Here is a 124,551-nt window from a genome sequence, read left to right as displayed (position 1 = left end):
TCCTAAGGTTTCTTGTCCCCTCCATCATCTGCTCACTCGCGGGTCCTCCCCTTCCCTCCATCCCCTCCCTGCGTCCTGTTCCCCCCCCCGCCCCCACCCCAACTCCCCCGCGCCTCTCATACCTGTACTGTTAGCCTGACTTGCTTTTCGTTGAGGCCTTGGACATTTTCCTCTGCATGTCTCTGACTGAATGGATCCACTGGGAATAGACTCACATCTCTATCCCACAATAATGAGAGTGGCAGTACCTGCTGTTGGCTGTCTCCTGCCAGTGGCCCAGGAGACTGGAACCAGAGCCAAGTGACAGGTACAAACTGCTGTCCCTTGCTCTCTCCAGTGATAAGTAGCTACAGGTGCTGGGCCACACCAGAAATACCAAGGGGACATATTATGTTCCCTCCTTTAGTGTGTGTGTGTGTGTGTGTGTGTGTGTGTGTGTGTACGTGCACACACGTGCGTGCCCACCATGGGCATGTATAGAGGTCAGAAGACAGCGCTGTGGAGTCCATTCTCTCCTTTCATCTTTACACGGGTTATGGGGGTTGAAATGTGGAGGTCAGGTTTGCATGACGTTATTTTAACTGTGGAGTCAGGCTCCATGGCCATGCTCTCTCAGGAGGCAGCATCTCAGCCCACTCAAACCCTATGTGCTTCAGTGAAGTAATTCCACAGTTAATTTTAAAAGTTGGAAAAATGACTTCAAACTTTGCCTCTTGAAACATATATATTCATGCACTTTGTTGTCAGTGTTTGGGATTTTTTTTAGAGGCAAGCTAACAATAACGTTTTAAATTATTATTATTATTACCATCACCATCATCATCACCACCACCACCACCATCACCATCATCATCACCACCACCACCACCACCATCATCATCAGTGCGTGTGCGTGTGTGTGTGTGTGTGTGTGTGTGTGTGTGTGTGTGTGTGTGTGTGTGTGTGCAGTTAACCCTGCACTTGTTAGATCAAGGACAACTTTCAGGAGTTGGTTTTCTCCTCCCACCATGGTTCTGGGGTGAAGATAGAAGGCTTGTGTAGAACATGTTTTTACTCACTGAGCCACCTCATAGGCATTAACACAGAGATTTAATGTACCCTCCCTCCTGTCCCATCCTAACCCCTCTCTCCTTCTTCCACCCTTCTCCTCCTCCTCCTCCTCCCTCTCCTCCTCCCTCTCCTCCTCCCTCTACTCCTCCTCCTCCTCCTCCTCCTCCTCCTCCTCCTCCTCCTCCTCCTCCTCTTTTTCCTCCATTGCAGAACGAAGTGGAGTCAGAAAGGGCTTTGTGAAGGAGCCCTTGTTTCTAGAGAAACAAGATTTGGTAAACTAGGAATATCGTGTTGCAGTTCCAGAGACAAGGAAGGCATCAGTAGGGTCTAAGGAGAGGAGGGAAGCAGGAGTCAGGGCATGAAGTCCTCAGTGGGTTTGAACTTAGGACTTTGCGCTGACGTTGGCCAGCAGAGAACTGTGCACAAAGGAACATCCTGGAGACCCAAGATGCACCCAGTGGTGTGGAGATGCATAGACTGTCGAGGAGTCCAGAATGGGGGAAACAGGGAAGGCTGCTGAAGTGCAGGCGTGAGAATGCCAGGAGATGGGGATTTGCGTGAACATGAGCAGACGAGTCAGACGCTGCTGTGTGGCTGAGCTGCAGTTCCCTTAATTTTCTGTGCTTGCCTGCCACACACGAGGGCCTGAGTTTCATGCCAGTACTGTGTAAATCCATGGCCATGAGCCCGGCGGCACTCGGGAGGTCTGAAGGAAGGAGAAGCTGAAGTTCAAGGTTGTCTTCCATTCCACAGCCAGTTTGAGACCAAGTCAGCCTGAGGGCACAGGAGACCTTGTCCTCTCTCTCTCTCTCTCTCTCTCTCTCTCTCTCTCTCTCTCTCTCTGTGTGTGTGTGTGTGTGTGTGTGTGTGTGTGTGTGTGTGTGTGTAGAAATTTAAAAAAGACGCTGCTATGGTTTGGCTCATGTGAGTGGCTAGATGATGGACTCTTTTGTGGCTAGACATTTGGAGGAGCCTGGGGTGGTAAAATGAGTCTGTTTTAGACAAGAAAGGTTTCAGGATGTTGGATAAAGGGTCCGTGAATCTATGCTCAGGACCTGGGGAGGTGAGATTTGGATGTGGGGTCCTAGGTGGAAAGGAGATAGTCTTTCCAGGTGACACCTCCCCCCGTCACTAGAATCCCAAAGGGATATTTTGAGGAGGTCTAGGAAAGTAGAGACCGTAATGGGGACTTGCCATGAGACCCCAGGCTGTTAGCATGACTGTCACCAATATCTTTTGAGCTAATGAGCTGGGCTTTCTGGTGACTTGAGCTTGTCCTGTGCACTACAGGAAATTCAGTGCACCTGGTGCCTGTCAAGAGTACCCCAGGATTCTTGTGGAAGTGACCCGCTTCCTTGATAGCAATCCCATTTTCTGCTTCCATGGGTCCCACAGGCTCCAGTGCATAATTGTGTATAGCACCTGGAATGTTGGGATCTGAATCTGATATTGTGTGCTTCCTGCTGAGGTCCACGGCTAAGGCCGTGGTAACAGAGACCATGCTATGCAAGATTTTCTTCTCTCCCGTCTCAAGCCGAGGAGGACCCTCCATGTGTGCTTCCTTCAGAGGGAGTCAGGCCTCCAGGGTTGTACAGAGAGTGAGGGACACTCAGAGTCTGCAGGGGGATGTCTAAATGCTGACCTAGTATCCTGGCATCCCCTTTGTTTCTAGCGGGATGGGTAGTCTGAGGACCTGCTCATTTTCTCTGTCCATTAACCGATGCTCCAGGAGTCCGTCGGCTCAACTCCAGGTGGTAAAGTGGGAGGGACTCCCACCTTGCTGGTCATCCAGCCAATGTTCACCGACACAGCTCAGGCCTGGGGCTGCAGAAGTTGACTTGGTTTTGTCCAGTGGTGTTCACTGACCACTTGAGGATGCTTGGAGATTTCAATGAGAATGCAGGCTCTGGGGACATGAGGACAACTTGGAGATGGGGAACACGAGTAACCGCTTGGAATAGGGAGCAGTGTACAAAGAACTCTTCCAGGAGGAGTTGGTACCATATCTAAGAAATGAAAAAGTGAATGTTCTTGTTGAGCTTTCTCTGTGAAGAAATGTGTCTAACAGAACCACAGCTGAGAGCGGCCAAAGCAATGGAGTGAGACAAATGCATGGCAGGTGATGGAGGTCGGAAACCACCAGTTGTGCTTTGACTGTCACCTTCCCTTGTGGCTCAAAGGGGCGATGTGGCTTACTTCTGTAATACATATCGAAGCCTCTGCTGCTCTTTCAGAGGACCTGAGTTCTATTCCCAACACTCACAGAAGATAGTCCACAACTGCCTGCAAGTCCAGCTCCAGAGGAATTGATGCTCTCTGAGCTCTTCTGGCTTTAGCAGACAGACAGACAGACAGACAGACACACAGACACACAGACACACACACACAGACACACACATACAGAGAGAGAGAGAGAGAGAGAGTATAGTCACACAAACACAAATAAAAACTAAACTTTTTTTGGCTTTTTGAGACAGTTTTTTTCCCCTGTGTAGCCATGGCTGTCCTAGATCTTGCTTTGTAGACCATACTGGCCTCGAACTCACAGAGAACCTGCCTGTCTCTGCAAAGGGGGGCACCACCATCCCCATCTCTAAAAATAAGTCATAAAAAAAAGTCCTGGGAGGGGTGTTGTATCACCAGGAGAAAACTCCTGTCTTCTTCTACCCAAAAAGAGTCTCAATGTTGGAGACAAAGACAGCCATCTTGTGAGTGTGAGACCCAAACATGAGTTTGGAGCCAACGTGTTCAGGATGGAAGATCCTGAGAGCTGATGGAACATGGTTCCCAAAGCAGAGGAGTCAGATGGTGTGCGTTATATGGAAGAATTCACAATCCTGAGAGGAGAGAGAGAGGTAGGGGAAGGAGGAGGAGGAGGAGGAGGTGGAGGAGGAGGAGGAGGAGGAGGAGGAGGAGGTGGAGGAGGAGGTGGAGGAGGAGAAGGAGGAGGAGGTGGAGGAGGAGGAGGTGGAGGAGGAGGAGGAGGAGGAGGGAAAGGGAGAGGGAAAGGCAGAGAGAAGAGGGAGACTCTGTTTTTAAAAAGCAACAAAGATCACCTTTTATTTAATGGCAGACATGACTGCCAACAATGCAGTAGAGCCCGCAGAACTGTGTTGTTGGGGCACAAGGGTTTGGGAATAGCATCTCAGGGGACACTATGTTGGTATGGTGAGAAACCAAGATATTGCTGTTCCTGGAGATGGAAATGTCGAGTGTGATCTTTTAATTAAAGTCATTTCTGTACTTAGACTATTTTATATGCGTCGCTCAATTTTACAATTAAATTCCAGTTGTGAATATGATGCTTGCTGGTTTCAACGATGTAATGGTACTTAGAGATGAATTCCCTATCCAATCTCTGTCAAGATGCATGCATTCCCATAATATGCTTATTGTGATTACATTTTCTGTAGTCATTTGATTCACCTGAAATTAATGTGGCCTTATATCATAAAAACGAATTTTGTATGTGTGCTGTTCTCTGTGGAACAGCTTCAGGATACCTTCTACAGACAGATTTCCCAGAGGTCATTGCCTCGTGGTCCCAAGACCTAGGTCAGTTTGCCTATTCAGTGGATCTGTTGCAGGAATCAGGAGACTTACTGGGTCCCAGTTAGCTTAAAGTTTCATCTGAGACTGGCACCTACGTTCTAGTGTCGCCATCTAGTTCTCATCTGCAGGCTCAGATCTTCCAGTCCCATCTCCCCAGATCTTAGTTAACGTTGTCCCTGTACTGTTGTGCTTCTCTATTGCTGATTCTAGTTGTGTTACTAGTTTCTACTTGCAACATAGTATCTACTAGTAACATAGTTACTAGTCATGAGGTTTCATGACTAAAAGCAACTATAAGAGGTGCAGTCTTGTTCAGTTTGCTTTCTTACACAATCCAGGAACACCTGTTCAGGAGTAGCAATGCCCACAGTAGCCAGGACCCTCCCATATCAATCATTAACCAAGAAAATGTCCCTCAGACATGCTTGCCAGCCAGTTTCATAGAGGCAACTCCTCCCTTGAGATTCCCCTTCCCAGGTGGCTGTCGTATGTGTCAAGTTAGCAAACACGAGCCAGCGTCATCCCCTTCGTCTTTGTGTATCTAGAACAGAAACCCTGAGTTCTTTGACCACAGTTGGAGGAATGGGTGTTCCAAATTACTGTACAATGGCAGCTTTGGTTCTAAAAGTCCTTTTCTTTTTTTCTTTTTTAAATCTTGGATGCTGTCTTAGTCACTGCTCTATTGTTGTGAAGAGACACCATGACCAAAGCAACCCATAAACTCATATAAAAGAAAGCATATAATTGAGAGCTTGCTTACAGTTTTACAGTTTTAGTCCATTGTCACTGTGGTAGAAAGCAGACATGGCACTGGAGCAGTAGTTGAGAGCTTTACATCCTGATCGGCAGGTAACAGGCAGAGAGAGAGAGAGAGAGAGAGAGAGAGAGAGAGAGAGAGAGAGAGAGAGAGAGAGAGAGAGAGAGAGAGAGAGAGAGAGAGAGAGGAAAAGGGAGGGAGGGAGGGAGGGAGAGAGAGGCACATGGGCTTTTGAAATCTCAAAACCCATCCTCAGTGACACACCTCCTCCAACAAGACCACACCTCTTCCAAGAAGACCACACCTCCTCCAACAAGACCACACCCACTTCCATTTAAAGAGGCAGAGGATGTTAGGCTTTGTTTGGAGAGACAGTGTCTCATCATACAGCCTTGGCTGACTGTAAGGTCAAAATCGCTTTGCTCTCTGAATGCTGGGATTTTGCATAGAGGTCAACTCTGACAAAGTCAAAAAGGAAGTTCCTAGTAATGGTGGTTTGAAGCCAAGTTCCTTTCCCATACTGTAGTGTTTTGTTTTTTTATTTGTTTTAAGTTCACTTGATGTGGTCAGTTTAATAGTCACTGGCTTAAGCAACCAGGTGCTGTTACATATTGTGGCCAGCAGATGGCACTATCCACAAGTCTTCTGCAGTTTGTCCCGAATAGGAGGCACTGAAATGTACCCCGAGGAAGGCCTCTGGGAAAGAAGCTACTCTTCTATCTTCTCCCATTACCTCTCCTCCCCTCCCCCACCGGGTGGTCTGGGCCACAGAGCAGACCACGCCCAGAGGCCTGGGGCCAAGGCTTTTGAGGACCCCAGTGTGAATACCAGAGCCGTTGCTGGGGGCAACCTGTGCAGCCTAGTTATAGGTTAAGCATGGGAAATTCCTGCAGTTTGAATAAGGCTGACCCTGGGCATACACCGATGCTGTGCCAGAACCTTCTGGAATTCTTATTTCTGCTGTTCCAGATCTTTCTGGGAGAGACTCGTGAAGCTTTCCTAGGGGCTGAGTAGAGGAGCTCATGTCATCAGAAGAGAAGGAAGAGGCAAATAGACGTTTCCACAGGTTATGTCTCCGGGATCTAAACTAGTACCCTGCTTCTCCAGACAGAGGACATACTCCTGGTCCCTCTGTCATGGTCCCTCCACCTTTCTTTGCCCCTAGTCTCGCTATAGCAAGCAGAAGGCAAAGCCAGGTAGAGTGAGGGTCTTGCAGCCAGATGTTAAACAGGTGTGGCTTGAATTCAGGTCTCTTGGTTTCTAGAGCATACATTGAGTCTTTTAGGTTTGTGAAGCTGCAAGGACCCAGAGACCTTGACAGTGGCCTCCAGAGGACAGAGAGCTTCCTGTCACTCCTCATTTCATTCACTAGTACCCTGAGCAGAGCAGAACCAGCACACGCTGGACCTCAGTGAAGGGCAAAGGGTCAGCCAGACACAGAGACAGCTGTGGTGCCAAGTTATAGGCTCCATGTCACCACTCTCTGCTGCAGGACTTGGCTTCCTCTCATGGATCATGTGGGCTGTACAGCAGTTCACTTCTAAGGGACCTCTTGTTCCCTTCTCAGGACACATATCTGGGTGTGGCTGGATGACCATTAAGGTCGAGCCACTGGCTACAGGCAGCTTGGGTTTCTTTAAGTTCCAGTACCCAGAATCCATCACAACACCTCTTGTGATAGGATTTAAGACCAGATTTCAAAGAAGCATGATCCTCGGTCATAGCAAACTCCCAACAGTCAGCGCGAGTTTGAAAACCACTTTGAAAGCTTTCATGGGTGCAGTCGACGAGAACTGCCTTCCAGTCCGTCATGGAGAAGGCTGCCTGGGATATGCAAATGCAACTTGAGCCTGGCATGGGAAGTTGGTCTAAACTAAGAAGGTTCTGTGGCTGTAGCAGGGGCTTTGTGCTCACAATAAGCCATAGTTTCTGCAGGGGCGATAGACAGGGAACTTACCCCATGGAGAATACTTGGGGATAAAAATGCAAAACCCTCCCCACCTGACAGTGCTGGGGCTAATCATCAAAGACAGGAAACAAAGGTGAAGACTACTTCCTGTCTTGTTTGTTCCCCACCATCCCTGAACTCCGCCACCTGCCACTGGGATGCTTTTTAGTGAGTAATTCTGGGGCAAAGCCAAGGACAGGCACTAAGCCAGTGGCAGAGCACACCTCCAAAGTCTTCTGGCTGGGACCTCAGCTGCTGAAAGTTCCCTACACCAAAGATGGGCCCTCAAGCATGCCTGGGCTAGATTTGGGATTGTGGATTTAAGAGGGGCCATCTACTCAAAGGAGGGTTTGAGCTACGCACAGCGAAGGGTGAACAGCTGAGGGAATTCTCTGACTTTCTTTTTCTCTGACTTCTGAATTTTCACCCTGGATTGGTACGGGCCTTGGAAGCCCTGGGCAAGGGAGACAGAGACCTGGAGGACAGGTGAACCCTGCTCTTTACTCTCCAGGCTGTTTCCCAAACACAGTGAATTAGTTCCTAGTTCCTGGTGGGGGCAGAAAGGAGAGTCCACTGGGGAGTTCTCTCAACCTTCCCCAGGAACTTAGGGTCACTTTATTTGCTGAGAAGATTCCAGAGAGGGTCATGGAGGACATTAGGAGACCAGAGCCCTTTATAGTCTCACCTCCTTAGGGTAGTGGAAGCCAACATCTGAGCCAGGACACTTTGTTACTCCAGACTGTGCTACTTATTATCACTTGACCCAGGCAAAGTGTTAACATCTTTGTGACTGAACTTTAAAAAGAAAAAAAAAGATAAGCTAATCCCTAACACAGGATGAAGCACTGGGAGAGAGAGAGATGGTACAGGGCATGTAAAGCAATGGGCAGGTGACAAGTGGCAAGTGTCACTTAAGCAGAAGGGAGAGGGAAGGAAACAGGCAGACCTCCAACACCCCCATGCCTTCCTCTTTCGGGTCTCCACTTCAGTGTGGTCTCTGCTGACTAAAAGACCTCTCCCATCAAGGTGCTCAGAACACCCTTGATGGTATGCTAGTAATACACACTTGTGTGTTACTGGCTATTATTTTTTCTGCACACCCTGGCTCTCCATGAGTTTGTCTTGTGTGTTGATGAATTTGTAACACGGGGAAGAGTGTCTAGCAACAAGAAGTTGCTACAAGAAGAAATGAGATGGGTGGATGAATGGGTCTGGACCAAGAAGTACAAAGGACAAGGTCACAGCGTGATTTACTCACAGTAGGTTGTGCTGAACCTCCCGCGCCTTCCTTCTGAGAGAAGGAATGGGGAGGAAAGAATCTGCAGGCTCAGGTGTCTCCCAGGCATAGGCCTGAAGTGGAAGCCTTTTCCGCCCATGCTCACAGGGTGCTATAACCACACCGATAACCACACTGGCATCAGAACACTACTTCGTGGCTCTGCTGCCCAGCCTCTGGGTTTATGACTGCACACGAACATATCAGTAGCCTCCTGCCTTTTGTCCTGCAGACCTCGAAGAAATATGGTGTCCCCGCCCCCCGCCACCGGAGGGCAGATTGAAGGTCACCACTTTGGTTGCACATTCGAACCCTGAAACCTGCTTTGCGTTGAAATCCGCTATTCCCTGTCCGGCTGCCTTCCTAATTCATTAAGCCCTTTAAGATTTCAGCTCCCGCTTTGGCTCAAGATGCCCTCTCAAAGCTTTTGCTTTCCGACAGTCGGTCCTTGACCATCTGTCCCTCCAGCCGCTCATCCTTCGTCACAGATCCTCTCCCTTGCTCTGGCCTCCCACTGTTATCTTCAGAGGGCTGTGGAGGGGAGAGGGTGGCATCCAAATGTGTAGGTAATATCTCAAGTAGCTCCCTAATGAGCGTCCATCGAGGGGGCGCACAGGGAGAAAGCTGGATGGGAGGGGCCCAGGCTTGTCTTGGCCCGGGTCTGGCATCGCTAGCACTCGCAAGATCGCGGGGAGGGCGGTGTTTCTCCGTAGAGGAGTGGGGAGGAGGCTGGGCGGTACGCTCGACGCCCCATCTTCCAGCCAAGGAGATCTCTGAGGTCTTGGGGCGGGGAGGGGGTGTCGCAGTGCCTTAGGGAGGGGAGGCGGGGCACAGCGTTGTGGCGGGAGCCTCGGGCGGATGGCCTTCACTTGGCAAGGACAGGGACCCGGCATTACAACGAGGGGAGGCGGCTCCTACCCTGCATTGCTCGATAGGCCTGAGTTGGGGGGCTCAGCGCTACAGGTCGAGCGTTCAGCAGGGGGCGCTGCTCTGAGCGCGGGGCGGGGGTGGGGTGGGAGAGGAGGGGGGCAGCGGCTTGCTGCGCACACTTCCCCCATTATTAAACACTATGTTCAAAAGGCGTCGGGGGACTTCCCGGAGCCACGGAGCCCGTGTCGCGCGGCCGGCCGGCCCACGGAGCCCATGGACCTGAGCGCTGCCGCCGCGCTGTGTCTCTGGCTGCTGAGCGCTTGCCGTCCCCGCGACGGGCTGGAAGCTGCCGCGGTGCTCCGAGCGGCGGGAGCAGGACCAGCCTGGAGCCCGGGGGGCGGCGGCGGCGGGCGGACCCTCGCCCCAGCTCCAGGCCCTTCAGCTCTCCAGGCCGCTGCGGTTCCCGGTCCCCGCGCTGTGCGCCGCGCCGCGGGCTCCGGCTTCAGGAACGGCTCGGTGGTGCCACACCACTTCATGATGTCGCTTTACCGGAGCCTGGCGGGGAGGGCTCCTGCCGCGGCAACTTCAGGGCACGGGCGCGTGGACACGATCACCGGCTTCACAGACCAAGCAACTCAAGGTACTTTACGCGTCTTCTGCGCACCAGCCCATCCCGTCTGCTCCTGGCCTGAGACGAGCCGGGGGAGGCAAACTTCTGCTCCGTTCGACCCTGAGCTATGGTCCCTATAGCTATCCTCAGGTGTTAGAGAGAAAAAGTCATCTTCGAAGTCATCGTACACGAACCTCTAAGCCTGGACTATGGTGCCGGTCATGGCTTGGTCTCCGAGGGCTGAGGGGAGTGGGGGTTGCTTTTTAGAACAGGAGACTGGCAGGTTCCCCTCAAGCAGAGCGGAGTTCAAGATCCGCTTCTTGGGGAAGGGTAACTTCGGGCTTGGAGCCCTGGGAGAAGAAAGAAAGGCAAGAGTTGGGGCCTCTGAGTTCCCGCCAAGAGGGACTAGCAGTGATGGTAGCTCCTTATTTCCAGCGAGGGGGGGAGACTGGGGACTATACACAAACAGAAGCTCAGGGGAATTCAGGGTAGAGAAGCTGGTATCCGATTAAAGTAAATGGCCTTTCTTGGTATCAGGAGGGCCCTTCTCAGGCCGGTCACTTCGGTTTGTGTACGGGAAGAGAGTTTGGGTGCCTGTGCTCTGTGGCAGTAGGCCCCAGCAGCCAGAGTCCAGAACCTCGGTTGTGTGGGGAGGAAAGGGATGCCTGGAGCTCAAGCATCACATCTAACCCTGTGTTGGGCCCTCTAAAGGTAGGATGTGGGTGGGGTTGTGGGGTAGTTGCAGTGTGTGTGTGTGTGTGTGTGTGTGTGTGTGTGTGTCATCTGGCTTTTATTAATCTCCATTGAAGTCATTAAAGCAAACAGATAGGGAAAATTTAACTAATTTCAGGCGGAAATGCAAGTCATTTTGGCCTTAATTCTGCCCAGCCAAAGATCTAGCTTGGAAATCAGGAGGGAGAGGAAGGCAAGGAGGGCTGGGAAGTAAGGCTCCGCAGCCTTTGGCAGTCTGCGGGCCTTTGATACCAGCGTGGGAAAACAGGCTGTGGCCGCCACCCATCGCTCATCTCAGAAACCCAGCACACGCATGTATGCACAGACAGCTTTGCTTCCATATGTAGAAGTCTCAGGTCCTGAATATCCTATGGAACCCTTAGGCCCAGCATGCATTTTCCAGGGGTCTGCCGTGGCACTCTGCACTGACTGGTGGGATTCTTAGAGGAAACTCCAATCTGCGTACACAGAATCAGGGGAAACTCCTAACCTGTCGCTACATAGGATGCTCCCAAACTGCAGATGGTGAGAGAATGGAAAGGGGCCTAAGGTAGCAGGTTATAAAACCAGCAGGTTATAAAACCAGCTAAATCCTTCCGTGTAGCTCTGCTCGACCAGCAAGACTCAAAGGCTGGCCACCTTTCCTCCCTCCCTTTCTAGGGGAGGTAGCGAGGCCTAGGAAGCAGGATGAGGTGGAGGCCGCAGAGAAAGGTGTTTGGGGGGAAAGCAGGGGCTGAGAATACAGCTCAGGACCTCTGTGTAGCTTGTTACCACCAGCTTCAGTTTCGAACAGTTTCACTACACCCAGACCGTAGTCTTAAAACTGGCCATGGTTGGCGAACAAATCCCAAAGGTGGGGGGAGTTTGCTTGGTCTCTCCGATGGGGCAAAACGAAACCATATGACCCCTTCAAAGGCAACGCCTTATCTGCTCTTTGGTGGAATTTAAACTTTTTTTTTTTGCCTGAGTCCACCCCAAAAGAAAAAGGGCCCATGACCAGAAATAAAACCCCGAGCCCGAAATAAATCACACTAGAGCAAGAGAATAGGCAAGCCTCCTCTAATCTCTCCGTGAAGGTTCTCTGTGTCCCACTGTCTTTTCTTTTCCTCTTGGTGGCCGCGGGTGCACCAGAAGGAGCCAAGAATAGGGTTGACGAGGGCGACCAACAATGAAAACTCACTGAGGACTTGGGAGAACCTGTCGCTAACCTGGCTGAAGGGACAGGGTGGGCTGGAGCGGAGGGTGTCTATGTCGCGGTTCTTATGTGTTCCGTTTTTGGACAATTCTCAGGGCCCAACTTGCACGGAAAACCGTGGTCAGTGACGGTGTCTAGGCTGGGTCGGGAGAAGAAAAGGAGCCAACGGGAAAAGTGTTTTTAGGGAATGAAAAGTTTTTGTACAGGCAGAAGTACTTGCAGCTCTTTGGGGGCGCGCAGCTCAGCCATAAGGGGGCATTTGCCACGCAAAGCAAATTCTTGGGAAAGCCCGTGAACGCTTTCCGTCGGGCCCCTTGACCAAGCTCAGGTCACCCCTGACCAGAAGATTGGCCTACCGTTTCAGCAAACGTTAAGACGTTGAAGCAGGCAGCAGATCTAAAGATTAAGCCCTAATTTTTTTGTTCCTGAGGTGCTGTAGTGCGCTCTTGGGGCCCACAGTTCAGCTTTTCGGCGTGTGTATCTGTGGTTGTCGCGGTGGTCAAAGAATCAAAACTTCAGGTGTAGGCGACAAGAAAGAATCCCTTTTCCCTGGGGCCAGATTGACAGCATGTCTGCGGGAACCCAGATGAGGGAACACTTGTCTGCTCCTCTGAGCCTTTCTGGGTCGCATTATGTATCAAGGACAGCCAAACCAAATGAAGTCAAGCCGTCCCCTCTATTGCTGCGTGTGACTTCACCCTCACCCTGCTCTTTCTGTTTCTGTCTCCCCCCCCCCCCCCCCCCCCTGTAGAGGAATCGGCGGCCGAGCCAGGCCAGAGCTTCTTATTCGACGTATCCAGCCTCTCGGACTCCGACGAGGTGGTGAATGCCGAGCTGCGCGTGCTGCGCCGGAGGTCTCCGGAGCCAGACAGGGACAGTGCGACCCTCCCTCCGCTGCTGCTGCTGTCCACGTGCCCGGACGAGGCCGGCACAGCTCACTTGCTGCACTCGCGGGCCGCCGAGCCCCTAGACAGCGCGCGCTGGGAAGCGTTCGACGTGACGGACGCGGTGCAGAGTCACCGCCGCTGGCCGCGCACCTCCCGCAAGTTCTGCCTGGTGCTGCGCGCGGTGACGGGCGCCGAGAGCAGCCCGCTGGCCCTGAGAAGACTGGGCTTCGGCTGGCCTGGCGGTGGCGACGGCGGCGGCACGGCAGCCGAGGAGCGCGCGCTGTTGGTGATCTCCTCCCGCACGCACAGGAAAGAGAGTCTGTTCCGGGAGATACGCGCCCAGGCCCGCGCTCTCCGGGCCGCCGCAGAGCTGCCACCAGATCCAGGACTAGGCGCTGGATCTCGGAAAGCCACCCCGGGCGGTCGCAGGCGGCGACGGACCGCGCTGGCTGGGACTCGGGGAGCGCAGGGAAGCGGTGGCGGCGGTGGGGGCGGTGGCGGCGGCGGCGGCGGCGGCGGTGGCGCAGGCAGGGGCCACGGGCGCAGAGGCAGGAGCCGCTGCAGTCGCAAGCCACTGCATGTGGACTTTAAGGAGCTGGGCTGGGACGACTGGATCATCGCGCCATTAGACTACGAGGCATACCACTGCGAGGGCGTTTGCGACTTTCCTCTGCGCTCGCACCTGGAGCCTACCAACCACGCCATCATCCAGACGCTGCTCAACTCCATGGCGCCGGATGCGGCGCCAGCCTCCTGCTGCGTGCCCGCACGTCTCAGCCCCATCAGCATCCTCTACATCGACGCCGCCAACAACGTGGTCTACAAGCAGTACGAGGACATGGTGGTAGAGGCCTGCGGCTGCAGGTAGCATGAGGTCTGGGGAGGGTTTTGCTGCCCAGGACCCTAGCCGAAGAGCGTGAGTCACCAGGCCCGAGGGAAGGCGGACAATGTTCTCTGCCAGCAGAGGAGAGCACACAGTTAACACTCACATTTACACACTCCTTCACTCGCGCACATGTTTACTGTGGATGCCAGGCGCTGAAAGCCTTGGACAGAGATAGTATGCAGCGACTTGATGTCATAGCCGTGTTCGTTTGCTGACGTTGATACAAACCTCTGTCCCTTTGGGGAGAGGGAAGGGTGTCTGTGTTTATGTTGCGGTAATTGGCACTAAATCCAAGTAGAAACGGGTTAGCATTGGATTCTCCTTTTATTTGGAGGCCGTGTGGCTCTGCTAGGTGGCTGGATTCCTGACACTGGACGTGGAGTTCCACTGTAGGGCTGTAATACCCAGATTCTCTTGGGGGGTGGGCATTGGGAATCTTCAAAAAGGACCCGCTGGGGGTCGCAAGGAGGCGCACATCTCCTAGACACGTCTCACGTGGTACTGTCTCAGTTTTGAAAAGGAAGCTTTATGCAAACGAATGGGTTGTGCTGCAAAAGCCAAGACCGACTTAAAAACATCAATTCCAATTAGGAATGATCGGGAAAGTAGGAAGAACAGCTTTCTCCTGAGGATGTGTGTGAAATGGAGGAGACAGGTGAGGAATAGGATAGGATCTGCCAGGTTTAGAAGCGTCTAGAAGGCAGTAGCAGGAGGAAGATAGAGCAATGGCTGTATACGGGGTAGTGGAGGATTGTGCCAAGAGGATTTCCTAAGAGGCTGGAAACGGCTGTCTGTCAGGGAGTCAGTGTCCCAGGGCCACCAGCTTCAGCTTCTCACCTTCAGAAGTCAAGCGCATTTGTCAGGTAGGCACAGTCCCTTCCAAAAGACAATGAGTGCTTGTGCTTAGCTTCCCTTTGTTAGCACATCTGTGGTGGCCTGTGTGTGCCTTGTGCCTTTGACTGTGTTCCTTGCTTTTTTTTTTTTTTTTTTTTTTTTTTTGGCAGTGTGACAATGATGAGGGGGAGTGAAGCCACACAAATGCCTTTGTCAGACCTAAACACACAGTCTGGGAGGAGTCGGGTCCTTGCTCCTAGATGGTGGAATGAGTGGGTTGCAGGCCTGTCTCCCAGCTCCAGAATTTTTTGTTCTGCAGAGGCATTTGATTTCTTGGTACCGGTTCATCCTCTGGGGCCTCCTGTCAATGGCTGGGGAAACAGAAACAAGCTGGGCTGCACCTGTCAGAGGGCTCAGAGGACCTCTTTAACATTACTCTAGGTTTTCTAATTTAGGCTTTGGGAGAGGAGTTAATTCTGTCTTGAATGCCAAGGCCCAGGGCAGTTTACAGGTATTTTATTTTAGTTCTTAGTGGATACTCCTGAGAGACAGGAAGGATGAAAATTTAGATTCAGTGAATTTTATATTTAAGAGTCACATCTGAGTCCTTTTCATCCCCTCCCCCCATGTATAATTTATCCTTTTAGAATGTGAACTTATTGACTGGGGATCTCTGTAATCGGAAAACACAACACTTTCATCATTTTTTTTCTTTTTCACAAAGTGGCTACTCTTGATACAATTTCTTTCTTTCTTTTTTTCTTTCTTTCTTTCTTTCTTTTTCTTTTCTTTTTTCTTTTTTTGGCGCCTGGGCAGAGATGTACATCCAGATTTCTGGATTCTGCCAGGAAACTTCCCTCTTCTGTTTAAGATGATTTAATAGTGGCTGTTCTCGTGTCACAATGGAGAATAAAATGCTTGAAAAGCTAAAAGCTGTATTAGAAAGTTTAGAAAAAAAATGAAAATTTACAGTTGACTATTATTTTTTGAGAAAAACTTAGAGTGTTTACTACTTTTGTATAGAAGCAAACATTTTAATACTTTTTTTGTGACTAGGCCAAACAACTTTTGGGGGAAAATAACTTGATTTAGCTTGGTTGTTATACAGTAGGGAAATATCCATTAGCCCTGCCCCTTTTAACTTGATGACTTCTTTCTAACAAGACATATTGCATGTGACGTTTTGAGAGTGGGTTTTCCCCTGTGTTGAGGTTGTACCCACAAGAGGGTACTGTCCTTAGAATGGTCACCATTGTCTTCTGTCTCTGAGACCTCCGGTGCTCTTTGTTTACTGAATGATCGGAACTTCTCCCAGGTTTCCCTTGAACCTTTGTAGAACTATCCCTAGCAACAGTGCCCCTCTTCTGGTTCTATTTCCTATGGCCATCTTCTAGAGGATGTATTTTGTGACCACAAAAGGGCTAACCGCATGTGGGGCAGATGGGATGTGGTTAAACTAGCTTGCCAAGAGGCGGAGAAAGACTGCTGCCTGCACAGTTGGGAACACTCTTCATCATCTGCCTGTCACCTAGGGTTTAGTGGGGCTGGGTGACCAGGACAAACTCAGCTGAAATCCTTGGTTGGATGCTGTGGTCAGCACAGACTATGTCTGTTAGGGTGTTCCCTCATCCCCAGCCTGAGATCACCAAAATCTTCCTGCTGAAGTAAACAGAATTCTCCATGTTGCTGGGGAACAGTGCACAGCTACTTGAGATAACCTGAACCACTACTTCAAGTGAGTGGAGACTGACAGTCCCAGCTCAGGAAGCAGGGGCAGGCCAGCTGGGCCTACAGGCTTGCCAGACACTAAGCTGGTCTGGTTTGCTGCTTGAAGCCATAATTTATGGATTAAAGTAACTCCTCCATTGGCAGGAAAGCATTTTCAGGATTCCTAGACTCTGGCCTTGTGGGATTTGGGGTTACCAAGCAGCTGGGCTGGACCTTTGCAGAGAGGGTGGTCGGTTACTTAATCTTATTGTGAGGAAAAATGGCTGGATCTGTGCTGGGCTGTGTAGTGTTCATGCTCGGCCTTTGCCCACTTTCCTGGCATTTCCATGCTCAAGCGGCATGGGGTAATAAGCTTGTGCATTGTGGGTGGTAGCGCTGCCGAAGGTCAGCGGATCTGTCTGTCCCATGCTGATCTTCCCTGACAATCATCATGGTGTCAGCAGGGACAGAAGCTGGATGTGAGTCTTGAAGAGAGCTTGGGCATGCTCTGGATGCCAATCCTACAGGTCCCCACCTCCCCAGCTACTCCCACTCAAGGCCAACACAAGTGCGACTGTAGATTGCATTTCTTCTTAAATTAGGGTATCCAGGCACATTCTTTCCAAGAGCATCTTGTGCCCCAAGAGGCTCGCTCCTCCTTTGAGTCTACCTTGAAAAGGCAATAGAAAGTAGAGGACACACTGCCTTGATGGTTCCCCAGAGAGTGTCCTCTTGGGGGCCACATATAGGGAGGCAGGGCCCTTGCCAATGGACTCAGCACAGGGGCCTCAGCAAGTGGGTTGAGAAGGTAGAGGTCTGGAGGATGGAGGTCTGAAAGCAGCTTTCTGTCAGGGAGCAGTGGGTCTCCATTTCCCTTTTGTAAGTGTCAGGGGTGGGAAGGGAAGAAAGAATGTGGATAAGATGTCAAAGTTGTTACCCAATTTGAGGAGTGGGTGAGACATTACTAGATCTCCATAGGGTGGTCAGCTGATGTCTCTGGTTAGCCTTAGAATGAAGGCTTCTCTATACCCAGGAGTTAGTTCTCTTCATAGTGTAGCCTGGACTCACCTTGTAGGAGACCATGCAGGCATCAGGTCTCTACAGGTGCCTCTCTTGAGAGACATCTGAGACACTCAGTCATGGGCAGTCATCTCCCTGCCTAGATCTTCAGCATCTGTCCCTTACATGACAACTGCTCCAGTCCCAAGGTTCCAAGATTCTTCTTAGAAAGTTGTCCAGACACTCCAAGACAAATAATCCTAGCCACAGCCGCATCACCAGAGTTCTGAGAGTGTGGGCTTGTGCACTTATCTGAATGCTGGAGCTTAGCAAACACTGCTTCAGTTTTCTACCCAGGGTGGAGCAGGTGCAGGAGAGGCCAGGATCTGGGTCCTGGGCTTTGGCTCCCCAACAGCCAGGAGCTGCTCTGTGCCCCCTGGTTGGAGAGTGTGCTTGTGTTCACATTGAGTCACATCCAGGCTGAGCTTGCCAGGTGACTTTTTGAAAATGGTGGCAGAGTCAAGCATTAAAAGAAACACTAAATGGGAAGAGTTCAGAAGAGGTTTATTTAGATCCTCCCTCCCCACCAGCTCTGCTTTTTGTAGCAGATCCCTTTGCAGCTTTAGGCTGAAGCCAAGTTTTTTCTCCCCCCTCCTTTTTTGGGCCAGAGCTAAGGACAGCACAAAGGGGTACCCCAATTGGGGCAGTGGTGAGGGAACTGTTCTTAAGAGGACCAAATCCCAGGCTGCCATGAGCTCTCTTGAGTCAGCTGCTGTGAGCTCTGAGATCATCCAGGGACTGAGAGATGCTCTGCTTCTGACGTGCACACATCCTTCTTCAGGAGCCCTGCTGCCCGTGCTGTGCTTGCAGACAGCTTACAACTTGGCTGTAGACCTCCAGCCAGGCAGAACTGGGGATGGTGCCTCCTGGCAGCAGTGGCAGTCATTACAACAAAGTGTAAGTCAGCATGGGCAGTGGAAGGTGTGAGGTCACTGAAGACCAGTCTGCATTTCAAGGCTCTCTTGCTATTGTCAGTCAGTCGATGTACTCTCTTAGCAGCAAACCCGTTCACCTGGCAATGGTCCTGTTCAGTGCTGAGCTTACAGGCCTCCTCCAGCATCTGTGAGGCAAACACAGGACTGGTTTCTTTCACATGCATCCCTTTCAATGGTAAGAGGGCTGTGGCAACCATAGACACTTCCTGAGACTCGTTTCTGTGTTTGGTGTGAAGGTGTGAGGAACACATTTTGCTCCAGCAGGTGAAGTCCCTTCCAGAGTGAAAACGCCGCTTTTAGAGGGAGTGGCGAGAGAGAATCTGTAGCTCAGAATTTCTTATCCCTTTTGGTGGATACTGAAATAAGCTGCCTAAAGAAATCAGAAAAGACTGAATGCCAAACCCAGGCACCGTGAGTGCTGTGCTACAAACGTCCAGAACAAGGTCAGCTATTGTGTTTTCGCTAGCTGTTTTGCTATTATTTGAATGGTGGTGGCTGGAGATGTGACCAGGCAGGAGGTGGGCATGGAGTTGTCTTCTTGTAGTTATGTAGTGCTCCATCTGACCAACACTGGAATCCACCTCCCTAGTTCCAATGTCTAGCGATGGGATGAGATGCCATGTTTTATATCTAGGGCCCTCAGACTCTCCTCTGTCAGTTTCCAGAACTATCTGGCCCGTCTAGCATGTGTACATAGTGGACCAAAACAAGAGTTGTGGGAAAGGTGTTGCAGAAGTCCTGCTGAGTTAGAAGCAAATGTGAATTGATCCCTCCAAAGCACACAATCTCAACTCCCTTGGTGTGCGTGTGTGTGTGTGTGTGTGTGTGTGTGTGTGTGTGTGTGTGTGTGTGTGTGTGTGTCCATGCCTGCAAGCTATTCATTCGAAGCGATTGCGTATAACCTGTCCCTACTTAGACAGTTAGTACTTCTAGACCCCTGTGACGGCCTGGCTCCTTTAAGACAACTCATGTGGGCAATAGGAAACCCTTACAGGACTTCTCAGTGGATCAAGTCTGCAAGGCAGTGACAAGATGTTCTGGGGTTAGATGTGGGGGGCTTTCCCTGAGGCAGGAGTGAGGTCCTAGATTCCTTCCGAGGTGCAGCAGCCTTTTGCTTTGAGGACTATGGGATGGCTTGAGGAATGGGCCTTACTTTTGGAGTCAGCCTGTCAGAGTCATACAGAGTCAACCAATCTGCACTGTGTATAACCGATGATCCAGTTTGGTGAGAAGGTTCAGCATGCAACATGCTTCCAGGCCGGGCAACAGGTTAGTGTTCCAAGCTGGGAACTGAGACTCTCTTGAGAGGAGTTTCTCTGGCATTCTCCACCTCTGATAAATCACAGACTAAACAGAGCACCCTTAGGGTCCTTTTATTTTTGCATTTCACATTATATGATAGGACAAACAGCTTTTATGTTTTTGGGTTCTTGGATAAAGTCATCATTAGGTCTTTTAGTTGGGAATTTTTGTTTTTGTTTTTTTCTCACTCCAAATGAGCAGTTGATGCAATAAAAACAAAAAATAGGGTATAACACAGTCTGTGACTTGCCCTTTTAGCGGATGAGGTAAGCAGTTCTGGGAAGTTTGGGATATGTTTTCACCCTGCCTTATGTATAAATAAAGAAGTAGATCCTTCCAGTCCTCTCACTGGGGAGGTTGTTGCTGAATCCTGAACCTGCTCGTGGCATGATGCTGTGTAAGCAGGTCCTGGGTGGGCGATGGAATGCGGCACACACGGTGAGTGGCCCGCAGCTTAAAAAGTAAATTTAATCTGATTCCTGATACTGTTATTTTAAGGAAATGGCAAAGCTGGAGCGATGTAATGCCACCAAAGCTCAGTTCCACGCTGTTCCCTCAGCAGCTAAAGACAGAATTAATTAGTTTCAGGGGAAGTAGCTTTCATTTTGCAATGACACCTACTGTTCCTCAGGAGGTGGAGCAGGCGCTGGGAGGGAGAGGTTTTTAAAACCCGAAATCTCCTTGTTGGCAATCTTCCAGCTCGGATTTGGCCAGAGCAGAGCTCCGTAGCTTGCAGGCTACAGTTGAGCATCTGCCTGCTGCCCAGACTGGCCACTCAGGCGGTCCCCAATGACACTGTGCAATGCTGTTGTGACCAGACTAGCTAGCAGAGAACCAACCCTTGGAGGGCGGGCGTGAATCCATGTGTATATGTATTCTTGAATTTAAGTAGGTTGTACATATTGAAATGTAAATGACCTGTAAAACAGCAAGCTATTTTTTCTTAACCATTACATAGCAGTATATATTTGCTAAACAGCTTGTACGCCCATCATTCACCACTTTAATATTTTGTACAGACAGACAAAGTCGATTAAATATTTTATTCATAAAGCTGCTTCTGACTGGTGTTTGGAGATGGAGGTTTGGACCACTGCCGTCCAGCCTACTAAGTCTACTTCTGCTCTGCTTTGGAGAGCAGCAGCCAAATGACTTGCTCAAAATGGGTAGCTACATGGTAGGCCTGGCTGGTTGTTTGTCTGGTTGACCATGGTGCCCTCAAGCAAGAGGGTCTCAATGTGGTATCAATGATCAGGAGCCCTGAGCACAGCGCCGTTACTGTGAAACTGCTGAGGTCCCTAGGCATAGCCCTGCAGTCCATGAGGTTCACTGAGTGGCCCTGGGCTCAGGGGAGAAGAGTGCAAAATGCTATAGAAATGGGTTTTCTCTCCAAGAGATGAGCACCACAGCTTGAAGGAGTGACCAGTCATTCAAAAGCACAGTTAGAAGGGACAAACCTTTGGCTCATGCATACTCCAGGCTGCTGAGGATCTGTCCCACTACAGAAAGCATGGGTCCTCCTGCTTTGGAGGCTGCATGGCCTAGCCTCTAAAAGAAGTGTCAAGGCCTAAAGGCCAGTTGAGTGGCTTCCTCTTTGAGACCAAGCGCATATCTCAGAGGATCAAGTCTTACAGAAAATCTGACAGGCCAGTCTGGCTTTGTTCTCCGCATAGCTCCTTAGTTGCTTCAGCTCCTCTCCCTGGCAGCCTATAGAGTGCTCTCTTAGCTCGTCTGCCTGTCTTCTTCCCATATCTGAAGAAGGCTACTTCATTTGTTCTCTGTTTTTGATCACTGAGAGCAGCAGGTGTGAGAGCTGACAGACCTGGCCTTCATGAAGGACTCGTGACCAGTATGACCTTTAGGGATATGGGACCCCATTGCTATGACCTGCCTTTTTGTCAGTAACAAGCAGCACCTGCCCAGTTTGGAGTCAATGTTCCTCTAGAATGTTGATGGTCTCGGTGGTCATGTTTCCCTCCTATCAAAGATAGATCTTGAGACTCTCTTTGTGCTCTTAATTTCGTTATCAAACACATTTTTCTCTTATTGAGAGAATATCTATCTTCTTAACTAAATACTCTGGCAGGTATGATAAATGTGCCCTAAGACCCTTCCAATGGAAAGGTGTAAAACCTTGTCATGCACTGTTCATTACATTCGTAGGCTAAAATTTCAGTTTTTCATTGTCCACATGGCCGACTCCAGCATGCTGTGCAGGGGCTCCCACATTCACAAGAGAAAGGGCGGCACTTGTGGGGAGAAAGTCAGGGCATTTGAAATTGTATCCAACTTCCCAAACACTGTGTGAACAGGTCTAAAAGGCTCTTCAGTGGCTGACACTGAGAAGGCCAAGTTCGACTTCTGCTCCCTCCCTGGCTCTGCTGTGCACAGTCCGCCCCTGGCGGCATTCATTTCCAAGCAGGGGTGAAGGTGTCCTCACTGCTGTTTCACTGGGGACGGGGGACTCTGTGGTCACAGATGCACAGGGCTCATGTATCCTGGAACCTACGCTCATCTGGTCAGAAGGATCAGCAGTCTGGGGAGAGACTTGTCCGCTGGGATATGTCACCACTGCTGACTTCGGTGGGGCTGTGGGTGTCTGCCGAGTCCTAATCACATGCAGGTGTACAGTGATGGCTGGCAGGAGGGGGCCCAGATGTTCTGCAAAGTTTGAGCTGGGTAGATTTGCAGAGGTGGGAATCTGTGAGGGAGGGAGACCTTGCAGGTGCACCCACACCCTGTGACTCTAATGGACGCCCAGTCAGGGGTCACATTCCCATCCTGGAGAAGAGGGATTTTCCCATAGACATACCCAGGAAAAGAAATCCAGCCCACTGTGGGGAGGTCAGAACAAACCCTTCACCAGAATGTTTGAGGAATGCAATACAAAATGAGAGCATTCTACTCGGCTTGGCCATTGTCCTGTGCGCTGTTGCTGTAATTCCCATTCGGGGAGCTCTGCAGGGTTCACGCTCGGTAACTAATAAGCCACATATTTGGTAGTTGCCAGTACCTAAACCTCAAAGTTTTCTAATTATAGAAGAAGAGAAACAACTGTCGTAGTCATATCAGATGAGGTGGCTACAGGAGTAGTGGCCTTGTTTTGTAGTTCGTGCCTCGGAGTGAAAGGTTGTCCTTGAATTTACTCTGCTCAGGAAATGCACACATTTCTGTCTAACACTTCCGTTGACATCCCTAGTTTGAGGATGCAGAGCTCCTCAAATGTGACTTCCTGACAGTCTGTCCGTCTGACAACCTGTATCCTGTGAAAGTTTTCTTGCTAGGCATGGAAAAGACTTTCATTAACTTAGATAACCAAATTTATACTGCATTCCAGTGGCTGGCCCTGTTCTCTGGTAAGTGATTATTGCAACTCCAGTCCACCTTCTAGAACTCTCCTCTGAAGGGCATGGAGGAGGGAGGATTGTAGGGGCCAGGAGAAGTGGGCTCTGCTCCTGCAGTAGTGATGCTAAGAGGGTCATGACTAGTCTTCCGGGGTGGACTGGCAAGAGGGAGTTAAATGGGTGCTCAGGAGCTAGAAGCAGTTGGTATTTTTGGGGCCAGGTCTCAGGTTGGGCATGATTGAAACTTGAGGCAGGGATTCTCAAGGCTTAAGAGCAAGCAGTTGTGCAGAAGAGTTTCTGCGTTAGGCAGAGTACCAGTGTCCAGAGGCTTGGCACAGTGTATCTTTGATAGACCAGCGTGTGGGTTTTTCTCCTCCCTAAATATTGCCTGATGGAACTTTTGTCTCTGTTTGCAGGGTTGCAGTTTTCAGTCTTTTACAAGCCTCACGTATGACCTACCACCTCCTTTCTCTTCTGCCTAAGTGGGGAAGGGGCTCACTTGGCCTTTATGTGACTCCTTTCCAGTCCTGCTCCTGCAAGCTTGCCCACTGGGGCCTCCAGGAGGCAGCACAGTGTAGTAGAAAGAAGGGGACAAAGCCCTGGCCTAAACTAGGATTTCGGCTCCTGCCACCTACTAGCTATAAGCTAGGTTTTTAAGTTTATTTTAATCATGTGCATTTGTTTGTGTGTATGTGCACTTGACTGCAGCTTCTTAGACAGGCCAGAGAAATAAGATCTCCTGCAGCCGAAGCTATTGATCATTGTGAGCAGCACCATGGGAATGCTGGGAACCGAACTCAGGGCCCTGCAAGAGTGGTTGAGTGCTTATCCACTGAGCCATCTTTCCAAACCCAGCAGCTATGCCATTATGAGGGACACAGGGCACTTTGTACCCCAGGTTATTTGAACACTGGGCAAGCCAGAGCTTCCAAGGACTTGGAAGCCTGTGTGTGAGACAGCACAGGGGATAACTTACCTGGACCTAGTCTTCTTTATGCCAAACTGATCCAAATCCTGCCTGCTCTTCTTGGGCAAAGGTCTCCCTCTTCTTCCCCAGGAAGCTTCGCCTCAGAACTATAGCACACCATGTTCTCTACAGCCAGACACCGTGTTCTCCATGACCAGGGTGCCTCATGCTGCCCGGGTGTCACCTGGAGCTGGCAGAGACCCTACTAATGCTTCCCAGCTGCTCCCCACATGGACCAGTGTGACTGATCACTTACGTCCATCTATGGGACACGGGTAGGAGTCACAGCCCATGAGACAGCACCAGACACACACGAGAGCTTTTCTGTTCTTGTTAGACGAGCTTTGCTCACATCCTTGGAGAAGTACTTGTTCGCAGAGCATGCTTAGCTCTAATGTTTGACCTCTCCTTAAGCCACACCCCTAAGTGGAGGAGCCCAAGTATATCCTCTCCTCTGTGCCCTGGAGGGGACCAGGGACAGAGATGGCTCTGTGTTTCCGCCATCTTTTCTAAGCCCACTCTAAGAGCATCCTAGGCTGTGTGTGTGGAGACTGTCTAACCCAGGCCAGAGGCTGAGCGAGGTTAGTATGTCACACCGGAATAGGAGCAAGGTCCGGAAGCTTGGAGACCACAAGTGTCCTTACAACCTGGGTGACAGCATAGGTACCGCTACTTCACTGGTGAGACTGAAGGAGGCTGCCAGTCTCTCCCTTTAGGAGCTTTTAGAGCAGGCTGGCCAGACACTTTGCTGACTGCTACATGCATGAACTCATTGTTTTGTAATGAACAAAACATCTTTGATCTCCCCAAGCAAACCAACAAACAACAAAAACCCCAACCAGGCTGGTATTACCCCAGCTTCATAGGTGAGCAGTTAAGAGGCTCAGGGTGGGAAGGACTCTTTCTAGGGTTTCTCTGTAGACCAGGCGGTTCTTCAACTCATAGAGATCTGGGCTCTGGCCTCTTTCTCCCTGGTGTTGGGATCAAAGACGCTGAGAGGACCATGGATGTGTGCCTGCGTGAGTTGCCTCAGGAGGTTCTTTCATGGCTCAAGACAGACTAGGAATCACCATTGGGCCTGGATCAGGTTCTGATGCTTTTCACCCAGCATTAGACATCTTTATAATAAGCGCCATGAAGATCACAGCGACCATCATGTGGTTAACTGGACCATAAGGCAAAGCTCCTCGAAAGTGGGTCTCAGCCACTCCTTATCTATTTTTGTCTTTTGCCCTCTCTTCTTATGTTTCCGACGGGGTCTTGCCACGTACTTCAAGATGGTCTCAAAGCACATTTCTGGTGCCTGGGGAGGCCAGAAGAGGGTGTTACTCTCCTCTGAAACAGGAGTTACAGATTGTTGTGAGCAGACATGTGGGTTCTAGGAATTGGGGTGTGGGTGCTGTCCTCTGGAAGAGTAGCTGGTACTCTTAACCACTGAACCACCTTTCCAGATGCTCTGTGTAATTCTTAAAGGTCCCTGTCCTAAAACCCGATTCTTTCCTCTTCCAAAAGTGCAGTGACAGAAGCACATTTAATAGCTGAGTGCAGCCCAGGCAAACTGCTTATTCTGTATCCTTGCCTACAGCACAGAAACCAGACCAGACACAGCAGTGACTGCGGGTGAGAAATTTATTATAAAATATTGTTTGGTGATTAGGTGAGGAGTAGGAATGAGGAACCAGGGCCTTTTAAACAGGATTTGGGAAACAAAGAGTAATGTAAAATAATTTCTAAGAGAGAGCTACGAATGCTACTCTTTTGTTCCACTAGGTCTGATTTACCAGGATTTGTTTCTTTCTTTTTATTTATTTATTTATTTATTTATTATATATGAGTACATTGTAGCTGTCTTCAGACACACCAGAAGAGGGCATCAGATCTCATTACAGATGGTTGTGAGCCACCATGTGGTTGCTGGGATTTGAACTCAGGACCTCTGGAAGAGCAGTCAGTGCTCTTAACCGCTGAGCCACCTCTCCAGCCCCCCCAGGATTTGTTTCTATGTACTGATTCCCACTACTGATCAAGCCTGTTCTATAAGCGGGGCACTCAGAGCAAGAATCCTGGCTTCCCAGGTCAGCTCTGCAGGAGGCCTCCTTGTGCAAACACAGTAAGGACCCTCACGGTGTCTTCCTGGACTGAGAGCACTCCTTGTCTGGAGAAGCTGAGCTCCTATGTGGAAGCCATGCCGAGCGATGAGAACTACTCCTCTCTCACCACTGGGCTGGCAGCACACCAGAGCCAAATCTTTCATCAGTGCCTTAGGTCTTTGAGAGGAAGGACCATCTCACTGCCCTTGAGGAATGATACTGTTATGAGAGCTTTTTTTCTACAAGAAAATGGAATGCTTCCAACTAACTGTTCAACTGTTACTACAGACGGCTGGGTTTAACTGGCCTCCGAGATCTCAGGATTGAGTCAGTTAAGGTAAGGCCGCATAGCTGTTCAGTGTGTTTGGAGGATGCACCCCTCTGCTTCTTAGTCAGGAATATGCTTTTCTACTCGACTTTGATGCTTTCAGAAGTGAAGTAATAAAAATTTAATGGCTTGCAGGATTCTGTTCATTTGAAAAATCATTTCTTTCCGATCAATAAAGTTTAGGCACGTGGGGAATGAAATTATGCTAGTGTTTTACTTAACAATTTAAAACACCTTTCCAAATTTATGTTCTAGGAGATTTTGAGAAGGGAAGAGTCACAAGGTAGCTAACGGCATCGTGAATGGCTAGGGTGGCTCACTGCTTCCTGTCCATGGAGCGTCACTGGCGGATTGCACTGGCAAGAAATCCCATGCCCATACAAATCCGATGTGGACTCTTCATCCCTCCCTTCTCGCTCTGGAAGAGCCTGCAGGGACCTGGCATTTCAGGGGTCAGGAGCAGCCTGTTAGCTATCCTGTGGCAGGATAGAGTCAGGATCTTCCAGCAACCCTGTCTGGTTAGTAGAGGAGTGTCGGGCAAACCTGATGTTTGGTGTACTGCAGGTGGACCACGAAGATCCTGCTGATGATCTCAGCCAGGACCTGTATGAAGTCTGAAATGGTTTCCCCTGAACTGGGTTTCTCCAAAGTGCACCGTCAGCATCCTCTGCTTATTGCTCTTCCATGGAATGAGTCATTAGCTGTGTTCACTTTAGTCTTAACACAGGGCCTGGGAGCTGGTAATCTCTAAGACAAGAGGGTCTCAATTTTTCTTTCAAGCATTAAGATTAAACATTTACCCCTAAGCAGAGCACACCTACAGCTTCTATGTGTTGCCTGTGGGTGCTCTTGTTCCCCCTTGGGACAGTACTTATTTTTTGGGCAGTCTATTGTTTATCCAGTCAGCAACCATGGCAGCCATCTCCTGGCTAAAACCGAGAACAAAAGCATGGGGTATTCCTTTCTCACAGAGGTGAAGATTGGCTTCTGGAAAATCTCTCTTCATGTCTTCATAGTAGTTTACTGGACACCAGCCATCTGTTTTACCATAGTAAAATGTAAGCTGAAAGAAAAGAAACAGCATTTTACCTTCCCGTCCCAACAGCAACTGATACCAGTGGTCTGCAGGGCCCTGAGGGCAGCACCTGTCGGACTCTGCCCACTGGTCCTAAGGTCCCCCCGCTGCACCCCCTCACCCCATCCCCCCAGCCCTCAGAGACCACAGGGTTCATTAAGGGAATGTGACGGGGAGAAACCACCTGGAGACTTGGTGCGGCAGATCCCTCTGACTGGAGGAACACCTGGAAAGGTCATGAGTTCTGAGGCTGGAGTGGAACAGGGAGGAGGGGAGGGGGGGGAGAGGGGAGGGGGGGAGGGGGGAGGGGGAGGGAGACAGTTAAGCAGACACAGTCACTGAAAGACTAGAGACTACAAACTTACTGCTTTCACACAGCCCTTCCCTAGACACATGGACAGGTTTGCTGAATGGATATAAAGAAGTCAGATTGCCTCTGGCTTCTCAATGTAGCAGATGAGACATGATCAGCATTCTAAGAGTCTGTGACGCTGTGACAGGAGAGTGTGCTAAACTTAGGGAGAGCACATCACCTCATTCTTTACTTGATATCAACAAGGCTGAGTGGCAACAGAGCCTCTTCTGAGGCATTACTAAGACTGTTCTGGGGGTTGGGGATTTAGCTCAGTGGTAGAGCGCTTGCCTAGCAAACGAAAGGCCCTGGGTTCGGTCCCCAGCTCCAAAAAAAAAAAAAAAAAAAAAAAGACTGTTCTGGAGATTTATCTGGACGTGCACATAAAATAGAAGTGTGTACCATACAGATGCTATATTCTAAGCTGCTGTACTCCATTCTATTAAGTCTTTACAAAGAAGCAAAAGGATAAAATCACATTCAGAATGTTACAGTGATGATTAAAAACCTGAAAAATAAGTGTGTGTGTGCTCGAGTGTGTGTGTGCGTGCGTGCGTGTGAATGTGTGTGTCTGTGTGTGTGTCTGTGTGCGTGCATGCGTGTGTGTATGTGTGAATGTGTGTGAGTGTGTGTATGTGTGTATGTGTGTGTGTGAATGTGTGTGAGTGTGTGTGTATATGTGTGTATGTGTGTGTGTGAATGTGTGTGAGTGTGTGTGTATGTGTGTATGTGTGTGTGTGAATGTGTGTGAGTGTGTGTGTGTGAATGTGTGTGAGTGTGTGTGTGTGCGTGAGAGTGTGTGTGTGTGCGTGAGAGTGTGTGTGCGTGCGTGCGTGTGAATGCGTGTGTGTGAGTGTGTGCGTGTGGTGTGTGTATGTGTGAATGTGTGTGAGTGTGTGTGTATGTGTGTGAATGTGTGTGTGTCTGTGTGTGCGCGTGTGTGTGTGAATGTGTGTGAGTGTGTGTGTGTGAGTGCGTGTGGTGTGTGTGTATGTGTGAATGTGTGTGTGTGAATGTGTGTGTGTGTGAGTGTGTGTGTGAATGTGTTGAGTGTGTGTGTGAGTGTGTGTGTGAATGTGTTGAGTGTGTGTGTGTGAGTGTGTGTGTGAATGTGTTGAGTGTGTGTGTGTGTGAGTGTGTGTGCGTGTGGTGTGTGTATGTGTGAATGTGTGTGAGTGTGTGTATGTGTGTGAATGTGTGTGTGTCTGTGTATGTGCGTGTGTGTGTGAATGTGTGTGTGTGTGAGTGCGTGTGGTGTGTGTGTATGTGTGAATGTGTGTGTGTGAATGTGTGTGTGAGTGTGTGTGTGAATGTGTTGAGTGTGTGTGTGAGTGTGTGTGTGCGTGTGTGTGTGAATGTGTGTGAGTGTATGTGCGTGTGTGTGTGAATGTGTGTGTGTGAATGTGTGTGTGTATGTGTGAATGTGTGTGTGTGAATGTGTGTGTGAGTGTGTGTGTGAATGTGTTGAGTGTGTGTGTGAGTGTGTGTGTGAATGTGTTGAGTGTGTGTGAGTGTGTGTGTGAATGTGTTGAGTGTGTGTGTGAGTGTGTGTGTGAATGTGTTGAGTGTGTGTGAGTGTGTGTGTGAATGTGTTGAGTGTGTGTGTGTGAGTGTGTGTGTGAATGTGTTGAGTGTGTGTGTGTGAGTGCGTGTGGTGTGTGTGTATGTGTGAATGTGTGTGTGTGAATGTGTGTGTGTGTGAATGTGTTGAGTGTGTGTGTGAGTGTGTGTGTGAATGTGTTGAGTGTGTGTGTGAGTGTGTGTGTGAATGTGTTGAGTGTGTGTATGTGAGTGTGTGTGTGAATGTGTTGAGTGTGTGTGTGTGTGTGTGTGTGCGCGCGCGCGTGTCAGTGGACTTTTGTAGAACTGGTTTTCTCCTTCCATCTTTATGTAGGTCCTGGGGATCAAGCAGGTTATTAGACCTTCATAGTAAAATACCATAGCAGTACTTTTTATTAAAAAAGACCTCATTTTAGGGACAGAGGAGAAAATACAGTGCTCCTTATTTATAAAACACTGCTTCCACTTACTGGCACCAGAGGAGCAGCGGGAACAGAGGTGCCAAGGGAGCAGGGCCGAGCATGGTTCTGCCTGCTGCAGCTTCTGCCAGCTGAGCAACTATGCATCCAAGGTGTGCACGATTAAACACTCAACAGGCCATAGTTTCTCTTCTCCCTACGGAAGCTTGTACCAAGTCATCTAGCAAGTAGCTTCTTCTGAACTACGTGAGGCCACAGTGAGAAGCTGACCCAGGGCAGCTTCCTTTGCAGAGGCAGCTGAGTATGAGGCCCTGGAAGGCAGTTTATCCTCCTACATTTCTGCTGCTTCACATGGATGTGCTTGAGTAGACAAACTAAACTGAGAAATGACACAGTCCAGCTCATCCGAATCCCCTGCACTTGAGGACTGAGCCCAGACCTGGTCAAAATTCACTAACAGTTTCCTCCTCATCATGGACCCCAAAATACAGCTGGCTCCCTTGGGTATCTTCTGTGGAGCAGCGGACTGGACATCCAGGGCCCAGTCACACACTTAATGTTAACAACACCTGCCTCTCAAGAACTCTCATTACAGAAGCATGTAAAAGTGACCAGGCTTCTAACAATGTACTCAGAGGTCTATCTGGACTTTATATGAGTGATAATGAAAGCTTACTGAATGCCTGATATACACTGGGCACTGTGTGAGGTCTAAGTGATAAAACAGGAAGTATAACTACCACTTCAGCACAGCTATCTGAGAATATAAGTTAACTGTAAATGATTTTATTGATGGGGAATGGCATCGTGGAGGAGCTTGAGTTTGAACCTGGATTGCGGCCCTGAGGACTCTGCTGTCCAGTACTCACCTCCTCTCAGCCAGGCTTCCCTAGAGAACCCAAGAGCGTGCTAATGCAACCCCTTTGGATGAAGCGCCCGGGGTCAACGTGGCGGAGATAAAAACAAGCCTATCTATTTCCAGGATGATCACGACATTCTGGACAGGTTTCAAGTTAAACAGGCAGAACTAACACAATCCGTTTCAGAGCAGGGCTTGGCGGAAAGGCAGTCTTGGTGAGCTGGTCCAGGGAGCACTTTCCTATGCTCCACCGAGCAGGACGTGTGCATGTCAGAAGGATTTGCATGGCCATTGTGCAAATGTCGGCAGGCAGCACTGTACTAGGGCTGTTCCCACAAGCAGCACACACCTCTGGCTAAGGCAGGCTAAGCAGAGGGTTGGGACAGAGCTAGGGCAGACTCCCCCCACTCCCCCAGTACTTTCCCTCCTTTAAGCCACGTGGTAGCCTGGCCTGGCGCAGAGGAAGTACCACCTTGCCCTGCCACAGCTGCCAGGCTTCTCGCAGGGGTTGCGGCCACTGTGCTGCGTTTGAGAACTGAAGACTCCTGTGGGCCCAGAGTGACACTTGGACTCAGCCTGGAAGTCGCACACAACAGCTGTTTCCATAAGCTTGGGCCAAGGATGGTCACGGCACTTTACAATTTCCCTCCTAAGTGAGTTTTAAATGAAAACTGTGAGTTTATAAGCAAACACGAGTTCACTTTCCTATGAAGGAGACATGGATCCCCTTATAGTTTAGAACAAGGACAGAATAAGGGGACGCTGGCCTTCTTGTTACTTCAGATACACCAGGTGCCTGGAAAAGCACAGCAGACCCTGGAGGATCCCGCGCAGATCTGGGTCATAGCTTCAAGTCACCACACAGGTGATTTTCCTCCCTTGGCTTACTCTGTTCCAGAGCTCACCTTATGCCCCTCCCCGCCTCTCTTCTCATATTCCCCGGTTCCTTTCCCCTAATCTTTAACTTGGAATGGCCAAACATCAATCTTTTTTTTTTTTTTTTTTATTAACTTGAGTATTTCTTATATACATTTCAAGTGTTATTCCCTTTCCCGGTTTCCGGGCAAACATCCCCCTCCCCCCTCCCCTTCCTTATGGGTGTTCCCCTCCCAACCCTCCCCCCATTGCCGCCCTCCCCCCAACAATCTAGTTCACTGGGGGTTCAGTCTTAGCAGGACCCAGGGCTTCCCCTTCCACTGGTGCTCTTACTAGGATATTCATTGCTACCTATGAGGTCAGAGTCCAGGGTCAGTCCATGTATAGTCTTTAGGTAGTGGCTTAGTCCCTGGAAGCTCTGGTTGCTTGGCATTGTTGTTCATAAGGGGTCTCGAGCCCCTTCAAGCTCTTCCAGTTCTTTCTCTGATTCCTTCAACGGGGGTCCTATTCTCAGTCCAGTGGTTTGCTGCTGGCATTCGCCTCTGTATTTGCGGCATTCTGGCTGTGTCTCTCAGGAGAGATCTACATCCGGCTCCTGTCGGTCTGCACTTCTTTGCTTCATCCATCTTGTCTAATTGGATGGCTGTATATGTATGGGCCACATGTGGGGCAGGCTCTGAATGGGTGTTCCTTCTGTGTCTGTTTTAATCTTTGCCTCTCTATTCCCTGCCAAGGGTATTCTTGTTCCCCTTTTAAAGAAGGAGTGAAACATTCACATTTTGATCATCTGTCTTGAGTTTCATTTGTTCTAGGCATCTAGGGTAATTCAAGCATTTGGGCTAATAGCCACTTATCAATGAGTGCATACCATGTGTGTTTTTCTGTGATTGGGTTACCTCACTCAGGATGATATTTTCCAGTTCCAACCATTTGCCTACGAATTTCATAAAGTCATTGTTTTTGAGAGCTGAGTAATATTCCATTGTGTAGATGTACCACATTTTCTGTATCCATTCCTCTGTTGAAGGGCATCTGGGTTCTTTCCAGCTTCTGGCTATTATAAATAAGGCTGCGATGAACATAGTGGAGCACGTGTCTCTTTTATATGTTGGGGCATCTTTTGGGTATACGCCCAAGAGAGGTATAGCTGGATCCTCAGGCAGTTCAATGTCCAATTTTCTGAGGAACCTCCAGACTGATTTCCAGAATGGTCGTATCAGTCTGCAATCCCACCAACAATGGAGGAGTGTTCCTCTTTCTCCGCATCCTCGCCAGCATCTGCTGTCACCTGAGTTTTTGATCTTAGCCATTCTCACTGGTGTGAGGTGAAATCTCAGGGTTGTTTTGATTTGCATTTCCCTTATGACTAAAGATGTTGAACATTTCTTTAGGCGTTTCTCAGCCATTCGGCATTCCTCAGCTGTGAATTCTTTGTTTAGCTCTGAACCCCATTTTTTAATAGGGTTATTTGTCTCCCTGCGGTCTAACTTCTTGAGTTCTTTGTATATTTTGGATATAAGGCCTCTATCTGTTGTAGGATTGGTAAAGATCTTTTCCCAATCTGTTGGTTGCCGTTTTGTCCTAACCACAGTGTCCTTTGCCTTACAGAAGCTTTGCAGTTTTATGAGGTCCCATTTGTCGATTCTTGATCTTAGAGCATAAGCCATTGGTGTTCTGTTCAGGAAATTTTTTCCAGTGCCCATGTGTTCCAGATGCTTCTCTAGTTTTTCTTCTATTAGTTTGAGTGTATCTGGTTTGATGTGGGGGTCCTTGATCCACTTGGACTTAAGCTTTGTACAGGGTGATAAGCATGGATCGATCTGCATTCTTCTACATGTTGACCTCCAGTTGAACCAACACCATTTGCTGAAAATGCTATCTTTTTTCCATTTGATGGTTTTGGCTCCTTTGTCAAAAATCAAGTGCCCATAGGTGTGTGGGTTCATTTCTGGGTCTTCAATTCTGTTCCATTGGTCTATCTGTCTGTCTCTGTACCAATACCATGCAGTTTTTATCACTATTGCTCTGTAATACTGCTTGAGTTCAGGGATAGTGATTCCCCCTGAAGTCCTTTTATTGTTGAGGATAGTTTTAGCTATCCTGGGTTTTTTGTTATTCCAGATGAATTTGCAAATTGTTCTGTCTAACTCTTTGAAGAATTGGATTGGTATTTTGATGGGGATTGCATTGAATCTGTAGATCGCTTTTGGTAAAATGGCCATTTTTACTATATTAATCCTGCCAATCCATGAGCATGGGAGATCTTTCCATCTTCTGAGGTCTTCTTCAATTTCTTTCTTCAGAGTCTTGAAGTTCTTATTGTACAGATCTTTTACTTGCTTGGTTAAAGTCACACCGAGGTACTTTATATTATTTGGGTCTATTATGAAGGGTGTCGTTTCCCTAATTTCTTTCTCGGCTTGTTTCTCTTTTGTGTAGAGGAAGGCTACTGATTTATTTGAGTTAATTTTATACCCAGCCACTTTGCTGAAGTTGTTTATCAGCTTTAGTAGTTCTCTGGTGGAACTTTTGGGATCACTTAAATATACTATCATATCATCTGCAAATAGTGATATTTTGACTTCTTCTTTTCCGATCTGTATCCCCTTGACCTCCTTTTGTTGTCTGATTGCTCTGGCTAGAACTTCAAGAACTATATTGAATAAGTAGGGAGAGAGTGGGCAGCCTTGTCTAGTCCCTGATTTTAGTGGGATTGCTTCAAGTTTCTCTCCATTTAGTTTAATGTTAGCAACTGGTTTGCTGTATATGGCTTTTACTATGTTTAGGTATGGGCCTTGAATTCCTATTCTTTCCGGGACTTTTATCATGAAGGGGTGTTGAATTTTGTCAAATGCTTTCTCAGCATCTAATGAAATGTGGTTTTGTTCTTTCAGTTTGTTTATATAATGGATCATGTTGATGGTTTTCCGTATATTAAACCATCCCTGCATGCCTGGGATGAAGCCTACTTGATCATGATGGATGATTGTTTTGATGTGCTCTTGGATTCGATTTGCCAGAATTTTATTGAGTATTTTTGCGTTGATATTCATAAGGGAAATTGGTCTGAAGTTCTCTTTCTTTGTTGGGTCTTTGTGTGGTTTAGATATAAGAGTAATTGTGGCTTCATAGAAGGAATTCGGTAGTGATCCATCTGTTTCAATTTTGTGGAATAGTTTGGATAATATTGGTATGAGGTCTTCTATGAAGGTCTGATAGAATTCTGCACTAAACCCGTCTGGACCTGGGCTCTTTTTGGTTGGGAGACCTTTAATGACTGCTTCTATTTCCTTAGGAGTTATGAGGTTGTTTAACTGGTTTATCTGTTCCTGATTTAACTTCGGTACCTGGTATCTGTCTAGGAAATTGTCCATTTCCTGCAGATTTTCAAGTTTTGTTGAATATAGGCTTTTATAGTAAGATCTGATGATTTTTTGAATTTCCTCTGAATCTGTAGTTATGTCTCCCTTTTCATTTCTGATTTTGTTAATTTGGACACACTCTCTGTGTCCTCTCGTCAGTCTGGCTAAGGGTTTATTTATCTTGTTGATTTTCTCAAAGAACCAACTTTTGGTTCTGTTGATTCTTTCTATGGTCCTTTTTGTTTCTACTTGGTTGATTTCAGCTCTGAGTTTGATTATTTCCTGCCTCCTACTCCTCCTGGGTGTATTTGCTTCCTTTTGTTCTAGAGCTTTTAGGTGTGTTGTCAAGCTGGTGACATATGCTCTTTCCTGTTTCTTTCTGCAGGCACTCAGCACTATGAGTTTTCCTCTTAGCACAGCTTTCATTGTGTCCCATAAGTTTGGGTATGTTGTACCTTCATTTTCATTAAATTCTAAAAAGTCTTTAATTTCTTTATTTCTTCCTTGACCAGGTTATCATTGAGTAGAGCATTGTTCAATTTCCACGTATATGTGGGCATTCTTCCCTTATTGTTATTGAAGACCAGCTTTAGGCCGTGGTGGTCTGATAGCACAGATGGGATTATTTCTACCTTTCTGTACCTGTTGAGGCCCGTTTTTTGACCAATTATATGGTCAATTTTGGAGAAAGTACCATGAGGAGCTGAGAAGAAGGTATATCCTTTTGCTTTAGGATAGAATGTCCTATAAATATCTGTTAAGTCCATTTGGCTCATGACTTCTCTTAGTCTGTCTACGTCTCGGTTTAATTTCTGTTTCCATGATCTGTCCATTGATGAGAGTGGGGTGTTGAAATCTCCTACTATTATTGTGTGAGGTACAATGTGTGTTTTGAGCTTTAGAAAGGTTTCTTTTACATATGTAGGTGCCCTTGTATTTGGGGCATAGATATTTAGGATTGAGAGTTCATCTTGGTGGATTTTTCCTTTGATGAATATGAAGTGTCCTTCCTTATCTTTTTTGATGACTTTTAGTTGAAAATTGATTTTATTTGATATTAGAATGGCTACTCCAGCTTGCTTCTTCCGACCATTTGCTTGGAAAGTTGTTTTCCAGCCTTTCACTCTGAGGTAGTGTCTGTCTTTGTCTCTGAGGTGTGTTTCCTGTAGGCAGCAGAATGCAGGGTCCTTGTTGCGTATCCAGTTTGTTAATCTATGTCTTTTTATTGGGGAGTTGAGGCCATTGATGTTGAGAGATATTAAGGAATAGTGATTATTGCTTCCTGTTATATTCATATTTGGATATGAGGTTATGTTTGTGTGCTTTTCTCCTCAAGACGATTAGTTTCTTGCTCTTCTAGGGGATAGCTTGCCTCCTTATGTTGGGCTTTACCATTTATTATCCTTTGTAGTGCTGGATTTGTAGAAAGATATTGTGTAAATTTGGTTTTGTCATGGAATATCTTGGTTTCTCCATCTATGTTAATTGAGAGTTTTGCAGGATACAGTAACCTGGGCTGGCATTTGTTTTCTCTTAGGGTCTGAATGACATCTGTCCAGGATCTTCTGGCTTTCATAGTTTCTGGCGAAAAGTCTGGTGTGATTCTGATAGGTCTGCCTTTATATGTTACTTGACCTTTTTCCCCTTACTGCTTTTAATATTCTTTCTTTATTTTGTGCGTTTGGTGTTTTGACTATTATGTGACGGGAGGAGTTTCTTTTCTGGTCCAATCTATTTGGAGTTCTCAAACATCAATCTTTAGATGGTCTCCTTCTTTATACTGCAGACTTCCGTAGGCAGCTGCTATACACACTCACAGCTTCAGCCATAGGCCTATCCTGCCACAACCAAAATGGAGCCAGACTCCTCTTTTTAAGCTTCATAAACAGCACACATCTGGGCATGTACTCACTTGGATATGCCACGAGTACCTCATACACAAGTGCCAAGCTCTCCCATAGCCTGGGGCTACCCCCAATCCTCCCTTACAACAAAATCCAGAGCAAGAGCAATGGTCTCAGATCCTTCAGCCCATCTGCCAATATCCCATTCCCACTAAGTGCCTCTGAGTCTTCCCCTCAAACCCTTTCATCCCCAAACCCACGGCTTCCACTCTCCTAGAGGCCTGTGAATAGACACGCCACCTAAAATGTAACTGTTTTCCAAAACCTTCCCCAAAACCATCCCCCTCATGGGGTAAGCTCATCACATGTTTAGGGATGATTGATACATACTGGGATACCCGAGCTGTTGGCAGCTGCTTTGGGTTCTGATTGGTCAGTGGCTAGATCATGTGGCTGTCAAATATTTGCAATATCACTCAAAGTCATTGGTTCTCAACCTTCCTAATGCTGTGACCCTTTTAACACAGTTCCTTATGCTATGGTGACCCAACTTTAAATTTGTTGTTGTTGCTACTTCCTAACTACAATTTTGCTACTGCTATGAATCAATGTAAATGTCTGTGTTTTCTGATGGTCTCAGACGATTTCTATGAAAGAGCACTCCAACTACCAAAGGGGTCGAGACCCACAGGTTGAGAATCACTGTTCTAGATGCTGTCTCCTTATGACTTAATTAGTGTCCAACCCAGACATCATGCTATCCAGTCTCTTTCCCTAATGTGAGTCTTTTACCTTGGAGTTTACAGGCCCAACTAGATCCAGTGTTTAGGAGTATAAAGTTGCTATTTCTTTCAATTATAAATACAGGCAATCAACCACTATGTTACTGATACACTATATAATTCAAATCACAGTAAACTTACTGTAGATGACTAAAAGATGATTTATACTCATTACTACAAACTCACAGTAGCAACTTTGACTGTTTTAGATCTTTAATTTTATTTGATTTTTAATTATAAGTATATGAACATGTGTCTAAACACATGAGTGTAGGTGCCCAGAGGCCGGAGGCATCAGAACTGCAGTGGTTGTGAGTTGCCTGATGTGGGTCCTCTGGCAGAGTGGCACTAAGCACTGAGCCACCTCTCCTGGCGTGCAGCATCACCTCTTACTTTTCCAAGTGTCAATAAAGATGTGCACAGCACTACATCACAGACTGATCTTCAAAACATTCTGCTAACTGTATTTCAGTACACGATGCTCTGGGAAAGCTTTCTCTTCACTCAGCTACCTAGAGCACAATGACTTAACTATCCACCAGGAGTTGTGAGCTGTGCGGAGGCCTCAGATGACGATAACAGTTCCTTCCTTTGGGGTAGGGTGGGAGGAAGGCCGTTCATTTACATACTGTGTGCGATAAATGTGATATAACTTTAAACAGGGAGCCAGCAAGCTGAGGGGGAGGCCTGCAGGACTGCAGCTGGGGAAACTTCCTGGAGGGGACAGTACGAGCCAAGTTAAAGGAAAAGTGGGATTTAGCCAGGTGAAGAGACAGTGTAACCTCTGATGTCACCTGGCTGCTATACTCTTCCGGACTCAACTATGAAGCTGCATTTTCTTCTGGAAAGGGAGGCAGTTACCCACTATTGGTGACTGTAAATCAGTATAGCTGTCCAATACTGGGCATAAAATCTCCAGACCTTGCAAGGAAGACAGTTGGCCCAGACTTTGCAGAACTAAAATTGGTAAGTTCCCTAAAGTATATTAGAACCTCTCTGTGTGTGAACAATGGGAATCAGTGGCAGAAAATCAGAATGTGACTTCAAGCCAACGCCAGCCAATCAGGGTAGAAGATGGATCCAGGAAGCTTTCGGCATGACGTGGTCGGTAGTAAGACTATTTTCAGAGTAGTTTTTGAGTGGTTTCTTGGCTAGGTGGTACAAAAATACTCTGTTTTGAGTTGAACAAAGTGAAAAATGCAAAAGGTTTTAGCATCAATGCTGGTTTGATAGCCTTACTCTGGGCAGTGTGAATAGGCAAGAAGGTTCCGAGTTCCTCTGTTTAGGTGGAAATATGGACACGAGCATCCTTGGGCACAGCATCTAAAGTAGAGACATCTTCAGTCTCAGGACAGGGCTTTCAGCTTTGACTAAATGATCCTGGGAGGCTGGGAGACAATGCCCACCTTTCGATGTGCCCTGTTACGTCCCCTTGCTTTCTTAAGCCTCCACATTATGCTGAGCCACCTTTATCAAAATTAAATTACAGCAACGTGTCCTCCCTTTTCATTATGTAACAGGAAGTGGTCTTGTGGTGGTCGAGTGTCTCTGTCCTTCACTTCGCTTAGGAATGCTGAGGAAGTGGGACAAACCTATCTGAGTAGAGAGCTTCGGTTTAGCATTTCAGTGACGGGCTGTAAGGAGTTATCCCATGACAGGAAGGGAGCTGCATACCACCAGGCTGAAAAACACACTACTTGCTTTAAACTCTCCCAGTACCTTTAATGTTATCATCCCAGGGGCACAATTATTCCCTGGAGTTGGCTAGCTTATTCCTGAGCCTGTGTTAATACTAACCTGAAATGCTGACACTCTGCCAGAACATTGCCAGATTTCTCTCGAGAAAGGCTCAGGGAACTCCAGTCCTGCCACAGTTGCCATGAGCAGACTATCTGGGAATGATTCCTCATGCATATGGGTTTAACTCAGCACAGGGATAAGTTAGCACCTTTCTCTGACCTCTTTCTGAGCACAAACACACAAACAGGATCCAGAAGGAGTAGTGTTTTACAACAGCTGGCTTCCCCAGGTGGTAGGACCAGCGCTAACATGACAGACCCCGCCATTCCCCAAGTGTGAATTTTGGAAGCGAGCATCTGCCAATCTTACTATAAGGCGGTTGAATTGTTTTTACAAACTTCCAACTTGGAGAACTAAAATGCATTTTGGAAACAGACTCGGTTATAATTTAACTACAAAATAAAATGCTGTTTTCTGGCTCTCTCTCAGAGCCTCAATGCTGGAGGTGTCTGAGAGCCGTGGAGAGCAGCCCCCCTGCCCAGTTTTCTCCACCTAGCTAGTAACAGCTTCTTCTTCATTCAAAATGCCCATCTCTAGACAGCTTCTGCTTAAGGAACATAAAGACTGCTATGGCACAAACCTAACAGACACAGCATCTTCCAAGGCCCTGTCCGAGGGAATAGTTTTAATACTATAAAATCTTTTTTAAGCAACACATTTAACGCCTGCTTTCAGAAAGTTGTATTGGGAGGTTACAGAACTATGAATTAGCCCTGCGGACAAGCTTCAGTCTAATGTCTCACAGCTTGAGAAGAGACCCTCAATGCCGTGGCAATCTGGATTTGACCGCAGGCTCTGTCAGAGTAAGTCGTCCATCAGGATCGTTCTGTTCCCAGCAGATGTCAGTGTTCCACACCAGCTGTAAAGCTCTAGGTCAGTGCTGTCTTAAAAAGTGTAAGGCAGGGCTCACATATACTTTAAGGAAATCTTAATAATGATGTCAAAAAGAGTATGAAGGAATGAGTAAAATTACTTTAGATGTATTTTAAACATTTTTACTACAATATGTCTAAAATATGTCAACATGTAATCAATATATTAATGAAATATTTTCCTTTTAATGTTTGCCTGACTGTGCTAGGGTTGAACTCAGGCCTTGTACAATGCCAGGTAGGCTCTGTACCACTGATCTATATCCTGAGCACCAGGCACCAGCGTTTTGAAAATTAACTTGCATTTATACTCATGAAACACCTCTATTCAGACTAGCTCCATGTAATACTTGTATGGATGTGGGATTTTAACCATGCAGTTCTGGGCTGTGGGTCAAGTTCAGCAGCAAGTTGTATACCCTTAGCACATGCAAGGCCCTGGGTTTGACGGAACCAAAGCCATAGAACAGAAATAGTGTAGACTTGAGCTGGAGAGATGGTTTGTTCAGTGGTTAAGAGCACTGGCTGCTCTTCCAGAGAACCTGGGTCCAATTCCTAGCACCTATGGACAGCTTGCAACGGTCTGTGACTCCAGTTCCAGGGGATGTGAGCCTTTATGCAGGCATACATCTAAGTAAAACCCAACACACATAAAAATAAATCTTTAAAAACAAACAAACGTGCAGCTCTATCCTCTTCGGGATGATGCAGACGATGATGTCCTAGAAGTGCCACAGCTATCCACATACTGGGATGTTTGGGGACATTCCAAACAGAGACTTGTGCTTCCAAATGAATCTGTGTGTGGAGTCTAGTGTTTGCAGGTGCCACACACCTGATATCTCAGAAAGCTGCTTTTTTAAAATTTATTTTTCATTTTATGAACATGGTGTAGAAGTGCTGCGCTTGCATGTATGTCTATGCACCAGTGTCTGCTGCTCAAGGAGGTCTGAAGAGGACATCAGATCCCCTGCAACTGGAGTTAAAGATGGCATGCGGCTGCTGGGAATTGAACCTGGGTTCTCTGGAAGACTGCTGGAACATCTCCCCAGCAGAAAGCTGCTTTTTAATGTGACGACGGGAGAGCCTTACATGTTGGAGAATAAGAAAGACAAGATAAGTGGTCATCAGGTCACATGCAATGTTAGTTCTTTCCCACTGTTTTAGTTATTATATTTCAATATAACTCATTTATTTTGTTGATACTTCTTAGCACAATACATTGTTAAAACAGGAAAGTGTTGATTTTAAAAAAATAAATTCAACTAAATAAGTGGCAAAATATACGTATGTAGCTGTAATCAGCTTTACTTACTCCATGTAACTCAAGGGTAACACAAGAAGGTTGGATAATGTGTAACTTCAGCATTTTAAGTTCTTAGCCAATTCTAGCCGTGTATCCTGAGGAAGTATTTCTAGCCCCGAATGACAACCCCAAAATGGTTGATTACCTTAGGTAAAAGTTCCTTTATGATTCCATCATCTCTCTTCACCACATGGATCATTTCTTGGCCCCCGAGGTAGGCAGCATTAGCTTGATTAAAAAACCAACCAACCAGCAAAAAGTTAAACACTTACAATAGACAGAAGACACATCAATGTCCAATTACTTTTAGCAACTTCACAGGCTTCGTTTTTGGGTGGGGGTGAAGGAGGCACATAGCTGGCTGGCAGGCTTGCAAAGGGAAGGTGTATTTACAGAGGGCCGCATCTGTGGTATGGCCACCCCAGGGGTTACAGCCTACCCTGGCCAGCAAGACCCTCAGAAGCCACTGCACCACAGAGAAAGACCACGCCCACTACCCTCTGTCCTATGGGGAAGAGCTCCACTTGTGGTCGGTCTCCCTCCCTGCACAGCAGCAAAGGAGACAACTGTAAAACTCACTTCATTGCTGTCTCTTTTTCTCAGAATCTCTGCTCTTCACTGTCCAACATCCAGTGTCTTAAAAACATGGTTTTCACATTTTATTTGTTTTTTTTTTTTAGTTGTTTTAGGCAAGAGGGCAAATGAGGTCCTTATTATTTGTCTCAGAAATGGAGGAACTATGTGAAGTTATTTCCATTTGAAATAAAAATCTACTTGTGATCTTCCCAATAGAAATTTTTTTGGAAATAAGCAATTTAAACACACTGGCTGCTATTTTTACAATTCAGAAGTCTTCATTAAGAGATTATACTTTCTGTCTCTGGAAACATCTAGAAATATGACACACTTCAGATTTAATGAGGAAGACTTTTTTGGGTTATTTTACAAATTTAATTCAGAAACAGTTTTTAGTAACACTGGCTGAAGTTTAGATATTTTTTGGCTACAAGATTTTATTAACAAATACCAAATACAAGGCAGCAAGTCATGCATTTAGTGCTACAAACCAGCAGAATTCACGCCACACATGTGGGACCTTGGCAGGCCCCTCCATGGCTGCTGTGTGTTGGCTAGGCCTTCTCTTAGCATGCAGGAGCTTATTGGTCAACACACACTTCCAGCTGGCCTTTCTGTCGCCCTGGCAGGCTGGAGTGTAATCAAGGTGGAAGATAGCTAATCAAAGTTCCTGTTCCAGGTCATCAGTACTCTGTAGGTCAGGGATAGAGACTTTCTGTGAACCCGTCTTTCCCATGTAAGCTAACCCATCCGTCTCAAACCCTGGGTATTTATGCTTTGGACATCTTTGACAGAGCAACCCAGCATCATCCCCCTCTTCCAATTGACGTCACCTCAGGGCTGGGTACCAGACAAGAGACCGCCCAGAGACTTTAGAATTTCTAAGAGCCAATCCCAGGTCTCCCCACCCAGGTGCCCAACCTGCTTCATCTCACCCTTCCCTGGCATCTACCACAGGCTGTGGGTCATCGGTCCCTTCTACTTCCTAACCTAACAGGGTGCCTCCCTGTGCAGTCCTGTGTAATGTGACATGAACCCCCCTACTGGGAACTGTAAGCGATAAACTCTGTTTTCAATGGCAGTTGACCATGTCTGACTGAAACAAACGAGTTGCATTCTGCATCAAGGACAGGTGCATCTGGGTAGGCGAATGCAGTGGCTTTGGTAGAGGACAGGAGTGGAGAGGAGAGAGCTATTGTAACCTAAAGCTCCAGAGAGTTCCAAAGGGTTGCCCCTGAGCTTTCCCTCAGTACTGACCAGCACAGTCATGTGACAAGCAGCCAGAATCCAGGGAAAGAACCCTCTGAGAGACCACGGGAACAGCCTGAACTGAATACCATGACTGTTTCTGTCAGCCTAGGGCAAAGCCTCTTAATGAGCAGTACAGTGGGCACAGGACTCCGAGTGGCCTTTGGAGCCTGAACCGTGGCTAGGTTGGCAGTGGCCACATTACATAGGAAGGTGGGCAGGCTGATGGCTGCCCGTCGGGGTCTTCAGAGAGCAGCTGCCTGTTCTGGGCATTAGGAGAGCATCTACAGAATGGAGAAAGATAGGCACTGTGTGGCAAAAGTATTGGCACCTGGACATATTTTAAAACTTCTAGAAGCCAACAAAAAGGAGGCAAATGACCAAACATCAAAATGAGTACAGTCTTGAATGGAGAAAAACTCCGAGTATTTTGATAAGCTCATATTTCTGAAAATCAAATTTTCATTTGGGAATAGACTCCAATCTATTTTTACTCTTACTTTCTTCCCTTGTCATTTTCTATCTAAGTCTATCTTTTCTTTTCTTTTGATAAGACTCCCTGTTTCTTTTCCAGTAAACACTCTGAGAAAACAGCAGCTTTGTCATTCCTCAGCAATACTCCCAGTGCTGTACAGTGGTCAGAAATAATACCAAACAGAGGTGTAATTTCCTTGGTGGAAAACACCGTTCTTGGCAATGAATGCCCACAGCACGGCTGCGTTTAAGATACGGTGGAGGAGGAAGGACCCAGTACAGAGAACGGAAATGAGAGGATGAAGGGAAGGTGACCTGGGAAATGTTTGCTCATTTACTCAGGTTTCATCAAAAGCCCAAATGCATCCGTAAAAAGCCAGTGCTCGATTTCTTTGCTACCACCATCTTCTGAAATGTTTAAACTTCAAGGGTCACCATGGGATGTACAGGAGAGAGGGCTGATGGCTAAGGACCAAGAGGGCATTCACTGTAACTAGTGCCACTGGCTTTTCCAAGTGCTCCTAGTCTGCATGCAACGAAGGCTGCCTTCTCAGGACCAATCTCATGTAATCCTCTCTTCTCTCTTCTGTCACTGACCTAGGTCTGATTTCCTCTAACCACCACTTACTTACATGCCGTATCTATCCTTCTGACAGCAGGCGCTGGGACGCACTGAGTTGTCCACAGCTGTCTCTCCCGCTCCCTTGTTAACTTAGAAGCAGGGGCCCTGCCTCATCAACCCAGCGTTTTACTTACAGCAAGTATATAAAAAGAAAGAAGGGTTGAGTGACATGAACGAGAAGGGCTGAGGGAGATGGCTGCTTGGCTAGGTAGTTTTGAGGGGGGGGGTTGGGGGAGGGAGAGGAAAAACCTGTGTAATTTAACGCGGTCCACATACGACATCACAACGGAGGCCAAAAATGGAGGCCGAGGCACACTAAGAAGCTAGGCAGGCACACAGGTGGGTTGAGTAATCACAGAGAAGTCTAAGTGTTTCTCTTGACAGCAGTCATTAACTCATAACACCCAGAGATGATGCAAGGGAAGAAAAAGCACCATTAATGAAAAGAAAGGGAAGGTTCAAAAGGGATACTCAGAGAACTTTCTGAAAGAGAATGTGGGGATGGGTGGAAGCTGTGCAGCTCTTTGGAGGTGTGTGGTCTGCTGCTGCTATGAGGATTTATAGTAAAGTGTTCTGGAATTGTTTGGTTTTTGCAATCACTTTGGAGGATAAAGATCGTTGGTACTCAAGCAAAAGGAATTACTGAAGGTAGACATAGTTTAATCAGGGTAGGTGAACTGTGGAGGTAGAAAGGTTCCTGTATGTCGGCATATATACTACCGTGCGGAATGTGATCACGCCAGGCCAGTGTGGTGGCACTCAGCTGTAATCCCGGCACTGAGCAGGCGGCTGTGAGTAGACAGAGTTTGAGGCTAGCCTTGACTACTTTGCCAGTCCCTTTTGCTCCCACCACCCAAACAATATTTTAAACTATTTAAAATATGAATTATTATAATCATGGGTACAGAGGGCTAGAAATGAGGAGATGCCCGAGTCTGAGGCCATCCTGCTAGGATGAATCAGCTGTGGTCTCAGGGAGTGGGGTTAGTTAGGTGTGAGGAACGTGGCTGGCTCTATGAACGACGACTCTCAGGATCAGCTTAGGGTGGGGATGTGGCAGTCACTAAGCAATCATCTGAAGACCAACAGGAAGGTCCTCGTTCCCCTCCAATTCCTCTCCAGGTTAAAATCAATGACTTCAGACTCTTTATATGGAGGGATGCAGCTTCTAATCTACAAGAAGAGGACCATGGGGAGCACGTTTCTTTCTAGCCAGGAGTCAATCTTTTGCTTTATTTCTATTCTTTACCCTTCTTTCTGTCAATGCTAGAGAAGAGGTTGAAGGAGCCTGAGATTCAGAATACAAGAGAAGCTAAGGACAACAGAGTGAAATGCTGGTGGTACCCTCTATCCCTGCTAGCTGTGGGGATGGAGTGCTAATCATTCCCCCATGGAGTGTTTGCAGTTCTTTCTTGGTGCATGAGAAAAACAGCTTACTTTCTGTTGTGGCCACTGGAACTGAACTTTCTGGTAACTACAGCTCATCTCAATTCCAACAGATAAAAAATGAAGCTGGAACCTCTGAATTTTCTGAGTATTTTTGGTCAGAGCAAAGAGATATGGTGCTTAGCTCTGGCAGGGGAGGAGGGGAGGCATCCTTCTGCATCTATATTTATTGGAGGCTTCCCTGAACGGAGGCACAAGTGTCATGGACAACGAAGAGCCTTTCTGAGGACAGCCCCTCCCTGCACATGTTCTGATTATTCCTAGGAGTGGCAGGATTTGCAGGGTGTGGCAAGGCTGCACAGCCGCAAAACAGAGCAGAAGGCAGACCAGGGGACTGGAAGGTTCTGGAGACAAGAGCTTCAGTTAGAACAGAGGTTCAACCGAGAAAGAGCACGGTAGCATAAACCAGGAGGCCCCGGGGGGAGAAAAAAAAAGACTGTACAGAATTAGATACACAGAAACCCAGACAAAGACGTTTAGTAGGAGACCTTACCTAGTCTTCCTTCCTTGAACTGTTTTTCATCTTTGTCAATGTTGCAAAATGTGGTGTTAACAACATTGAAACAAGATTTAGAAAAGAAATTTACCTGTTCTAAAATTCCTCCATAATTTAGAAAAATGTTTCTTGCTTCTGCACTCCATTATGTTTCTTTATAAGCCAGACTCCAGTAAACTACCTATGAGTCAGACCTGCCGCACTGAGAAGGCTACCTGTGTGGTGATTATGAACATCTATTTAGTGTGCAGATATACAATCTTACCTAAGTAACGGTGTGTTTACTACAGTGAAAAATGTAACTAGAGGTCCGCAGGCTGATGTTACAACTGTCACATTTTAGACTAGAAGATAATTTAAAATCATAAGTAAAAAATTTCAGAAAAACAGTAATATATTCCTAGGATCAGTATATTCCTTGGCCCTAAATGCAGCACAAAGTCTTTCTGCTCTTTTCCTTTTGGGTTTTAGGCTGAGTCCTCAGTGGCTTTTGTGAACAGATGAACCCCGTGATCTGAGATGACACAGCAGATCGCATAGCTGTCTGGTCTCTTCAAAGTAAAAACAGTATTCTAGGACTAAATGAAGATATTCTGAGAAGAAATGTTTGATCTGTAGTGAAGCTTGCTATCAGTAGCTCATTGAACAGTTTAAAGAGTCATTTCCATATTGATTAAGGAAGGGGAAGATTATAAACGTTCCTTTCACAGGGTTATTTGACGAAGTAGCACAGCCTGGTAGGAGCGAGCGCCTCATGTTTTGGGCTAGGTTTCTCTTGTTAGGTAATGGAAAGGAATTAAAACATCAGTGCAGCCTAACAAGACCTTCAAACATTTTAAACAGTTAACTGTTTGACCTGTGATACTGTTGAGTTAAAATATATTTCCTTTTAGCTTTGATCAGAAAATCTAATTTAGCTGTCTGAGTGGGAGCCTATTTCTCATGAGACGGAAGCACATATACTCCAGGGAAAACATGAAGTAGCAAACACTCCGGAGTCGAATTAAGGGGGGAAACCCATGTATAGTCTTTAAAAACAACATTTCAGACAATCTAGTTATGATCTAATTACCCTGATGAATGCAGAGGTAATGTTTATGCTATATGCTAATTGAGTTAGAGACACTCTAGATGGGAAGTGACATTTCTTTCCCTCCACTGGAGAAGAACTCGAATGCCACAGCACTCAGCATGCTAGAGGGAAGATGGAGTAGAGGCCTTGGCATGCTATCTTTGCCAAAGGGCAGCAGCACTTGAAATGCTGCAACTTTTCAGGTTTTGAAGTTTTTCAGAGCTGAAAACAACAAAAAATGTGTGCCCACACTAAAGGACACTGCCCTATCTAGGCAGGGCAGGATTTATTATCTACTGCTTGGACTAGCAAACTTCCTCCATTTGTTTCTGTAAGATTCCTCCTGGAGCACAGACATTACATAATTCACCAACACTGCAAGGCAGCCTGCAAGTCAACAGCAAGTTAAAGGTCATTCTCAGCAGGGCAACCAGAGTTGGAAGCAGGCCTGCCTGCAGGGAGTGTGGAGCTGAACCAAAAGCAGACCAGGGATGAGTTCTGACCTGCCTTTCTTTCCAAGAGTCCTGACAACCACAGGGCTGAGATGGATGTCATGAATACTGGCTACCTTTATCCACAAGACATGCGATGTGGCAGGGCTCACTAACCAGCCTCCCTAACCAGTCTCCCTAACCAGCCTCATTAACCAGCTTACTAACCAGCCTCACTAACCAACCTCACTAACCAGCCTCACTAACCAGCTCACACTAACCAGCCTGAGGTCATCCCTTATGAGCACTGCCCTTCAGGAAGTCACAAAAGGGATGACAGGCGGCTGGACAGAGGTAGTTTATGTGTGTGATGATGGCTGCAAGCAGATGCAGTGCACACTGGTGAGACAGAGGAGAAAGGGATGCTGCATAGGATGTCTGAGACATGTGGCAATGACCACCTCACAGGTTCAACTAAATTATCCAAGCAATCATGAGTGGAGGCTCCCAAGAGGACTGGGAAAAAAACTGAGGGCACTGAAGTACTGACCACTTGGATATTGGAAACGGAGCTCTAGAGCCAAGGAACCAGAAGACCAGAAGAAACAGATGTGCGAGGGCCATGTGCATAAATAGATCTGTTTGCAAGTTGGTCATCTGAAGAGACGAGGAGTGTTCATTCTAGGTTTCAGGGTCTCTCTGAAGGTGGTGAGTCTCCTATGGCTGTGGAGAGAGCCTGCAACAATGTGGCTCGGAAGGCTCTGGTTGCCCTTGTTGAGGAGGGGAATGTGCACTGTGGTTAAACTGCCTGGCTTCCTCTGAGTACAGCAGAGGCTGCTCAGTGCCACTGCAGGGTTGAACCGTTCTCACCTGCGAACCTCTAAGGAGGTTGTCACAACTCTTCTGTAGAAATGACTAGAAAATGCCTTACGTAAGCTTAGACAAAAGAGTAAGTGCTCCAGCACTACATCACACAGTGCCCCCTGCTGTCCCTGGAGTCACTTTCCTGTCTGGAAGGCAGAGTGAGGAAGAGGCATTCATCAACCTCAACCTATCAACAAGTGTCCCCTGCTGAAGCCACCGACCTTGACTTTCTCCTATGGCCAGGCCTCTGCTCTAAAGGCCTGGGGTGGGAAGAAAGAGAACCTGAAGGCAGCTCTGTCTAACAGACTCGCTTGTCAAGGAAAGTACACCCCAAGTGGCCAGTGTGGCCTACTAACCATGAGCTGATCTAAGGCTGCACCATCAACACTCCAGGCCCCTGCCTACCCACTTGCTATTGAAGAGAGGCCTTCAAGCTCTTTCCCATCACTCTTGCAGCCCTCGTGTGTGCTGTGTTGTCTGTGAATGCTAAATCTGCCGTCCGTTCCAGCCCACTGCCAATAAAGAAATTAGGGGAGAAAAATGGAGTGCTCATATATGCATTGCACACACACTAAACATACAGATATCACTGATTACTATACTTAGACTTTATCTACGTAAACAGAGAAACAAAAATGCTTTCTTATGTTTCAAATCTAGATCTGAGGACCTCTTCTGGCCTTAAAGACAGCAGGCAGTGTAGTTCAGACATACACGCAGGCAAAACACCCATACACAAAAGAAAAAAAAATTAAAGTCATTTATAAATACTAGTAAGTAATTATTATCCACAAATAGAGATTAGCAAAACTATTCCCTGGTACACTCAGAAAATAACACATAGCAAAGCATCCAAGTGCCAAAATGTATTAGCATGGTGATTACTCTTTGTACTTTAAGCTCTTCTAAACTGACTTAAGAGGCGAGCATCAAGGCTGTAACCTGCTGACTCTATGAGGCTGTTTTCCAGACCCTGAACTACAGGGCACCCTGGATTCTTGGGAGGACTCTGCACATGCTGTGTACTATGCGGGGCACATCTCGCCATGCCGTAGCCACAGTGCAGAACCAGGCGCAGAACAGAACACTAAGGCTCCATAGAGTTTTTCCTCTCCATTTTAGTACAAGCTCCCCTCACTGAGTCACAGGTTCTGTTCTCAGACTAAGCTTTGGGGTAGAAAAGTTGAACAGCTAACTTCATGCCCTCTCCAAGACTATTCTGCAAACATTTCCTTATACTAAAAACACACACCTTTAAAAAACATGCTTACCAAGGCAGAATGGTTGAAGAAGATCCGTCAAACGAAGTTCGGATTTAAAGCTCATTTTTTCCAGGACTTTTTGGACTATGAAGGACTTTATCATTTCAGGACATGGCTTAAAAATTAAGTAGCTGGCAGCATAGAGCATATATCGAAACCGGCACAAAAATGGAGTGGCAAACTTGCCGTTGGGCGATTCGGACATTCGCTCGATAGTTGGAAACAGCAGAAAGGTGTGGACGACCTACGAGAAAGAAACATACTTGGATGAGAGATTTTCTTCAGGAGTAGCTGCACGTTTGCTCTTTTTCCTAGGCTCTGCTGAGAGTTCCCAGGCTTGCAACACCACTAGAGACCTGGTCCGACTAAAGTAAAGGTGACTGTGCTCTTACCCTGTGACTACTCTGGGAAGAACCTACGCTCATTCCTTGGCGGCACTGGGGCTAACCGCTGGCAGAAGGGACAGATTCTTGGACTCTCCCTAGGCAGTGATAGGGTGACAGTAATTAACCGTCCTTTAGGGATTTGGCAGGAGTGGGTACTGCAGGCGCTTACACTGACTGTCTCTGAGGGCCACACGAGAGGTGCTGTTTCCGTCAGCATTTCTGTTGTTGATGACGTTTGGTGACAGTTCCCCTTTGCAAAGCTCTGCTGTTCCTAATGTTAACAGTCAGATTAATTTGCAACAGAACCAAACATATTCCCAGTGGATTAGATCAGTTATATTGGAAAGCAGTATCTCTTAACTTCATTGTTAAGTGTCAAAGGACAAAAAGCATTAAACCAGCTCCACCAGAAAAACAGGAAATATATCCAAATACTTCTGTGGATGAAAATGAGCATCCTAAAACCATTTTAAGTCAAACGCTATTTACCACATGGTCATTATTAAAACATGTGAAAATGATCTCTATAGGAGGTCAGAAATAGTTATACACAATCTGTCCATAGTAATATAAATGGGGAACTGCAAAAATATTAAAAGATTATAGAAAAGAAAAATAAAAACAGAGGCAATAGACTCTTCTTACATTTTTATTTTATGTGTATGGGTGTTGTGCCTGCATGTATGTGCAAGAAGAAGCAATAAGAGGGTGTTGGCTCCCCATGGACTGTAATTACAGACAGTTTCGAGCCACTATGTGGATGCTGGGGGTCAAACTCAGGTCTGCTTAAAGAGCTCTGAGAGATCTCTCTAGCCACCCCCTGATTTTTAATAGATTTGGAAATTTGTTTAATGTATGTGTGTATGCATGCATGTGCCATGGTGCACATCTAGAAATGAGAGTTTATTCACTCCTTCCACTGTGGACTTAGGTTGTCAGATGGGCACCAGTCCTGGCTTTATCTTTAAACATTGAACAAATATGCAGAGCGAAGTATGCCAAATACGATCACGCACGTCGCAAGTCAAGTCATCTTATAGCAAACAGTAAGGCAGGGGAAGACGGGCTGTGCACAGCCTGCCTCACCTCACAATGACAGTTCCTTTTCTGCCTCCTCCCAGCGCTCGACATTTCTTCACAACTAAGGGGCCGCTGGTGAACTAATTTTATGTAACATAGCGAACCTCCTAGTTTTAACTCATTTTTTCAACCTCATGTTTAAAAACTTCGTATATGTTGGCCTTATCTTTCTAATGTTCCACTGTATGCATACAGAGATATTATTTCTTTTACAGACAGACATTTGAGTTGTTTTCCATCTTTAGTCAGATCTTAGTTTCTGATCCAGTGTTTTCTGTCAGAAGAACAGAACACAGTTCTTGCAGAGGCAGGCGCTGACAATGACTTTCCTCAGCTCCTTCTGTCTGGAGCCTCTTTACTTTCCTTACCCTTGGAAGGATAATCTCACAGGGCAGAGAATTCCAGGTTGGTGGTTTTTTTTTTTTTTTTTTTTTTTCCTCCTCCATACGGAATATCTCACATCTTCTCTCTTCCTGTTTGTGTGGTTTCTGAGAAGTTGAGAGTGATTCTTGCCTTCGATTCTTCGTAAGTAGGGTGTGTGTTTTTTCTCCTTGTCTTTAAGGATTTCATTCCTTTGACTTTGTAGTTTGGACATGCATACCTAACTATTTTAGGGAGGTGTTAATCCTGGGTGGTGTCTTCTGAGGTGTCTGACATGAGTTTAGTCATTATCTTTTAGAGTGCTTTCTGTTTCTTCCTCTCCCTACAGTAATCCTGTTACACAAGTCACAAGTTTGCAGAGCCTTCCGGTCTTCAGACACTGTCTACTACTGGCTTTTTATTTTTGCTTTCTGACTGTAGAGGTTTCTCTTGAGATAACTTCAAGTTCAGAAGTTCTTTATTAGCCTTGTTTAAGTTATTCGCGTACTTCACAAAGGCCATGTTCATTTTGGTTACAGGGGTTTGGGTGGATGCTATCCCCATCCTTGCAGGAGTTCATGTTGGCTATTCGTTCTATTAGAACCTTTAGCATTCACCATAGCTGCTCAAAATTCCCGGCCTGCTAATCTTTGCATCCCTGCACACACAGGTCTGTTGCTTGCTCCCCTTTTCACTGTGTAGTTTGCTATTTAGCATGTCTTGCGATTTTTTTCTTGCTAGCTAGACATGATGTAACAGGGGAAAGAAAGTGCTGTAGTAAGTGTGGTGTTAGCAACACACTGTGTGTTCTAGTTATTCTTGTGTATTTCAGAGTGTTTTTTGGTCTCTGCTTTCTGTCAGAGGTCCAAAGGGATAATAATTCTACAATATCTACTATGAGAGCCTGATTGAGCTTTTGGGAGACAAATCTCAAAATATAGTTCCTACATGTCTAGGACCTCCTGGAATTTTTAAACTTCAGAGTTTTCTACTCTGAGCCTTTAGGAATTAGTCAACCACCAGGCAGCTTTTCCTGCCTTGGCACTGGAGCCCAGCCTATGCTCTGGTAAGCTATCCCACCTTGTATACCCACCTTTCACTCTGATCTCTGGTAGCTGTCAGGCCTGCTTGGCTTTTATGTGGGATCTGGGAATCTGAAGTTGATCCTCATGTATACATCCACAATGCCCTGCCTGTTGAGTCATCTTCTCGGCCCTCTCTTGCTTTTTAAATAGCTGTGTGTAATTAAAAAAAGACGCTCACCCCATATAGGACATCAATGACAAAATGACAAAATGACAAAAATGCACTGAGTATACCTGGAATTACTTTCAGGACTGTCAACAACTTATGGGTTGCTAAGAAAAACTCTCTTTCCCAGCAAACTGCCTATAAACCCTCAGGGTGGGCGTGGGGCTTTGTGAGCTCCTGAGCTCAACTGTGTACAGATCCCCTGCCAGGCATTACACTGCATACTGTTGATCAGGGCCATGGCCATGTCATGTCTAGAGGAGAGTGTGCCACAGCAATGGTTATCCTAACACATCCTCAGTGATATGACTTTGTGGCTTTGATTTGAATGTCCCTGGCGGCTAGTGATGCTGAGCACAGTTTCAGGTATGCATTGGACAATGGCATTTCTTCTTTTGCAGATGTATCTATTCAAACTTTTTGGTAATTTCCAAATTGGGTTTAGTCTTTTCTTTTTAAAACATGATTGTATTTTAACATTTATATTTATTATGTATGTGCGTGGGGGGCATGCATACACAAAGTGCACACATGGGATTATAACGTGGGGAGGAACTGGTTCTCTCCAGCGTGTGGGTTTCAGGGCTCCGACTCAGGTTGCCAGGCTTGTAGGCATGGGCCTTTATTCAGTAAGTCAGGTAGCACACCTGGTCTTTTCATTGCAACTTATTTTTCTTTGCGCTTTATTTTTTAAAGAAATTCTCCTCTGACTGAGTTAAGAATTGTTTTTCATTCATAGTGTTTCTTTATAATAGATGAGATATGCTGGCCCTTATCTTCCCTGCAGTGCTGCATTACATCGGTTGTGGGTCTGTTCTCTGATTTCAGACATCAGCGACTGTTTGACCATTTCCTTCACATATGTCTAAGTATCAGTGCACTTTTCCTGTGGGCCTTGGGAGGTCAGTTTTGGGCTCTTTTTCATCTGCTGTGGGCAGTTCCTTTCTCATGGTAACCTATTTGACGACATTGCCCAAATGCTAAATTTGGCTAGGTGTCCCTTGGAATTCTCCTGTGTGTCTCTTGCTTATGTGGAACAGTCATATCTAGGTTTTTCTGGGTCCCATCTCTCAGCTAAGTATTCAGCTATTTCCTGCAGACTTTTTCTTCCACAGCAATAATTGAGATATTTTGTTTCCATTTTGGTTACACTAATTTGAGCTTCTCTGACTTTTCTCCTCTATCCAGTGAGGAGGGTTTGCTCCTGCAGTACCTGGATGGCTTGGAAGATGAGTAAAAATGTTTTGGCAAGAAGTGAGCAACAGCTTTTTCAGACAACTTAAAATGCTACTTTGGTAGCAATGTCTTGTAAATGCTTCCAACACGCTTTTAAACAAAATGCAGCATTTCAGCCACAATAGAAAGTGAGAAATCCACACAGAAAGTACATTTTGTGCATTTTCTAAGCTAAGAGTATAATGCAGGGATTTGGCACGCTACTCCAACACCAAGCAGCACGCTTTAGTATTCTGAGAGGTAAAAATGGTAAAAAAAATCCTTTAGGAATTGGAGTAGTGTTTTATTAACCCATGGCTTTCCATCTCCCAATCCCGAGTTATGTCTTTTAAGTAATTGTAAAGTCACGAGGCTTTTATTGTGAAAGCCATAGAGACGCTGTACTGGATTTAATGAGATTTGGCAGATTTCAAATGGGTGGGTTTGTGCAAAGTAGTTGCTGATATTAGGACAGGGAGGGCTTCTTCTTCTATTCCCTTCAGAGCCTTCCCTGGTGGAGAGCATCCTCCCCGCCTTGCTAGAAGAGTTTCCCTCCAGGCTAAGGAGCGGACAGCCTGGGAGCAGCTGAGGGAGAAGCACAAAGATGTAGAAACTGAGACTTTAGGTCCTGGGGTGGAAATGTGGTAAGGAAGCCAGGCTGGCTGTAGTCAGTATTGTTCAGTAATGTGCTGGCTGGACTTCTGTATGCCGGTAACTAGGGAAGATCTAGGTTTGTATATAAAGACTTCACTGAGTTGCAAAGCATGGGCCCTTTCCCACTATCTAGAAAGTTTAGTAAAATATCACAATTATTTATGCTCTGAATGTTTAGTGAAGCTATATGGCAATGGCTTTTTATTTTCCACAGAGTATAGACTATTGATTGATTCAGTTTAATAGTTCAAGTGTATTTAGGCTATTTCTTTTTGAATTTACTTTTGTATATTTCCCCCTCCCACAGACTCGAGTCCATTTCATTTAAATCCCCAAATTCACTTGCCTGAGGTTATTTATAATATCCGGTTATTACACTTCGATTCGGTATTACCAGCAGTGACATCACTACTTGTATTTCTTATACTGCCTGAAGTGCTGGAAAGAGTAAACTTTTATAACTATGAAGGAAGTCACTTCATTTTTGGTAAATTTTTTCTCTTGGGGCTTATTTTAATTTATATAGTATTACACAGCTCAAACAGCGTTTTCTTGGCAAGAACTACAAGATAAGACTTTCCCCATTCGTTTACTTTCTACATTTCTATGGTTGGACCACCTCGCCCCATCATTCAATCTCATAATTTTAGTTAAAATATATTTTCATCTAACATCAGTTAATATTTTAGGTATGGACCCAAAAACCTCTTCTTCCAACTCCTTTCAGCTTTCTCCATATTTCTTTATCTTTCTTATCACACTTTAATAGGTAATAATAAAGGCAAAATAATTCTACAAATACAACAGGCCACAATCAAAGAATGAAGCAAAAACTACACACTCATGCCAACAATGCAGAAAAATCATCTGACAAAAAAATAACATCCTTTGATTATAAAATTTCAAAACAAATTAGGTATAGAAGGAATCTGTCTCATACTAGCCATGTACGAGGACCCTGGTAATAACATCATATCCCATGACAGGGAATTAGGTAAGAGAAACAAACAGAAGGTGCACAAATCACAGAGAATGGAGTGAAACTGTTGTAAGACACCAAAAATCTATTGGAACTAAAAAATGAGTTTAGTCAAGTTGCAGGATAAGAAAATCAACATTCAAAAGAAAATTGGTAATGTTTCTATACACCACCAACAAACTACTCCCTAAAAGGTTTCAGGAAAACAATTCTATTTTTATTTAAGGATGAGTTTAGTCAATAGTGCTGGAGCATGGTTCAGCAGTTAAAAGCATCTACTGCTCTTCCAGAGGATCTGAGTTCACTTCCCAGCACCCAAGTTAGGTGGCTCACAACTACTGCAACTCCACCTTCAAGGGATCAGACACCCTCTTCTAGCCACTGCTGCTACTGCGATCATGGGTACCCCTACTCCATCACATACACAGAAAATAAAATCTTAAAGAGTGAATGAATTTAGAAAAGAGGTGAAAGGCCTATATACTCAGAAGTATAAAACATTAAAGAAACTTTAGACATAAATAATGAAAAGCTATCCCATATTCATGGATTAGAAAGCTGCTGTGAAAATGTCCACACTACCTAGGGCAATCTTCAGATTCAGTGCAATTTCTGTCACAGTTACAGTTTTTCACAGGAAAAATTAGCTAAGCTGTGTACAAGCCACAGAAGATCTAAATATCCAAAGCAATCTTTAAAATAAGAAAAACAACAATGCTAGAGGCATCACATCAACTGACTTCAAAATATAATACAAAGCTACAGTAATCAAAACAGGGTGATACTGGCATAAAAGGTAATTAGGCCAATTAGACAAAGTATGGGCAATGTACAATATGACTTATATGAAAATGTCCTTATGCAATACATCATATACAATGAACATATGCAATCAAAATTAAACAAAACAAGGAACCTTCCATATACTTGACTTTTAAAAGAAAGATGTCAAGAACACATACTGGGAAGGGGCAGACTCTTTAGTATATGGAATTGGGACAACTGGATGCTCACATGCAAAACATATAATGAAATCACCTAGTCATATCATTGGAATAAAAAAAGGATTAAAGATGTAATCGTTAGACCTAAAGCCACAAAACTACTAGGGGAAAAGGTAAGAGAAAATGCCCATGAAGTTGGTCTGGACAAAGATTCCTTAGTCATGATTTGAAAAGCCTAAGCAACAAAAACAAAGAAAACAAACAAACAAACAAAAACCTACCTCTCCTTAAAAAACCCCAAACTCAAAGTGATAGAATTATATTAAGGAGCTCTGCAGAGTAAAGGGAACAACTGAGAAGTGGGAGAGATAGTCTACAAAACAGGAGGCAATGTTTACAAATCATGTTTTTAACAAAGGATACCCAAAGCAGATAAGGAATTCAACAACTAACCAAGAAGCTTGATTGAAAAATGAGGGAAAGGGGCAGCAGAGATGGCTTGGCAGTGAGAAATACTTGCTGCTTTCCCAAGGGCCAAGATTTAATTTTCACCACCCACAGCCAACTCCCTGAAACTCTGGCTCCAGGGGATCTGATACCTTCTGACCTTAACAGGCACCCGTATTCACCTGTATTCATATGCGCACGCACGTGCGCACACACACACACACACACACACACACACACACACACACACACCACACACATACACAAATTAAAAATAAAACTTGAAAAAAAATAAGAATAGGATCTGAACAGAAATTAGTCAAAGACAGACATACAAATGACTGACATATTAGAAGGTTTAACATCATTAATTGTCAGTGACATGCAAATTAAAACCACCATAGGCCACCACTGCACACAGTGAGGGTGGCAGTTATGTCTGCAAGCATGTAGAGAAACACCTGCATTCACACCATGGCTCTTCCTTTAGAAGAGCAGAACCAAGCCCTACTGTATCTGAACATGGGAAAATAAGCTAACACATGCCACAAACGTTTCACATGGTGACTTTAGAAATAAATTTTTGTTTTGTTTTGTTTTAAAGCTTTCCTGGTACATCTATAGCTAACCAGTGTGCAATCAATTAATGAAAACAATATGTTTTCCAAGAAACTGATAATTTAGTCTTGTTTGGAAACTCATTGTTCATTTTAGTTTCAAGTTTATTCACTTCAGCAGCAGATGCCTACGTCTACCAAATTGTCTTCAGAGAGCTGGAGACTATAAATGGTTAATTCAGTTACTACCAAACTGAAAGTATCACACAGATTCCACACTAGTTGTGTAACCCACAGTACTTAAGGAACTTTGGGCTGATCAAATCAGCTGGCAGAAACAGGAAGCAATCCATTATTTTTACAAATGATCCTTTACTGTGACCCATGTTAAAACAAAACTGCATGCAAGGGAAACTAAACACACAAGAGCGACCACAGGGTTATATTTGGTTGATCTCTATCGAAACAAATTGAGAATTAAAGTGCACTCTGAAATCATGGGAATGGACCAAAACAATAAGGAAGTTCTAATATTTGCTTTGAATGCCTCATTGCCTCGAAAAAACACAAGGAGACCAGAGACTTTTCGCCACAACCAATACTCAGTGGATGGGACAAGCTCTCCTCTGTGGAGAAGGATTAACTACTGCTCCATTGAAACACACTTCCCCCAGACAGCATCAGATGACTTCAGGGAAATTTACAGTTTAAGTTTGGTAGAAAAAGTCACTGTTGAGGTTCCTTTTATTCCTCATGTAGAAATCTACTTACAAAAGAAAAAAATCCACTCAGGCCAAGAAAGATGAGCTAACTTTCTAACACAGCTGTGCGGAACAGCGTTCCAAATCCCCACATATGACAAGCCTTTCCTTGTGTCACGGCCCTTGGTTACACAAAGAATTTCCACAACGACCAGCTCAGTCTGCTCTAGGAAACATTGTCATCAGACACCTACCAGAGTCAACCTCAAAAAAAACTGCTCTTATATTATTTTTGGTGTGTGTGTGTGTCCACACACACATATAGGTCAGAGAGGAACCCCATGTAGTGCTTCTCTCCTACCATGTGGGTTCTGGGGATTAACTCTGGGCTACCCATCATGCCTTTACCCACTGGTCCCAGAGGTGTTTCACACCCTGCTCAGAGTCAAGTGTTGATAATAAGGCACAATTAGGCTTTTTGGACATTACAAAAAAGTAAGTAAGCGTATTAGGACTTTGTATACCAGCCACATTTTGGGGTCAGTGGCCGTATTCTGGCATTTATTTTTCTTTAATTTGCCATTACTAGCCACTCTCCAGAAAAGAAGTTAAGCATTCCGAGAGATGGCTGTGGGAGGAGACCGTGATGCTTAGGTATGACACGCATTTCATTAAGAAGCACTTAGTTTTCACAGTATCGGGAAATCAAACGTGTAATAGAATTCAATATTAAAAACAGTAAATCTTAAAGCTCTTCATACACCACCATTTGATTGGCTTATTACAGAGGCGCCCACTGTTCCGGAAGAGCAGCAGCGATGTGGCATGCTGTCACTGAGGGAAGCCATGACAGTAATACTGTGACACTGTCAGCAGAGTGCCTTACTGTTTGTTCATTACGGTTCTCACTTGGTACAGTAATGGCCTTGTGCTTCCTCTTCCACGACAGAAAACACAGCACAGACTGTCAGCAGTTCTTTGCAAACATGCAATATAAGTCTTCCTTCAAAAATCAAGCTGTGCACACTAAAGTGTAGGCCTCCAAGTAACCCTAGTTGTGCGTTGTCTCTTGTGGTATGAAGTCGTATTTCCCTCTCCTTGGTACCCCTTTGGAAACACAAGCATAGCGGCTCACTTGGTCAGTGTGCAGTTCGTAAACTCCAAGTGTCACTTTAGTTGGTGAGCTTGCTTTGAGATATCATTGTCTTTAAATTCATATATCAGAATGACAGAGATAAACTCCACATTAGGCAAACACTTAGCACAGTACTATGATTATCTATTTTCTAGGCATTGCACAAATGCACAATAAGCATTTCCTCATTTAACACACAAAACCGCCTTATGAGGTAGGCGTCTTCCTTTCATAGATGAAAACACCTGAGGTTTAGCTACACAGTAACAAAGATAAAGCAGGGTGACTTGGGCGCTAATGACTGAAAACAGTGCCTATGAGAACCTCCTCTGCAGTAACCACTGTCCCCTCCTGATGAAACAGTTACTGCAATTACTGTCAGGCAATCTACACAAGGCTCTGAAGTCACGCAGCACGAGAACAAACGAGCTCCAGGTCTTAAGAAGGCTGAGATTCTTCACCTCATTATTTTTTCTAGTAAAAGGGAAAAAGAGGCCATTTCATGCATTTAACCTACAGGTCAGTGTTGCTAATTCACAGGGAATACATGAATATTTGCAGAGATTCTTCCTGACTTATTACGCAGATATTTGAAACCTTGACTCCAAATCACCCCGTCCTCTCAGGCTTTAAGCTTTTATCTTTATAGCCCACAATTATTTTACTTGGAGAGCAAAGTGCTCCTCTTAGCTTGAGATCTCTTGAAAGGAATTGTCCTGATGCCGCCACTAAGAATCCCTAGAGATGATGGGCAGATCATATGCTTCCTGCAGATCACACCTCACAGGCTGCTCTAAGCACAAGAGTCTCCTAGGAAGCACCCGCCACTCTGAGTTAAAGATGCTCTTAGCTGGGTGGTGGTGGTACACGTCTTTAATACTAGCACTCGGAAGACAAAGGCAGGCAGATCTCTGAGCTGGAGGACAGTCTGGACTATGGAGGGAGCTCCAGGACTACATAGAAAAACCCAATCTCAGTAAAACAACAACAAAACAAAAATAAAACAAGCAAAACAACAACAAAATCCCCAAAGAATAGTACTCTCCAGGTGGCCTCAGAATTTAGTGAATGGTGACAATAACTCACTCTTGCATACAGCTACCAAACTCTCACTTTGACAAGATGGCCTCTGGCATGTCAAGCCTTTTCATCCAGTACTCACTAAGGTCATGAAGTCAGAATACCTCAGCTGCTGGCTAAGGCAATGAGGGGCAATTGGTCTACTGGCTGTGCACTGGCCTGTTCACTGACAACACACTGAGTGCCCTTAATATGACAGATGTTGTATGGACTGACAAACAATGGCAGGTAGGCAAGGAAGTCTCTGACTTCAGAGAAGGTGTGTGTGTGTGTGTGTGTGTGTGTGTGTGTGTGTGTGTGTGTGTGTGAGAGAGAGAGAGAGAGAGAGAGAGAGAGAGAGAGAGAGAGAGAGAGAATGAGAATGTGCAACAGGTGTCTGTATACAAGGAATAAATAATTGGGTCCTTGGGAGTCTTGTTTAACCATGCCCCAAATCTCATAAAAGGCCTCAGAGAGAATTTTAACACTTATTACTGGTCACCTATGTGAGCAATGTATTGACAGCACAGCAAAGGTTACTCAGGGAAATCTCTATAGATTATTCCCCCATTTAACTGCTGAGAGACATTGCAAAACATTTCTGTACTGTACACAAAAATGATATTTTAAAGTCTGTACTAAGATGTGGTAAAGGAATTATTCACTGTGCTAAGAGAGAGACAAGGGAGAGACACACACAGAGGTGGGCCCTTAGCACACAGTACAAGCTTTGCATGGACTCATAGCTTCTCACAGGTGATCTGGGAGGCACAAAGCTTGGCTTTCTAGTTCCATTTCAGCAAAGAGCAACCCATCAGTTGGGACAGTTAACCTAAAGACAGAGGCTGCAACTCGGGAATGTGAAAGTTAGTTCACAGACGAGAGCTCATGCAGAAGCTACGGAAGAAGCGTGCGGATTCTCACACTAGCTGTGATGATGAAACAGGGGGGATCCGTTCTGTTCAGTTCAGGTTAAAATAAAGGCCCACCAGAGACCACCAGAGACCCGCTCTGTAATCACTTCTTCTTCACAGGTCTCTGAGGGAGCTGCTCCTTCTTGCTGTCTCCCACCCACCAGCTTCCAGAGGCGGCTCTTATCCTAGAGCTGCCTCATCTCCCAGGCCCCCACATGCAGGTTGCTCCCTGACCTTGTGAGTTCTCATAGCTCCCAAAGAGCTCAGAGGAAGGACATCTTCTCCAGGAAGACCCTTGCCTCCCTTGAAGAGACTGGGTAGCATTTCTGGTAGCCTTGAGGTGTCTACTTCTTCATTCAAGACACATGGGCCTACAGAGATGGGTTACCAGTTTGCCAGTCAAAAATGCCCACGGCATCCAAAAACAAACAAAAAAAGCTGTATAGGGGAACCACAGACATTTACCAATCCAACTTTTAGCCAGGAACAGTAAGACAATTCAGAGGCCCTTATAGTTGTTCAGTAAACATGGCTATTATTTCTAATTGATATAATTCACATTTTAAGTAGATACAGAATTTCACAGAAAACTTATTTTGGTCTAAATCTAAGTAACTCTACAATATTCTCAGTTAATTTCATCTGTCTTTTTAAAGATAAAAAGGACTTCCTTTATTTCTAACATCACACAATTTCTACAAATCTTTTTCTGGACTTCAGTTCCATGGGTAGAAAACAGTTTTACATAAAAAAAGTGCACCTGTTAGGAAAAGCATCCCGAGACCAAATGCCACTAGGAAATAGTGGTTTTCAGATTTTATTTTAAGGTAAAAACATTTCCCTTTCTTCTTTAAAACAATCTCTATGTAACAATCATGAGACCATGAATCAAATAATTTACAGTTCATGAATCAAAGAGACATCTGTAATAATAAGCCATGACACCTTTGTTCAGTCTCACGAGGGTAAATGCCTCTGAAATGTTCTCTCATACAGCACATTCCAATGTTTTTAAACACTACCACTCGTTACTCCATTTCAGTAGGTATGCACAGTGGAAACTGTACATGCCTAACATTCCAAATCCCACTGAAGTAGACACAATTATTTCGGGAATTAACAGTCTTCATGGTTGGGTTATAACCTTTATGGGTGTTTTGTAGGTATGTTTGTGCGCCTATGTGTGCGTGTGTGTGTGTGTGTGTGTGTGTGTGTGTGTGTGTATAGTCAGAAACAATAACATACAAGAATTCACTATTGTTATAAATAGAATTTTGGGCTCCTTTGTTATTAAAATATCTCCATAATCATTTTAAAGAAGCTTGAGTGTGGTTACCATACTAACATCTGGGGTCCTTGAGAAAAAGTAACTTGTACTAATCATGCCTCAGTGAAGGCCAGAAGTCCATGTGTTCACAAAAAGCCCACATGAAGATAGTCTCCAAACAACTAATTTACACCCTTAAATGCAAAAAGAAACAACTGACAGGCATTAGCTAAAGCCAGAGAGCAAGACAAATGCAAAAATAGAGAAAGACAATGAAGCAGAAGAAATAACAACTTTCTTAAAATCTAAAACAGTATTAGTCAATGAAGACTGAGACATTAGCAGGCAGGTTTATCTGGGGTGGGGTGGGGTGGGGAAGAGTGTATGAGCCAGAGGCTGTGGAGGGCCACGAGGAAACACTATCTCCTGGACACAGCCAGGCAGCTGTAGTACACACTCACAGGAGCACTGACCGCATTAATACGACGGGCAAGCTCAACCCGGACTGAATCACAGCATGCAGAGCGGATCTGGGTTTGAACTCCCCACCCCCAGCCACAGAGCTATTGGCAAGTACTAGCTTTTGGGAAGGGTGAGTAGTTTTCTCTAAGGGAGTATCTATCACCTTTTAAGTCGAGTATGCTCCAGTGGAAGAACACATATCCAAGAGTATTTGGGTAACACACATTGGTCTTGATTTAGTGTTTTAAAGGATAAAAAGCTGGATGAGTAGGGAAGATTTAGGGGATGAGAAAGTCAATATAGCCAAAACATACTATACAAAATTTTCAAAGAACTAATATATATTTCCAAAGTATACCAGAGAAAACTAAAGTTCTCTTAAATGAGTTCCAAAAAGAGAAGACACTCGCACACACACAAGTGGGAAGAGAACCCGAGGAAATGAAGCATACAAGCCCCCCAAGTCTCTCTCTGGTGCTCATGGACTAAATAAACAAAAGATTGGTTAAGAGGTAGTTGGCCCTCCACAATATCTCCCGCATCCAGTGCCCCCTTACTGAGCCTTGCCAAGCACTGCCTGGTCATACTCTGTCTAGACACAGAAGGACACAGGCGTGACGGCACAAATGTGTAATCCTACCACTTGATAAGCAGAGGCAGGAGGATTACCACAAGTTTAAGGCCAGTTTCAGATACATAGCAAGTTCTAGGCAAGCTAAGACTATGTAGTAAAGTCTTGTTTTAAAATAAAGAGAGGAGCTTCTGAATTTGGGCACAACAGGGAGAACAGTAAAAACTCAACCTGGATTCCAAGAATCTCATAGTCAACACAAGCCCTTTGGACTGTTTGCTTCTAGGACACTGCATTCAGGCAAGATCAGTGCTTCTCCTAATGCTGCGATCCTTTAACACAGCTACCCATGTTCTGATGACTTCAACCATAAATTTTTTTTTTGCTACTTCATAATTTTGCTACTGTTATGAATCATAATGTAAATATCTGATTTACAAATGATCGTAGGTGACCCTGTGAAAGACTCACTTGACCCCTTTATAAAGGGGTCATGACCCACAGGTTGAGAACCACTAGGCAAGAGGACAAACTACCCCTCCAACCCCCAGGGAAACATAGTGGCTTTAGAAAATAAAAACAAGACCACATGCGAGGTACATGAGGGTGCAGTGGACTCTAAGATGTCATGTACCCGCTTCGCTTTGCAGTGAAGCTGACCAAATGCAGTTTCAGGGCCTCATTCTACACTGTGAAGAAATAGCAAAGGAGCAAAAGACAGTTGAGGGAGCTCTGATTGTAACAGATAAAGATAAATAAAACACAGAAAAGTGAATTTGGAGTGGAGACAATTTGAGACAAAGCTGTAGAAGTCTGTTTTCTTGAGATCCATGAAATGAAAGATACTACAAAAGGAACAAAGAAATTCCTCAGAATCCACTAGCATGAATGCTGAAATCAAAAGCTTCATTAGATGGACCAGAAGATAAAGCCGAGGGAAGTGATTTCTCTTCATATAGAGCTAAAGAGCAGACGGACGGGCATAAGATAAACAAAGGGAATCTTGTCTGGAAGTAGAACATGAATAACGAGAAATCAAGGAGACAGAACAGTGTGTGAGTGTGCCAGTGCCCTCGGTAAAAGGAGTACCTAGTCCACATGATTACCTTCGCAAGATGCAATCCTGGGAGGAGGTGAAGAATCTAAACTTCCTACAGAAAACTCTAACTGTCCAAGAGAACCAGAGATCCACACTGTAGCATTCATTTCACAGACAGGACGGGAACCTCAAGCCGAACAACAGCCGCCAATGGCATAGGTGGGGCCAGGACGGTGGACTCTCGCTACACAATCTCCCAGCCAAGACCTATCTGAAAATCAGGGAAAATACTGTTTAGAAGTCTCCCCCAAAACAGTACAGAGGACAGTCAAAGGGGGAAATCCCAGGAAAAGGGGAAACAGAGAAGAGTGCCAAGGAGTTGGTTTCCAGAAATCGTGTGGGGCTCACAGAACAAAAGGTAGAAGGTAAACATGAGGTCCCCTACGCTTCCAACAGCCTGCCACCAGGCTCTGGTCTTCCACTCAGCCATCAGTGGTCTTTCTTGAAACCTGACAGTCTTGTTTCCTCCCTGTGCACTACAAGGAAGCTGTTCTGGAATGCTGGATCTCAAGGCTGCCATATACTACTATTGTGAGACACCCCTCACTGGGTGCCTCTTAGGCTTTTTCCACTTCAGGGGCTATTGTGTGGTCTCCGTTGTGTGTTGTTCACAGATTTTCCATACAAGCAAGAAGGGAGCACAGACAAATGCTACAGCACTGCAACTGTGGCAGAGGCCTCTTCCTTCCCCAGAGACCACGTTTGCATTTCTCATCCCCATGAACAGCTACGGAAAGAAACATCTGGATGGAATAAACAACAGAAGGCAGCTTCATGGGATTCTGTTCATCTGTTTTGGTCTCTTCTTCTTCATCTCTGTCCCGACAGTTATGCTCACCCACTGAGGACCCACAAGCTGAGCATCTATGGAGTATCGCATGGGGCAAGGCACAGGTTGTACTTCACATCTACAGCCATCGCATTGCAAAGGAATCCACGAGTAATGTACTCTGCCTTACCATAGGCTGCTCACTCTCCTGGGGTCCTTTACTGTTACTCTGAATCTCATGGCAGAGTGAGATTTGAATATGGACACTATTTTTCCAAGGCTGTATTAACTCAGAAGAATGAATGATGCTAATCTCTACTTGTGATATTTTAGGACTTTAAAGGTCAGCGTACCTCCCAGCCATTCTGGTTATCTGGAGTCATTGCTAGTACAACCGTATAAAGTAGCAGAGGAGATGCTAAGAGCAGGCTAGACGGGGCAGAGGGGAAGAGTGGCAGGGTGAGGAGCTGGGGAGGCTGCCGTTACCAAAGATGCTGATGCTTTGGGCCATGGCTGGGCTGAGAGACGGGGTTTTCTGCAGAGAAACCATGCAGTAGTCTCATTATTTTACTTTGTTCTTTATTCTTAATCTGCTGCTACCTGACAAATTACTAAAACTTTTGTAGATTAAAATGATATACATGTTATATCTGTGTGTCGGTCAGGAGTTCGGTGGGGCTTAGCTGGGTCCTCTGCCTATGACCTGTCAGGCTGCAATCAAGGTGTCAGCTGGGACTGGGACCTCACATGAGGCTTGACTGGGACAGGGTCACTGCTGCCAACAGGAGTCCCTTGCAGTGTAGGGCCAATGGCTCTGGCTTTTGTTGGTTGTCGGCTCAAGGTGCTTTTAGCTTCTAGAAGCTACTGTAATCTCTTGTAAGCAGGACAGCTAAAAGCATGGCAGTTGGCTTTTCCAGTTAGAGGGACAAACTTCAGCAGGACAGGTCTGTAAACCTTAGGTATGGAAGCCACGCAGCCCCTCCGCGTTATTGTATTTTGTTGGTTAGCACTGTAAGCATGGAGGAGACAAATGCAGACATATGACGTGGCTACTGTGTGTGTGTGTGTGTGTGGGGACACCCAGAGTCTGCTCACCATATTCCTGGTCACTTTCCTCTTCCTTTCTCAGTATTTTGTACAAAAGTTGGTACTGTGAAAATTCCATCTTTAGCTAGTCTGCGGCTACAATATTATTCAGTTCAATCTTGTAGGAGTTAAACTACAGTTGCTCCTTTACATAGGCCCCGCTGATCTCTCTTCCTGACAACAGGACAGATGTTTTCTGGATCAAGGCAGGTATCAGAGTTCTTGCATGACGAGAAAAAATCAGTGGAACTTAGGAACTATTGACAAAGTTACTCAGCAGAGCTGCCGACATGGTGACTGTCACATATGTACTTTAATTTAATTCAATTAGGAAAAGGAAGGAAGACATGTTTTCCTTTGGGGATATATAGGAAATGTAAGGCCCTACCCTCAAGCTTGCAGAGGTACAAAGACGAAAAAGGGGTCAGCATCTTTTCTTATGCTTGTAACAAAATTTGACCCAAGCTATAAGCCAAACCGAAAAGCTAACAGGAAATATGTATGTTTCTGTTTTTGTTATAATGAATGATATATCTACACATGAGTATTTCCTGAATCTCTGAGAATATTTTCTTAATACCCCAATTCCAAAGGAACAGATTAATAAAGTTAGAGGTTTGATCACCCTTTACAGAAACTACTTCCCCCCAATAATATGGGATCACTATAGAAAACAGTGAAGACAAAGGACTCATCACTCCAGTAAGAACAACCATGAGTTGCCTGGGGCCTCTGTGTTAAGAATGTAAACTGTATGCAGAAGACACACGCCCTGGGTTCTGTAATAGTTAGTGGCTGTTCATCTGATAACCGCAGCACTTCAGTCACTGGACACTGGCGGTACTAGTGATCCCACAGACACTAACTGGTTAAGTCCCACGTCACATTGCATCTTCACAGTTGTTACACTTTTCAGCCCATTATCTGTCGCTATCCTTTGCATCTTTATCTTGAGCTTGGATTTCCTTTTATGGATTTCTAGAAACCCTTTATAATCAGATGCCAGTTACTCAATGTGCTACACAGTAACGTTGTGGGTTCAAATCCTAGCACTGGTCCTCACTGGCTGCTTGGATCTGAGTTAATTATCAATGTTCTTCCAAGTCTCCATTTCCTCCCCCATGAACAGGATTAATAAAAGCCTCTTTAAGTTGCTGAAAGGATTAAAGAACATTCCTCATTATGATATAACGACCATGGTAATGAGACTTAATAAAAACATCACTTGTAAATAGCCACAGGGAACTGCATATTTGAAACAAAATCTATATTCTAAAAGTAAGGATGCTAAAGGAGTCCAAGTTTCCTTTTATTTCTCTATTAAATAAAAATACACAGGAGGGTACTACAGTATTTTCTTGGTTCTAAGCACAGGGGTAAGGTTTACGTTAGCTTTCTTTCTCTCTTTCTTTCTTCCTCTTTCTTCCTCTTTCTTTCTTTCTTTCTTTCTTTCTTTCTTTCTCTCTCTCTCTCTCTCTTTCTTTCTTTCTTTCTTTCTTTCTTTCTCTCTTTCTTTCTTCCTCTTTCTTTCTTTCTCTTTCTTTCTTTCTTTCTTTCTTTCTTTCTTTCTTTCTTTCTTTCTTTCCTTGTGTCTGTGCACACGCACGTGTCACAGAGCACACGTGAAGGTGAGAGCACAGCTTGTGGGAGTCCTCTCCTTCTATCACATGGCTTCCAGAAATAGGGCTTACACTGTCAGTCTTGGCAGCAAGCTTTTGCTCCCTGAGCCATCTCGCTGGCCCAAGTTAATTATCTTTAAAGTAGCAGGCAAGCTAGTAACTCTTAACCACAGCCATCTGCAGAATGCTTCCCCCCAGCCATATTTGTTTTGTTTTAGGAGACCACTTGCCGCATTAGAAAAGCAGTCAGCGGTGCAGTGGGTGAAGTCCCTCTGGATGCTTCCTTATGGCTGGGTACTTTGCTTTTTAAACTGTTTTTCTTGCCTTCCTGAAATTTGAAAATACCATAGCTTTTATAATTAGAAAATAAATTTTAAAAAGGAATACTGTGAAAAGAAATTCTGCATACAAAGAAAATCAAAACGTGGATTGTAACTGACATATCAAGGGATTACTACTAATTCTTGTAGGAGTGATATTACCCAATGATGTGGGGGCTTTGAGAACCTATGTCATTTCCTAAGCAACACAATGAAATAGACGTAAGGGTGAACACCTATACTGTGCTCTACTCAAATACTCATGGAAACAGTGAGGAGAAAACAGCCAATCGTTAGGAGCTACACAACTACGGATGATGGGTTCTTGTAGATTCATTACATAGTTATTTTAGCTCTGAAAATCTCAAGTATCTTAATTTTTATAACTAGGATTTTTTTTAAATTTTGAAAAAATGTCATGATAAAAATGTAAAATTATAAATTATTTTTTTTATTTATTCCTTGTCCTCTACGATAGCATATATTGCTATTTGGCTGAGATGGTTTGCTGCTAAATATGCTTACTTTTTCTTTAATTTATTTTTTATTTTGTTTTGAAACAGGGTCTCAATCTACAGCTCAGGCTGCCTGGTACTCACTGTGTCAGTCTCGAACTTGCACTAATCCTGTTGCCTTGGTGCACTAGTGTCCTCAGCTGTGGTAATGAAGTGACCCATCTGTCACAGGTGAAAGCATCACCTTTGTGTGAGGAAGGAGATTATTAGCCATCGGCTAAGTGGGTTCAAGGACCATAAAGGTGCATTCAGACTATACCTGCAATCTCAGTACTCAGGGTGCTGAGGCAGGAGAACTCATGTTGGCTTGAGGCCAAGCTGGGCTGCACAGTGAGTTCCAGGCAGCCTGGACTTTACACCCTCTCAGCGAAACATATGGTAAATAAATGTAGAGGGAAAGGGAAACATAAACTTTTGTTAATTGCTAATTTTACTTTTGTATTATGAAACATTTTAAAAAACTTTAAAGGTAAAATTTAAGGTAGTTGATATTTTCGGAAATAAAAATAATTCCTCCTGGACCAGGAAGCGGTATCACCAAACTTAACAAACACAAGTGGCTTGGCCAGCAGCCAGTTCACCTGCCCTCTGTCTTTTAAATGCATCTCACCAAGAGCTGGCCGGATCGGGGGAGGCCGTCTACAGCTGGCAGTGCATCCCTAGATCTGCGGCGCAGTGCTCAGAAGCCCTTAGATGAAACCTGTTAGACAAAACGCAGTGCTGACATGCATGAGGAATGTTCTATTATAAACCCGTTTTCACTTTCTCGCAGCTTTCCAAAAAATTAGCCTTTTGTGGTGAAATTTTCCATGCTTAGTTTCAGCCCAAAGGTGATTTTTTTTGCAAAGTTCGAGAAAAATATATTAAATAGTTTTTGAGTTATGAAAAGACGAAAGAAAAAAAAAAAGACCACATAAATTTTCCACTTTGAAAGCAGTTTCAGGATTTGCAAAAATATTCAGATAGCTAACAATGGTTGAGGTTGAAAAGTTGAAATTTTCCATGTGTCCAGTAGTTTGGGAGATTCGGAGAATATGCGTATACACATATCCAGGCACACAAAATAAATTAGGATATAAAGACTGTTCATGGCTGATCCCTGAGGATCCACACACCACGACTCACTAGTGGTCACATGACAGATGACTGTGCATTGTTTCTGTAGAATTCAATGTCCTACACTGTACTGTCCCATATGCCCCAGCTCAATTCTATAAGTCTGAGGCTGTTTTAAGTTCAATTTTTGCCCTTAGCTATGCCTTCATGCTAACTTCTTTTACTCTTTGCTTCCACAACTCCAATTCTCTCTAAACTCACTGCGAAGTAAACGTTCACTTACTTCCCATTAAAACTTCCCTATGTACTTGAAGAACTCGAGGGCTGAAGAAACAACAGTTCATTTAGGTCAAAGGAGCTGGAGAGATGGTGCAGTGGTTAAGAGCGCGGGCTGCTCTTGCAGAGGCTTGGTATTTGATTTCCAGCACATGTGGTACTGTGATGTAGTCTCAGGGGATCCAACAACCTCTTCTGGCTCCCCCTGGCACTGCGTGCATGTGATACACAAATACACACCCAGGCAAACACCCATACACATAGAAATAAAAATGGGGAAATAAAAGAAAATGTCCCCTCAACCAGTTCTTCACTTCCTATATTGAATTTTTCTCCCCATAGGTCAGCTTCTAGATTAATATCTGTCACTCGACATTCTGCAGCTTCTGTGTCTTATTTTACTAACAATGTAGTCTCCATGGTAACCCCCAAATGCTAATTCCAGTAAAGTGATGCTTCCCACCTCTTAACCTCATTAACCAGCTGTTAGCTTGCTTCAGCTCTGAGTAGAGCTCAGGGCTCTGCAGGTGAGGAATTCAAACGGGGCTCCACTGGGTGGCCTCCGCTGGGTGGCCATGTGGCTCCTTGTATCTGCTGGGGTCACTGATAGTGCTCAGGGTCTAGGAGGGCTGCTCTGCTGAGTGTCTCAGGCCCCTCTCATGTGGCCAGCCAGGGAATGTCAGAGCGGCCGGAGCATTTGTGTGGCAGCTGCCCACTGACATGGAGGCCTGGACTTGGAGGTGCCAGAACCTCGGCTCCAGGTCTCTGCAGTGATTTGCTGAAAGCAGTTCCGGTGCACAGCCTCAGTAGCGAAGGGGAAAGGAAACTTCCTCTCTTGAGGAATGAATGACAGGGACCCAGACTTCTCGGTCCTGCATCTCCCTGCACCTTTCCTGACCTTCTCTCTTCTCTCAGCTTCTGTGCTATACGGGTCTGGATGAATGGTTTTCAGAACTTTAACTCACAATTAGATATACATTCCAGAATGTAATCGGAGATAGAAGCATACATTTATAAAATGAGAAACAAATGTCTCAGGATAAATACCTTTATTACAATATAAATATGCGCAGTTCTGTTTTTTATAAAGTGCTGTTTTGTCTTTCACAAATGCATCTCCCCTCTTGGGAGAAGAGTAGACTTCCCAGCCTTATGGACCAACGCTGGTCACATGACTTGCAGTAGACTGCGAGGAGTAGTGTGCCCTTCAGAAGGAGACTGAAACGCAGCTCACCCCCTTCTACCCTCTCCACGAAGCCAGAATACATCAGATAGAGGCTACACCATCAGTTTGGACTTCGTAGTAAGACCATTCACAGAGAGCTCATAGGGACAGCCTATGTTCAAGAGGACTTGTATTACAAGCAAGAAACAAGCCTTTTTGCTTAGGCTTGTGCCTTGGGCCTGCACAACTGTGGCACAATCTAGACGCTTCTCCATCCACTCTGGCAATCCACTCCAATGACTGAGGATGCACCAAGGGGCTGTGGGTGATAGTCTGGGGGGGTGGCATTTGTATTTTCTGCATCTTCCACTCTTCTTTTACAGCAAATGAAACAATTCCTCTGGGATCCGCCCATCTTTCCCTCTTTGTTGTAATTTCACGGAGAGTTACTACTCTGTATGCTGCGTTCATCGTTGCTCATGTGGCCTAGCAAACACGCCTATCACTTGGTTGTTTGCTTTTTACCGTACCTTAGTCTTTCTGCTTCCTTTTCTTCAGTGAGAACTGAGTTTGTCAGATGTCTGACATCATCACTCATGATCCTTCAGTGGCTTCTAGCTAACCTACCTGCTGTCTATCCCCCACGATTCTGACGGTTCTCTTTAGATGTATCGCACTGCAAGCCAACTGAACAATTTACCTGCTATTAGTTTCTCAGGGGCCCAGTAACAACAACAACAAAAAAAATTCTCTTCTTTCTCTCATCGTGTTTCGAAGGCAAAGTGAGTCCCACTTTCTATCTCATGGAACATGTACTTCTAGAGGCCTGTTCAAACATTCCAGCTGTGAAGAAGTGCTCTGTTCAAAAATTCCTGCCAACAGGGCTGTTTTTCATCTTGAGAGCTGGAAGAAGGTCCTTCCCTCAACACGGCCAGAACCTCTCAGCTCTTCCCTCCTTTGCTTTCACTTCTTATCTCTAGATCTAGGGACAGGGCTCTGGCCACAGCGGCTGCAACACGTTAATCATCTCCTTTCCCCTCCCTGATGGCCAGCCTGACTACTGAACAGGCCGCAGCACGGAGGCAGGTACTTCTCCCTGCTAGCCTGACTTGGATGGGCCAGGAAGGCACCACGGGGTAGGGCTGTTCATCACAGACCGCCTCCATAACTGCACGGTTGGCAGAATGTCTGGATTTATTTTGTCCTAATGTGGAGGAGATTACTCCGGAATTGACACGACTTGCCATTCTTACTCTCAAAGTTTTTCAAGCTACTCAGCTGCAGTTGTACAGTTTATGTCTAAAATTCGGAATATCTGAAATACTTCATGAAACCAGAGCCCAGTGTATTGGCTCACCCCATGATCAACCCTGGAGAGGCTTAAGCAGGAGGACTGCCTGGGCTATGTAAGCTCAAGGCTAGCAAGTCAGACCCTGTCAAAACAAAAATCAAAACACCCAGAAAAGAAAAACAAAAAGAAACGAGGGGTAAAAGGCTCTGAGCTGCAACAGTGACCACACTTTATTTTACCAATTTTTCCTCTGGTATCTTTATGGAGACACTGTTCATCTTTCTGACACATGGTGAGACATGGCCATCAGTTCCTTCTGCCCATAGCAAGCAGCAGCAATGTGTCTGAAGAAGAGAAATGGTCCCTAACACTCAAGGAGGAGACAGAAACCCGTAAAATGGACAGACAGAACACATTCTTAAAAACAATGAAAATGGCTTGGTTCCTTAAGAATTTTCAGAATACAGGCAAATGTCTTGGCCACATTTCATCCCAACACAGCACCGCCAGGAGAACAGTTGCCATCACTGCCCTGAAAGTATAGAAGTCCCCTCTGGCCCACAGACCTTGCTGAAGAAAGCTAAGTAGACAACAGGTCTGGGGCAAGGCTTCGCAGCACTGGACAAGCAGGCTGCTCACATGGAGTCTAAGCTATCGGGAAGCCTCAGGAAAGGAGGACACTTCTGTTGTCTGAGACAGCTCTCTGGTACTGTGCACGTTCCCTAAGGAACACCAAATAACACAAATTTAGGATCTGCTATCTCTAAGAACATTCCCAAGCTCCAACTTAATACCTAAAGGAAAATAAAAAGTAAAATTACTTGAAATTGCCACATGATTCAGTCCACAGCCCAGGTAAGTTCTAACCTTGGCTATGGAGAAGGACTTCATCAGACGGCACCTTCTTACTGCGTAGAGGGCGGATGCCGAGAAAGCAGGTTCTGCATAAGAGGGGAAGGCTGCCACCTTTCTGTTTACATGCCAACCAATGCATCTTACTCTTAATTGCTACAGCAGTGGTTCTCAAACTGTGGGTTGCAACTCCATTAGGGATTAAAGGACCTTTCACAGGGGTTGCCTAAGACCATCAGAAAACAGGTATTTACATTATGACTCATAACAGCAGCAAAATTACAGTCAATGAAGTAGCAGTGAAAACAGTTTTGTGGTTGGTGTCACCATAACACAAGGAGCTGTATTAAAGGGTCCAGCATTCGGAAGGTTAAGAGTCATCTGCAAAGTCTCCAACCCCTTTAGCTGCACATAAATGCAGACACGCACACTGTCGGCACACACCATACTCTATCACCCAAAGGCTGAAGGGCATTCTTAGAGCCTCTTTATAAACACGGCTAACAGAAGTGCATTCCACTTTAAGATTCAGCCCTGGATGAGGTCCCTGACAGGGTCCCTTTCTCTTAATCCTTATATATAAAAGGAATGGTGATCCTATGGCTCTAAAGACAATTGCAAGTCAGGGCGGCTACTACTTCTCAGTTTTCGAATTAGCTTTTCTAAAGGAAAAAAAAAATCCTTATTCTGGACACCACTTTCAAAGTATCTGACAAGCTTCTATTTCTATATTTTTATACATCAACCTAGACTAAAGAGAGAAACAAAAAAAATTAATTTTACATTTTAAAAGAGGCAATTATTTTGCACTGTATTGAGCTATAGGTCAGACAATATATCTTGCATTATACAATAAGTCTCTTAAATGATGTAAGAACAAAGTTGTCAAAAATTATACAAAAATATTGCAAAGTGCTGAACCAAACGAAAACCAAACAAACCGGCTACCAAACTGCAAATATGCCCTCAAAGTCTTAGGGGAGTCAAAAGTTCCAGTAAAAATAACAGAAGAGATGGGAACACAAGTTTCTTATTATCACACTTCATATGTTATAAAACATAACAGCTAACTTATTTTTGGCAAAATGATTAGGGATTGCAACACTCTGGCTTCCACAACTTAGTTGATTGTCAAATGCATCTTAAATGGAGCGTTTCATGTTAACTTCAGGCAAGCAGGCCGTGTGCTGTCTTAGAGACACTGAGATTTCAACGCCACAGCATGGATCGCACCAGCAGTTATTAACTGGCCCAGGTGTTTAATGGTCGAGAGGCAGGCAGGATGTTGTGGTGGAGAATTTCAACAATGTAGATAATTGAAACCAGATACAGCTTATTTTTTAAAAAAAGATTTATTTGTATGAGTGTTATGTATGCCTGCATGCCTGTATGTATGTATGTATGTATGTATGTATGTATGTATGTATGTATGTATGTATGTACGTACACCATGCACATGCCTGGTGCCTGAAAACGTCAGAAGAAGGTGTCAGATTCCCTGGAACTAGAGTTACAAATGGCTGGGAGCTACTATGCAGGTTCTGGGAATTGAACCCAGGTCCTCTGTAAGAGTACAATTATTGCTAACTGTGAAACCATCTCCAGCCCCACAGAAAACCTTTGAGAAATGAAAACACAAAATTGTACAGACAGCACCTTTACCTCTCTCCCTAAAGGTGCCCTTCATGTACAATCACACACATTAGTTTTTAGTATTCCACTTGTGTCTGTGTGTCTTCTCTCTGTATGTGATATATGCATGTGTGTATAAGGTCATGTAAATGTGTGTACACATGCATGTGCATGTACATGTGAAGGCAAAGGTTGATGCTGGGTGCCTCTCTCAAGTGTGCTCCTAGTTTTTGAGACACTCTCAGGGAGTCTGGAGCTCAAGAGTTCCTGAGGATGGCAGGCTCGCACACTCCAGGGATCTACCCTCTCTGCTCCCTCAGAACTGGGTTTATACCTGGCCTTTACATAGGTGCTGGAGATCCACACTCGTGTCCTCATGGCTGTGACACATCATGCAGAGCCATCTCTCCAGCACCATTAAAGAAGAGGAAATACGGTTTCACAGCTCTCTGAAACTCTGAATCATAGTATGTCTTCACAAACGGACTGTGCTAAGCTTGTTCCTCCCTTTCCCCTCCCCTTTTTCCTTTTCTTCCCTCTTTCCATCCTTTCCAATCTCTATCCAAGTGTTCACAGGAGACTACAACCCTGGGAAAACGCACGGTTATGATTCTGTCAAAGACTCTGCAGTCTGGGACCTGGTTAAGCTGTGATCAGATTTCTAACCAGAAATTGGTAGTAAATACAAACAGTTTAACAATACTGGTCTGGGACAGTTTAACAATACTGGTCTGGGGCAGTTTAACAATATTGGTCTGGGGCAGTAAGTAACCAATACAGCAGTTAACCTAATGACTGAAATGACAACAATAGTAGATACTTGCTTAGAACTTTAAAATCCCAGGCTACACTCTTAATATTTTACATAGGTCCTCACAAAATCCTTGAAGAACACATGAATTATTTCCAATTTGCTGATGGAAACAGTGAGATCGAGACTCAATGACTTGTCCAAGTTTACACTAATGGAAATGTCAAAAAATGATTTGAGCCTAAGTGAGTACTAGAGACAGAGCTCACAGTTACTGTGTGAAGAGAGGTGCTCACACACAGGCTGGGGGCTGGGAAATGACAGCCACATATAGTGTGAGAGGAATTTCAAGGACAGAAACAAGATTGTAAGTGACGCCAAGGCTAACATCAAAAGCAAAGCTGCTTCCTGAATAAAAGGCCCTATCTAGGGCAGGATACAACTGAGTGCAAGTATAATCTTCAATTTATTGAATTCACACTTAGACATAAAAATATATTTTCTTATATCCAAAAGGAGAAAATTAAAACCCATTTGGTATTAAAAACAGTCAGGGAGTCTATAGTTCTACTCTCTCCAAGTGCTGGTTTAAGCACCGAATGAAGCAAGCTGGCAAGAAAGGAGGCAAATTCCTAGTGGGATCCAAGACCCCGCTGGAGATATTTTATCACACGGACTGGAAATATTCATGGACAGGGATGCTGCGAAGGGATCCCGTCCTCTTGCTTAGTTGTCTCATCCACGAGACTCCAGGCCCTCTGCTAAAAAACATCCTGTATCCTCAGGGGGTTCCTCAAGATAACCCAACAGCGGTTTTATACGCACACATGACAAATGAAGAAATAACTTGCAAACTGTAGCCACTCACCGGGTCTGTTCATGAAACATGTGAGCTAAAGCGCACCTTTATGTAAAGGCTCTCACACAGTCCACTCTTTAAGTTGGAATCTGTGACTTTGGTGCCTCAATCTACAGTACAGGGCTGCACTTAGGAACCAGTTAGCCCACTGATAGAGTGCTTGCTTTAGGCCCTAGTTTTATCCCCAGGATCACAACGAACAAAAAGACAAAGACAGCAAGCATCTGTGAATGAAAGGATATATACGTATCTGCACACTACAAAACAGAAAAGAATCTAAACTCCAAATGATGAGGGTACACCATTTTGCTTCTTAAAAAAAGACAGGAATATTTTCTTACTTAAGTTTTTGGAGAGTTACTGTCTTTGTTTTATAGTATGGGTGATTTGTCTGCACATATAGCTGTGTGCCTTCTGCATGCAGTCCCTGTGGAGGCCAGAGAGGACCCAGAATCCTGAACTGTGGTTATAGACTGTTGAGAACCACCTCCTCGGAATCAGACTTGTTGGATCCTCCAGACGAGCAGTTGGTGCTCTGAGCCAACGAGCCACCTCCCTAGCCTATGAATCTTTTCAGAACAGTCTTCCCATAATGACAGAGGCTTCCCATGCCACTCTCAGTAACTGTTCTTAAACACTGCTTCACAAAAGACAGTTGGTTAAACATGACCTCAGAACTCCAAGACATTCATTTAGCAAACCTCTTTCCCACCATTATTCACTGGAACATCATGGGAATTTCTTAAACACATCTTTGGTACTAAAGAGATAAGGATAAAGATAGATCCACGTACCCTTTCCTGTGCTTTCCAAAAAACCTAATACACAATCAGGCACCCACAGTCACCTTCTAAGGTATACGTACCGGCAGCTCCGGGGCACGGTTCATCACGTGAAGAGCAATATAGCTGCCTACGGAATGGCCAATGAATATAAGCTTCACATCCTTCGGTACGTGAGCTCTCAGAAAAGCTATTTTGTGCTCTATTTGACCATTCAGACCATAGATGTCCTCAATTTCTTGAGCATTTGGTTCTAGAAGCAAAAGTATGAACACACTTTAATAAGTAAGCAAGCTTATTAAAGTAGATAAAGTACCTACAAAAAATACTGAACTTAAAGCAGCAATGCAGGGTGAGGTACTCACCCTTTGTCACAAGCCTAGAGTACGCTAGCTACAGTACCAGGCACTTACGTTACAGTCATCCACCCTTACCACAGAGCTGGAAAAGAAGGATTATCTGAGACATCTCAACTCACAGACAGTATGTTTGAGACTGACAGCTACAGACCTGTGAAATAGAGGAGGTGGGGCTCAAATGAAGGTCTGTTCTCAAAGCCCATGGATTTTCAACTAGTCCATGGACTACTGTTAGTTTAGGCCAGGAGTTCTCTGAACGATCATGTAACAGAATACTCGGGACAGTCTGTTGGAATAGATAGCTGGGCCCTGACACCAGAGTCTCTGACATAGTAGGTCTGGGTAGAGGTCCAAGAATTTCCTAAGTTTCTAGGAGATACACACATGCTGATTCTCAGACTACACCCTGGGGACCACTTGGTTAAGCTTATATTCAGTGAACTAAGAAACACATGATACTGCCTGCGTTAACAATCTGTTTATATTTACAAAAACTTAGACTTAAATAGAAATCTAAATGTTAACTCATACAGTCATGACTTGAAATAGCCTTTCTTTTCTGTTCTCTTTTTCTAGAGTTTTCAAGACCTAATTAAAAACTACACTTGCTTAACCCCACTGACCCAGAAAGATAAATATGGCATGTAGCTACTTACAAGCAGATATTAGCCGTTAAGTAAACAATAAACATGTTACAGCCCACAGGGGAGTTCTAGTGGGGACACACGAGTCTCTCTGGGAAGGGGAAATAGAATAGATTCTGCAGGTGGACTCGGGGTAAGTGGGGATGGGAACAAGAGGGATCAAATGGCATGGGAAGGGTGGAGTGAAAAGACGGGGAGAGATGACTGGAAGGGGAGGGCATTGGTGGGTGATGTTTCCACTTGGTGCAGTGGAAACTCCTGCATCTATAAGAGTGCCCCTAGTAAGGACTCCTAGTGATGAGGATACAGAACCTGAACGGTCCATCTTCTGCAACCTGGCAAGGCTTCCAGTGGTGTGAATGGATCAACAACCCAGCCACCTTCCACCTACAATCTGTCCTGTATGCAGACGTGCTGGGATGAGGGTGACAGAGAACTTGTGGCCAATCAATGGCTGGTCTAATTTGAGGCCCATGCCACCAGGAGGAACCCATGCCTGACACTACCTGGATGACAGGGACCTAGGGTAGAACCAAACCCAACTGGAGGAAAAGAAAGGAAGGAAGAAAAAAAAAGAGAAAAGAAAGAAAAAAGTATGTTCTGATATATTCATAGATCAGTGTCTAGTCCAGTCATCATAAGAAAGAGCACCTCTGGCAGCTGTTGGGAGCCAGTGCTGAGATCCACAGTGAAGATTAGGTGAAGGGAGAGCCCAGGTTGGAGGTCTCATCTGGTCAGTCCCCTCAAAGCTCAGGGAACCCCTGAGGAAAAGGAGAGGAGGAATTGTGGGAGCCAGAGTAGTGGAAGACATGGAGAGAGCATGGCAGGCAGAATCAACTAAGGGGGCTCAAGGGGGCTCACAGTAACTTAAGTGGCAGTCATGGAGCCTACGTGGGTCTGAGTTAGATCCTTTGCAATATATGTTATGGTCGTTGGCTTGGGTTTTAAGGGGAACTCCTGACAGTGGAACTGGGAGTGTCTCTGACTCGTTGGCCTGCTCTTAGGACCCTTTCCTCCTACTGGTTTGCCTGTCTAGCCTTGATGTTAGAGGCTTTGTGCCTAGTCTTATGTAGTATCTTATGTGTTCAGCTGATGACCCTGAGAGACCTACTCTTTTGTGGGAGAGATGCAATAGGGGAGTGAACCTGGGGTAGAGGGGGAATAGCGGAGGGCAGAGAAGAGTGAAAGGAAGAGAAGTTGCAGTAGGGATGGTTGTATCAAAGAATTAAAAAACAAACAACAAAACTACACTTGCCTTCAAGAAGATTATAGCTCAGAAAGAGGATAAATAGATTTTATTTATTTTGCCTATGTTCATGTGTATGTGGGTGTGCATGTTAACGTGTGCATGGGTATAATTGTGAAGCCCTTAAGTATCTCAGAAAGGCAGTGGTCATCTGTACTTAAGAGAGGTGTTATTATAGCTCTTTCCAATTGATTCTCGAGAAATACTACAAGACCACCACACCACAGATGTAAACATTTAGTTACATATTTGAAATTGGGCATAAGTCTATATATACCTTCCTCTATATGTATAGTTAGCTACAGATTAAAACATTAAGCGTGTAAGTTTAACTATGCATTTTCACACAAACACTATTTATAAGTCTTTGATGACCATAAGACTAGAATTTAGTGCTGTGGCACTGGGTGTGCACATCGTAGCCCTTTACCTTTCACACAGTCATTTTCACTTGTGAATGTGACTTTTCCATCTTGCCCCTTACTCAATAAAGATATCCTAATAATAATTTTAACCTAATAGCTTACAAGAAGAAATAAAAGGCTGAAATCAGAACTTCATATTTGAAATTCTTTGATCAAGATGGGTGTATCATTTATTCCTTAGATGGACCTTTAAAAACAATGTTTACCATACACGTATATTATAATAAAAAAATCTAAAAAGTCATGAAAAATTCACTCTAAATTCTTGAAAGTAGAACCAGAGGTTGAATGTGAAAAATCTTTTTATGTATTATTTTATTTGTAATATTAAAAAGAGTCTAGCAGTGCTAGCTGTCATTTAATAATAGAACTTGAACTGTTAAATAAGTGTAAATATTGAACTTAATGTTTGGGAAAAAGGAGAACTTTTGACATGTGGTCCCCAGGTATCTTGCTTCTATTTTACAGAAAAAAAGTCACTTCATTGTTACTCAAATGGGACATAGAAAGCCCAAAGGACTTTGTGGGTTCATGCTAAAGATCAGAGAAGCAGCTGGGTGAGAACTGTGGCCCTCAAGTCTTTATGCTTCCTTCATTCAGGGGTCCAAATGACTTTCCTTTCCCTATTACCTCTAGGTTTGCTAAGATGAAAAGACACGCTCACAATTGGGAGCACACTTTGTTCCCGCTCTCTCAGTGTTCTGCAAGCCCCTTGGATGCAATTGTGGTGACTTTGCCAGCTCTCAAAGTGACGAACACACTGAAGGGATGAGAGATGGGCATTTACACTTATTTACAAATGCTACCTAACTTAAAGACAAATACAAAACCTATGAACTTCAAGAATGTCTTGAAATTAATTTTAATTATTATTCTCAACAACCAAACAAGTTATGCTTTCCACTTGATGGGCATGAATGATCCACTAAGGGTTTCAACAGCACAAATAGAGGGATCAGGTGGGAAATGCAGGAAGAACAAAATGCTACAAACAGTAAAAAAAGGCAAGAGGCACAAAGAGTGATATTTGGAAATGGTGAGGAGTTTGAGGGAGAAATGGAACAAAGTCGTTAGAAAAGAAAGTTGTCACAAATTGAGCAGGACATGGGATGTTACACGAGGGCATGTATGTAGACTACACAGAAAGGAGCAGCATGCTTGGCTTGTGGGGTCCAGGATGGGTGCTACCATGCCAACAGCCCCCAATGCATCAGAGACTCCTAAATGCACTTAGAAAGAGGTTGGGGTTTTCAGACACAATATCCAGATACTGATGAGCATGTAGGTCATTCTGAGCACCTCTTACTGGAAATGCTTGTCACCAGAACTGTCTGGATTTCAAGTCTCTGTCTGTCTATGATTTGAGGATATTTCCATTGAATGTACTTGCTGTGCATCTCTCAGGCAAAAATCTGCAATCTGAATGAAGCTCCTTAGTCCTCTTACCAGCCTCAGGACTGCAACAATGTGTTTGATTTCTAGGTTCTTCTCCAGCTCTGCACTTTAACTTGGAAACTTGCTTGAATTTCTAGTGGCCATGGGTACTGGCCTGACTGTCCCCACCGTTGGGAGCATCTTTCCTCAAAGTTCTTCTGCTATGCCCTTTCCTGGGAGAAGAGAAGTTTACAGAACATATTCTCTCTCTCTCTCTCTCTCTCTCTCTCTCTCTCTCTCTCTCTCTCTCTCTCTCTCTGACTATTGGGTGTGGTTTTGTTTCTTTACAATTGCATGAGCCAGATTCATCATTTATGAAAGGCTATATACAAATTTAAGGTGATGTTCTCATCTGCTAAAGCTGAACCAGTGGAATCCTGGACTTGTGTTTTATATGTTTTGAACAAAAGACTTGAAGTAGTTGATAATAAATTTGCCACCGAGTAAGCTGTTTTAGTAAGTCAAAGCCAAAAAACATTTTAAACTCCCAATTTGTTAACATTTCGTCTCAGCTTTTCTTGAATCATCCCTTTGTGGTATCAGAGAACATCTGCTCTGTTGTTATATCCACTTTATGGTTCTGTCAATATGCTGCAACCAGAATATTATTTCCAACTGTTCATAATCTTAACACATGCTAATATGAAGCGAAACGTCTGCCAACCTTTGATGTGCTGCCATAGCTTGCTTTCAGTCATTACGTAGTTTTCAGACTATACCTTGCATGTCGGGCCACCTGTACTTAGGATCATAATCTCAGATGGGAAATGATGCAACTGTCCTGCTGCGCTAACCCACCTGCTATGACACTCGTAAGTGTGACCTCTACGTCACCTCTACTAGGTCATGTAGGTTGGTAAGGCCAGGGCTACACTTGGCCTCATAGAACTTTTGGGATACTCAGGCTATAAATGGAAATAGTCATCTCAAAAGACAGAGATGGACATCTCTAGTTCCATTTAATTCTCCTGCAGCAGCACACACCATCACCTAGTCAGGGATCAGTAAGTTAGTCCTCAGTGGTGATAAACAGCCTGCCCTTTTACCTGGCTACTTAGTATCTGCTGGCCCTCTGGGCTAATGCCTCTAGATGGCACTGTTCTCATTAGGTAGCAAAGGGCCCAGTGTAACTGCTAAGTCATTATTAACTCATTAGTAAGTACAGAAGCCAAGTACAGAGTCCAAGCAATAAGCACCCAAGTAAAGTTATACATAAGCAAGCATCAATTTAAAACACAAATTAAATACATTTCCTAGAAATTCGGACTCACTTCTCACTGGTTTTGTACAGCAGTGCTTACTTGGTAGAGGAAAATCCACAGCCAAGGTATTGAAGATGTGGTCCTAGGACCAGCAGCATGAAGGCTTCTGGGAAGTTGTTAGAAATACAGAATCTCAGATGGTGTCCCACATCTACTGAATCAGTGACTCAAGGGCTGGCCATTATGTTAATAAACAACCTTGGTGCACGTCAGAGTTTGAGAGCCCTTATCCTGGCTGATCCTTTCCATCTGTTTTCAGTTTCAAAGTTGCTACTCAGATTGTGTTTATTTGCTTCTGATTTTAGTACAGCTTTGGAATGTTACTGTGACTGCTGTTGTTGCCGTAACTAAGAATTCTCTCTATACTATACTATGTGTGTGTGTGTGTGTGTGTGTGTGTGTGTGTGTGTGTGTGTGTGTCTGTGTGTGTGTGTCTTTTTCTCCATGGTAGGGATGTAGGAATAAGACATGATGGCTGCTCATGACTCAGAACTTTGAGCAAAGGGAATAGATAATAATTAGTTTTCAATAAGGAGCTACCAGTCTCTTATATTTAAAGAGTTTCTTGTAGACAGCAGATAGTTGGATCTTATTTTTATCTACTTTGAGCGACTATCCTTTAAAGTATTCATATTCAAACCGATTACTAATACATTTAGATAAATGATCATATACAATTTAAAGTTTTAAATTTAATTTTAATTATGTGTATATATGAATGTCTATGTATAGCTATGTGCATATGAGGACAGGTGCCTGGGGAGACCAGAAAGCTGTCCTGGATTCCCTGGGGCAGGAGTTAAAGGTGATTGTGAGCTGCCCAACTTGGGTCCTCTGCAAGAAAAGTCCTCCTAACTGCTGAGCCTCCCTTTCCTCTCCACTAAGTGTGCTCTGCTTTGATGCCTTGTTTGTTTTTTGCCTTTTTCTCTTCTACTTTTTTTGGTCTTAATTGAGTATATTTAATCATCCCATTTTCTCTCTTTTGGTCATGTCATGGTCATTATATTTCTTTAATTTTAAAAATTTATCCTCCTCATCATTTTTAATGGTTGCCCTAGAATTTGCAGTATTTAATGTAAGCTGATGTAAGTAATGACTTATCACTTTACCTTTAGTTTTGTTACATAACAATGATCTTAATTGCTCTCCTTCATCCTTTATGCCCGTGCCAACACTCATCCCACTCACCCATACATTATCACCACTTACCAATTGAGCACTTATTTAGAATAAGGAACTTTAAAAATTTAAAAACTTAAAAATTTCTTCCTTGCTTCTCTTTTTTTTATATTTTTATTAGTGTGTGTGCACATGAGCACGTGTGCATGCCCACAGAGGTCAGAGAAGGTGTTGGATCCTCTGGAAGCAGAGACCCAGGTGGTTATGACCCAGTGGCTGTGGGTACTAGGAAGTGAGCTCGGTCTCTATAGAGCAGGAGGTCTTAACCAATCAGCCATCTCTCAAACCTATGCCTTTCTCTTCTTGTTACAGGTTTGAGTTTCTAGCTCCACTTAGCTTTTCTTGTAAGGTAAAACTAAAGCAAACAGTCTCCTCTGCTTTTGTCTAGAAACTCATTACTTTCTTTCGTTTACTTTCCAAGGATATGTTTATTAAACACAAAATTATAGGTTGATGATATTTTTCTTTCAAAACTAAGTATTTTACTTTATTCTCTTTGCATGTGACAAAGGGTTCTTGGAAATTTTATTGTTGTCCTTCAAGGGTTCTATTGATTTCCTGTAATTTCAATATGTGACACACAGGCAAAGAGTTTGAGTAGTTATCCTGCTCACTGTTCGCCAGGCATCTGAGTTTCATTATGTGAGTTAAGTGCTTCCCTTACTTTGGCTCCACTCCCTCCACCCTCTCCACCCTCTCCCTCCATCCTCTCCTCTCCTCTCCCTCCGTCCTCTCCACTCCCTCCACCCTCTCCACCCTCTTCCTCCATCCTCTCCTCTCCCTCTATTCTCTCCCTCCTCTCCTCTCCCTCTATCCTCTTCTCTTCTCTCTTCTCCCTCCGCTCCTCTCCCTCCGTCCTCTCCTCTCCTCTCCCTCTATCCTCTCCCTCCATTCTCTCCTCTCCTCTCCCTTCAACCCTCTTCTGTATTCTAATTATGTAGCTGTCTCACCTTTGAAATTGTCCATAGCTCTTGGATATCCTGTTCTTTAAGAACACTATTTTTTTCTATTTGCATTTCTGTTAGGGAAGTTTTTACTGATCTATTTCCAATTTCACAGATCCTTTCCTTAGCTGCACTGGGCCTAGTGGCAAGCCCATGAAAGCCATTTGTTGCAGTATTTTCTAGTATTTTCTTTTTAGTCTTTCTTTAAAAGTATCCAACTATCAATTTGCATTACTATTCTTTTGTGGCATGTTACAGTTTTCATTAGAGTCTCAACATATTAATTGTCATAGTTATTTTAAATGCCCTATCTGATAAACTTAACGTTGGCAACAGGCACATCTGAATTTGGTTATGGTTCACAACTTGTTGTTCAGTCTTACTGTTTTTCTCTTGCCTTTTACAAAGCCTTGTAACTTTTCTGACTAAAGTTGGACATGATGTACCAGTACTAGGAACTGAAGTGAATAAATAGATTCTTGGCATGCGGCTTTATATTAAGGTGGCCAGGAGCTGAGCTACATTTAATATTTATTAGAGCCTTTGATTTCATCCATGCTATTGTCTTTTCACCCTTCCCTGCTGGTTCCCCAAAGACCTCCTTAACAGATCCTGTAACTTGCAGCACACACACCCCTGTTATATCCAAAGCCTATGAACATGGTGTAAACTATGGGGGTAGGGGAGGAAGCATTCCTCAATTGCGTAGTTAATATAGTCTCAGAGGGCCTGAGATTCTGTCTGTGATCATAACAAATGTTTTTCAGATCATTTTCCCTCTCTATGTGAGGCAAGAAGGCCAAGAGGTTCTTCCCTCCGGTTAGACAAGGTCACACAGGGTCTCGTCCTTTGGAGAGTAGGCTTTTGCTACTGAGAATCCTTTGGGAATGATGCAAAATGATTCCCCTTCCATTCCTACCCTAAGAAGACCCTGAAAGATATTCTCAGATAATCACCGTGTCGCCTTTACTGCCATGGCAAAGTACTCATAGAGATTGGCTCATGGTTTTAGAGGTCTCAATCTGCAGTTGTCTGGCCCTGTTGTTTTGGGTACTGGGAAACAGACCATTTAGTCAACAAGTGGTACCACAAAGCTGCTGGTTTTCTGGGGACTAGGAAGGAAAATGAGAAAGGAAGAGGACAAGGAAGTCCTATCCTCCAAGGTCACGACCCCAGTGAACTAAACTTCTTACTCCACAAAAGGTTTACTACCTCTCAAGATTCCATTACATTACGGATCCCCAAATGGAGTATTTCGTTCATGAGGTCAAAGGCCTCCTGACATACACCTATCAAAGTTCCTAATATATGTTTGAAAACTATGCACTGGAGACCACTCCCTCAGTTGAACATTTTAGGGACATTTAAAATTTAAACTATCATAGGGCATTGTCTTATTCCTACAATCCTATCATGAGAGAGGGAGAGGCAGAAGGATTGTCAGTTTAAAGACATCTTGAGCTATTTAGTGAGGTCCTGTCTTAAAATATAAACAAGCAAAGCTGGAGAGATGGCTCAGAAGTTAGGAGCACTTACTGTTCTTGCAGAGGACCTGGGTTCAATTTCCAGTACCCACAAAGTGGGTCAAAACCAATCTGTATCTCCTACCTGACCTACTTAGGCACCGAGCATATTCATGGTGTACATACACACATGGAGGCAAAACACCTCACACATAAAATAATAAAATAAATCTTACAAGCAACAAAACTAAAACCAAAGTCCTAAGACTGCCAAAGAGCTGATGTGGGAGTTCCTAGAGGGAATACTCTTGGGAGACTGGGAAGCCCCTGAGAATTTCCACTTCGCTCTCAAACTGTCTGCATTGCACTCTGTGTGTTCTACTGGCTAAGGCTTGCCTAAGTTCTTCTAAGTGAGCTGTTTTTTCACAGTGGTGCCACTGGTCCAGGTTGTATATGCCCTGGCCCTGCTTTCTTGAGTGCCTGACATCTGGTTGTGAGGGCAGGTGTGGTAGATTCTAAGCCCTACAGGTCAGAGATGAATATTACTTATTTTGGAAGAATTTTGCATTAGACCCTTTCCTTGTGCATAATGTTTGCCAACTAACAGTAACCAGCAGTAAATAAATGTTCATCAGTACCTTCATGAAAATAGTAAGTACATTATTTAGTTCAGGTCTAAGATATACATTTCACCAGAACATTTTACAAAGGGCAAACCAAACCAAACCAAACCAAACCAAACCCCCACAGAAGATAAGTCCACCACGGGACAGTTCTCACAGGCATAATTGAATTTGTGCAAGACTCCTGGGCTTCTGTACTCAGCATTAAAGGACTAGAGAGTTTCTTCTCTCCGTGCTAATGTGCCAATGTTTGCTTGTTTTGAAGCTAACAATTTTTGATCATAATTAAATAAATATTATAATTTATAATATTCTTTTCCAATTTTAAATTATAAAGCAGCAATTTTAAACATTATTTAGCATCTGTATTGTCTAAATTTTACTTAACAGGTACACATTATTTTAATTTTAAAAATACAGTACTTATTTTAAAAAAGGAATAAAATCATGCACTGGAACCAAAAGATCATCTATAAACTATAAAGTTATGAACAAGATAAACTGGTATTGTTTATCTACCTGAATACACTAATGTTCAGAGAGTATTCAGAAGAGTTCACATAATCATAACCACAATCATCTTAAAACAGAAAACAATTACATCTGATATGATGGTGAGTGGCCATAGTACAGTTAAAAATAAATTAATCAAAACTAGCCTTGAATGTCATCTAAGATCATTCATAAAGTACAGGTTTGCGTGTTGAAATCTGTATACTATTGTCTAAAAGAATCAGGAATATTTAATCATAAAGAATACAAAGGTTACTGTATCTTTAAGTCAGGAAGAGCGGCTTGCAAGAACCGGAAGTGAAGCAAGCACTAGAGCCCCTACCTCCCTCAAACAACCAAGGGGAAAAGCCCCACAGCAGAAGACATAAGCCTGACGTCTGTAGGAACTTTAAATTATGCATTCTCTCACTTTAGGAAAGTAGATGTCTGAGAATTCTTACGGGTCAAATGCACATGCTTGCAATACCACAGTAACATCCTTCCCCTAACACACCATCTAGCACATCACCACACAGAAGCCCAGCTCTCCCTTCCCCAACTTATAAAAATGTGGGCCCTGGGTCTAAAGACACAGCAGAGGCTTTTGCTTGTGACCTGAGAATGCCAACAGGCTTCCTAGAAACACCAGTACCTGTTGGCTGTCAATCTTAAAGGTGTTAACAAGTACATACCCTGTGGTGCAGTGAGAATCTTCTTGTCCTTGGGAGTCAAGCAAAACCCAGCATGCGAGATGATCCATACTGGGAAGTGGCCCTTCACCAAAGAGTACAAGGCCTTTGCAAATGGCACGTAGAAGGGGGAAAGGCCTGGGTTACCTAGGAAAAGGAAAGACTAGATTTGAAAGAGCAACAGACTTATGTAAGGTGATGTACAGGCCGGAAAAGATGGCTCAGAGTTTCCTCACACCATTCTCTCCGAATCTAGTAACATTCACATTTACACTCTGGTATCACAAGAAAGATCTTCAAGCCAGAAATCAAAGCACCCTTATGTGATTTAAATCACCCTTATGTGGCTTCCGACTGTTACCCAGATAAAGCCCCGAACCACTAATACTGTCTTTATGGCATTTCAAGATCATCTCAGTTATTAAGCTGTACCAGAGTAAACCCAAAACAAAACAACAACAAAACAAACTAACAAACTCATGCCAGTCAAATCAGTGTGGCAATCTTAGAAAACTTAGGGGAGTCGACTCAGTGTTATCTTGTCATCTGCAAGTATTTGTAGTATGTGTGTAGGATCACTGACTGAAATATACACTACATGTGATTTATTGTATGTATATGGAATGCATTTTTGATGTGGGTTAGGGACAGAGAAACAGAATAATGAATATGGTATACCCACGGGGTGAAAGACAATGAAGTAGGGTACCTAGCCTGTACTCGTCATCTGCCCACAGTCTTTATTGTTTATACTCCTTGCCGTAGATGTCTCCTTATTTCTTCACTCTGTCATGTGTCTCTACTCTGGCTGAACAAGGTCTGTGACAATGGTATTTGAATTGGCATAGATAGGCAGCACAGCGAAGTGCTTAAGAATGCAGGCGGTCTGGGCTGCAGCCTGGCTTTCCCTATGGACTTTAAGCTTTGGAAGTTATTTACTCTTTGTATGTTTTGACTTCTCATCCATGAAATGGTATAATGTACAAATGTACACAATGCTAAGTGAACTTATGGATGTCTGGCATATTTTAACATTACTTTAAACATGGTAATAGCTATGTAGGTGTTAACTGTTCCACTTGCACGGCCTTGTCTACCTATCATGGTACTCTGATGTTTCATTGTTCATATTGTTATCATGCTCCTGTAGTATCCTGGATGAAAGCTTTACGTTCTGAGCACCTTACAGTGGTGCTAACTGGCAACTGCGCCAAGTAACGTGAAAACTCTCCCCAGGTCAGCGATGTGCTCTTTGGGCAGCTTGCTGGCCACTGTGCAGTTGCAGGGGAGGGGAGGGAAAAGGAGACTCGCAGAAGGCAGGCACCCACGCTGTCTGCGAGTATCTGCCTCATCTTTATAAATGGAAGCCTTCAGAATGGGGATGCTGCTGAGCATAAGTAGAAAACAGCTCTCAACATCTCCCCACCTAAGAGCCAGTTGCATAAGGCCACTAACTCTAACACACATCCCCCGCTCATCTGAAGCGTCTTCTGATCCAACACTAAACTTCTGCAGGAACTTGTTTTGGAATCAAACTATTCAATTTATTTATTTTGTCATTTTGTCCTTTGCTAAAACATTACATCTTATACACCTCCACACACACACACACACACACACACACACACACACACACACACACACCGTACAGGTGTGCATGCTCATATTTTAGTAATTGGTAGAGCAAATCTTTTCTCTTTATTTAAAACTTTCTAGGCTGGTCTCCAATTTTAGTTCCATTTTATAAAAAAATCTTCTTGGAGATCCTGATTGAAATTATATTTAATTTACACATTACTTTATTATTGTTGTTGTTATTTTTTAGTTTTTTGAGACAGGGTTTCTATGTAGTCCTGCCTGTCCTGGAACTCTCTGTGTAGATCAGGATGACCTTGAACTCAGAGATCTGTTGGCCTCTGCTTCTCCAGTGCTGGGACTAAAGGTGTGTGCCACCGCTGCCTCACTTACACATTACTTTACAAGGAATTTACTGAGTGTAGCCTCCCAGGAGCGTGTTCTATCCCAAGATCACATTTTTTTTCCATATTTTACATCATACTTTTAATTTTTACATTTAAAATGTGACAACCAATCCCCAAACCATTAAATATTAATTCACAGTATGATTTTAATGACCATGGAGAATTCCAATTCATAAGCACACCATATTATTTCACTGTTCTGTTCTATGAGGCAATTAGATTTTTCTTGTTTTTGAATGCATGTATATGTATGTGAGCATATGTGTGTGTGTGTAATGAGAAAAGTAATATGAGCTTGTACAGAAGGAGGAACATGGTGTTAAGTATATCAGTACCATTAATATACAGGTCAGAAGTTTCTCAAATGTGCTCCAATTATCCCTCCCTCTCTCATTAAGCTTCTCAACAACCCACACTTGTGACAATCTTTCATCAGTCTCACAGAAGTGCCCAAGATCACATTTTTATGCCACTTAACCAACATATGTTAGAATTATCACTTGCTAATCCTTTGAACACAGTAAGATCATATCTGAAGTTAGTGCTTTTCAAGTTCTCACTTAGTCTTCATCTTATGTAGCTGTGAGAACAAACAGGTTGTGTAACTTTTGAGACAAAGTCAAGTCATCTGAGAAGAGGGAATCTCAACTGAGAAAATGCTCCCACCAGAGTGGCCTGTGGGCAAGCCTGTGCTGCTTTTTCTTGATTGATGATTGATGTGGGAGAGCCCAGCTCCCTGTGGGTGGTAGCACCCCTGGGCTGGTGATTCTGGGTGCTGTAAGGAAGCAGGCTGAGCAAGCAAAGGGGGCAAGACAGTACGCAGCTCTCCTCATGGCCCCTGCCCTAATTTTCCCGAATGATGGAAGATCAAATAAACCCTTTCCTCCCCAGTTTGTTTTGGCCATGGTGTTTTACCACAGCAGTATAAACTAACCATTAGCAAACAGTAGCTGCTAGAATTATTACAAACAATGCTAAGCAAACACTAAAGTTACTAACCACATGATTTAGGCGTAACAGTTCCAATGACAGGTTATATAAAAACCACTCCTGGAGTATAAGATAATGAAACACCATAGAAAGGCCTTTCCTGCCTGTCTCAAGTTCATCCTCTTATTGATTATAGGATCTTAATTAATTCTTCTTACTTTAATATACTATTTTATTATCATCAAGTAAACTGCCAACTGCATTGTGCTCAGTTTCTCCATTCCAGGTGTATAGCACCCACTGTGTATTATTTTAACCATTACAATTTGCATTGGGAACTCACTGCTTGGAAATCACTGCGCCATACACAGGCATTCAAGGAGTCCATAGGGTTTATACAGTAAGAGAGAATTCATGAGTGTGAGAACGACTACAAAAACAAAAAACAAACAAACAACAACAACAACAAAACAAACAAACAAACAAACAAAAAAACCCCAGGATGCTGTGATCGGCATTAGTATGACTTAAAAAACAAACAACAAACCCAAGGTCTGAGGAAGTGACTTTTCTGAGGCCCAGAAGGTAAGACAAGGGCAATGAAGAAATGAAGAGCTTAGTGATTAAAGCAGCACAAGTTCCCCACCCTTAGCTCTTCCTGCTACATTCGACATCATCATGATCAACGGGCGCTGATGGATGCCGAAGCTGGATGCCACAGGGTTGAGGAGGAGGAATAAACTAGTCAGTACCTTGGGGACCACAGTAAGAAACTTGCCTTTTAGTCTAAGAAACATAGGTGGCAGTTCAGAGTTAAGGAATGATCAGGTTTCAATCATTTTTTATATTAGAATAATTAGAAAATATGATTTTAGGAATATACATGAGATAGGCAACTTCCCATAAAGATACAAAGCACCACAGCTTATTCAAGAAGAATTCAATAATCTAGATGGTGCCACTATGAACTAAAGAAAGTCAGGCTTAAGGATTAAAGATCTCATGAACAAATCCAGGCTTACATGGCTTCACTGTTTAATGCTGTCAAATATTTGAAGGGGAAAAATACTATCAAGTATATAGGTATTCTTCAAGATAACATACAAGAAAGTAATAGTTATTAATCTGTTCTATGAGGTCTGTCTATATTACCTTCATACCAAAACCAGATTCGACTTCTAGAAAAACAGAACTATGGGTCAGTATTCCAATAAACACATATGAAAAATTTGGAACTAAAGGGTAGCAAATTAGATCTGTTAAGATGTTTTAAAAAGTACATTATGACCAAGTAGGGTTGATTATAGGATGACAGGATTCATTTAACATTTAAAAATTAATTTTACTTATCATGCTTATAAACAGAATGAGTCACATACTCATCTTAGAGTAAAAATGGATCTTACAGTCTGTCGAGTGTATTTAGTAAAATAGGTACAATTTGAAACATACTGAACATGAAACACTGAATCAGAATTCCTACACTCTATATAGTCTTTACACCTAGTGATGTTAGCGTCTTTCCATTAATGTCTATTTGTCTATGTATTTATCCTTTCTCCCCTTCAAGACAGGGTTTCTCACACTCTAGCACATCCTGGCCTGGTACTTACCTCGAATCAAGGGCTGTGCTCAAACTCAAAGCAATCCTCTTGCCTCAGCCTGCCAAGTGCTGGGATCACAGTCACGCATCACCATGCCAACCTTTTCTCCACCACTTGTGTCTACCTCTGCACACAGAAAGGTTCTCTCCATCTCAGCTGCTGTGGTTCTGGGATCCACTTGCCACTGTCTTTATATTTCACTACATCTATCTCAGAGGACTGGGCAGCTCTGATCTCCTTACCCATTCTCTTAGCTACCATTTCCTGAAGACAAAGGATCTATACAACCACAAATGGATGGCGCTTAGAGAGCAACACTCAGGGCAACACAAGGAGGCTGCTGAAGATAGCGTGCCCGGAGAGCCACGAACCTCCAGATGCCTTCTCCTGCAAACACGTACCCCAACTTTCATGACAGTCTATGTAGATGAACTACACAATGTAGGTAATGGAGTTCTGCCAACTAAGGAGCAGAACAAGCCTAGGCCTCGCAGGAATCTGACAGAAATGACTGAGGCTACAGAGGAACGAACACATCGGAAACTCTTCGTGCCACAAGGGAAGAGACCATGGAACCAGGAATGTGTCACGCTTCCTTCTGTCTGCGGTGCGCCAGCCAACAGCTTCCTCTACTTCCTCAGCACACAGGAAGCATGGCTTCCCAGTGGGCGCTCTGCCCCTTGAACCTTTCCAGTAGAGCTCTCACTGTCATGAAACACCTCACACACCTCAATGACAGCAGTGGTTTTTTGTCTTTGCAGCATACGCAGAAGAAACGATGAGTAAAGGGAGTTCCCTAGTGGGGTGCTCAGCAGGCTGGCTACCTCACTCAGCTACGTCACAGACCTTTAGACTTTGCCCATGCCGTCCTAACCCTTCTCAGTCACTCATACAGTCCCTGAGAAACTGGTGCTTGAGTGACACTCCTCTTGTTGTGCACATGTTAAGTGGTTGCAAAATCCAGCTGGATTGAGTCACCACCTCTGCCCCATAATTCACCAGTTATCAAATCCCAAAGAACTTATTTGGATTAAGTTTAAGCAACAAATCCCCCTCTTAAGAATTACTGTGCTACCCTAGATTTTCTGCATCAGAAATCAGTGGCAGGGCAAAGGAACCTGTCTCTCAGGAGCTAATTCTCATCCCGGCACTAACTGTAAGAAGTACAAGCTTAGGTCCTTTCATCAGCTGGAAATGGCTAACATTCGAAGCACCCCAACTCTGAGGACTACAGAGAACCTTAGGCCCTTTTAGACCTTACTCTCAATATATCTGCTATTCCATTGCTAAAGAATTCATATACCTTTTTTTGGAAGTTAATTCCTTTCACTCAGTATACCAGCTACTCTATGGTCCTCAGTCTGTTTCCTCACCCTCCACGATGGTCACTCTCAGAGAGCAACTTCAGCCCTTCATAGGAGACAGCCATGGGGCCGGACAGGGACTATTTCAGTTTCCTCTTGAATCCTTTCATTTTGTCCATCTTAGCTGCCAAATTTCCCTCTTTCCAGTTTCAGGAACGCACTGCTTCCAGTCCACAGTCATGAGTCTATTATTTTCTATACCCCATCTTCACCAAACCTCTGCTACATGGAGTAGCACCCCCTATGCCGATAACCTCAAACTCTCATTAGATAGAGAATGTCTATTTTTCATTTTAATACATGCTATGAGACTGATTTTCAAGAATTATCTTAAACCCTTCAAGATTCTAAGTTTGCTTCCAGAAAAGGTTAAGCTAAAGAGAGACGCTGGGTTGGAACTGTTAACCCAGCTGAGCACTGAAATTCTCAACTCCTTTCCTCTGAAAGGGGCTCTGAACATTAGCAATGGGCTCCCACTTTTCACACAGGAAGCTGGAGGAAGATTCCTTTCCAGAAAACAGAAAAACTGAAGAATGAGCTACAGATCCCGAAACACCAGAAACTCCTAATGAAATGCTATGCTGTACCCCACAATGAGGCTTGCCCACAGAGCCCATCCTGCTTTGCCAAGGTCTGTTAAGACTTCAGCACAGGTTGCCATGGATCTTGGGGTTCTTAGTCCTAGGAAAATTGCAGTAGCTGATCACTCTCGGCGTGTGGACAAACCCTACCTCTGTTTGTAATGGTGCCAACTAGTTTTTCCTATCTTCACCTTGAAAATGAACGGTAGTAACATATTTGAGGGGAAAAAGCCCACTAATGGGAACCTGCAGAAAAAGTAATAGAGTAGAAAACAAATGCAGAGACCAAAGAAAGTGATATTGTTCCTATGAATCAGGAGACCACAGCAAGAGTAAAGAGGAGAAAAGAGCTTGGACTTCATGTATATAAAGCTGGGAGTGGTGCTGTACACCTGTGAGGCTAGCACTTGTGAGGACGAAGCAGGATGATGTCAGTTTGAGGCCACCTTAAGTCACAGACCAAATCAACGGCTTAGTGGTAGTGCTTGATAGTCATGTACAAGGTCTTAGGCATCAGAGTCTTTGGCTTAAAAGGCCCACTAAAATCCCAAATCAGTGTAGAAAATGCCAGCCATACCAGAGTGCTTCATTTAAAATTCTAAATTCTTAGAACAAAAAAGAATGTCTCAAAGACATGAACTGTGTGGGGGAAACGTCACATACAAAATATAAGTGATCAGAATGACATACATAAACAACTGCAAACCTGGAGGGGTGGGGGTAGGGATTACTGTCTCTGAATTCCAAGGATAAATTATTTTCCAGCCAGAAGTCCAAGACAGTGTCTCTTTTTCCTTCCATATGTTTTCAGTGGCTTTGCACACACTCAGCCCACCGTGCCACACCCCCAGTCTACACAACTCTTGTATAGGGTACATTATTTACAAGATCACTCCTCTGCATTTCTCAGGAAATAACTGGAAGCACTTCACCAACAGCAGGAAATATCAAGAGTGCAGCATGAGATCTAGCCTGTCAGAGAGTAACAAGAACTGGAAGGAGGGCAGCCGAGCAGGAGCCTGGAGCACAGTCAGTGCAGGCCGGGTGCGAAGGACAGCACACTAGGACCACAGCCCCAAGAGCAAAAGGAACCATCCCTGAAACAAGACCTTAGGACTTCTCCCTTCTAGGAAAATGTTAGGATAAGGGAGTGACTGGAGCATGGGAAACTAAGGAGGAGAGACACACATTACCTCAGTGAAGGCAAGCAAAGAGGAAAGGAAATGCACTCAAAATACACTATAGGTTTCACAGGAGACAATACAATTATTGTGCAGTCCTATGTAGTCACAGAACTGTAAAAGCTCTAAACACTGATCTGATTAAAAACAAAAAAATTGGAAGGAGGGGTGTGTGACTACGAGAGGAAGTGTACTCTCCATCTGGGTGGAAGTGAACAGGTAACAGCTGATAGAACAATGAACAGAAAGGTAAGCATTGATTTAGAAATGCAGACCAATACCTAGCAGACGTTGGTCAGCACGTATGTGACTTAATTATTAAGGGAGGGCATGAAGTCAGGAGGGGATGGGGAGGCGAGAGATCTGGGAGGATCTGGGGGAGGAGAATATAATAAAAATGCATTGTATAAAATTCTCAAAGAACTAATAAACCTATTACATTTAAAAAGATTAGTGTGGGGTCCGTGAGAAGGCTCAGTGGGTAGACTTGCTTGCCACCAAGGCTGACACCCTGAGTTTGATTCCTGGGACCCATGTGGTGGAAGGAGAGAACTGACTCTTCCGACCTCCATGATTGCAGCATGTACTAAAGTCCCCCCACCCCCCAACTCCCAATGTAGCACAAGAACAGAAGGAAATGTGAATTAATGCCAGGAGCATATGACAATAAAAGTGTTTCTGAGGATTTGTCAGGACTTCAAAAAGCTAATTTAAATGTCAGTTCAATGAGGTTTCTTTCCTCTCCTAGTAAAACAACAAAATAAAATTCTATGAAGGCAAATTTGAAGAAACAGAAAAAAGTACCTTGGATAAGAAAACAGTGAGCAGGGGCGAGTCCTAGACAAGGCGTTCTATGAACAGGAAAATACACAGAGCTAACTGCACAGAGGGAGAGGACACAGACTCAGCTGCAGAAGAATCTGTTTTATGTGGAAACAGCCCTGCAGACCAGGAGGGCAACGGCAGCCTTACTCATCCAAAGAATAGAGCGAAGCACGTAATGAACCACCTAAGGCAAAAGGGAAGAGAACAGGGCTTCCAGCTCCAAAGATTATCAACAAAAGAAAGCATGCGAAAGGGGAGAGCTGTTTGTCACTCTTAAGGAAAAGAGTTTGACCAGTTTCGTGATGATGAAAATATCTGACAACCATGTTAATGTGAAACATAAAGTAAAATACAACTCAAAAGAGTCTTGCCATGGTGACAAGTAGAACACAGGGTCACAGCTTACTGCTTGCAACCAACCAGATACCTCTGACCGTGACAGAGCAAAGTCACACCCAACCCAGATGAAAACCCAAGAAGAAAAACTCCATCTACGCACACAAGCATCTTTAAAAAGGTGGGAAGAAGTTATTTAAGGCTTCAACTTTGATAACGCTATAAATATAAAAAGACATTTACAAGGCAAATTACAAAACTGCGCATGTGGTACCTTCTCCACAAAACAAGGGATCTCTACATAATAGCTAATCTAAACGATATAATGTAGAGAAAACTAAACACACACCCAGAGAAGTAGCCGTGATTATTATCGGTAGTAATTTTATTTGTCCCACAGTTACTCTGAAACCAGAGGCTTTGAGAATCTGACTTTTCGACTTACCGGGAATGACGAAGATAAGATGTTTTGGCTTGCTGACACCTTGTTTATCAAAGAGGTTAGTCCAGGGCCCACATTTAATGATCTGGGTTTCAACTCCACCACAGAGAAAGAATTCCTCATGCACAGGGACTCCATCCTCAACTTCTGAGGCCATTTCTAAATAAAAGGGTGGAAGGGGGTGAGAAACAAAGTACAGAGCCAGCAGGAGGCAGGTGTGGGGCTACACAGCTGTAGGCTCCGCTCTGGGAGGTGGAGATATGAGTTCAAGGTTAGCTTCTCAGCTACACAGGGTCTGAGGCTAGTGTGGATTACAGGAGGCCCTCTCTCAACCCCCCACCCCCACAAAAGGCAGTAATTTAGAAAACCATAAGCCAAAGACAGTATTGAAGAATAAAAAGGGGAAAGTTAAAAAAAAATGTAGAAGAAAATGCCACAGGGCATGTCAGAGATACCATGACTACTCAACCTTTTGCATTAAAAGACTGGAAGACAAATAAGGGGTTCCCATGAAACATGCAGTCACATGGTCAAGCACAAAAAGACCAGAAAGGAGCAGAAATCAAAGTCAGATTAGCATTCTCATTCCCCTGTCTCCAGCTGGGAGTCACAGTGCCCTCTGATGACATCTACCTCCCTAGTCTGGAGGTCTCTGATGACCTGGGCCTCACCTGACACCGGCCCTCTCCCTTCACCTGGCAATGGTTGGTGAAAGGCTCAGCTCTCCGGGATGGAAGGCCACTGAGCTCCTTTATGTTCAGTCTAGTCATCCTCTTCTTTAAAACTTCCGTAAGCACATTGTTTTGTGTGAGGTAAAACACTACGTCATTGAATTATGAAAGAGGTAGGCGGACAATAGCAGCATGAACAATCCTCTGACCGACTTCATACATACAAGCTGGTGACCCTGAATTACTTACGTAATTCCTCCACTGACTTTCTGTTCTGTCTGTGGGCACTAAGTCTTTTTAAAAAAATTATTATTATTATATTTACTTACTTTACCTCCTGTGCACTGCCCCCCTCCTGGTCACCCCCCCCACTCCCTATTCCATCCCTCTCCCCCTTCTTCTATGAGTGGGTGGGGCTCCCCTGGGTATCCCCCTGACCCTGGCACATCAAGTCTCCGTGAGGCTAGGTGTATTCTCTCCCACTGAGGCCAGACAAGGCAATCAATCCTTGACACTATTAATGATCCTCTGTTCTGCTTGCAGACAGCGGGGCACTAAGTCTTAACACTTCAAAACTCTATCCTTCTAATCCAGTGGCTCACAACCTTCCTAATGCTGCGACCTCATGTTGTGGTGACACCCAACCATAACATTGTTTCAATGCTACTTCACAACTGTAATTTTGCTACTGTTATGAACAGTAATATAAATATCCAATATACAGGCTATCTGATATGTGGCCCCTGTGGAAGACTGGAAATCACTGTTCTAGCCCCTTCACACCAACCTGCCCCCTCGGTTTATCCTGTCCTTTCCTTAGTGCCCACTGTTCTTCTGCTCCTGTCACTCTGCTCACAATTTTGTTTTGTTTTCTCTGGAGCTGAGGACCGAACCCAGGGCCTTGCGCTTGCTAGGCAAGTGCTCTACTACTGAGCTAAATCTCCAACCCCTTCTGCTCACATTTTTATCTCTCAGTTACTTCTGGAATGCTTTTCCCTCCACTGTCAATAACCAATTGATTGCCTGCCACCTCCCAATTCTAGCCTCATTCTCATTCTGGCATTCACAGCTCTGACCCAGGCTTTTTTTCTTTTGTGGGGGGAGGCCGTGTTGAGCTCTTGGAGGAAGAGATTGGAGAGCCCCAGTGGAGGCTTCCTTGCAGGCTCTTGCCAGCTTGCAGTTCCTCCCCCTGTACTATTAGCTGTGAGATCCCCCAACTGCAGCTGCTTTCCAACTGGAGAAGACTTTGTCAGCAAAAGAAACATAGCAATCACTGGGGCCTTTCTCCACTGGTAGGACGAAGAACTCCCAGAATGGAGTGACTGGAGGACCCACAATAAAGTTTCAAAAGGTCAAGAGTGCCCAGAGTAGAAAACACTGCTCTAGTGCTGTGTCTACAGAGTGCCACTTACGCCAGCACTGGGCTGCCACTGGGCTTTCTCCAGCTCTCCTCACAGGAGCAACACCCAAGTGGCTGCTCCATCGGCCTTCCTCTAGATAGCTGGTTGCTTGGTCTTTGTTCTCTACAGTGGCCTGAAATGCTTGTCCCAAGCTGTACACAGGGACGCTCTAGGTTGCTGCAGAGGGAGGTCTCTTCATTTAATGTGTGCTCTAATTTCCTCTGGACTTATCTATGGAACTCAACTCACTCGTGCCATGAGACCACACTGTCTAGGCTTCAGACCTGCAGCACCCTCCCCAGTCTTGGTTCACAGTGACTGGACACTAGCTTTGGCCTGGGCAAACCAGCAGGGCTGCAAGTACAACACCAGTGAGCTTTGAACATCAATTCTATCCTTCCTTACATAGTTTTCTCCAGCTCTGGAGTAATTTTTTAGAGTTTCCTTTATAAACTAGTGTTGCAGCTTTTCTCCTATCAGAGCTTAATGGCCCTTTATGTTACACTCACCATTTGTGAATATAACACAACGTGTGGCTTCTGTCTCCTGATTTAATTAGGACTTACATATCCCTCCCGAGATGATGTGTGCCCTCTGTGAATATTTCCTACGTTAGACTCAGCTCAATTGTGCTTCCCACGAAGCCTCCATCAGCATCCAAGGAAATCTCTTGCTTCATATTACCTGCTGTCATCTTTTAAAGAAAATGATGGTATGTGTTTGGTGTATATATGCATGTATGTAGGTGTATGTGCCTATGCGCATGCATGCAGAAGCCAGAGGGGAACACCTAGGGCTTTCCCGTATTGCTTTTTTGCCTTGTTCCCTTGAGATGGTCTGCCGCTGAGCATGAAGCTCACTATTTGGCTGTGCTGCCCAGTCAAGCAGCTCCAGGGAACCTCCTGTCTCTATCCCCCTATGCTAGGAATATAGGCACTCTGGCCATGCCTGACTTATGTGGATGCTGGGGATTTGAACCCAGATCCTCATCCTTGCATAGCAAACTTTCTCATTTCCCTAGCTGACAGTCATTTTCTCAAGTGGACATTGGTTAGGTAGCCAGCTAAGCTTAAAACTTAGTGCAAGCACTTGATATCTTTCCCTGGACTGAGCATCTTAATTAAGGCTAATACAGTACCAGGCAGGATGCAGTGAAATGGGAAGTTCCACACATCTGAGAGCCATCTGATAGCATGGGCGATACCTATAAAAAGCAATCACTTTGCCTCCGTTTGAAAAATTGATTCTAAAACAAAAATTACAAAATATATTTCTGTAAGGCTGATGTAAAGAATGTGGTTTATAATACCCAACGTGCTGAGGAACCCAGGCGGTCAATCGTGGAGTTAAGTGAATTGTGATAAAGCATTGTATAGACAGTCGATTATACAATGTCTAGTATAGGGAAAGATAAGCTATAGTTCGGTATCCTGACCACACACGCTCCCTCAAGGCAGCTTTGCTAATTTCAAGTTTCCCTTTTTCCCTAACATTTCTATTTCACTGCTCTCGTCTTAGGATCTGTTGTCCCTTTATTCCCTTTGTTTATGTCTGTATTACTTTTACTGTCATTTCTGTGAATTTAGGTAGGAAGAAGAAATAAACACAAACATTCAAAATTTCATGTTTAACCAAAAGTCTTAATTGGGTTTTCTTAAGCACGAATGAAAAGCTATGGAAGTGGGAACCATCCCTGACACCAAATGACTAAGGCGGCGAAGTGTCAGCTTTTATACAGACTTACTTTAGTTCACCAGTAAACGCCACGGTAGTCTCATCTCAGGAGCTACCATAGCTCAGTAAGTGCATTTGTGAAGGCTTCCTGACACTTACAATGCAGTGGAAACAAAATTAGTCAGAGCTTTACACAAAATGTTAAATTTGGACACTGACTGCAAAGCTCCTGGCCACACTTAACACTTCACCTGCAGGAAATGAACAGGTTGCCTAAGTTGCACAAATTGAATCACACTTGGCTTTCATCCAGTCTGACTCCTGAAGCAGCCATTAAACGTATCTGCCTCTGAACTACTTAATTACAAGTAAATGACACCTTGTGAGTTTGACTACACTTGAGATTTATGAGAGTTCAAGTAGATGAAAACGTTCAAGCACAGTCTATAGAAACTGGAAAACAAAATGGCAAGTGCAATCCTAAAAACAGTTCGAGCAGAGCAGGGCCGAGACGTGTGCAGTCCCCATGCATGCTCGTTCCCACAGGAGCCTTCCCTTCCCTTCCTTCCCTCCCCTCGTCTGTCTTATTCTCACTAAGCTGTGAAGAAGGAAAGAAAATCTTACCTAAGAGGTAGTTGGGTTCTTTGAGTGACAAAAGGCACTGTGGGACAATTATATGTTGCCGAAGAGTGACAGTCTCACCTTCAGCCTCAGCCTATGAGCAGGCTTAGATTAAATCAATTTGATAAGCATCGAGAATCAGGCTGGATGAGAACCAAAACCAAACCAAGTGTGATTACAATGTAAGCAACTTAGAAAAACCTGTTTTTCTAAGGACAGGCGCTTATGTGTACTAATGATTTTAGAATTTTGAATTTTATGTAGCAGTATAATTTTTCCAATTTAATCTTATACAAAAAATAAGTAAAACAGAAAACCAGCATTTATTTGATCAGTATGAATCTTAGATGATCAAACCAATAATTTCATTACATTTATTGTAATATTTATTATGCAAAAATCTAAACTCCATTGTATGAAGCCAATGAGAACAATAAAGTCCAACTGCTGAACAAAAATATTCAAAGCTGAGAGTATATGTGTATTATTCGGTTTCAGTATCCAAATGACTCTGTATTTCTTCAATCATGCAGGAATAGCCATAACTTTTAAAAAAGCTTGATTGCTTTTAGGATGTTCTGAGAGCCTCCAATCACGTTAAACATCAAAAAGACACAAGGGGTTTTTTTTGCTATCCCCCTTCTTTCGGTATGTATGTCTTCACCTGTTGAGCACACATATGGCAGACAGAGGTCAACTTTAGGTATCTCTGTCTACTGTTTTCCAGATCCTCAGTGTTTTCACTGAGCAGTTGAACTGACTGCTGGCCAGCAACCTTTCAGGACCAATATGTCCCTTCCTGTTCTTGCTATGCTGATGTTTCAATAGAGGTTTTAAGTGAGAACTTGGGATCCAAACTCAGGTCCTTCTGCTTGCACAGCAAACACTTTATGCACTGAATTCCCTCACTCTGCAAGACTTAATTATTAACTATATCTAATAATAACTTGTATTACTTATTACACACATCTGGTGGCTAAGAGACTTCTAAAACTTCCTCAAAAGCCAATTTTTATGCACATTGTCAAACAATACCACTTATTGTCTCACCCTGAAACACAGCAGTGTACGTTCTGTATCCCAATTATTGAATAGAAATTGATTTGTGTGGTTCCTGGGTATCAGTATTTAACCTGGTTGTAAAATATTTGACAACTGGGCATGTACAGATAGACTTTTTCAAGGTTTGTGGCAGACAAAGTTTGTTTCATATGGAAAGACAATATGTGAAGGAAATATGAAAAATGGCAGAAGCTGTATTCAATCACCAATATGCTGGCTATCTATGTGTATTAAACAACAGAGCTGAGCCTGGCAGTTGGTTCTCATTAGAGGCCTGCTGGAGATTGAACCCAGGGCCTTGTACATACTAGGCAAGTGTTCTGCTACTGAATGATGTTACCAGCCATTCAAGGTTTGTTTTTAAATTTAAAATTTAGTGAATCTAATTTTGCAATAGCAGGCTGGCTTGCTTCCAAAAAATCTTCCACTGATGACAATTAGAAAAACCAGGGAAGGGCTGGAGAGATGGCTCAGTGGTTAGGAGCACTGACTACCCTTAAAGAGGTCCTGAGTTCAATTCTCAGCAACCACATGGTGAATCACAACCATCTGTAATAGGATCTGATGCCCTCTTCTGGTGTGTCTGAAGACAGTGACAGTGTACTTATATACATAAAATAAATAAATAAATCTTTAAAGAAAGAAAAAGAAAAGCCAGGGAAAAGCTTTTCCTGTTTGCTAACGAAACAAAACAAAACAAACCCAAAAAACAAGAACAACAAAAACAAAACAGAAAAACAAAAAAACCCTGGCACTATAAAAAGAACTGCACAAGAATATGTAACAAATTTGTATAAAAGAAAAAAAATGTAACACATGAGTAAGAAGAAAGCAGGGAATTGATATAAAAATATCAAATATATAGAATATAGAGCATGTCCACAGACCTTCTCTCTTTACTATCTCTGTTCCTCAGACTGAATCCTTTAGGCTTTTCTCTAGCACTGCGATAGATCAGTAGCTGCAGGCTCCTTTCGCCACGGCCCACATCTCTTGTGGATCCCATGGACCCACAAGGAGGCCCTCCTGATCTTCCTCCCCTCACACACACTAGTTGCTGCATCACAGCCTCCAACATCAGCAGGCATTTCCTGTGAAGACAACAGCTGAGCAGGCTGGTAGAACAGGCAACACAGTCTAAATTACACTCTTTGAAAATACAGAAAAGAAACAGAAACCAAGGAACAAAACACCCACCCAACAAAGACAAGTCTAGAAATCAGCACCTAGACCTATATTCACTCCAAACGCAGATGCCTAGGTGCCACTTCTAAGAAACAAGCTGGTATAGCCATTTTAATATCTAACAAAACAGACTTAAATACATAATTAACAAAAGAAAAATTCACCAAGATGATATTTCAATTCTTGACATGTATGCCCTAAACACAAGGGCACCCACTTTTGTAAATGAAACACTTCTACAGCTTAAATCACTTATTGACTCTCATACACTGATAGTGGAGACTTTATCTCTCACATATCCTATTTCAACAATGAACACCACCCAGCCAAAAACTAAACAGAGAAATATTGGGGCTAACATGTTATAAACCAAATGGACCTAACAGGTATTTACAGATCATTTCATCCCAACACAAAAGAATACACCCTCTTCTCAGTACCTCACAAACATTCTGAAATTGAGCATACACTACAACACAAACCAAGTCTCAACAGATACATGAAAAATGAAATAACTTCATATCTCCTACCAGACCACTAAATATTAAAGCTGGATATCAGAAACACCACAGAAACAACAGCAATTTTACAAACTCATGGAAATTGAACAACTCTCTACTGAATGAAAACTGAGTCAAGACAGAAATTAAGAAAGAAATTAAAGACTTTCTAGAAGTCTACACAGCAGAGCCAAACTTATGGTACAAAATGAAAGTGGTGCTAAAAGGAAGTACATAGCACAAAGTGCCTACATGAAAAGACTGGAGAGAGCTCAGATGGTTTTAGCACAGAATTCTAATAGATTTTCAACGAAGAGTTAACGCCAATACTCTTCAAATAATTCCACATAATAGAAACAGAAGGAGCACTGCTTAATTCATTTTATGAGGCTACAATATCCTGATACCCAAACCACATAAAGACCCATCAAAGAAAGAGAATTACAGACCGGTTTCCCTTACGAACATAGATGCAAAAATACTCAATAAAATATTTACAAACTGAATCCAAGATCACAACAAAAAGATCGTCCACCATGATCAAGGAGGCTTCATCTCAAAGACGCAGGGATGGTTCAATACATGAAAATCTGTCAATGTAATCCACCATATAAACAAAGTCAAAGGAAAAAAAAATATGATCATCTCATTAGATGAAGAAAAGGCTTTTGACAAAATCCCTTCATGGTAAAAATCCTGGAGATATTTGGGGTACAAGGGACAAAGCTAAACATAATAAAGACAATTTACAGATTTACAGCAAGCCTACAGTCAACATCAAATTATATGGAGAGAAATCCAAAGCAATTTCACTAAATTGAGAAATAAGACAAGGTTGTTCACTCCCTCCATATCTATTCAATATAGTACTTGAAGTTTTAGATAGAACAGTAAGACAACTACTGGGGATCAGTGGAATACAAATTGAAAGGAAGAAGTCAAAGTATCATTATTTGTAATATGATAGTATATGCATAAATGACTCAAAAAATTCCACTAGGGAACTCCTACAGCTGATAAACACTTTCAGCAAAGTGGCTGGATACAAGATTAACACAAAACAAAGCAAAGCAAAGCAAAACAAACCAACAAAAATAAACACCACCAAACTAAAAGAAGACAATCCCTTCCCACCCCCAAAACAGTAGACCTCTTATTTTTCTATCTAGAAATGGCAAATGGACTGAGGAAGAAATCAGAGGAAACATCCTTCACAGTAGCCTTGAATAATATAAAATATTATGGGTAACTCTAACCAAGAAGTGAAATACTTGTATGATTAAAACTTCAAGTTTTTGAAGAAAGAAACTGAAGAAGATATTAGAATATTGAAAGACCTCCTACTCATGGATTGGTGGAACGGTCACCTTACCAATTACCTACAGATTCAACATAATTCCAGTCAAATTTCTTTATAGACTCCAACACATTTCTTTATAGACTTCGAAAGGGCATTTTTCAACTTCATATGGAAAAACAAACAAGCAAACAAAAAACCCAGGATAGCTTAGAAAAAAATCCCGAACAATAAAAAAACTGCTGGAGGGATCACCAACCCTGACTTCAAGCTGCACTGCAGAGCTACAGTAATAAAATCCACATGATACTGGCATAAAAACAGACACATTGATCAATGGAACAGAATGGAAGACCCAGACACAAACCCAAACACATATAGATACCTGATTTTTGACAAAGAAGCCAAAATTATACAATGGAGAAAAAGCAAGCATCTTCAACGCATGGTGCTGGTCAAACTGGATGTCTGCATGTTGAAAACAAGGAAAAAGGAAAATGTAAAAAAAAAAAAAAAAAAAAAAACCAAAAAAACTCCAGCTAATAGGGATGGAGGTAAGGTCTTTCAAACAAACAACATGGGCTAACTAGATTTCAATATGGAAACACAGAGTACCTCATAGAATTCAAAAGGGAAGAGCACATTAAGGCTTCCAAGCAATGAGTGTTTACATTATAACGTATCTTTTAATCTTTGGACAGTCAAAGGTTATTTAAACAAGATATAATGTACCCTAACCACAACGGAAACAAGTTTTAAGATGGATTCTTTAGATTAAGAACTTGCGTTCATTGGAAGAGCTTGAAGGGGCTCGAGACCCCATATGTACAACAATGCCAAGCAACCAGAGCTTCCAGGGACTAAGCCACTACCTAAAGACTATACATGGACTGACCCTGGGCTCTGACCCCATAGGTAGCAATGAATATCCTAGTAAGAGCACCAGTGGAAGGGGAAGCCCTGGGTCCTGCTAAGACTGAACCCCCAGTGAACTAGATTGTTGGGCGGAGGGCGGCAATGGGGGGAGGATGGGGAGGGGAACACCCATAAAGAAGGGGAGGGGGAGGGATTAGGGGGATGTTTGCCCGGAAACCGGGAAAGGGAATAACACTCGAAATGTAAATAAGAAATACTCAAGTTAGTAAAAAAAAAAAAAAAAAGAACTTGCGTTCATCATTAGACACTGATAGAGGATAGTCAGAAGATAGGAGAAGAGGCACACACATATGTCGTGTTCTGGATTTAAGACTATTGTTAGAATACTCTCCAGCAACATATTTAAATCCTGAATGCTACTTATGTGTCATTATGCATATTTGTGTGTGTGAATGTAGGTTTAGTTTAGTGTTTTCCTCTCATTCTCTTAATTTCTCTGTATACTATCTATCTGAACATATAATTACTTTTTTTGTGAGGCTAGAGGTTGAACCCAGGACTTTGTATATGTTAGGTAACTGCTCTATCACTGAGCTATGTCTTCAGTCCATACTTCTTGTGAGTAGCATCTTACATACAAAATAGATTTCAACAACATGCACATATCGAGAATATGTAAAGAACTTCTACGACTAAGAGAGAGACGATCCAATTAAAATACAGACAAAATACCAGAAGGGTTTTATAAAAGGAGAAGAGTCATAACCAGACTGCTAATAACCACAAGGGTTTTCTAGAAGAGTCAAAGAACACCAACATGGAAACTATCATCTGGGTATGTTGGTGCATACCCATAATCCAAGAATTTGGGAGGCCAAGGCAGGAATGTCATGAGTTTGAAACCAGCCAGGGCTACTTGGTATATAAAATGGTCTCAAAAAACAAACAAACAAGCAAATCCCTCAAACCAAACATCCAGCTGTTGTGGTTCATGCCTATTTTCCTAGCACTGGGGAGGTAGGAGAAAGGTCACAAACAAGTTCAGGGTCTGTCTGGCTTATAGAAGATCTGTCTCAAAAAACAATCCAAAAAAAAAAAAAAAAACCTCTATAAAGTGTAATGCTGATCAAAAGGGACAGATTTGCCGAAACACACACACACACACACACACACACACACACACACACACACACTGTAGACCAGTGCTAGGATTCTCCTACTCCATACTATGACAGCCCTGAATATCAGGTTAAGTATTTGGGAAACCAGTAATTCCAGAATTATCTTCCAAGAGACATGCACTCACAGCTGTTACAATAAAAAAAACAAACAAACAAAAAAAGTGGCTGGAGAGATAGCTCAGTGGTTAAAAGCACTGACTGCTCTTCCAGAGGTCCTGAGTTCAATTCTCAGCAACCACATGGTGGCTCACAACCATCTGTAATGGGCATCCGATGCCCTCTTCTGGTGTGTCTGAAGACAGCAACAGTGTACTCAAATACATGACATAAATAAATAGTTAAAAAAATAAAAAGTTCCTAGAAAACACAGGAACATTTCCTAGAAATTTCATTTATTCTTGCTACATGGCACATCATCATAAAACTTAATGCCTGAAGATAATATGTTATAGCCTCACAGGTTGTGTGGGTTAGAAATTTGTAAAGAGCACAGCCAAGTCGGTCTTGGAATAACCCAGAGTAGAGTTAGATAAGGAAAGTTCAACAGCTGGCTTTGACTTGTTCACTGGGACACACAGGCATACCATACAATATTTCAGAAAGTGACTTGACATTTTGCCCATGATGATCTTACCAGTCTCTCCTACTAATGCCCAAACTTCTTCATCAAAGTAGTTTAGAAAAATGTTGAAGGCACCAGGAATTTAACAGTTTCCCAAAGTAAGAAAGAGCTTGATCAAAGCATTCTTTTAAGAGGGCAGCAAAACTCAGAAAAATGTAAGAGCACACTAAAGTTCAGAAGCTACCATAAGTACTATATAAGAAACAAGAACAAGGAATTTAAAAATAATAATTGAACGAACAAAACTTTTGAAGTGGATCAACTGCAGAGTAGAATCAACAAAGAATGAGATGAGAGAACCTGGAGAGATCCACAAAATTTACAAACCTGAATTAGTGGGAAACAGTCTAAAAAACTAGTAGCCCGGACACAATGCCAAATGACCTATAATTCATTCAATCAGAGTTTCAGAGAAGACAACGTGGGACTAAAACACACGTTTAAAGAAAAGTGTATCTGGAAACTTCAAATTTGAGAAGGACACAAATCTCCTGATTCAAGAAGCTGAGCAACGCTTAAGCTGGAGAAATGCATACTATACTATTACAAGCCATGCATTTTGGAAAACCAAAAATAAAGAAAAAAATGTTAAAAGCAGAGAGAAACAACACATTATCTGCAAGGGTAAAGGTAATTTTAATATCAGCTGATTTCTTTGGACGAGGGACAGTGTCGACCACAGGTGCCTGTGGAGTTCCAGCGCAGACTTTGATTCATTTCTAGCAGGCTGGCTGCCAGCTCACAGGCTTATTCTTTTCCTGGGAGCCTCTGGCGGCTTGGCCACAGGTGTGGTGAGTGTAGTACCATCGTGTTCCGCACAGCCCAGCTCTGCGGCTGTGCATCCGGGTGATGGCAGCTCCGCTATCCTGACACCGTCCCACGCGCGGCCCGTGTACCCTTCCTCAGACAAACCACACTCAGTGCTGGCAGCATCATCTCACCTGCCCATCCACAAAGTATCGGGGTCGTCCGCGGACCTCTTGTCAAAGCTTCACCAGGACCGGAAGTCCCGCCTGTAGCGACGTCACAACACCGCGCCGCGCCGGTCCCGGAAGTTGGGACCCTTAGAATGCTTTGCGTGCGAGCATCTCGAGTGTGAGAGTTTTGGTGGCAACTTGCTGGGTAGGTGGTTTATAGGCAGCGAGATTGCTGGGAACACATAGAGCGTTTCCAGTATTTCACCTGAATTTTACCCGCTTTCAGTTCTTTGTCGTTTTGGTAAACGAGTTTTTCCCCTTCTCGGACGTCCTTTCATTTTTTTTTTTCTCTTTCTACATTTGCTCACTTCTCCTTACTTCCACCACCAGTTGTTTTTCTTTCCTGATTCATGAACACAGGAAAGTTGACTCTCAGTTAACCTTAGCGTTAGTATTACGCTCCAGACACTCTGCTATTTAGGATAATGCGACCGTTACAGAGGTATTTCCAACTTACTACAAACTTCAAGATGGTACATTGTAGGCAATCAGTGTATTTCTGTACTCCCAAATATTGTAGCCAATATGGCAGTCTTATTGCTAGAAGAAGCATGTAATAGAAATTGTATCTAAGACAATGGGTAATTATGTCCACTTCCATATATTTAAATGTTATTGGAAAAAAAGATAAATCTCAAGTCTACACTGACAACCTAGAACTCACCATGAGCTTGTCAGTCGCGACTAGTCAGCCCATGAAATAACTCCACTTGAAAGACAAATAGGCAAGATAAAGGTTAGTGTAGTCCATCCAGAACTGTTGATTTGGAACTCCATTAGTTATATATAGATGCACCCCAATATAAAATAAAGATAGGACCTGAAACAGTTTGGAGCTGAGACAATTATTTAAAGTCATCTTTGGACATCTATTTTATCACTCTTTAATCCAAAGGCAGCTGGAGGGAGGGAGGGAGGGGAGGGATGGATGACATGTGAGAATCTGTGGCCAAGGAGTTTTAGGAAAGACAAAAAATGACTTTTGGAGTGAACACTTCATTACTTGTGTGAGGTTCTCTGAAACTTTATACTTGGCAAGGTGATGGCACCATTCAAGATGGCATCTGTGCCAACAGCCTGTGTCCTGGAGTAGTTGTTGCTGCCTACTGTCTACCCATTTTCTTGTGAAGGGCACATAAGAAAGCAAGAACTTTTCTTGTTTATTTCTAGTATTCTTGTTACTAGAATACAGTGTCCCATGTCAAGGTTGTAGAGGGACAACGGCCACACTGAGATTTTCTTTTTTATTTTAATTCTGAATACCTAAGGGAAGAATTTATGATTGACCCAGCTTGGATCCAGTGTCAATAATTGTCCCATCACCAATGGCAAGTGCTAATGGCCATGTTGTTCCTCTGTCAGCTTAAGTGAGGGGTCCTGGTGAATGGAGCAGACATTCCATACAGGAGCCTACTAGAAGCATAGGTGGCCATAAAATTAGGTCATTGTATATTGGTTTTAGTGATATATTTTTACCTTTTACATAAAAAGACTAGAATCCCATTATTCTTTCATACATTATTGACTACTTATTAACATTTCAAGCAGTCCTCAAGGCTAGGGTTACAAGAGAATCCAAAGATAAAGTTCTGGATATTATAAACAATTTGAAGAAATTAATATATATTGATAATATAAGAGAAAGTAAAAGTATGTTTCAAAATGTTTTGTAGAGAAAAAAAGGTGTAGAGTTGGTTATGTGGGGAAGACCTAGGAGGGGTGGGGAAGTGGAACTATGGGCATAATATATTGCATAAAAATTTATTTTTAATAAAAAGTTGATAATATATATTCTTTGAAAAATTGGCTCACTTTTGATCTAGCTCACTAAGCATCAATAAATAAGTTGAAATATAGAGATATTGGATTATTTAAGTTTTTATAATATATAAACCTTGTTTTCTTTTAAAAATGATTTACTTATTTTATGTATGTAAATACTCTATCTGCACACTAGAAGAGGACATCAGTTCACATTATAGATGGTTGTGAGCCACCATGTGGTTGCTGGGAATTCAAATCAGGACCTCTGGAAGAACAGCCAGTGCTCGTAACTGACTAGCCATCTCTCCAGCCCTGTCTTCTTTATCTTAATTTAATCTTTTTGTTTTTCTGAGAATTTCACATGTGAATGGTGTGTTGACACCATTTTCTTCCTTCTTTCCCTCCCTTCTCCCGTGCCCTTCTCAGTTTTATGATTTCTTTTGTAATTATTTCTACCCCCCACTATCTCTTGCTCTCACACAGGAAAAACCTATTGAGCCCACGTAATGTTTCCCTTACATACATGTATTTAAGGTTATCAAGGGACTTGTCCCTGAAGGAGACTGGATTTCCCTCCCTCATTAGCCATTGGCTATTTGTAACTCTTTATTTAGCTTGTGAGGCCTTTCATCTTGATATGTTGAATTACCATTCATGTAATCATGAAGGGCTTGTTTAATATTGTTGAGATTTTAAAAATTCTGACTCCCTGTCATGTCTACGGAATATTATCTAGCAGCAGTTTCCTGGTCCTCTGTCTCTTACAATATTTCCATGCCTTTTTCCTGAGCTTCTTTAGTGAGGTGTAAGAGCCACACTTAACTGTTAACACAGTTAGAAATGATATTGGTTTACAGATAGTAACTTCCTCTGTAGGGCCTATGATCTCCTCACCTATGAGAAGGTTTGCAGTGCCAGGAATGAGTTTCCTCCTTTTGAGTGAGCCTTAAGCTCAATTAGACATGGTTGGTTACTTCCAAGATAATAGTGCTACTATTGCACCATTGGGGATTGTGGTAATTTGAAAGGAAAAGGACCAATTAGGCTCATAGCAAGTGGCAGTATTAGGAGGTGTGGCCTTGAAATAGGTACGGCTTTGGTTGGAGAAGGTGTGTCAATAGTGGGTGTGCTTTGAGGTTTCAGAAGCTCAAACCAGACCTAGTAGCTCACAGTTCACTTTCCTGCTGCCTGTTAATCCAGTTATAGAACGCTCAGCTACCTTTCCAGCACCATGTTTGCCTGCATGTCACCATGCTTCCTTCCTGATGATAATGGATTAAACTTCTGGATGGTAAGTCAGCCCCACTGAAATGGTTTTCTTTATAAGAGTTGCTGTAGACATGATGTCTCTTCACAGCAATAAAACCCTAACTAAGACAGAAGTTGAATCAGCAATGGGGTATTGCTATGATAGGCTAGATCATGTTTTTGTTTGGAGGAATGTGTACTTTGGGACTTTGGATTAGGAAAGCAGTAGAGTGCTTTAAGAACAGCTTAATAGGGGCTGGGGATTTAGCTCAGTGGTAGAGTGCTTACCTAGGAAGCACAAGGCCCTGGGTTCGGTCCCCAGCTCTGAAAAAAAGAACCAAAAAAAAAAAATAAAACAAAAAACTAGGAACATGGAAGACAACGGACAGTGCTGTCTCAGTCAGGGTGTTACTGCTGTAAACAGATACCGTGACCAAGGCAACTCTTACAAGAAAAACATTTAATTGGGGTTGGCTTATATATTTCAGAGGTTCATTATCATCAAGGTGGAAGCATGGCAGTATCCAAACAAGCATGATGCAGGCAGAGCTGAGAGTTCTACATCTTCATCTGAAGGTGTGTAGGAGAAAACTGGCTTCCAGGCAGGTAGGACAAGTGTCTTAAAGCCCACGCCCACAGTGACACACCTACTCCAACAAGGTCACACCTCCTAATAGTGCCACTCCCTGGGCCAAGCATATCCAAACCATCACAGGTGCTGTGGGTGATTTGAACTGGGTGGGGGGCTGGCTCAAGATGTTTCTGAGGAGGGTATTGGTATGTGGTCTAGAGACCATTCTTGTGATATTTTGGCAAAGAATGTGAATGTTTTCTACCCCTGCCCCTCTCCACTCCCTCCAAATCTGCCTGAGACTAAATTGAAGAAATGGGTTAACAGTGTTAGCAGAGGACATTTCAGAACACTGTAGTGTGATGTGTGGTTATTCGTGTCCAGTCTTTTGAACATCTATAGTGAAAAGGAGCAAGCTGAGCAAGGGAAAATATAAAATATAAAAAGGAGCAAGGATTTGAAAAGAGGCTCCAGGAAGTGGAATGGAGCTAAATCCTGTGTTTAAGGAGATAAATAGATTAAAGAGCACCCGATGTTAGATGGAATGAAGGGGGTGGTGACCTTAGAGCAAGTCCACCTGGCTAAGCTTTCAACTTGTGAAAAGGAATTAATGAACAGCTTAGGGCCAGATGTGGTGGGGCATGTCTTCTAGCACTCTGGAGGAAGAAGCTGGAAGATTTCTATGTTCAAGGTCAGCCAGGTCCACAGAGTGAGCCTCTAGGACAGCCAAATTTAGGCACTTGAAGGAAACCTTTAAAAACAGAAATCTGGTGAAGATGGTTTTGAACAAGGGGTCCAGAAAGTGGAATATAGTGGTTTGAAAGAAAATGGCTCCCATAGGTTCATAGGGAATGGCATCATCAGGAGGTGTGGCCTTTTTGGAGTAGGTAGGGTTTTGTTGGAGGAAGTTTATCTCTAGGGGGAGGGCTTTGAAGTCTCAGGAGCTCAAAAAGACCTGGCGGCTCACAAGTTCACTTCCTGTTGCCTGCTGATCTTGATGTAGAACTTTTAGCTACCTCTCCAGCACCACATCTGCCTGCATGCCACCGTGCTTGATGCTAATGATGATAATGCACTACATCTCTGATTTGTAGGCCAGCTTGTCTTAGTGTTTCATTGCTGTGAGGAGACACTACGAACAAGGCAATTCTTATAAAGAAAAACATTTAATTGGGGCTGGCTTACAGTTTCAGAGTCCATGAGTCCATGGGGGCCAAATCTGTTCAAACCAATATATACCACTCCCTGGCCTCCATAGGCTGGTAGTGGTAACAAAATGAAAAATGCATTTAGTCCAATTTCAAAAATCCCCCTAGGCTAGAATCAACGCTGTTTAAAAGTCCAAAGTTCAAAGTCTCTTCTGAGATTCATGCAATCTGTCATCCTTTATGAAAATCAAAATCCAAAACCAGATCACATACTTCCAACATTCAAGAATGTCAGAGTGAGGAAATATTGGACCAAAGCAAGACAGAAAACCATCTGGGCAAACTCCAAAACCTGCATCTCCATATGTGATGTCCAACTCTTTTCAGCTTTCATGACCGAAACGTACTTCCCCCGCTCCCCTTGGAGTTCTATTCCCTGTTACAGTCAGCTTTCCTTGGCAAGATTCACCATGATCAACTGGGCCCTTCCAAAGCTCTTGGGTCACTTCTCCAGCTCTGCCCTCCTTGTAGCACTATAGACTCTGGTTGACTCCACTCTACTGTTGCTGCTGTTCTTGGTTGTCATCCCATAGTACTGGCATCTCCAGTATGCTGGGGTCTTTTAATGCAATTAGGCTTCACCAATAGTCTCTTGTGGGTTGTCTTCATGGTGTCAAGACTCGATGTCTTTACACGACCTTTTCAGTCCTAGGCCTTCAACTACAAGTGTACCTTCACCAATGGCCTTGCGTGGCCTCTCACAGTGCCAAGCTTCAGCTGCTCTCCATGATCTCTTCATGCTTTCAAAACCAGTACCACCTGTATGATCCATACAGATTACCAGCACGAGGTACAACTTTGGCTATCTCTGAAACACAGCTTCTTTGTGCTCCCAGAAAACAGTTCCCAGAGATGCTGGTCTTTTCTTAATGACAGATAATTTCTTAGTTCCAGCTAACCAATATAAGTTGTCCAGTAACCTCTTCTATTCTTGACTCTAAAGCTAGAGTCATGTGGGTGAAACTGCTTGCTGGGGCTGGAGCATGGCCCCCTTGTTTTATTACATTACTAGCTTTCTGTTTTCCAACTCATTGCCTAAGCTTAACTGTCCTGGAACTTGCTCTGTAGACTGTTCTTGAACTCAGAGATCTACAAGACTTTATCTCCTGAAAGCTAGGATTAAAGGCATATACCAACACACAGGGAGTTACGCTTTTCGTGGCCACAATGCCTCAAGAAGCCTATTTCTGGGCTGAAGAGATGGCTCAGAGGTTAAGAGCATTGATAGCGTTTCGGGCTGGAGAGGTGGCTCAGCGGTTAAGAGCACTGACTGCTCTTCCTGAGGTCCTGAGTTCAATTCCCAGCAACCACATGGTGGCTCACAACCATCTGTAATGGGATCTGACGCCCTCTTCTGGTGTGTCTGAAGACAGATACAGTGTACTCATATGAATAAAATAATAAATCTAAAAGAAAAAAAAGAGCATTGACTGCTCTTTCAGAAGTCCTAAGTTCAATTCCCAGCAACCACATGGTGGCTCACAACCATCTATAAGGGGATCTGAGCCTCTCTTCAGAGGTGTCTGTAGACAGCAACAATGTACTCACATATATAAAGTAAATAAATCTTTTAAAAAAGAAGAAGCCTGTTTCTTCCAGCCTCAAAATCTGGATCATATGTGTGCCCTCCATTTCTGTACTGGAGTTCATTCTATAGTTCATTCTAGATATAGTCATGTTGACAACCAAGAGTAGCCATTACAATCTATTCCTGTAAATTTGACACACAATCATATCTTCTTAAGTCCAAAGGAAACCAATAATCAGGTTATACTAATTCTTAGATATAACTATCCCTTGTTTAATAAACAATAAGTCTACTTAGGTGAGATCTTGCCCTGAGGTCACCACTCCTGTAATCTGTTTATCTCCTTGCACAGAGGATTCAGTTCCATTTCACTTCCTGGTGCCCCTTTAATACTTCAACTATATATTTTGTATTTTTCCTTCCTCAGCTTGCTCTTTTCATCAAAAGACTCTTCCTAAGAGTGAACTTTAATAATTACACAACAAAATTTATTCCAGGCTGTTTTGAGATTTCCTTTGCTAATGTAATCTAAATCTCTTCACTTTAGCCTCGGGCAGACTCTTCAGACAAGCGCAGAAGCAGCCACACTTGTCACCAAAATATCGCAAGGACGGTCATTAGGGCACATACTAAAATTCTTTGAAACCTCATGAGCCAGGCCCCCATAGCTCAAATCACCCACAACTCCACTGTCTTCCATGCTTCTACTAGAATGGCCCATTAAGGCCCATGTAAAGCATTCCACTGCCTTCCAAAGTCCCGGAGTCCACACGTGAAAGCATGGTCAGGCTTATCAGAGCAATACTCAAGTCTCCAGTACCAACTTCTACCTTATTTTGGGTTTCAATTGCTGTGAAGAGACACCATGACCAAGGCAGCTCTTATAAAGGAGAACATTTAATTGGGGCTGGCTTACAGGTTCAGAGGATCAGTCCACTAGCATCATGAGGGAAGCATGGCAGTGTGCAGGCAGACATGGTTCTGGAGAAGCCCAGAGTTCATCTTGATCTGAAGGCAGCCAGGAGGAGAGTAGAGTCCACACTGGGTGAAACTTAAGCGTAGGGGTCCTCAAAGCTCACTCCCCACAGTGACACACTTCCTTGAACAAGACCACACCTGTGGGACAAACACATGAGTCTATGGAGCCAACCTATTCAAACCACCACACAGACCTAATTAAATGTTTTCCGTTATAAAAGTTCATATGGTCATGGTGTTTCTTTACAGCAATAAATTTCTAATCAAGACAGGGATAGATTGCAGGCTAGCCATTGTTATGAGAGGAGAAAACAAGGGAGTAGGTAGTGATTGAGTCGAGGGGGAGGAGAGTAATTCAGAAAAAGAAGGAAATAACATACTAAGGAAATTTTAAAAAGCCACAGGGGAACATAAACTTACTTAAAATATGTATACATTATAAATAAGTATATGCACATACACACAGAGGTAGAAAGATAGATAAAGAGAGAGATTAAATGAAGTTATATTATACGAGGTAACTCCAGAAGCAATAGATCATCTTACAAAATATCTAAGTGCTAGACATGGGAAACCTCCTTTGATGTTGTTGGTTAAGGAAGTTGGTGTCTAAGAGACTCCCCAAATAATATAGGTTATTGCCATTTTCCCTGACTGCCCTCTTGAGCTTGAAGGTAGACCCCATTACTGAAGACAACACATACTTTGGGCACAGGGTTTAAAGGAATCAAGTTGGAGCAGACCAGGAAGTGTTTGTCCTCAATGGCTAGCTCTCAGCACTAGAAGGTGTTATACAAGTTGCAAAAGATGTTGATGTAACTAAAGTGTTCTATGTGATAGTTAATACTATAAAAGCCATTCAGATAGATAGGCCTAAAGGCAAAACGTTCACCTGTAAAACTTGGAAATTCTCATTTAAAAAATTGTTCTTAGTGTATTGTCTTTACAGAGGCATTAAAAAGAATTGAACAAAAAATCTGGTGCAACATTTAGATGCCTATGCCATAAAAATGCACAATATATACACATATGTTAACACATGTGTACATGTGTAAGTGTATTTTAGGAGGTAATAAAATAGTATTTTTAAGACGTTCAACATAATTCACCACATATTATCTCACTGTGACTCCAAATGTTCTGTGTTCACCACGCTGTGTCTATTAGGCCTTTCCAGTGGGTTCACACCATAAAGAAGCTTTTAGTGGCAGGGCAGGCTACAGTGAGCATAAGAAAAATATGGACGTTGTAGTTCAACAAAGAGGTCAGAATTAGCTACAGATGGACACCACTTTACAGTACAGTATGTTCCCATTTTATTGAGGTCTTCAGAAGCTCATTGCACCATTCAGTGGGGTTTTGTTTTGTGGGCTACTAACAGCGCTTCAGGACTTTTACCAATCATTTAATTTTTTAATGGAGACTTCATATTCTTCAGTAAAATCAAGGTCAGGTTTTTCATAGACCCAGATAGCTTTCCATGCAGTTCATCTATCCAAATGTGGGAAACACATGGCGACTCTCGGGAGTTGCTAATGTCCTAACCTTGGGAACTGCTTCATGCTACATTTCATGGTTAAAGGGACATTGCCAATGTGCTGAAGACTGTGACATGGAGAAAATTATCCTGGGTCGTTTAGATTGGATTGAAGAAACCAAAAGGATCAGAGAGGAAGGAAGAGGGTCAGAGTCTCAGTAGACAATGACATTGGAAGTGAAAAAGAGGAGACGCTATGTGGTGGTGGAAGCAACGACTCATGGGAGACTGTGTTGCTGCCACGAAGTTGGAATCAACAAAGTGAGGAGTGCAGGAAGAAAAAGGAGGGAGAAGAAAGAAAGAAAAAAGAACCGAATCTTCAGGGGAAGCACAGGCCAGCCAACACCTTAACTTCAGCTCACTGATTTAAACTTTGAAGTCCTTAACGTTCGAACAGATGTTGTTTTAAGGGACTGCGTATGTTTCAGCGGTCACAACAGACTAATAGATCAACCGAACAGATGGCCAGACATTTCTGCTTTAAAACTAAGTGGAGGGCATTACAGGATGTTGCTGTCTACGCGCTCCGGTGGTTTTCCTGCTGCAGCCTTTACCTTCTTAGCTCTGGAGACCTTTAAATGTCTCATGGTTGCCCATCTTTTCTCAGACTGGCTCCCAGTCAAAGAACTGTAGGCATGCTATTAGTACAGCGTTCAAGTCCACTCAAAGATCCATTTTATTTACGGTTGTCTGTGGAATTTTTTTTTATTAACTTGAGTATTTCTTATATACATTTCGAGTGTTATTCCCTTTCCGATTTCCGGGCAAACATCCCCCTAATCCCTCCCCTTCCTTATGGGTGTTCCCCTCCTCACCCTCCCCCCATTGCCGCCCTCCCCGCAACAATCTAGTTCACTGGGGGTTCAGTCTTAGCAGGACCCAGGGCTTCCCCTTCCACTGGTGCTCTTACTAGGATATTCATTGCTACCTATGAGGTCAGAGTCCAGGGTCAGTCCATGTATAGTCGTTAGGTAGTGGCTTAGTCCCTGGAAGCTCTGGTTGCTTGGCATTGTTGTACATATGGGGTCTCGAGCCCCTTCAAGCTCTTCCAGTTCTTTCTCTAATTCCTTCAACGGGGGTCCTATTCTCAGTTCAGTGGTTTGCTGCTGGCATTCGCCTCTGTATTTGCTGTATTCTGGCTGTGTCTCTCAGGAGCGATCTACATCCGGCTCCTGTCGGTCTGCACTTCTTTGCTTCATCTATCTTGTCTAATTGGATGGCTGTATATGTATGGGCCACATGTGGGGCAGGCTCTGAATGGGTGTTCCTTCAGTCTCTGTTTTAATCTTTGCCTCTCTCTTCCCTGCCAAGGGTATTCTTATTCCCCTTTTAAAGAAGGAGTGAAGCATTCACATTTTGATCATCCGTCTTGAGTTTCATTTGTTCTAGGCATCTAGGGTAATTCAAGCATTTGGGCTAATAGCCACTTATCAATGAGTGCATACCATGTATGTCTTTCTGTGATTGGGTTAGCTCACTCAGGATGATATTTTCCAGTTCCAGCCATTTGCCTACGAATTTCATAAGTCATTGTTTTTGATAGCTGAGTAATATTCCATTGTGTAGATGTACCACATTTTCTGTATCCATTCCTCTGTTGAAGGGCATCTGGGTTCTTTCCAGCTTCTGGCTATTATAAATAAGGCTGCGATGAACATAGTGGAGCACATGTCTTTTTTATATGTTGGGGCATCTTTTGGGTATATGCCCAAGAGAGGTATAGCTGGATCCTCAGGCAGTTCAATGTCTAATTTTCTGAGGAACCTCCAGACTGATTTCCAGAATGGTTTTACCAGTCTGCAATCCCACCAACAATGGAGGAGTGTTCCTCTTTCTCCGCATCCTCGCCAGCATCTGCTGTCACCTGAGTTTTTGATCTTAGCCATTCTCACTGGTATGAGGTGAAATCTCAGGGTTGTTTTGATTTGCATTTCCCTTATGACTAAAGATGTTGAACATTTCTTTAGGTGTTTCTCAGCCATTCGGCATTCCTCAGCTGTGAATTCTTTGTTTAGCTCTGAACCCCATTTTTTAATAGGGTTATTTGTCTCCCTGCGGTCTAACTTCTTGAGTTCTTTGTATATTTTGGATATAAGGCCTCTATCTGTTGTAGGATTGGTAAAGACCTTTTCCCAATCTGTTGGTTGCCGTTTTGTCCTAACCACAGTGTCCTTTGCCTTCCAGAAGCTTTGCAGTTTTATGAGATCCCATTTGTCGATTCTTGATCTTAGAGCATAAGCCATTGGTGTTTTGTTCAGGAATTTTTTTCCAGTGCCCATGTGTTCCAGATGCTTCCCTAGTTTTTCTTCTATTAGTTTGAGTGTATGTGGTTTGATGTGGAGGTCCTTGATCCACTTGGACCTGAGCTTTGTACAGGGTGATAAGCATGGATCGATCTGCATTCTTCTACATGTTGACCTCCAGTTGAACCAGCACCATTTGCTGAAAATGCTGTCTTTTTTTCCATTTGATGGTTTTGGCTCCTTTGTCAAAAATCAAGTGCCCATAGGTGTGTGGGTTCATTTCTGGGTCTTCAATTCTGTTCCATTGGTCTATCTGTCTGTCTCTGTACCAATACCACGCAGTTTTTATCACTATTGCTCTGTAATACTGCTTGAGTTCAGGGATAGTGATTCCCCCTGAAGTCCTTTTATTGTTGAGGATACTTTTAGCTATCCTGGGTTTTTTGTTATTCCAGATGAATTTTCAAATTGTTCTGTCTAGCTCTTTGAAGAATTGGATTGGTATTTTGATGGGGATTGCATTGAATCTGTAGATTGCTTTTGGTAAAATGGCCATTTTTACTATATTAATCCTGCCAATCCATGAGCATGGGAGATCTTTCCATCTTCTGAGGTCTTCTTCAATTTCTTTCTTCAGAGTCTTGAAGTTCTTATTGTACAAATCTTTTACTTGCTTGGTTAAAGTCACACCGAGGTACTTTATATTATTTGGGTCTATTATGAAGGGTGTCGTTTCCCTAATTTCTTTCTCGGTTTGTTTCTCTTTTGTGTAGAGGAAGGCTACTGATTTATTTGAGTTAATTTTATACCCAGGCACTTTGCTGAAGTTGTTTATCAGCTTTAGTAGTTCTCTGGTGGAACTTTTGGGATCACTTAAATATACTATCATATCATCTGCAAATAGTGATATTTTGACTTCTTCTTTTCCGATCTGTATCCCCTTGACCTCCTTTTGTTGTCTGATTGCTCTGGCTAGAACTTCAAGAACTATATTGAATAAGTAGGGAGAGAGTGGGCAGCCTTGTCTAGTCCCTGATTTTAGTGGGATTGCTTCAAGTTTCTCTCCATTTAGTTTAATGTTAGCAACTAGTTTTCTGTATATGGCTTTTACTATGTTTAGGTATGGGCCTTGAATTCCAATTCTTTCGAGGACTTTTATCATGAAGGGGTGTTGAATTTTGTCAAATGCTTTCTCAGCATCTAATGAAGTGATCATGTGGTTTTGTTCTTTCAGTTTGTTTATATAATGGATCATGTTGATGGTTTTCCGTATATTAAACCATCCCTGCATGCCTGGGATGAAGCCTACTTGATCATGGTGGATGATTGTTTTGATGTGCTCTTGCATTCGGTTTGCCAGAATTTTATTGAGTATTTTTGCATCGATATTCATGAGGGAAATTGGTCTGAAGTTCTCTTTCTTTGTTGGGTCTTTGTGTGGTTTAGATATAAGAGTAATTGTGGCTTCATAGAAGGAATTCGGTAGTGCTCCATCTGTTTCAATTTTGTGGAATAGTTTGGATAATACTGGTATGAGGTCGTCTATGAAGGTCTGATAGAATTCTGCACTAAACCCGTCTGGACCTGGGCTCTTTTTGGTTGGGAGACCTTTAATGACTGCTTCTATTTCCTTAGGCGTTATGGGGTTGTTTAACTGGTTTATCTGTTCCTGATTTAACTTCGGTACCTGGTATCTGTCTAGGAAATTGTCCATTTCCTGCAGATTTTCAAGTTTTGTTGAATATAGGCTTTTGTAGTAAGATCTGATGATTTTTTGAATTTCCTCTGAATCTGTAGTTATGTCTCCCTTTTCATTTCTGATTTTGTTAATTTGGACACACTCTCTGTGTCCTCTCTTTAGTCTGGCTAAGGGTTTATCTATCTTGTTGATTTTCTCAAAGAACCAACTTTTGGTTCTGTTGATTCTTTCTATGGTCCCTTTTGTTTCTACTTGGTTGATTTCTGCTCTGAGTTTGATTATTTCCTGCCTTCTACTCCTCCTGGGTGTATTTGCTTCTTTTTGTTCTAGAGCTTTTAGGTGTGCTGTCAAGCTGCTGACATATGCTCTTTCCTGTTTCTTTCTGCAGGCACTCAGCGCTATGAGTTTTCCTCTTAGCACAGCTTTCATTGTGTCCCATAAGTTTGGGTATGTTGTACCTTCATTTTCATTAAATTCTAAAAAGTCTTTAATTTCTTTCTTTATTTCTTCCTTGACCAGGTTATCATTGAGTAGAGCATTGTTCAATTTCCACGTATATGTGGGCATTCTTCCCTGTGGAATTCTTAACTGAAATCGACAAAGTGAAACCGAGTTTGAAATGAAATGGTGAATTCTGGTTATCTTTAAGCCTCCTAACTTTTGGTTCTGGAGTCATTTATTTTTAGTAATTTTTCAGGAAAACATGCTGTGTGCCCCCTCCTCTCCATCATCCCTCTCTTCCCCTCCCCTCCCCTTCTTTTCTTTCTTCCTTTACTTCCTTTTTCATTTTCCCCTTTAAATGTTGAAACTGAGATATCAGTGGCAAAGTGTGTTGATATCGGGATGATGTGTTAACTTGTTGGCAGTCCACACCTGATAGTCTATGTTTGCAGAATGTCTTATGTGGTGAGTCCTATTACATTCTAATGTGCTAGGCCTACTATGGGATACCTCCGTCTAGTCAAAGAGATGAAAATTATTCTGTGAAACTAAGCTGATACTGCCAGAGACCCATGGATCAGATGAACAGTGTACTCTATTGTGGGCTAGATGAAGAGGTTTCTGACTGAAGACAGTTCTGGAGTCTTGCCTTAAAAGATAATGTTTGGAAAGTGGTCTGAAAGTTACTTTACAGTCAAGGTGGTTAATTAAAAAAAAGTGTTTGAAATGGCATGATTCAGCAACTTTATGTTGTCAACTCTACAATAAAGACTAACGACCCTTTTGCTGGGAATGGTATCAAATACTTATAGTCCCAGTACTAGGGAGACTGAAGCATGACACTGATGAGCTCAAGATTAGCTTAGACTACATAGCAAAATTTTTGCTACAAACAAACAAACAAACAAACCAACAAACACACAACAAAGACAAAATGTGATGGTGATGATAGTAGTGGTGGTGATGAAAAAGCTGAACCGAATATTTTAACCTTAAATGTTTTCAATGGGTTTATGCAGCTGCTTCTGCAGAATTGTCTCAAGCTGCTTCTTAACTATTTTAAGGTACTTTTCTGGACATCTTGGACCCAGAGCCCTAAGAGCTCTTCTGAATCTAAAATAGTATTTCCTGGCTGACTCTGGTGGCAAGGGCATGAGTGAACCAGCCCCTCTCTTTGTTGGCTGTAGCACTTTGGAGACTGGGTCAGACAGTGGTGACGAGCTGGCCTTGTTGGTATGGGTGCTGGAGAACTGGCAGCCTGACCAACTTGGCTACTATCTAG

General features: G+C 43.9%; 2 protein-coding genes across 8 annotated transcripts; one reads left to right on the top strand and one right to left on the bottom strand.

Moving 5' to 3' along the window:
• The first annotated feature begins 9,668 nt into the window (after positions 1-9,668).
• Gdf7 (growth differentiation factor 7) lies at positions 9,669-20,653 on the top strand. 2 transcript variants are annotated; one of them, NM_001170350.3, is given in 2 exon segments: positions 9,669-10,093; positions 12,763-20,653. In NM_001170350.3, coding segments are annotated over 2 exon segments (1,350 nt in total). In that variant the 5' UTR covers positions 9,669-9,726; the 3' UTR covers positions 13,746-20,653.
• A 4,869-nt stretch (positions 20,654-25,522) lies between these two features.
• Ldah (lipid droplet associated hydrolase) lies at positions 25,523-110,095 on the bottom strand. Of its 6 annotated transcripts, none has more exons than NM_001394269.1 (8): positions 110,017-110,095; positions 106,782-106,864; positions 97,990-98,145; positions 88,745-88,888; positions 78,065-78,234; positions 49,937-50,171; positions 41,582-41,664; positions 25,523-27,392 (listed from the first exon to the last, which is right to left on the bottom strand). In NM_001394269.1, exons 3-8 carry the CDS (start codon positions 98,141-98,143, stop codon positions 27,201-27,203), a joined length of 978 nt encoding a protein of 325 aa, NP_001381198.1. In that variant the 5' UTR covers positions 98,144-98,145; positions 106,782-106,864; positions 110,017-110,095; the 3' UTR covers positions 25,523-27,200. The 6 variants fall into 6 exon arrangements, with proteins under 6 accessions (NP_001381198.1, XP_087409241.1, NP_001014097.1 ...); XM_087553115.1 differs by having other exon boundaries at positions 25,523-27,654; positions 110,017-110,084; NM_001014075.2 differs by lacking the exon at positions 106,782-106,864.
• Positions 110,096-124,551: the final 14,456 nt, after the last annotated feature.

Source organism: Rattus norvegicus, chromosome 6 (genome assembly GCF_021556685.1).
Source record: "Rattus norvegicus strain SHRSP/BbbUtx chromosome 6, alternate assembly SHRSP_T2T, whole genome shotgun sequence".
Lineage (NCBI taxonomy): Eukaryota > Metazoa > Chordata > Mammalia > Rodentia > Muridae > Rattus > Rattus norvegicus.
This window is presented reverse-complemented; position numbering and strand designations above follow the sequence as displayed.

Excerpts from the sequence above, each read along its gene's own strand:
- Ldah (NM_001394269.1), bottom strand. The coding sequence starts at position 98,143 with ATGGCCTCAGAAGTTGAGGATGGAGTCCCTGTGCATGAGGAATTCTTT. Across the intron at positions 78,235-88,744 it reads GATTCTCACTGCACCACAGG|AACCAAATGCTCAAGAAATT; the intron begins GTATGTACTTGT and ends TTTTGCTTCTAG. Across the intron at positions 27,393-41,581 it reads TAAAGGAACTTTTACCTAAG|CTTACATTTTACTATGGTAA; the intron begins GTAATCAACCAT and ends CTTTTCTTTCAG.